Source organism: Ovis canadensis, chromosome 19, assembly GCF_042477335.2.
Source record: "Ovis canadensis isolate MfBH-ARS-UI-01 breed Bighorn chromosome 19, ARS-UI_OviCan_v2, whole genome shotgun sequence".
Taxonomy (NCBI): Eukaryota; Metazoa; Chordata; class Mammalia; order Artiodactyla; family Bovidae; genus Ovis; species Ovis canadensis.
The window spans coordinates 32,155,976-32,300,154 of NC_091263.1; the positions used below are offsets into that span (position 1 = coordinate 32,155,976).

Consider the following 144,179-nt stretch of genomic DNA (forward strand, 5'->3'; position numbering starts at 1 on the left):
AAAGTGTCAATGGGTGATCCCTTCTGCTCTGGTGCTAAAAGATCTAGATTCAAGATGAGAATGCCACTGATGAGCTGTGTGATCTTGAATGAGTCCTTTTGCCTCTCTGAGGCTCAGTTCCTATATCTATAAAAGGGGAATAATTCTTATGATGAGGGCCTTATGAGAATATTCTGTACTGATTAATAGAGATTCATAAGGTAGACTGGCCAAGTTAAGTCCTTCCTCTTCCACTTACTAGCAGAATTCCCTATGTCAATTAACCTGTATATTTCCCTTTCCTCATTTGATTGGAGTGAGCCTGAAATAAGTCAATATGTGTAAAAACATCTAGAACAGTGCTTTGTATACAAGGGTCTCATAAGTGTCAGCTATTATTATAAAGGATATTAAAGTCCTCTGTCCAAATGCTGTTAATATCATTACTGCCTAGTGAGTCTTTGGGCATAGACTGGGAAAAATCATTAAGTACATCTCTGGCTCAATTAAATACAAACTCTGGTCAGAGTTTCTTATGAAGAGGGTCCAAAGTAGTGAAGCCTTAACCTCTCTGAGCCTCAGTGTCTTTGTCTTTAAAAAGGCAATGGCAGCCTCACTTCTGCCTACTTCAGAGGGAAGCTGTGACTGGCCAATGGTAAACACTTCAAAAAATGATTGCAAGAATGGATGCATGGACCACATGTGGTGGCAGTGGCAAGCCGCAGGGGTCTTCCTGAGCAATATAACCGTGCTGACTTGCTGCTCATGAGATCTCATGTGCGAGGCACACATCAGGCAGCCTATCCATGAGTGCTGAGTTGAGCAGACAGTCTGGGTGATGTGCTGGTCAGTGCTTCATGTTTGGATAACAAGCACTCATACTCACTTGGTGAGAGTATAAATGTATCGGTTCAGCCTTTTCGGAAAGTCATATGGTGCTCGCTATTGTAGTGTCAAAAGAGCACACAAGTTGACTCAGTAGTTCCATTTACAGGAAATTATCCCCAGATATTCTGGCTCAGGTATGCTAAGATTTATATAGATAATGTGTTCATTACAACTGTTTGTAATAATGAAAAACTGGCAACAACTTAAATGGCTGTCAGATGGGCATAGGTAAATAAATTGTGGTACATCTGCATTACGGACTACATAGCTAGCAAAAGGAATGAGGTATATCTATATGTATTAACATGGAGAAATTTCAGGATGTCTGTAGGTAAACAAACAAAAATTCAAGTTGACAGAGGTGTGCATTTAATATAATAACATTTGTGGGAAAAAAACCCACTGTATCTGTGTTTCTGCACAGGAAATATTTGGAAGGCTATGCTCCAAAGGTAAGATGTTAAATTAGGTTAACCATCCTATGTGAGAAAAGAACTCCTATTTTCAGTCCAGAGGCTCTATTTGTAGCCAGGTCAAAGACATTGTGTAACTCAAAGAAACTCTATTCACTTTTTCTGAGCCGAAGCTTTCTCCTGCGTAAACTAATAATGATAATACTCACCTCACAATGTTGTGATGGAGTGAGAAGGGACAGATCTTTATGGCAATCAGAGAGGGCGACCGAAATGAGGAGGCATGAGCCTAGACTTGGAAAGGTTTGACAAGGCCTGGATGCGGTTTGATTCTAGGCTGTCTTTTTCTAAAATTCAACAGGCATTCATTTAGTAAGCGTGTACTACAAAACCCGCCTGCGGGCTTTTTAACCGCATAGGTGCGCACAGAGCCGTTGCGGGAGCCTGGCGCTTGAGCAGTAAGAGCAATAAGGGCGGGCTGCGCTCCGCCCACGTACTGCAACTCCCAGCATGCTCTGCAAACGCGTCGGGCGCGTCGCGGACTGATGACGTAGCCCGGTAGCGCGGGGAATTTCGAGTGGCTGAGGAGCGCAGGAGACCAGCGGGTAGCGGACCCCCTCAGTTTCTTTAGAGGAGACCATGGACTCCCTGGTCGAGCCCCGGTGGCCTCCGGCCCTGGCAGTCATGAAGGTGAGTGCCTTGGGGAGGTCGGGGCCGTCTGGGCGACCGCGGGAGGCCAGCCCCACCTTGAGGGGAAAGAACCGGGCGCCAGCGGCCAGCTGGGCCAGGGTACTCTGCCCTGCCCCGCTGCTTGCCATCGCGTGACGCTGGGCCTGTTTCCTCCTCCGGCAAGTGCCGGGAACAGGCCTCGGTCACTGATGGTGAGCCGAGATTGGCCGTCGTGTGGAACGGGATACTCTGCGGTTCAGTCACAACAACAACAATGATCCTGAGAGAAACATTACTCCAAACAGTGGAAACAACAGTGCTCTAATCTAACAACAGAGCTCTAATCTTTTCTTAGAGCTCATGGCGTGTCAAGCATTATGTAAACTCTCCCAGTACTTTAGTGGAGAATCTCCCACAGTGACACCGGACAGAGTTTGGGTGGATCTTGCATCAAGAAACATTTATTTAATCACCTAGCAAAGCAGGTGTCTCCTTTACATTTTCTTTCATTTCTTTCTTTCTTTCTTTCTTTTTTTTTTTTACTTTATTTTACTTTACAATACTGTATTGGTTTTGCCATACATTGACATGAATCAGCCACGGGTGTACATGAGTTCCCAATCCTGAACCCCCCTCCCCCCTCCCACCCCATATCATCTCTCTGGGTCATCCCCGTGCACCAGCCCCAAGCATCCTGTATCGAACATAGACTGGCGATTCGTTTCTTACCTGATAGTATACATGTTTCAGTGCCATTCTCCCAAATCATCCCACCCTCTCCCTCTCCCACAGAGTCTAAAAGTCCGTTCTATACATCTGTGTCTCTTTTGCTGTCTCATTTCTTTTAATTACGCTCAAGAAGCCTAGTGCTAATTTGCGTTAAGTCCTCCCTAACTGTGTTCTAACTCTTAACTCTTGTGCATCACTTTCTCTCTCAAACAAATCTGGATTCTCTTAGACCAGCCTTTCATTTTATTGAAGTCTTTTACTATTAAATAACATTGATTTTTGCTCCGTGGACAATAGTAGTGAGTCCTGGATTCGTACAGTGTTTGATCGAGAGCGAATACACTGTACTGTACTAGCTAAGAATCAGTTGCCTGGTTTTTCTCCTTGTTCTGTGATTATTTCAGTGTGACTGAGCAGGATCACATTCTCCTGTTGCTCCATTTTGTTAACTAGGAATTATGGTATCTGCCCCACTCACTCATAAGATGAGTTTGAGGATAAAGTGAAGGGACTTGGAAGAGGTTAATATCTGCTGTCCTCAGTATCATCTGAAGTGCCTGGTGACTTGAGATCTCCCCATAGTGAAAAGCTGACATCGTGGAAGGATTTTGGAAAGCTGTGGTTCTGCGTTTGTGGTGGCCTTGGCACCAATGTACAGTGGAGAAGAGCGTATATTGAGTTCCAGTGCTTCTGTGTTAAATTAGTTTCTGCCTCCTATTTAACTGTGTGGCCTTGATTCAGTTACTTAACTTCGCTGAGCCTGAATCTCTTCATCTATAAATTGGAGACAGAAATAGTTCATATAGTTGGTGAAATGAGTTGATGTATGTGGATGGGGATCCTGTTTGGTTTATTCGTGGTGCCTAACACAATGCCTGGCACATTGTGGACGCTCAAAAATTGTTTGCTTATCGACTGAAGGTTTTCTTGTTGTTTAGTCGCTAATTCGTATCTGACTCTTTTGTGACCCCATGAGCTACAGCCAGTCAGGCTCCTCTGTCCATGGGATTTCCCAGGCAAGAATATTGGAGTGGGTTGTTATTTCCTTCTCCAGGGGATTGTCCCAACCCAGGGATCGAGCCTGCGTCTCCTACATTGGCAGGTGAATTCTTTTACCACTGAGCCATCTGGAAAGACCATCTAGAAGGTAGTAAGCATTAAATTAATATATCTTTATTATTATTATCAACACATAATGTGTTATTTCTCCCCCTGCTTTTTATTTGTTGTCATAAAGATTATAAATTGAGTAAGGGAAGTGAAAGCTCTATAACTTGTAAAGCTGCCTGCTTTGTAGATTTAAGCATGTTTTATGTATTCCCACAAAACTTCCACAGTTTCCTTTAGTGGCAGGTTCCATGTCTCTGGGTTGGCTGTCGCACGGCAGCCTGAGTAGGATTCAGTACCAGAGAGTGTTCAGTGGTGTAACTGACTGAGCCCATATTAGAATCATGGAATCTGAAGTTTGGAAAGCCAGCCCTCCCCCACCCCCCACTATTCTAATTCCTTTTACAGTGTGTCCATCCATTTCTCTCCTGGTGTTTGCTTGAACTTCTCCAGGGACAAAGAATTAGCTGTTTCCAGAAGTAGCTCTATTTGGAGTTCTTTCTTATAATGAATAGAAATCAGACCCCAAATCCATAATTCCTAACTGAGGATCCATGGAAAAACTTTGGTGTTTGGAATTACTGGTATATTGTTTTCTGTATGTATTTTTTTTAAAAGAAGAGAATTCACAATTTTCATTTATTTTTCAAAGGGATCTGTGATCCGGAAAACTTAAGAACCATTGCTTGAATGATTCAGTCTTCTCACCTATTTTGTACTTCCCCCTTCTACTTTCTCTTAGGTTGAGGAAATCTTAGGGCATCCAATGAACTGGATGTTTGTACCGGAATGTTATAGCTCCTCGGATGTGGTTCACCTTCCATGGATCTTGCTCAGCACATCTGGCAGAACCACTCCTAGGAGTGGATGGCAATAGTGAAGGAAGCAAATAGACCAGGTACCAGGTCTTTGGCTTCTGGTTCTGCCTCTGCTCTTAACTGATTTTTAGCACAATCCTCTAGCGTTTTGCATCAGTGGTAGATTACCACCCAAAATAATTGTAGATTTGGGCATTTGAATGTTTATTTCCCTGCTTTAGTGTTCCAGAAATTTGTTTTTGACAGATTATAGATGTTTGTAGATAGTAGAACAAATTAAAATTTAGAGTGGGATAAAGGAGAAAAATGAAGTTATGTAGCATCCTACTATCCAGAGAGAATCACTGTTTAATGTTTTCTCTTATTGTCCTTCAGTTTTTCTCATGTCTGCTTATGCACACACATACCCACAATGTGTATATGTATTTAAAATTTGGAATCACCGTGGAGTCAACTTCTTGGATTTGACTCCATTTGTAATCTCTATAGGCTTCATCTGTAAAATTGGCATATGGATGCTATAGACCTCCTAAGATATTAAAATACATAGTTCTGTTGTTATGTATTATTGTTGTATATTTGTTCTTCAATTAATCTTTTTGTCTGTACGTTTAAATTTGGGCTTTCCAGGTGGTAAAGAATCCACCTGCCAAGCAGGAGAAGCATGTTCGATCCTTGGGTCGGGAAGATCCCTTGGAGAAAAAATGGCAACCCACTCCAGTATTCTTGTCTGGGAGATCCCATGGATAGAGGAGCCTGACGGGCTTCTGGAGTCACAAAGAATTGGACATGAATTAGCAACTAACAACAACTTTTAAATTTAGGTCACACACTCACATGTTTCAAAAAGTATGTGAAACAGTGGCTTGCCTGGTGATGGAGCAGTTAGGACTCCACCATGTAGTACCGTGCAGAAAGCACTGGACTGACAGGCAGCAGGGAAGCTGGAAGTTTAGTCCTGATTGGCTGATGTGCACTGTGTAGTAGCCTGCTCTAGATACATGTTGACTCATTTGTGAAGCAAGGGTTTTAATTGGATACTTTCTGATGTTTGTCTGTAGTATTCCCTGATTTGAGGACCTTTCACCCAGCAGTGACTGTAGGCCTGGGAGTGGGGTCTGAAGAGGAGAAGGCTTGGGATAGAAGCTGGAAACGCATGCAAGTGGAACAAGAAGAGAGTAGGCCTCTTTTTTTGTGAAGGGCTGGCAATATGGAGTGGGAATCTGACTAAGTCATATGGAGGAGGTTTTTCTCTACCTTGCACTTTACATGGACTTAACTTTTAAATCGGAAAAGGAAATGGCACCCCACTCTAGTACTCTTACCTGGAAAATCCCATGGATGGAGGAGCCTGGTGGGCTATAGTCCATGGGGTTGCTAAGAGTCAGACATGACTGAACGACTTCACTTTCACTTTTCACTTTCATGCGTTGGAGAAGGAAATGACAACCCACTCCAGTGTTCTTGCTTAGAGAATCCCAGGGACGGGGGAGCCTAGTGGGCTGCCATCTATGGGGTCGCACAGAGTCGGACATGACTGAAGTGACTTAGCAGTAGCAGCAGCAGCAGCAACTTTTAAATTAATATATATGACACAGAAGTATTATTTTTTTAGGGGATGGAGAAAGAATTCTGTGGCAGATGTTCCAGGTGGCAGATGTTCCAATCTTGGTGGCTTTCTGATAGGTATATATAAATTTTTTTGTATTTCAGACAGTAGATGATTTGCTGCGGTGTGGAATTTGCTTTGAATATTTCAACATTGCAATGATGATTCCTCAGTGTTCACATAACTGTAAGTATGCATGGTTTCTCTGAGTTAGAAAAATGTGATTTTTACATAACGTAGTGTTAATTTGACACCGAAGATAAGTACACATATTTATTTACAACTTTAACCCCTTTGTGTTGAAGTTTTTGGAAGGTCTTTCCACTATCTCCCTCTTGGATACTTTAAGCCTTTTATAACATTTATGGGAATGAAGATTTTGATCACTATATATGGTTATTTGTCCAGCACTTTTTAGATTTTAAATTTCATAATTTTTGTTTTTGACAGGGTAAGAGATAGGTGGTTCAACCAACTAGTCCTTGGTGTAGAATTTTAAAGTTTAAAAACCTTGGTAGACAAGTTCTCCCACTGAAGAGTATTACAGACAGTTTTATCACTTAACTTGCTTTGTGATGGTGGAAAGACTCACATGTTGAAATGTGTCTGTACTTCTCTTTGTGAGTCTAGTATGTACGCATTTTTTTATACTGTAGTTCAATGTATTTAGTACACAGAGGTGCACTTGTCCTGTTCAGTATCTGGCTGTCCAGTTTATGGCTTATCTAGGCTTATGATTTTCTTATTCTCTATCTTTGAGTTGGTTTGTGTTGGAAAGTTAAAAAAAAAAATTTAGGCTTAAAAATGGCTTTAGTGGGTAGCAGTAGCTTTGGTGGAAAAGTTTCCATAAAGAAGACTTATGGTAGCAACATGGGCTTGATAGAGAAGCTAAGCTTGACTTAGCTCTTCACTTACTAGGTGGGTGAGTTTGCAAATGCCTGTCATTTCTTCAAATGTGAAACTTCAGAGAGTAGTTCCTGCCTTAGGAGATGATTGGGAGAGTCAGATGTAGAGAGTCCAGGGTCTGGCACATTATAGGGCCTTAATAAGTCTTAGTTTCCTTCTAGGGTAGATTCGTATTAGGAACCAACAGAAGTTTTTGGGGATTGTTTCTAAATCTGTGTTAAAATCTTCTTGATTTAGATATAATTTACATGTAACAAAAGGCATCCATTTCAAGTGCGCAGTAAAGTGTACAAGTGTCAGTTTCTTTTTTTTTTTTTAATTTTTATTATTACTTTATTTTACTTTACAATACTGTATTGGTTTTGCCATACATTGACATGAATCCGCTACGGGTATACATGAGTTCCCAAACATGAACCCCCCTCCCACCTCCCACCCCATATCATCTCTCTGGATCATCCCTGTGCACCAGCCCCAAGCATCCTGTATCCTGTATTGAACATAATGTTTATACCATATGATGATTATGGTTAAGCTTGAACATTTCTGTCACTAGATAGAGTTCTTTCCATGTCAATCAGTATGGCCCCAGGGAATTTACGTGTGGATCTGTTTCTGGATTCTCCTCTGTTCTATTGTTCTTTATGTCTATATCCTTGTGCCAGAATTACACTGTCTTAATTATTGTAGCCTTTTTAGTAAGTCTTCAAGTCAGGTATTGTCACTACTCCTACTTTGTTTTTCTTTATCAACATTGTTTTGGTTCTTTTAGGATCTTTGCTTTTTGTATGCATTTTCATATAAATTTTAGAATCAGATTGTCAGTTTCTTTCCAAAAAAAAGCCTGCTGGGATGTTTACTGTGAAGTGAAGTTGCTCAGTCGTGTCCGACTTTTTGTGACCCTGTGGACTGTAGCCTACCAGGCTCCTCTGTCCATGGAATTTTCCAAGCAAGAGTACTAGAATGGGTTGCCATTTCCTGATTGCACTAGATCTAGAGATCAATTTAAGGATAATTAACATGCGATTTATGGGGTCACAGAGTCGGACACAACTGAGCAACTGAACTGAACATCTTAACAGTGTTGTCCTCAATATATAATCTTTTGCTTCTTCTTATATCTGTGGTACTGCACAGCTTCTGGAACAGCAGCAAACTGTCCAGCTATCTTTTGTTCTTGGTGGCCCCCAGGCACCCATCAGCACTCTGAGTCAGCAAAGTAGAAGCAGTCCCTCAGGCAGTCTCTGGAGAAGCTGAGATACTGGTCGCATCCTTCTCTCTTCTCTTTCTTTCCAAAGGAGAAGCCACTGAGCTGTATGAGGCTCCATCTGTACTGTGGGTCCTCTGGAGCAGCGGCCCTGCTCTTTTCTCTTCTGATTAGTCTCCCAGCTTCTAGACTAAGTTTGTTCAGTACTATGGGTTAGGTGAGATAGAAACAAGTCTCTTAGGCAGCCTGCTGAAAAGTGGGAATGTTGGATGCATGTTCTTCCCTGAAGAGAAGCCGAGAGCTGGGAATTCCTCCTCTCTACTCCCAGGGGAGGAGTAGTGGTGAATGATTGAGTCCTCATCCAAACCTTTGTTCTCAGTGACTCAGACCTGGTTCTTTTTCTTATCAGTGCTTTGATTCAGGCATGGTAGAAACCAGTTCCTGGGGCATCCCCATGAAAAGTCTGAACATTTCATCTGTGATTCAGTCTTCTCTCTCTCCTTCCCCTGGGAAAAGCTAGGAGTTGTGAGTCTCTCTTTGATTATGTGGTGCTGAGCCAGGGATAGGAACTCTGGCAAGTGAGGGCCACATATTTCCTACCAGCTTTGATGTGGCTGATTTTGTGCTTGTCTTGGGGTATGTGAGCATCTGAACTGGTATCCGTATTTCTCACAAAGGGAGTTGGTTTCTTTCTTGCTGATTTGTGTTACCATGGGGAGAACAGTGGCTGGCTTCCTGTTCTGCCATCTTTCTGACATCACCCACTCGCTCTGGCTAATCTTCTCTCATACTAAGGTATGATGCTCTGGGGTGTCTACTCAACGCCCAAGTGTTTAATGAGGTTTCTCCAAAGGGGCTGCTAGAAATTTTATGAACTCTTGGCCCTTTGTAACCACTCCAGTTATGGTTCTTTCCCTGGAAGTTGATCTTTATCTAGCCTCATGGATCCCTGTATATGTGCAGATTTAAGTTCGGTCATAGAATTGAGTAGAGATGTATGCATGTTTCTGGAGGTCTTTACATATATGTAGCTTTCTTTTTGGTACACTGCTGTGTGAATTATAGCTGCGTGGGTTGCCCTGAACTCTGATCTTTGTTTTCTCAACTAGCAAGAGTGATGGGCTTTTGGCTTTCCTTCCTGTGCTATGGTCAAGAAATTGCCTATGTGGTCAAGAAATTGCCTATGGGCAGGTATCTTGAGCTGTGGTTGAACTTCTCTCATTTCTATAGTTGTCCAAAGTCTGAAAATAGAGAATTTTTTTTCATATTTCCCCCCAGTATTTTAGTTGTTTGTAGAAGGAGAGTAACTTTGAATATTGGTTACTTTCTCTTGGACAGACATGGAAGTCTACTCTGTAGATTTTAATTATGTCATTTTAGGAAAGAAAGATGACTTTCTAAATTAGTTTCGTGAACCCTACTTAGCTGAAAAACTGGTCTTTACTTCTGTTCTCTTTTTTTCTTGTTTCTTTGTCACATACAGTTATCACTGATGTCATTCTTTATCCAAGAAGTCGGTGGAGAGTACTTCCAATAATGATAATTTATTTTATGAGTGGTTGTTTTTCATATTCTACCTGTCATGATTCAGTACACTTTTCTGCTAATCACCCATTGTCACAGGTTCCCTCAAGACTAAAAGTTGCTCTGGGTCTATGATTGTGTTAATGACACAAAGGCCCCCAGAGCGTAGTAGGAGCCAGACAGCTGTCGTGTTCTGCTGTCATCCTGGATTGACTGGAATTAGTGACCCAGAATCCTAGCCACTTTGCTGGTCCTTAAACATTTCAGGATTTGTCTTTTTAAATTCCTTTATTCTGTTTTCCTATGTTTAGCTTTTCCAGTATGGGTAACAAACACTACATTGCATATCTGCTGCCATTAAGGTTTGAGTGAGGTGCAGTGGCAGAATGTGGGGCAATTGATCCAAATTCATGTTGTTAAAGAGTACTTTTGCGGGGAGAGGGCCTGGGCTTACTCCAATCCATAAAACACCATTAAGTGAGAAATGTTCTCACTAATAGATTGATCTGCTCAAGTGCCTGTTTGCTTTGCAGTTGCACAGTTTTTCTGACTTGATAGTGGGAGAGGCTCAAATATTTACTGCTAGATGAAATCATTCGCTTTTAGGTACTATTAAATTACCACTATTTTAGAGATGAACCAGCAGTCATTTTTCTTTTCTTTTTGTGAATTTTGACTCACTAAATTAATTGAGGCTTATATTGGAATAAAAAGCAATTTAATTTTACTAAAAAAAAAAAAGAAATTTGAAGTGTTCCATTTATTGACGTTTGCTCAATTAGCAGGCAATGTAATATTCTTTCAGACAAATAATCAGTGTTATTCTTTTTCATTCTTATGAGGCAGCATTGTGAAACAAGACGGGGAGAAGAGAGAGAGTTACATATACGGAAAGGACATGCAATTATACAGAACCACACTTACAGAAATGCTGCAGTGCTGGTCGTTAGTTGAAAGAATGTTATTCTCTTATCAGCTCACTGGTCACTTAACACTGGAATTGGAGGCAGAGGTCAGCTTTGAAAGGATCTCCTATTCCTTTCAAACTTGGAACTGGATTTTCTCTTTTTTAATTGGACACTTCAGAATTATTTTTGAGATGGTTTATTTTCTCATAAAATCCTTAAGATCACATGCCAAAGGTTTGGTTTAGGTTTTAGAAACTTGATTTTTATTGTCAGGATGCTATGCTCTTCTGATACATAAAAGCCAGCAGATGGCTGTATCCTGTTGGAGATGAGAAATACCTCTTTCCCTGGGCTTGCTTGTTTCTTTGAAGCGACCCTGTATTTCATTGTTTTACTCTTCCCTCCTCCACCCTGTACACGTGGCTCACAGTTGAGCTTTGGGGTGGGGGTGGGGGGGGTGGGGTGGAAAAACACTTCACAGGTGATTTAAATAAAGCCGCCTAGGAATACATTGTTTGAAGGTCTTCAGCTGCTCTATTTTGAAATGTGGTTGCTCACTGGAGAATAAATTATGCTGGTCTGCAGTTCACCAGCACATATTTGGTAGTAGACCGGGAAGTTGAAAGTAAGCCAAGAGCTTCATCTACTTTAGACTAGTGTCTGGTCTCCATATTTCAGAAGAAAGCACATATCATAGTATGCAGAAGAGGAAGAAGTGGCCTCATTTTACATACTCTAGTACGTGGAGGTACTGATTAGATACTTATTGATACTATATAGGTATATATAATAAGTATGTGTTATAAGCAGATTATAATATTTTAAATAATTAGTTAGAAGTATGTTAAAAGCATGGACTCTGATACTTGCCTTTGCCACCTATTAACACCATGATCTTGGGCAAGTTGGCTAAGCTCTATGCTGTGTTTTCCTTCTTATTAAATGGGATTCAGAGCTGCTGTAATAATTGAGTGTTACTACATCTACCGTGCTTTAAACAGAGCACGCAGTAAGTGCACAATGTTATGTTAATGAAATTGCCAATATTTGTCTCTTTTCTTTTGACTTACCATAAAGTTTCTTATGGTTCATCCTAGTAACAAAAACTATTAATTTTTAAAAAATAATTGTTATTCAATCAGAATCACATACTATGGATGTGATTTATTGGTCACAGTTCATTGATTCAGTACGACTGGGAATAGAGCCTATTAGACTACTTCACTAAGGGGCGGGTGTGTGTGTGTTAGTCACTCAGTCATGTCAGACTTTTTGCAACTCCATGGACTGTAGCCCGCCAGGCTCACCTGTCCATGGGATTTTCGAGGCAAGAATACTGGAGTGGGTTGCCCTTCCCGTCTCCAGGGGATCTTCCCGACCCAGGGATTGAACCTGGGTGTGCCGCATTGCAAGCAGATTCTTTACTGCCTGAGCCACTATGGATCCCCTTCACTAAAGTGAATTTGTGCTATTAACACATTAGCTACTAGTACAGTACCATTCAATTTATCAGGCTTGGGGAGATAATTTTACACTGCCTTGGGTGTGAAGAATTGAGTTCATGCCAATTTCTACTTAAATTGTTAAAACTTAGTGCATTGTTCTTAATACACTGAATTATATGTAATTGCCTCACTGCTTTCCTTGAGGTCAAAAACCTTTTCTTATAACAGCTTTTGCTACAAGAGTATTTGTTAAATGCAGGATGAAGGACATTATTTACAGAGTTAGAATGTAGAAATCCCTAATTCGATAATCTGGTATATATTATTTCTTAACACATGTATAAATCTTGTTTCAAAATTTATATTTTAGAATGTTAGGCAGTGGAGATATCTGACCTGTTTATACAAAACTATCCTAGTTCTTACCTTATGTTTCCTTCATTTTACAGATGGAAGATACAGAGAGAGATACATGTTGCTTATAGAGTTGTGATGTGCTAGGGACTCTTGATTACTATTATTTGATATGTATCCCTTTCCTAAGAATGCTACTAAGTCGTATTTGCAACTGTGTATAGTTAAGAGTCCATGTACTAGAATTTTAAGATTATAATGATAGACCTTAGATGGTGGAAATATTCTAGGGCTTAAATCAACTTTTATTAGAAGCTGAAAGTGAAAGCGAAGTTGCTCAGTGGTGTCTGACTCTTTGTGATCCTGTGGACTGTAGCCCACCAGGCTCCTCCATCTGTGGAATTTTCTAGGGAGGGGTACTGGAGTGGGTTGCCATTCCCTTCTCCAGGGGATCTTCCTGACCCAGGGATTGAACCCGGTTCTCCCTCATTGCAAGTAGACACTTTACTGTCTGAGCCACCATGTAAATACGTTAGAAGTTCGGTTCCAATATTATTATACAGCTTAACTAACTCATTATGTTGCATTTGTGTTTTTGCAGACTGTTCTCTTTGTATAAGAAAATTTCTGTCCTATAAAACACAATGTCCGACTTGTTGTGTGGTGAGTTTTTTTCTTTTCATTTTTTCCTTTAAAGCTAACTGATTGGTACAGATATTTCTGCTTTATGTATACACATAAGCCATGGGAAGATGCATGGTTATTGAATTAAGCTATATCAAAAACATTTTCAGAAAAGACTTCTAAAATACATATGTGGAGAACTGGGGTTTGTTCAACTGTTCATTAAGATTTTTGATAACTTAAATTTTTTTGGGAAGAAAAAGCTAATTTTAAGATCAGGATATAGCACACTTTAAATTTATGAACTATGTTTTTTATGGCTCCTCATTTTTAAAGATTTCTCAACTTGGGTAGAAAATCTGATGGAAGGATCATTTATTTGCAAAGGATTGATATTTTAGTATTTGTGCAGCAGGCAAAGATTTAATTTAACTGGCCCCTTACCTCTTGCCCAAATCAGACCTTCAGGGAAAACACCAGAAAATTTGTTAAAGTTTCCAAAACATTCCATGTAGTTGAAATAGGTGAAAAGGTAGGTAAAAAGGGAAAGGAAATGGAGGTAGGAGTAAAGAACGAAAAAGAAGTCATAGAATCTGGTGGAAAGGACACTGGGGCTAAAGGGTTCAGTTCTAGTTTGGTAGGTTGTTGGTGTCAGGATGTCATTGAATTCGCTCTGCTTTCAAGTCTAATCTCTTTACAACAATGAGGGATGCTGCTGTCCTCAAGGTGGTGTCAACACAGATTAACTGTATGCAAAATATTCATACTGTTCATTATTCATGCTGGATAACTACTGGGTTTATTGTTTTCCTCTTGCATTCCTGAAAACCAGTCTTGTTTTTAAAGTCTCTTTGAGCACCTCAGGTTCCTCCTGCATTACTGCTTAAAAGAGCATCTCTGTTCTTTGAAGGAGAAATTTTGAGGGAAACAGTGCTGCCATTTTGAAGAAGGATTCTTGCTCATATTAGGTTTTATTTTAGGCAGTACAGAGTGCATATGTTTTTACCAGATGCTTTGGAGAGTTTTGAATCAGACTTCCAGTCAGCAGATAGTGATTCACTGTTTTAAAATTCCATATTAGTATGAGATAAATGAACTTTATTTTGAGGCTTTCCTGGAAGACTTAGTGGGATGGGGAGTCTCAGGAGGATGGGGCACACATTTTCAAAAATGAGATTATGACAAGTTAATTATTGTTGCTGACCTTTTTCCATCTGTTGTTTTTCTTTTCTAGACAGTTACAGAGCCGGACCTGAAAAATAACCGTGTTTTAGATGAACTGGTAAAAAGCTTGAATTTTGCACGGTATGATTTAATTTTGTGACTAATCCCTAACTGCTTTTGCCTTTGATATGTGTTCCTCCCTTTGCTCTTTGAGCTTTTGAGGATTAGGGAATGCAGTGTTGCATAATTAGGGGTAAAAGAAAGGATTCGACCACAGTTGTTAATCACATGTGAACAATCTGATCATAATAAGAGTCTCTTCTTTTACTTAACAGAAAGTCAAAAAACAAGTTAGAATGTAAATTTGGGCACTTACTTTTGAGTAGTTCAGAAATGCTTCAGCTTCATCTTTTGTTTTTTGTGCCCAGCATTAGAATCAGCCATGTTCCCAAGGAGCCCTGGTTCCTTTCACTGGGGAATGGTATTTAGAAATCAGGATCTGGATGGAGCTGGGAATGCTCATTACTACTGGGGTGTCATTGCTTCTAAACCCTCTCAGTGGGCAGAGCTGGGTGGCATATGCGTGTGTGTGTGTACACACATGTATGTTTTATGGTTTCTGGGCCTGTTATATATTAATCCACTAATTCTTACTCTGATTTGCTCAGCATGTATAAAATGATGTGGAATGTGAAATATGTAATTGCTGGTGCTTTATGATGTGTAGCTTTACTTCTTAACTGTCAAATGCTTGATGGTGTTTAGTGAATGGTCACCCAGAGGAATTTAAAAAGGCATGTTTTATCAGATGATATGTTGACTTACTTTTAGTTTTAATCATTCAAGCCAAGCAAGAAATTTTAGTAGAAATGTACTGTGTTTAGTTAATGGCTAGGTGGCTGCATACTTAAGTTCAGTGACTTCCAAGCTTGTTGGAATATTCTTAGAGGTACATTACATTGCTCCCAAAACTGTAGAGAAATTTCTTTCAATAGAATTGCGAGTTTTTTCATTGGTTTGCATCCTAAAGATGATCAGATTTACTCCTTTGAACTTGCCTAATGTGGCATTCTAGAAATTGACTGGCTGGTTATTTCCTTAAGCAAAATCATGAGAAGATGGTATACTTTCCTAGATTAAGACACTCTGAGATTCTCTGATGCTCATAATTAAAGTGATAGCCTTTCTCCTTTTTATTTATTTTTAGCTGTGCTGGGCTCCTTTTTATTTATTTTTAGCTGTGCTGGGCCTTCGTCGCTGCACAGGCTTCCTCTAGTTGTGGTGAGCGGGGACTGCTCTCTAGTTGCAGTGCGTGGACTTCTCATCGTGATGGCTTCTCTTGTTGTGGAGCACTGGCTTCTTGGATGCACAGTCTTTAGTAGTTGTGGCATGTGAGCTTAATAGTTGCAGTTCCAGGACTCTAAGCACAGGCTTAATAGTTGTGGTGCGTGGGCTTAGTTGCTCCACAGCATGTGGGATCTTCCTGGACCAAGGATTGAACTCATGTCTCCTGCATTGGCAGTCAGATTCTTTACCACTGAGCCATCCAGGAAGTCCTGCTTTTCTTATTTCAAAGTCATTCATCGGTTAGATTTTGTGAGGTCAATGAGAAGAGATGGAGCTGTATATTTAGAAAGGAACTGATTGGGGATTAAAAAAGAAAAGGAATTGATGGACTGTTTGCTTTTTTCTCATATGGTAAAATTGTATCGCATGGCTTCTTTTTTTCCTCAGCTGATATTGAAAGCTTAACCTCCCTGCTAGGAAACAGGGAGTGTTACAAAGAATAGCGTCTGTTTTGAAAAGAAGTTATTGATATCTTTGGGTTCATAGATCTTTTGGTAACTTAAAGGGAAGCCTTGGAATGATTGCAGTCTCTTCTCTCCTCCCTGAAGAAATAGGGTATTTAAGTATTCTTTATAGTGAGTTTGGTGAGGTAGGAAGCACTCTCTGTAGATTTGGGATGGGTTTTATCATTTGCTTCTCCGTCTGCCTTCTTGGAATTTCCTCATGGTGAACATTTCTTGGACATTTGTCATATCTAAAGTGCTATGGTACTTCATTTGTAAAATTAGTAGGGATAAAATTCAAGCTATTCAGTTTCATTACTTGTTTGAAATCTCGATTAAGATCAGTGAGGGAGGAAGTTTAATTTTATGAATAAAATGTAAGATATTTATAGTTTGTTGATTTTATTTCTTCCTCTCTTTCCCATCTGTCATTGCCATTTTATGATATTATGATTTTTGAAAATCTAATCTTCTAAACCAAATACCAGAAGAGTATTGGAAATAATTCCAGAGGTTTTTGGGAACAGGGCTGACATGCAGATCTTATATTTTCTTCTTTTACCTTTTATTTTCAAGGAACAAGTTTGTTCCCCGCTGTGATTCAGTTTTATTTAAAATAACATTCTTAAGAAAACATTTAGAATATATTTATTAGATTTTTAAATATAGATTTAGAATGTATTTATTTGGAAATTTATTTAGAATATTGGGTTGTCTAAGTGGGACTTTATTCTTGACCTAAGTAAGAAAATGTTGTTTTTGTATTTTTGCATAGCAGCCAGTCTGCATGTGTATTATAGTTTTTATAGCTTCAGCATGTAGAGCATCATTTATTGCTTTGGTTTATCCACTGTTGAGGTATGAATTTTTCTCCAGATGCTTATTTCAAGTTTAAAAATTTAAACAAAGAGGATGTACAATATCATTTCACCTTTCCTTATAGTATAGTTTAAAGCAGACTGGGTTTGGATTCAGGTAGAACTAGGTTTCCATCTTGATCCTACTTGATTTTTTTTTAAATTTTATTGTAACTGGAGGATAATTACAATATTGTGATGGGTGCTACCATACATCAGCACAGACTTCAGACCCTACTAGTTTTGATATGAGTGTGATCAAGATATTAAGCCTTTTTAGCTTCTTTTCCACATCTGAAAGATGGGAATACTATTGTGCACACTTTGAGGAATTGCTGTAAGGATTAGAAATGAAGAGATATATTAAAAGATACCCAGCATAGTACTGTATCTGAAACAGAGGAACCTAAGAAACTGTTCCTATCATTACTATCCTATGTATTTTATATATTTATATTGTATTGCTCTGATATATGTATGTGCACGCCCTGTGGAGCTGGTAAGAACTTGTGCTTGGTGGGCCTCTGCCTGTTTAACCAAATGGTCCCAGGTTGCATGTCCTGGGTTATAACAAGTATTTGCAGGGACTTTGACTAGTTACCAAAGTCCACGGACTTGATTGCATGGGTTTTATGACTGCCCATGTTTACCCAGAGACCTGTTTTCACTTTTGATTCTTAGCCACATTTTGAAAAGGTGAAGTTATTGTATAGTTAACTAACAGGCAAGATTTTCCTATATTTTATTGAGTCACAATTATTTTGAAAGTCCACAATTCATCCAGTTTGAATGTCAGTGATGAATGCTGTGAGGTGTTGTAATGCCAACTCAATTTAATATATAGGAGTAATGGAGATGGAAGGAAAGATTAGCAATTCAACTTTAAGTATCAGTTTTGGAATTAATATTTTCACACAGCTCGTTTATAAGTTATGTAAATTGCCATGAACAGTCTCATGGTTATAAATATCCATTAAACATTCATGGCTTCCAGATTTATGGCTGGAAGCCATGAATGGCTCCTCAGCTAGATCTCTTTCCAAAATATCAGCCTCATGTATCCAACTGCTTGTCTCACTTGCCTCTGCTTGGACCTCTTAAAACCAAAACTAAACTCTAATTCCATCTGCTGCCCCCACAAACCCCACTCCCAATCTGCTGCTCCATGGTCTTCCTTTTCTTAGTAAATGGCAGCTCCCTCCTTTAATTTGCTTAGGCCAAAAACCTTAAAGTCGTTCCTGACCCCTCTCTCTCACACTCACTCTTTTGTTTCATCAGTAAATCCCATTGGCTCTACGCTGTCGCTGCAGAATCTGACAACTTTCCCTCACTGTGCCAACATTATCCTCTCCCAGCCAGCGTCAGCCTCGGTACGATGCTAACTTCTTAGTGGCCTTCTTAACTCTTCTTTTGTCCTCTTTCAGTTCTTTTAAGGACAGAAACCTAAGTGATCCTTGAAAATAAAAAGTAGGTCATACTGCATGTTGTTCAGAGGTGGTTTCCTGTCTCGTTGAAGTAAAAGCCCTGTTTGTCTCTGTGGGAGTCCTCCCAGCCCTACAGAGCAGGCTCCCTGACTTATTCACCTGCTTGTCTCCACTTGGGTCATTCTGCTCCAGTCACAGTGACCTCTCCCTGCTTCTCAAACATGGTGATCACACTCTGATCTTAGAGACTTTGTACTTAAAAAACGAAACAGTGTTTCCCTAGATGTTCACATCCTTGAATTCTCCACTTTCTTTGGACTCTGTTTTTCATAGGCATCTTCTCAGTGAGATCTTCTATGACCATCCTGTAAAGAGTATCATCCCCTCCTCATTGTCAGCTTCCTTTTTTTCCACCCTATAGTACTTTTTACCTATGTTGAGAGTGTCTATTCGCTGTTCCTTTACTATAGTAAAGTATACATATATATAAAGTATAGAAACTGTTTTGTTCTTTATGATATTTCCACTGCTGAAATAAGCAGGAACATGGAAAAGTTAATGAATTTTGACTTTAGCATGAGGCATAACGTTATTATTGCCATGGTGCAACTCTCTGCCACGTTATTTTTTTGGAATGTATTGAAGTAAGAGAGCAAATCGGAAGAGAAAGATGCATCTGAGTTCTCTCTAGTACAGACACTTTGCTGACAGGTGTATCCTTGTAGTAGCTTGGAAGTGATTTATCCGTGACAGTTTTATCCAGCAGTTGAATAGTGTGCCTTTTACTTTGTTATAATGAGATGAAAGCTTTTCTGAGAACCTTCTTTGAACCAAACCCAGATCCTAGAAGAGAAGGACTGGTAATGATTGCAGTTCTTTATTTTTACTTTATTTCTGTTTTGTCACAAAGATGTATTTTCTTTGTAGGAATGTTTTGAATTATATCTGAATCTCTTTAATATATAATACTACTCTTCAAGTTTCTGTTTGTTTCTTTGTTGGCTTTGATGAGTAGTCTTCTTCAAGGAATTTGTCCATTTCATCTAAAATTATAGCTTTATTGGTATGAAGTGTCTATAATATCCTCTTATTATCTTTGAATTTCTGTGGGGATTTTAGTGATATCTCCTTTTAATTCTTTGCTTTTGTGTTTTGTATTTTCACTCATTTTTCTTGCTTGTTCTTGCTAGGGCTTTCCTAATTTTGTTCATTTTTTCACAGAACCAGCTTTTGGCTTTACCAGTTTTTTTTGTATGCTTACTTTTTCACTAGTATCTGTTATTACTATCTTCTTTGGGTGTAATTTGCTGTTAATTTCCTAACCTTTTATATTGGAAATTTAGGACATTGATTTTCAGTTTTTCTATTAACTTATAAATTGTTCACTAATGACTGTTTTGGTGAACTCCAAAGCTGTTGTTCACTTCAGAATATTTTCTGATCTTCATTGTTGTTTGACTTAAGGAATTATTTAGAAGTGTGGTGCTTCATTTCTTAACATTTGGAGATTTTCTAGTTATTTTTTCATTATTGAGTTTTATGTGAATTCACAGTGGTCACAGAAGATATACTGAATTATTTCATTCCTTGTAAATTTCTTGAGATTTACTTTATGGCCCAGAACATGATCTATGCTAATGAATGTGCCCTGTATACTTGAGAATATTGTATATTCTCCATTGGTGAGATGTGATGTTTTTAATTTGTTAATTGTATCAATTTGGTTAATTGGATTGGTTCAGATCTTCTGTATTCTTACTGATTCTTGTCTGTTTTGTTAGAGTGATGTGTTTAAATGCATATGTGCTTTTATTTAAACCAACGATTATTGTGAATTGGCTATATCTCTCTTTAGTTCTGTCAATTTTTGCTTTATACATTTGAAGCTATGCTATGAAATGAATAAAGTTTATGAGTTTATGGCTTCTAATTAAATTGATCATTTTGTCAAAGTGAGATGCACCTCTTTCTCAGTGCTTTTGCCTTAACATCTATTTTGTCTGTTGTTGGTGTTGTCACATTGACTTTCTTTTGGTTTGTATTTATTTACGTGGTACATCTTTTCTCATCCTTTTTCCTCTAATCTTTCTGCATCTTTTAAAAATGGTTTCTTTTAAATAGTATATAGCTGCATTTTACTTTATTTTTTAATCTAGTCTGACAAGTTTTGTCTTTCAGTTGGAGTATGTATCATTGTATTTAATTGGTCACAGTAATATTTTTGCATTATTTAATTCCTCTTTTTTTACTGTCTTGAGTTATTTTACTTCCATGTATGTTATAAATTCCCTAAGACATCGCTAGTGTATTTTAAAAGTCAATAAATACTGTTGGGTCTAGCCACATATTTTCTTTTTCTGGAGCTGTTGATTCTTGTGGACACTTTATATGCGTCTGTCTATAATCATTTTCTCTATGCTCAGTAACAGTTCTTGCAGTATTTCTTGTCTGCTGATGAAGAATTCTTATAGCTTTTGTTTGCTTGAGAATGTATTTTGCTTTCATTCTGGAAGAATATTTTCAATAGGAATAGGATTCAGTTTGATTTTTTTACCTGTACTTTTAAGATGACATTCTGTTATCTTCTTTCTTCTATAGTCTTGTTGACAAGTCAGTGATATTTCTTACTGTTATTTCCTTAGAGCCATTGTTCTTAACTGGGAATGATTTTGCTTTCTTTTTACCTCTTTCTCCAGGAAACATTTGATAATGTCTGGACATGTTTTGGTTGTCCTAGTCTGAGGTTAGGGGTGTTATGCTATTGACATTTCTATAAGGCATGGAAAAGTCTCTATAGCAAAAAATTATTCAACTCAGTGTTGATAATGCCAAGGTTGAGGAACTGTGCCTTAGAGGTAGTATATCTTATTTTTCTCTGGTTGTTTAAAAGATTTTCTCTGTATTTTTTTCAGTAGTTTGGTTATGTTTGCCTAGATTTCATTTTCTTTGTTTATCCTTTTGGGATTGATTTTAATTCCCTCTTAGAGTATACGTTATTTTATTCATTTGCCTATTTTTTCTTTTTTCTTTAACATATTGGTCAGAGTTCTTTTGAAATTCTTCTAATGCTACTCAGATCACATCTGGATCTGCTTCTAATGATTATTTTGTCTCTTAGTTAGTGGCTAATGTCTTCTTTGCATGCCTAGTAATTTTAAAATGTGTGTTGAATATTATGAATGAAATGTTATAGAGGCTGTGAATTGTCTTCCTTTGAAAGATGTTGAATTTTGTTCTGACAGGTTAAATTACTAGCTCTTCACTTATTCCGTCAAGCCCTGGTTTAATTTCTGTTGGATTTGCTCTGTTTCACTTTTGTTTCTATTTCTAGAGGAGGATCCTTCTTCTTAAGGTGTAGCCTTTGTGGGGTTTCAACTGAATGTCTAGAATCTTTACCAGAGTCTCTCGACTTTGGCTGGGTTCAGATTCCAACAGTTTCCCTGTACTGACCTTGAGAATCTTAGCCTCGTGACATCTGCTTCCTGTCAGGTCTTCTGTGACTTCGTCTTATGCTTCTGCAGCCCTGGAGATGATCAATAATTAAGGAACATTTCTCAGCAGATTTTTAGGGTATTTTGTGGCTACTCCCTGCTCAGCACCCTGTGCCTCCAGTCCTAGCAACTTTTGTCCAGAGCTCTGATCTCTATTCCCTCTACCCAGAGAGATCTGTGGTCCCTGTTTTGACTTTAATACCCAACTCCCAGAGCATGCTTCCATGGGAAATTCTTGTGGAAATGTTGGATCACCTCAAGTTTCTCTTCTTTCTCAGGGAGAGTAGCCTTGTGTTGATTATAGATCATGCTTATAAATGGTTTTGTATGTTTTGTTGAAATTTTAAAGTTATTTGTGATTGGAGAGTAAGTCTCATACAAGCTATTCTCCATGGCCAGAAACTCAGGTCCCTTTGTTATCTTTTATAGACAGATTAACTGCTTTTAAAGTCAGATTTATTGCTTTGTATTTTATTCTAGAAGAAACAGTGGTTGCCATTATGCAGTAAGTTCTGTATTTCACAGAAACAAATGTTAATTGAGAAAACAGCTTATGTCAGTTAAGTTGTGTATATGTAAGCTGACATCTTTATTATCTGTTGTGTTTTCTGTGCTTCAAGGAATCGTCTGTTGCAGTTTGCCTTAGAGTCACCACCCATCTCTGCTGCTTCCTCCTCTTCAAAGAACCTGGCCACCAAAACAGACACTGCTGTAGCCTTCAGACATTCATTAAAACAAGGAAGCAAGTTAATGGAGAATTTCTTGATCAGAGAAAGTGGTGGTTCTACGTCAGAGTTGTTGATAAAAGAGAATGAAAGCAAATTAAGCCCTCAGAAAAAGCCGAGCTCTCCTGCGAAGACCCGAGGGACTCCTTCTGCAGAAAAGTCAGCTCCAGGTTCCTCAGAGTACAGTGTTCCTGAGACACCCTCTACATCAGCCTTGAAACAGGCTACTAAAGGTAGGAAATTATCTTCACATGTTTTATTTTCTTAGTGGAAACCTTCCTATCCCGCATGATATAATGAATAAGCAGGATTTTTGCGGGGAAAGGATGGGAAAGGGCAGACCTCGTAACAGCCTTGCACATGGATGGAGGCAGTGCTTCCAGATACGTTCTCTTTCTCCTCATAGAATAGGAATTCAGGCTGATGGCAGGAAAAAGTAAGCATTTTTAGTTAGTTTATGCTTCACATATGGCTTTGTGTTTTTCAGCTTTTCTCCCCCCCGCATCCTTCATGTCAGCTCCAGTTTAATATTGAAGAGCTCTTTTTATCTTATTATATCATCACTTGAATATTTCCAAGCTGTTTTGACTGGAATTTATATAGCCTTGGACAGTTTGACTGCTACCCTGCCGGTCCATCCTTGTTTCTCATCTCTTCCTCTCAAAAATCCTTCTGCTCTAGCCAAGCTGATCTCCCCTTTATTCCTTGAAAATGCTCAGGGATTAAAAACCTATAGCTTGTCACCTGTTTTTATAAACACAGCCTCACTGGAACACAGCCATGCCCATTTGTTTACCTGTTGTCTACAGCTGCTTTCACGCTAATGACTTAGTTTGTTGGCTGGGTCAGAGACCATCTGGCCCCCAAAAGCCTGAATCTTTGCTACCTGAGCCTTGACTGAAAATGTCTGCCAACCCCATTCCGCCTTTCCAGACTCTGTAGGCCTAGCCATTCTTCAGTTATGTCATATACTATTGGTCTCTCACATCACTAAAGTGTGGTGGCGCTTGTTTTCTGGACAGTTTACTTAGCTTTTTGATGACTAGGTCAACTTGTTTAACCTCTTGTTTCCATATCTTATTGCCAGTGAAGTTCAGAACACCTTTAGGCAGAAGCTCTTGTCTTAGACATCTTTGGTATGCCCATACCACACACAGTGCAGGGCTGTTGCTGCTGCTGCTGCTGCTAAGTCACTTCAGTCGTGTCCCACTCTGTGTGACCCCATAGACGGCAGGGCTGTTAGTGGTTACCAAACTCAGGTTGAAATTAATTCGTTAGTACTTGAGTGTTTACATTTCATATAGATACGTGAATTTTTTACTTGTATTTCCTAGCATATTTTATCTTTGGTCAGTTTTTGATCAGTTGACAGTTTTTATTATAGTGTTTTTAAGTGGATATTTTTCCCTGAGCAGAACCTGAAATCTTGTAGTGAACCCATAGCGTGTAAAGTAGATAAAATTTGCTTTGCTCCATTAAAGTGGAGATGGAGGGCCTCAACTCCCCGATATCCCTGCCTGTTATCCATGGTGGCCTCTAGGCCCTGAGGCACCTCCAGAGGTCCCTGAAGCTCTATCAGTTTCTGCTTTTTAATGCTACACTTATATAGGCATACCTTGAAGAAATTGTAGGTTTGGTTCTGCAATAGGACCGATACCACAATAAAGTGAGTCATTTGAACTTTCTTGTTTCCCGGTGTGTATAAATGTTATGTTTATGCTGTACTGTAGTCTGTTATGTATGCAGTAGCATTATTTCTAAAAAAAAGTACACACCTTAATTTAAAAATACTTTATTGCTTAAAAATGCTGACAGTCTTACTCTTCACCAGAGAAGGCAAGAGTAGGAGAAAGACAGTCTCTTCAGCAAGTGGTGTTGGGATAGCTGGACAGCCACATGTAAATCAGTGAAATTAGAACACACCCTCACACTGTACACAAGAGTAATTTCAAAATGTTTTGAAGACTTAAATATGAAACATGACACCATAAAACTCCTAGAAGAAAACGTAGATAAAATGTACTAGTTTTCTTAAGTCAATCTCCCAAGGCAGAAATAAAAGCAAAGATAAACACATGGGACCTAATCAAATTTATAAGCTTTTGCACAGCAAAGGAAATCATAAAGCAAATAGACAACCTGCAGACTAGGGGAAAATATTTCCAGGTGATGCAACCAATAAGAGCTTAATTTCCAACATATACAAACTGCTCATAAAACTCAATAATAAAAAACAAACAAGTGGATCAATAAATAGGCAGAAGAGCTAAATAGAAATTTCCCTGAAGAAGACATACAGATGGCCAGTAGGCACATGAAAAGATGTTCAAAATGGCTGATTACTCAGTTCAGTTCAGTCACTCAGTCGTTTCTGACTCTTTGGGACCCCATGGACTGCAGCGTGCCAGGCTTCCCTGTCCATCACCAACTCCCGGAGCTTGCTCAAATTCATGTCCAATGAGTCGGTGATGCCATCCAACCATCTCATCCTCTGTCATCCCCTTTTCCTGCCTTCAATCCTTCCCAGCATCAGGGTCTTTTCAAATGAGTCAGTTCTTTGCATCAGGTGGCCAAAGTATTGGAGTTTCAGCTTCAGCATCCATCCTTCCAATGAATATTTAAGGCTGATTTCCTTTAGGATGGACTGGTTGGATCTCCTTGCAGTCCAAGGGACTTTCATGAGCCTTCTTCAACACCACAGTTCAAAAGCATCAATTCTTTGGCACTCAGCTTTCTTTATAATCCAACTCTCACATCCATACATGACTACTGGAAAAACCATAGGTTTGACTCTACAGACCTTTGTTGACAAAGTAATGTCTCTGCTTTTGAATATGCTACCTAGGTTGGTCATAACTTTTCTTCCAAGGAGTAAGCGTCTTTTAATTTCATGGCTGCAGTTACCATCTGCAGTGATTTTGGAGCCCCCCAAAATAAAGTCAGCCACTGTTTCCCCATCTGTTTGCCATGAAGTGGTGGGACCAGATGCCATGATCTTAGTTTTCTTAATGTTGAGCTTTAAGGCAACTTTTTCACTCTTCTCTTTAAGTTTCATCAAGAGGTTCTTTAGCTCTTCTTCGCTTTCTGCTGTAAGTATGGTGTCATCTGAATATCTGAGGTTATTGATATTTCTCCCGGCAATCTTGATTCCAGCTTGTGCTTCATCCAGTCCAGCATTTCTCATGATGTACTCTGGAAAAAAGTTAAATAAGCAGGGTGACAATATACAGCCTTGATGTACTCCTTTCCCAATTTCGAACCAGTCTGTTGTTCCATGTCCAGTTCTAACTGTTGCTTCTTGACCTGCATACAGATTTCTCAGGAGGCATGTCAGGGGGTCCGGTATTCCCATCTCTTTAAGAATTTTCCACAGTTTGTTGTGATCCACACAGTCAAGGCTTTGGCATAGTCAATAAAGCAGAAGTAGAAGTTTTTCTGGTCTGTCTTGCTTTTTTTGATGATCCAACGGATGTTGGCAATTTGACCTCTGGTTCCTCTGCCTTTTCTAAATCCAGCTCGAACATCTGGAAATTGATGGCTCATGTACTGTTGAAGCCTTGCTTGGAGAATTTTGAGCATTACTTTGCTAGTGTGTGAGATGAGTGCAATTGTGGGGTAGTTTGAGCATTCGTTGGCATTGCCTTTCTTTGGGATTGGAATGAAAACTGACCTTTTCCAGTCCTGTGGCCACTGCTGAGTTTTTCAAATTTGCTGGCATATTGCATGCAGCACTTTAACACCATCATCTTTTAGGACTTAGGGTTCTAGGCTGATTATTAGAGAAATACAAGTCAAAATTAGGATGAGGTACTACCTCACACCGATCAGAATGGCCATTGTTAAAAAGTCTACAAGTAACAAATGCTGGAAAGCGTGTGTGAAAAGGGAACCCTTCTACACTGTTGGTGGGAAGTAAATTGACGCAACTGCTATGGAAAACAGTATGGAGTTTCCGTAAACACAAAATAAAGAGTTGTCATATGATTCAGGAATCCTACTCCTAGACATGTATCTAGGGAAAACTCTTACTCAAGAATGTACATGCACCCCTATGTTCATATCAGCACTGTTGATAATAGCCATGACCATGGAAGACATGGAAGCAACTTAAATGTCCATTGACAGATAAATGGACAAGGAAGGTATAATACATGTATGCAATGGAATATTACACAGCCATAAAAAAGAATGAAATGTCATTTACACTGACATAGTTGGACCTAGAGATTATCATACTAAGTAAAGTACATCAGAAAGAGACAAATGCCCTATAATATCATTTATGTGTGAAATCTAAAATACACACAAGTGAACTTATTTCTGAGACTCACAGATGTAGCAAACAAACATGGTTACCAAAAGGTGAAGGGAGTACGGTAGGGATAAATTAGGAGTTTGGGATTAGTAGATACAAACTCGGAGAAGGCAATGGCACTCCACTCCAGTACTCTTGCCTGGAAAATCCAATGGACAGAGGAGCCTGGTAGGTTGCAGTCCATGGGGTTGCTAAGGGTCAGACACGACTGAGCGACTTCCCTTTCACTTTTCACTTTCATGCATTGGAGAAGGAAATGGCAACTCACTCCAGTGTTCTTGCCTGGAGAATCCCAGGGATGGGGGAGCCTGGTGGGCTACCATCTGTGGGGTCACACAGAGTCAGACATGACTGAAGCGACGTAGCAGTAGCAGCAGATACAAACTATTCAATATAAAAAAGATAAACAATGAAGTCCTACTATGTAGCACAGAGAACTATATTCAATATCCTGTAACAAACCATAATGGAAAGTAACATTAAAAGGCATATGTGTGTATGTATATATATATATATACATATATATATATATACACACACACACACACACACAACTGAATCACTGTGCTGTATACCAGAAACTGACAACACTGTAAATCAACTGTTCTTCAATTTAAAAAAAAAATGTTGACCACCATCTGGCAATGCAGGGTTGCCACAAATTTTCAGTTTGTTAAAAATTTTAAAAATGCAGTATCTGCAAAGTGCAATAAAGTGAAGTACAATAAAATGAGGTATGCCTTTCATTACAAATGAGGGCTAAATGAACACATTTGTAGTCATTAATAATTTGAACAGTAGTTGGTCCAACCAGTTCATGTTTCTATCAGCTCTATATACCCTTCCCCAACTCTGCTCCTCTGGCAAATATTTTTATCTTACTCAGGTTGTTATGACTGCTTCAGTGCTGTACATGAATGGTTCCTAAGACTTAGTATAAACTCAAGATTAGTTTTATAGCTTGGTCATGCCTTGGTAGAAAAGATTTAACTAAAGCACTTTCTAATAAAAGTAATTCCAGACTTCTTTGAAATCTCTTCTTCTAGGCTAGGATTCTAATTACGTGATTTTCCACAATGTAGCCCTTGTAAGGGCTGTTCCACTTAAGCAGTCTGTTCCCCCCTGCTGCCCTGAGGTGTCTTGTTTTTCTCTTCTGCTTTTCTAAATGCATGTTAAGGTTGGGTTTCATTTTTTAATGTTAGTTGTTGAAAGATACCTGGTTGTATTGTTTTCACTCTTTCTACAAATAATAAAATCTTTTTCTCTTTTTGAAAAATACAGTGGATTGTCCTGTTTGTGGGGTTAAAATTCCAGAAAATCATATTAATAAGCACTTGGACAGCTGTTTATCACGTGAAGAGAAGAAAGAAAGCCTCAGAAGGTAAGAAAGTGGAGCATGATTGTTGAGCCACATTAGTCACTTTAGCTTGTGCTTTTAAAAATATTAGCTGACTGTCCATTCTCTCTCCTTGTTCTTTCCACAACTCCCACCTTGCCAAATATAGTTAACTTTACTATATGCTAATAAATTTGACTTAATAAGAAATTTGATTTAGAATTCAGTTCTTTTTAGGCTTATTTTCTTCTTTTAGAATTTTAGAACTACCATAAAGCCCTTGGCCCGAGAAAGCAAGGCTAGACTCTGAATATAGAACACATCAAATCTTTTTTTGGTTCTTAAGAATCTTAGAAGTTTAAATTAGTAAAATCTAGCTTTTCAAAAATTCTGAATAATTACTGTATGCACATGATATACTGTGTACTGCGGCTGCTGCTGCTAAGTCGCTTCAGTTGTGTCTGACTCTATGTGACCCCATAGATGGCAGCCCACCAGGCTCCCGTGTCCCTGGGATTCTCCAGGCAAGAACACTGAAGTGGGTTGCCATTTCCTTCTCCAATGCATGAAAGTGAAAAGTGAAAGTGAAGTCGCTCAGCCATGTCCGACTCTTAGCGACCCCATGGACTGCAGCCTACCAGGCTCCTCCGTCCGTGGATTTTTCAGGCAAGAGTACTGGAGTGGGGTGCCATTGTCTTCTCACATGACATTAAATAGTATAGAAGGATTTTTTTTTAGAAAATACAGAATCATTTATTCTTTCAACAAATAATTATTAAGCACATAACCATGTACCAGGCTCTGTTAAGCATTGGTGAATGAAAATCAGATACTCTTCCCTTAATACCCATTTTTTCCTGGAAGGATGTAATCAGTAGGCTTGCATTTTGAAGGCAATGATTTTCCCTGGTGATTGCTTATGTGTAAGTTTGCAGTTGTATAGTTTGTCTGTGGAGCAGATTCAAAAGGGAATGTGTGATATACAGTTTGTGTGTGTGTGTGTGTGTGTGTGTGTGTGTGTGCATCTCTATGTGTATGTCCCCTGCCAACTACCCGGGTGAGATAATTTAAGTTGTCAACCCAGTATTTTTACCTAAGCTCACGCTACTTTGCCTCCCCTATATATCAAAATCACGATAGGTTATTAAACTTGATCATTATTGTTACACGTGTAAGTTAATCAAATTTTAATCAAAGTTACCTTGCAAGGTGTTATAGAATCTGTGATAATGAAGATAATAAGGCAGCTGAAGCCACAAATTAGATGAGTCTGATGCTGAAGGGAAGACGTGAGATGAGATGGCAGTTTGGGGAAGGAATAAGGAGCAAGATCAGGGAAGATTTTATTTTTTAGAATGGAAGTTATATAAGCCTTTAACGTCCTTCTTTATACTATCTCCAGGGAGAGGGCAGATGATACAAGGAGCAAGAGAGCAAAAGTCCAGTAATGAAGTGTATTTGACATGCAGAAAGAGCCTTTCTTCTGAAACAGGATGGAAAGAGGAGGGACTAGGTGATAATTCAGAGATCTGGGGAGGAGAGGGAGGAAATGGGAGAAATTAATGGGATGTGGGAATGAGCAGAATGATTGGTTCTCATGTCTGGTTTGTTTGGAAGAACTTGGAAGAGTATTTTCCAGAAACCATGCTGATAAGGTAGGACTGTTTTGTTGGGTTTTGTGTGTGTGTGTGTGTGATTAAAGGTAAAATAGTGTCGCTTGGATTTTATGAGTAAATCGACAGTGAATGCAGGTTCCGAGGGACAAACTCTTGCTGTTACAATTTACAAAAGCTGACATATAAAGCACAGCAGTGCTTTATTGATTTACAGTGAGGGGCACCAATTGACAGTTCTTACTGTAGTGTTTTTAAGCATGATAGTTAACATTTTTCCTAGAACCTTTTTTTCAAGTGAAAATGGTGAACCATAACATATAGAACAGATAAAATTGGCCCTGTCCATTAAAGTGGAGATGGAGAATTGTGCTGTCCCCATCCCCCATTTCTCCCTGCATCCCTGTCTGATAGCCACTGTGGTCCTCAGCTCCTTGCGACAGATGTCTGTGAGGTCTTATAAGCACAGTACTTACCCCTAGTGGGTAAGTTTGTTGATGAGAATAGATTTTTAGGCAGCCTGGTTGAGATTTGGGATAAAGAAACTGGATCATTACAAGGATTATTTCCCATAAGCAGTGAGAATCTAATGGTCTAATGAAGACTCTTTCATTCTAATTCATTTGATTAATCTTTTAATTTTTAATTTCTTTAGAAATTTTTTTTCCCTAAAGAATGAGTTGGGAATATAGAAGCTGGGCATTTTCTCTTTGAAGAGTAAGGAATCAGCACTGATAATTTTGCTTGGACTGCTCTTTTTCTAGATGCATCCATCATATTCTCACACACTTAGCTCATTAGTTTATCTAAAGGTATACTCAGCCATGTATAATAAAGTTCAGGTTCCAGCTGTGGTTCTGAAGAGCTCTGTGGAATTACTGTAATCCTGCCAGTTACTCTAGCACAACTTAGGAGCACCGTTTTCTGTCTCTCTCTCTTACAGGAAGGTTCACTGTACAAGTTAGTGTGTTGAAGTCTTTGAGAATTCCTATATCAAACATAATTGTTGGATTTTGTTTAATCCAGTAATTCCTAAATTTATTTAACCCTAAAACCTTTTTGTTCTCATAACTCATTTTGCAAAGTTTGCATTTGTGAAGATACACTTAGGGAGACACTGAACCACCTTTCTCCTTAGTGACATCCTGATCTTGGACTCTGGTCATGTAAAAGAGTATACGATACTAAAAAAAGTTTCTCCACAGTTATCCCAACAGGTCATTTCTTAATGTGGATGATAGCCCTTAACCCATCCTTGGTAGATTCATATCAGAGGTGATCAAAGAATACTTTTCCTTTTGCTGTCCTCAGATTTTGAGAACCCTTAAATGAATTACTGTTTCACCAAATCATAGAAGAAAGATCAGTGTCATTTTCATGTTTTAGGAAACATTTATCAGACTTCATATTAAATTTTTTTAAACTTTTTAGTTTATATTGGAAGATAGTTGATTAACAGTGTTGTGATAGTTTCTGGTGTATAGCAAAGTGATTCAGTTATACATATACATGTATCTGTTCTTTCTCAAATTCTTTTCCCATTTAGGTTGTTACATAACAACTGAGCAGAGTTCCCTGTGCTACACAGTAGGTCCTTGTTGGTTATCCATTTTAAATATAGCAGTGTGTACATCATATTTTAAAATTCTTGACAGAAATTGTTGATTTCTGCTAGTGCTTTTCAATGTAAATGCCAGTGAACAAATAGTTTTCCATTAGAATTTCACAGTCATAAGCTTAATCATGTATCCTTAATAAAATACATGTTTTAGGTACAGACTTAATGAATTGTCCTTTACAGTATTCTTGTATAAATTCCTTCAAAATGTTTTTTAGGACTTGCTACCTCGTGTGATTTTTTTTATTCAGCTATAATACGGTAAAGAATATGCCTGCAGTGCAGGAGACCTAGGTTTGATCTCTGGATTGGGAACATCTCCTGGAGAAGGGCATGGCACCCAGCTCCAGTATTTTTGCCTGCCAGAGGAGCCTGGTGGGCTATAGTCTGTGGGGTCCCAAAGAGTTGGACACGTCTGTGCGACTTATACTGTTACTATAATCAGTGAGTCCAGTAGGCAGGCTGTCATTATAAGAACACTCTTCAGAAAAATGTAATCTCTTGAGGGTTTTAAGGGTTTTCTGCAATTAAACAGTTATTTCTGACTTTTAGTCTTTATTGATGGTGCATAAAAGAACTAATCTTGCCAGGAAATGGTGGTATTGGTTAATGGAGAAATGTTTGATTGTCTTCAGTCTGTATTCAGCTGTTTTCTCTCGTATGGTCATGGACCATTTGTATTAGATTTCCATGTGGAACCTTGTTAATAGAGATTTTAGATCTCCATTTAAGAGCTGAGCTGAGTCAGAATTGGTAGTTGCTGTGGCAAAATGATTGAAAATTGCATTTTTAATAAACTCTCCAGATGGTTCTGAGATGCTTTAAAGTTTGAGCAGCATGGCCTTGTGCCCACTAGGTATATGCAAGTCCTTTGTAAAATCTTGTTTTTTTTTTTTTTTTTTTGGATAAGCATATTATTGTCCAGTTTCTTTTAACTATTGCCTGAAATTTTGATATTTCATTTAAAAATGATTGCAGTTGTAGAGTCTACATTGAATACATATTTATTAAGCACCTAATTGCTGTAGCATTGAGCCAAGTGATGTACTCAGCTAGGTTATAATCAGATCGATTAAAATTCGTCAAGGAGTTCCTGTTTATAACATTTTCTCAAGTCATTAATATTCTTAGGTAGCTTGATTTCTGCATATTCCATTGAAAGAAGTAATGTTTATTAATTGGTTTTTTGGAGGGCGTAGAAGAAAGTCATTTGATTGGGCTTTGTTATATTTATAATTATAGCTCAGTGCTTATCATTGTGTTCATCATGAAGATACAATGAAGAGCCAAGTGGCAATTTAAAAAAATGTATATTTACTGATTTTTCATTTGGCTGTGCTGGATCTTAGTTGCAGCATGCAGGATCTAGTTCCCTGACCAGGAATCAAACCTGGGCCCCCAGCATTGGGAGAGCAGAGTCTTAGCCACTGGACTGCCAGGGAAGTCCCCAGGTGGTGATTTTGCTTATACACTTATTCTTTTCTTTTTTTATTTTTTAATTGAAGGAAAAAATTGCTTTACAGTGTTGCATTGGTTTCTGCCATATAACTCGAATCAGCCATAATTATACATTTATCCCCTCCCTTTTGAGCCTCCTTCCCATGCCCCCATCCCTGCTCTGGGTTGTCACAGAGCATCAGGCTGGGCTCCCTGTATTACATTTGCTAATACACTTTTTATAATGCCTATGCATTTGTTAATATAACTAATTGAAGTTGAAAAAAAACCACTGCTGTGTTTCTTGCCATTAAAGTTGTCTTCTTTTGAGGATGATCCCACAAGAATACTATGCACTCATCAACTCTGAATGCTTTTCTTTCATGGGCATAAGTTTGGTAAACCTAACTCTCCCAACAGGTCTTTTATTTCATCTAGTGCTTTTGTAAAATGATTGATTGCCTTGGGCCTAAGAGGGCAGTTTTGCCTAAGCATCAGATTTTTTTCTAAGAAAGCTGTGTATGATAATATTCTAAAATCTATAGCTTGACCCTTGATAGCATTTGTACTCTTAATTACCTGAGATAGCTAGCTTTTTATGGAAGATTTTCCCTAGAAACCATGGGCAGATTTTAGGAAAAACATGTTTTAAAGAGGTGAAGAGTTGAATGATTTCATATAAGTGTGATGCTACGCTCTCATAGCATTTAGTCCATAGTCTTCTGCATGAGTCCCAGGTCTGCATCTTGAGGCCTGATCTCTCTCTGAGACCTGACTCTCCAAGTATTGGCTGCCACCTAGACCCTTCTGTCTGAGTGTCCCACCACCACCTCAGATGCATCACTGTCAGGCAAATACTGTCAATTTGATTCACAAATTTGATGCTTCTTTTTTCCATTTTTATTCTAATGTTTCTACAATTCTCCCAGTCACCTTGCTATTGAGCAGGTGGTAAATGACTGTTTTACGTAAAAAGCATTTAATAATTCACAGTGACCCTCAGTTATCCCTTTTTTCCTCCTTTTCAGTTCTGTTCACAAAAGGAAGCCGCTGCCTAAAATTGTATATAACTTGCTCTCAGATCGAGATTTAAAGAAAAAGCTAAAACAGCTTGGATTATCTGTTCAAGGAAATAAACAGCAGCTCATTAAAAGACACCAAGAATTTGTACACATGTACAATGCCCAGTGTGATGCTTTGCATCCTAAATCAGGTAAAGTAATAAAATAATGAATTTTATTTACCCTCTGGATAAAGCAGTTTTGTATGACTCAGAGGTTATAAACCACAGAGAAAATTTTAACACATTTTTGATAATAGCCAAGACGTTCAAATACACTCCTTTGGAATATATCTAGAGTGTCCTGTGATAAGCCAACCTTTCTCTCAGCTCGTCTCTCTGTCCACCTTCTCTTTTCAGAGGCGACCACCGCTACCAGCTTCTTATGTGTATGAGGGTTTCTTGAGAGAGCATGGCTGTAAGATAGTCCTAGTTTTGCAGCTTTATGACTGGGTGACTGTGGGCAAGTTACTTATATCTGACCTTGGTTTTCTCTCCCATTAAGTAAGGGTTGTAATACTACCTAGGTCATAGTGTTTTTGTGCAGACTAAATGATGAAATGCATATAAAGTCCTAGCATTGTACCTTAGCAGGTAGTTAGCATAGGATAGATGTTACAATTAGATTATTAAGATTGTTATACCCAGAAATAAATGTGGTTATTATTATTTCATCAAAATTTTGTTTTACAGATACACTACTTAATAGTTTGTTCTTTCCACTTCACCTCACACAAATTTTGGAGTTCTTTCAGTTATTAACATATGGATAGAATTGCCTGATTTAAAAAAGTTAAGGTGTAATATACAAACAGAAAATTACACAAGTTATCACAAAGTTTAGGGAAGGTGCCTTTGTAACAACTCCTCAGAGCCCTGCCAGAATCCTAGAAGGCCAGCCTACCCCTCCCAATAGTTGCTACCTTTATCCTCACAGATGACCATCTTCCTGACTTCTAAAACCATTTATTCATTTTGCCTATATTTTATCTTAAATATGGAATAATAAGTAGCTTATACATTCTTTTGAGTCTGGCTTAATTTTCTATGACATTATGTTTATAAGATTTGTCCATGTTTTTGTGTACAGTTGTGATTTTTTAAAAATTTTTGTTGCTATAGCGTATTCCATTATATGAATATGACATATTACACAAATATCCATGGTTGACGGACACTTGGGTTTTTCCACTCTTTGGCTCTTGAAGAATAATGCTGTTATGAGTAATCTTTCACAGGTCTCTTGATAGTCATAGGCACACAGAGTTAGGCATTACGTATGCCTACGTGTGAAATTGTTGTTTTTGCAGACGTTTAGCTTTCCTGGGTACAGATAGAAACCCAGGTGCCAATGTATGCTCTCATCAGGAAGGTATGAGAATTCGTTTTTCCACATCATTATCATCATCAGTGTTGTGAGTTTTCCTTTTTGGCCATTCTAGTGCGTCCATGGCAGTATCTCCTTATGGTTTTAATTTTTGCTTCCCTGATGGCTTATAGTGTTCACCATATTTTTATATAATAATTGGCCATCTAGATATTCTTCTGGGTGAAATATCCATTTAAGTTTTATGCCCAGTTTTTCTATGTTGTGGATCTATTGCTTCTTAATTTATTTCTGTTATTACATGAGTTTTTCTGGATACAAATCTTCCTGGGTGTGTATATTTGCTTATCTCCTTTCATCTTTCACTCTCTTAATGGCTTCATTTGAGAGGTAGAAATTTTAAATTTTGTATCCAATTTGTTGCATTTTTCTATTGGATACTACTTTCTATGTCTTTGCCTACCACATGATCATTTTTTTCCCTTGAAAGCATTATTCTTTTTGCATCTACCTTTCAGCCTACAATTTATCTGAAATTGGTTTAAGCATATGTTGCATGGTGAGAGGTGAGATTCTTTTTTTGTTTCCATATGATCAGCTAATTGATGTAGCAGCATTAATTGAAAAAGCATCCTTTGCACATTGAATTGTTAGTACCTCTTGTTGAAAATCAGCTGTGTTATGTGTGGGTCTGAACATTGTTTTGTTCCATTGGGTCATTTATTTATCCTTGTGCCACTACTGCAATGTCTTAATTATTTAATGAGTGATTTATAGTAGGTCTTGTTGTTTATTGAGATTGTCTATTAATAGGTGAATGGTTGTATGCAAATTGTGATGGAACCATACAATGGAACACTGCTTAGCAATAAAAATGAATCAACTACTGATAAATGCAACAATGTGGATAAATTTCAAAAGCATTGACATACAAAAGACTACATGCTGTATATTTTGAAAACATTTATCTGGCATTTTAGAAAAGACAAAACTTTGGGGGCATAGAAGAGATCAGTATGTCCCAGGGCTTAAGGGTAAGGAGGAGGGAACTTACTGGGCAGAAGAACTTTAGAGGGTAAAGGAAATGTTCTAGATTTTGAAATGATGAATAAATGACTACTAATAGGCAACTGGACTTGACTCCAGTTTTTGGCTCTTCTGGGTAAAGCTACTATGAACATGGGCTTATAGATTTGTATGTAGCCATATGCTTTTATTTCTCTTGCGTTTTCCTTTTCATTCAGTTAAAATATTTTCTGATTTTTGTTGTGATCTCTGCTTTGACCCATGGATTATTTGGAAGTGTTTTCCATTTCCAAATATCTGAGTATTTCTCAGATATCTTTTTTTTTATTCTTTGTAATTTGATTCCATTGAAGCAGTTCTGTATGATTTTGGGCCCTTTACATTTATTGAGACTTGTTTTATAACGCAGCATTAGGTCTTCCTTGGTAAGTGTTCCTTAGACCCTGGAAAATTTTGCTTTATTTTTCAATGATCTCTAATGTTAATTATGTAAAGTTGCTAAGGTATCATACTCAAGTCTTCTACATCATTACTGATGCTATGTTTAGTGAGTCTGTCACTTACTGAGAACATTATTGAAATCTCGAAGGATATTTATAGGTTTTTAATTTTTCCTTTCAGTATATTCTGTTTTCTTTACATTTTTGAGGTGCCTGTGCAGTTAGTATTGGTGTGTCTTTGATGAATTAATCTATTATAATTAAATAGTCGTTTTAGTCTCTGGTAATATTCCATGAGTAATAACCTTATTTCACTTTTTTCTTTAAACATATTGTGTTTAAACTATGGTTTTTGGTAAGCAGGATATGGTTTGAATCTGCTTTTTAAATTTAATTTGGCAAGATATGCCATTAAATTGTAGAGTTTAGAACTTTTTCATTTCATTTAATCTGTTTGGTGGGGTTTAAGTCTACCAACTTGCTCTTTTCTATTTGTCTTGTCCATTTGTGTTTTTTTGCTTTATTTTCTTGCTTTCTTCTAGATTATTTTTTAATTCTATATTTTATCTTCACTATTGGTTTATTAGCTATATCTCTGTTCTTTTAGTGATTATTCTAGAGTTTACCATTTGCATCTTCAACTTATCATAGTCCACATTCAAATAACATACTATGTGTGTGACATAAGGACCTCACTCCTTCCGTCTTTGGTTTTAGGTGTCTGAGGTCCTCTACTAGTGTTCAGCAGGTGCTCTGTGCAAATTTTTCCACTTGTAGTTGTATTCTTGATGTAGGGGAAGAATAGACCCCAGATCCTCCTGTTCCATCATTTTAACCTTGATCCATTCCGGTTTTATTGTCATAGAGTTTTCTTCTTTGTTATAAATCTCATCATACTTTACCATTTTTGCTTTGAACTGTCAATTTTCCTTTAAAGAGATTTTAAAAATTGAGAAGGAAAGTCTTTATATGCCTATACTTTCACTGTTTGTGTTATTCTTCATTTCTTTGCTTAGAACCAGGTTTCTATCTTATGTCATTTTCTTTTGGCCTGAAAATCTTCATTTAATCTTGTATTGCACACGTTTTGTTGAGACAAGTTCCTTCAGCTTTTATTTGTCTGAAAGTCTTAATTTAGCATTAAAAAAACTTTATTTTGAAATAGTTTTGAATGTATGGGAAATTTTGAAACATTATCATAAAGGATACATAGATACCCTGCACGCAGATTCACCTATTAGCATTTTGTCCCATTTGCTGTATGTATTAATGTATATGTGTTTGTGTGTGTGCTTCTTTATTTACACATATTTTTCTCTTAAACTGGGAATAGGGCGTATAATCTTGTCTGCTAAATGCTTCATTGTGTATTTCCTAGAAAAAGAGATGTTCTCTTTTATTGCTGCAGTACAAGTATCAACTTTCATCTCTATTCTAGTTTCAGCAGTTGACCCAAAAATGGCCTTTATAGATTTTGTTTCCCCACTCCAGTACATGATCCAGTTTGAATCACAATATTAAATTTAGTTGTAATATCCTTTCAATCTCTTTCATTCTGGAACAATTCCTAAGCCTTGCTTGGTCTTTTATGACATTGGCATTTTAAAAGAATACAGTCTTTGTTATTGTTGGGTTTTTTCCCAAATAGAATGTTTCTCATTTTGGCTTTGCCCTGTGTTTCGTTATAATTACATTCAGGTTGGCATTTGTGGCCAGAATACTATATAAGTGATGTTTTGTCCTTCCCAGAACATCTCATCTAGAGGGATTTGACATCTTTGTGCCCTTCTTTTGTGATGGCAGTTTTGATCACCTTGTCAGTGTCTTCATTGTGTAGTTTCCTCCTTACTCCTAGTAAGAAATCTGAACAAAGACACTTTCCTCTAAACAGACCATTATCTTTTATAGCAGTTAAGAGTCAGTTCAGTTCAGTTCAGTCATTCAGTTGTGTCCGACTTTGTGACCGCTTGCTACATGTAGCACGCCAGGCTTCCCTGTCCATCACCAACTCCTGGAGCTTGTCCATCGAGTTGGTGATGCCATCCAATCATCTCATCCTCTGTTGTCCCCTTCTCCTCTTGCCTTCAATCTTTCCCAGCATCAGGGTCTTTTCCAGTGAGTCAGTTCTTCTCATCAAGTGGCCAAAGTATTGGAGTTAAAAATAAGAAAAATATATTTCCTATTTATCTTCATTTTTACCATTTCTAGCACTTTGTTTCTTCTTATAGAGATGAATTTCTGGTTTTATAGTTCTTCTGCTTGAAGAACGTCCTTTAACACTCAATGTGGTACTGGTCTGCTAATAATATATTCTCTCAGTTTTTGTTTGTCTCAGTTTTTATTTCTCTTTAACTTCTAAAACATATTTCCATTGACCTAGAATTCTGGGTCAGTGGGTTCTTACCCACTCCCAGCATTTCAAATTTTTCATTCCATTTTCTTCTGGGTTGAATAGTTTTTGATGAGAAACATGATGTAATACTTGGCCTTTTTTTGTATAGTAAATCCCTTTTTCTGACTGGCTGCAAGATTTTCTCTGTCTATATTGTTGTGTTTTTGTTGTGTTATTTTTTGTTGTTGTTGTTATTTATTTTGCTTGATATGCTTTGAGCTTGTTGCATTTATGGTTTGATATCATCATTATATTTAGTAGATTCTGGCCATTAGGTCTTCAAATATTTCTTCTCCCTTTTTTATTATGGGGTTGCTATTACATGTTTATTAGACCATTTGATATTGTCCCTCAGTTTTTAGATACTCTACTCCTGTTTTTTTCTGTGTGTTTCCCTCTCCCCCTTTTTTCTGTTTCAGTTTGGGTAATACCATCAATCTCATTTTCAAGTCCACCAATTCTTTCCTTCGCTGGGTCAAGTTATCTCTGTAAACTTTTTTTTTATTTCTAACATTTCGATTTTGTTCTTCTTGATGGTGTCATCTCTCTCCTAAAATGACCTATCTGTTAATGCATGTTGTTCATCTTTTCCACTAGATATTTAAGCATATTATCATAGTTATTTTAAATTTCATTGCTGGTAGTTCTAAAATCTGGGTGATATCTGAGTTTGATTTTGTTATTGTTATTTGCTTGCTTGTTCATATATCTTGTAAATTTTGGTTAAAAGCAGACAATATTTGAGATGCTAAATACTGAAGTAAATAGTGTGAATGACTGAAAAATGGACTTGTCTCCTCTTCTGCTAGGACGTCACTGTGTGTGTGGTTCATTGGTTAGGGTTTTTTTTGCTGTAGTTATCTATAGTTGACCACCAGTTTCATATCCCCTGTGCTTAGGTTGGTGCCTGAGTTATCAGAAGTTTGTTTTTAAAATGTTCCTGCCTCATTCACACTTAGGTTTTCCCTGTGAACCTGTACCTGAAAAAGTCTCTTTCCATGCTCACTTCTCTTCCAGTGGCTGATTACAGCTACTTATCACATGGAGGTCCTGTTCATGGTAGGGGGCATGAGGTTGTTCTCTGTTGTTCTAGCATAGCCTCTGTCTTAGGCAGGCCCTTGATGCTGGGTCTTGGGTGGGGCTCTCAGTGACCCTGTGCCTCCCCAAGGGGCAAGGGTCCTATAGTGATCAGGGCCCGGGGTTTCCTGACCTCTCTGCCAGAGTAGAGGGTTTTGTTTGTTTCCTGTCTCCATTTACCTGTGCTCTGGGGTCTTCAGTTTTGCTGGCCTTCCCTCAGTGGCTTAACGGTTTTGTTTCCTAAGGGTTAGAGGGTTAGAGGAATAGGGCTTCATGTCCTTCCTGCAGTGGAGGCTGTTCTCCTTTCCCAGGCTTGGATGTGGAGGGATACTTTTTCTGATTCTCACCCTTCCTTCAGGAGTTCTTGAGAATACCCAGTAAAGTCTGTAGAAAATAACCTTGAATCTGGTGTGAGCCCCACATCTAAGCTTCCCAGGATTTTTGTGCAGTTATGGTGGTTCACCCTTGGCCTTTTACAATCCATCGGAAAGGTTGTCTGAAATCTTCTTACCCAACAGTAGGATGATCCTTGTTTTAATTATGTCAGCCAGTACTCATGACCCTCTCCTCGGAAGCATTTGACTTAGATTTCCAGCTAGTTGGTTTCTCTGTGAGCTTAGCTCTGATGGATTCAAGAAGAGTTACAGTTATAAGTTATTCAGGCTTTTCCTGTTACTAGGGTGTGAGTGACACTATATCCAGGTCTTTATATCTTATACAGAATCAGAAGTCCCCCTGAAAGATTTAAGCTCCTGAGTTGCATCTAGTCCTAATACAATCTCCTTAATATCTTAGAAGAGAGCAATATGCCAGGTGCTATCTTGAGTGATACTTGGGTGAGTGGATTGGGCAGAATGCAAGTGGTCCCTTTGCTTTTCTGTTATACCATGATTCAGTAAATTTATGTTAGCTGTTCAGCTCATAGAGACTGTTTACATTGTTTCTACTGGTTTTAATGATATTAGGGAGGCAAGGGGTACCTCTCAGTCCTTGAAAAATAAACTTTGAATTGAGATAATTGCATTCTTAAATGATCCTCTCAAGGACAGTGGGTTTTGTAAGAAACTTTTAAATAGGGATTTTGTATAAATTTATATAGCATTTAAATTCTTATGGTGAAGAATATGATGATTTCCCCTGTTTACCAGTTATCCAGCCTAAACAGTGTCAACCATGCCTAATGGTGTTTGTTGTCCATCATTTACACTCCTTTCTAGACATAGTATCCTTTTATGTATAAATTGTGTGTCAGGGCTTGTGGTTCTTTCCCCTATACTATATGTACTTTAGTCTTAATGTGTTGGCCTAGTAGGCAGAAAGATAGCATTGGTAAATTTCATGGTATTTGCAGTCAAAGGTATTTACATATGAGATGGAGCATATTCCAGATCTCTTTGATGTATATGATTGGTAACTACACGTACTGACAAAAATTCTGGAGTCTGGGACATTTCCCCCCCTGTTATTTATAGACCTTTGACTTTCTTTGAAAAGTACCTTCTTATAACATTTTGTACATTGGCATTAGAGTGGATATCCCAGAAGAACAGAATTCACACTAACAGATTAATTTTCGTATTCCATTGGAACTGCTGTTTATATCTGTTTACTCAAGAGAAAGAGCAAAATGACTTTGCTGTCTCTTCTGGTTATTTTTTAAACTAATTGCATGTGTAAAAGTTAAATGTTTTAACTCTGTGTTCTTTTTTTTTTCCCCCTTTTATTTTGAAATAACTTTAGACTTACAGAAAAATATTTATAAAGACCAAACAGGGAGTTCACGTATACCCATCATCTAGCTTCAGTGTTAATAGATCATATAACTAGAGTACATTGAGCCATGTCATGTAATTAATACTGACTGTATGTCCTTGTTTTAATAGCTGCTGAAATAGTTCAAGAAATTGAAAATATGGAGAAGACTCGGATGCGTTTTGAAGCTAGTAAACTCAATGAAACTGTATGTTGATGGTCTTTTTAAGTATCTTGGTAAAAATGAAGGAAAGAAAAGTGGAATACCCTAGAAATTAAAGCAAACTGGTATTGAATCTGTTCAGTGGTAAATGTACTAGAATACTTTTCCATTTAATGTATTATGATTCACTTACAGCTCATTTTTAGTACAGAATTCTAATGTATTTAGCAGTCTTCTGGCACAAAATCAGTCCAACGTAGAGTTTATTAGCGAATTACAGTTTTTTGGGAAAGTCATGTGCCTGTACATCAGGTAACCTTGGTATTGACCCTTTCTCTGGCAGTTGCATTTAATAAGCTGTTTACCATTTAACCTGTGTGACCTTTAGGATCTTCATCTGTAAGACTCAGGGGTTGAACTGTATGATCTCTGAGGGCCCCTTTTAGTGCTGGCATTCTGCAATTCTATGATTATACTGGTTGAGAAGTTAAGTAATTGTAAGAGCTGACGAGGATTGAGCATCTGTTGAGCTTGTTGAGGGAATCAGAGACCTAAATTCCTTCACTATTGCCTTCCTCTAGCTTGATGGTCCAAAACTTAAGGAAAGGGTATCAAAGAAGAAAATAGTCATTGTGTCCTTTGACACTGGAGGAAGTGTTTTGGGCTCTCCCATGTAGACATTTTCTAGGCCATTGGTAGTGTGTTTGTAAGGAAAGCAGCAACTTTAGGCAAGTAAGTTTATAATCAGATAGGAAAAAAATGAGATTTTCATTGATTTCGGTATTACCCGTGTGCTGACTATAAGAGGGAAACTATAATGAATTGTGTCAGTACGTTTCTGATCTTTGAAGTTTAATATTTTAAAAAGTGAACTAGAAATTTAACATATGAAGTCTTGTATTGCATCTTCTCTACATATTACCTTTGTGGTAGACTTGGGAGTTAGATTGGGAAAAGATAGAAGACAAACAGGGAGATCTGCCTTATTAATGACCTACTAAATGTCTCTTCAGTCTTGTGTAACCTGTTGTACTGATAAATGTGAAAAAATTAAATATTGAACATAGGAAATTTAATTGATTTTTGTGTTAATACTTTATATATTCTAGTAGAATCAGTGTTGCATTTTCTACTGATGTAAGTAAAACATATATTAATTATAGTATTAAAAGAAGTAAATAGGAGTTAATCTTCTTGGTCTATATAAAACAGGGATGAGAGATTATTTTCCTCAATTTTAAACATCCACATTAGAGACTTTTAAGTTTACTGTACTACTTTTTTTGTCATTTAAAAAAATTTTTAATTAAGAATATTTCATTTTTATAGGTAATGGTTTTTACAAAGGACCAAACAGAAAAGGAAATAGATGAAATTCACAGTAAATATCGTAAGTTATACTACACTTTATTTGCGAAAGACTTGGCTTGCAGTTTTTGATCTTAAGTAATTTTTAAAAAATGTGTTTTGTATATTAATGTTCAGTGCAAACTTTCCTGTTAATATTATTTAAGAGACTGAATTTTGGCTGAATGTTTATTTAGACAGTGACTTTTTTTTTTTTTGCAAGTATGTGCCTGCTCTTTTCTTTTTTTGATGAGTTACGAGTTTTGTTTTGTTTTTTAATTTATATTTTTATTGAAGGATAACTGCTTTACAGAATTTTGTTGTTTTCTGCCAAACCTCAACATGAATCAGCCATAGGTATATATATATCCCCTCCCTTTGGAATCTCTCTCCCGTCTCCCTTCCCATCCCACCCCTCTAGGTTGGTACAGAGCCCCTTTGTGAGTTTCCTGAGCCATACAGCAAATTCCTGTTGGCTATCTATTTTACATATGGTAATGTAAGTTTCCATGTTACTGTTTCCATATGTCTCACCCTCTCCTCCCCTCGCCCCATGCCCATAAGTCTATTCTCTATGTCTGTTTCTCCACTGCTGCCCTGTAAATAAATTCTTCAGAACCATTTTTCTAGATGCCGTATATATGCATTAGAATATGATATTTATTTTTCTCTTTCTGACTCACTTCACTCTGTTTTATAGGTTCTAGGTTCATCCACCTCATCTGTTCCTTTTTATGGCTGAGTAATATTCCATTGTGTATATGTACCACAACCTCTTTATCCATTCATCTGTTGATGGACATCTAGGTTCCTTCCATGTTCTAGCTATTGTAAATAGTGCTGCAATGACAATGGGATACATGTGTCTTTTTCAACCCTGGTTTCCTCAGGATATATGCCTAGGAGTAGGATTGCTGGGTCATATGGTGGTTTTATTCCTAGTTTTTTAAGGAGTCTCCATACCATCTTCCATAGTAGCTGTATCAATTTACATTCCCACCAACAGTGCAAGAGCATTCCCTTTTCTCCACACCCTCTGCAGTATTTATTGCTTGCAGACTTTTTGATGATGGCCATTCTGACCAGTGTGAAGTGATTTCTCATTGTGGTTCTGACTTGCATTTCTCTAGTAATGAGCAGTGTTGAGCATCTTTTCATGTGTCTGTTAGCCATCTGTATGTCTTCTTTGGAGAGATGTCTGTTTAGGTCTTTTTCCCACTTTTTGATTGGGTTGTTTGTTTTCCTGGTATTGAGTTGTGTGAGCTGCTTGTATATTTTGGAAATTAACCCTTTGTCAGTTGTTTCATTTGCCATTATTTTCTCCCATTCTGAGGTTTATCTTTTCACCTTGCTTATAGTTTCCTTTGCTGTGCAAAAGCTTTTAAGTTTAATCAGGTCTCACTTGTTTACTTTTGTTTTTATTTCCATTAATCTAGGAGGTGGGTCATAGTGGATCTTACTTTGATTTATGTCATCCGAGTGTTCTGCCTATGTTTTCCTCTAAGAGTTTTATAGTTTCTGGTCTTACATTTAGGTCTTTAATCCATTTTGAGTTTATCTTTGTGTATGGTGTTAGGAAGTGTTCTAGTTTCATTGTTTTACATGTAGCTGTCCAGTTTTCTCAGCACCACTTATTGAAGAGACTGTCTTAGCCCTGCTGTACATTCTTACTTCCTTTGTCAAAAATAGGGTACTCATAGGTGCATGGGTTTATTTCTGGGTTTTCTATCTTGTTCCATTGATCTCTGTTTCTGGTTTTATGCCAGTACCATACTGTCTTGATGACTGTAGCTTTGTAGTATAATCTGAAGTCAGGAAGGTTGATTCCTGCAGCTCCATTCTTCTTTCTCAAGACTGCTTTGGCTATTCTGGGTCTTTTGTGTTTCCATATGAATTGTGAAATTTTTGTTCTAGTTCTGTGAAAAATGACATTGGTAATTTGATAGGGATATCACATTTAATCTGTAGATGGGGTTTGGTAGTATAGTCATTTTCACAATATTGATTCTTCCTACCCAGGAATATGGAATATCTCTCCATCTGTTTATATCCTTTTTGATTTCTTTCATTAATGTCTTATAATTTTCTAAACAGTTCTTTTGTCTGCTTAGGTGAGTTTATTCTTAGATATTTAATTCTTTTTGTTGCAGTGGTGATTGGGATTGATTCCTTAATTTCTCTTTCTGATTTTTCATTGTTAGTTCATAGAAATACAAGTGATTTCTGTGTGTTGATTTTGTATGCTGCAACTTTGCTAAATTCACTGATGAGCTCTAGTAATTTTCTGATACTATCTTTAGGGTTTTCTATGTCCACTATCATGTCATCTGTAAAACGTAAGAGCTTTACTTCTTTTCCTATCTGGATTCCTTTTATTTCTTTTTCTTTTCTAATTGCTGTAGCTAGGACTTCCAGAACTATGTTGAATAATAGTGGTGGAAAGTGGACACCCTTGTCTTGTTCCTGGTCTTAGGGGGAACGCTTTCAGTTTCTCACCATTGAGAATAATGTTTGCTGCAGGCTTATCATATATGGCATTTAATATGTTGAGGTAGTTTCCTTCTATGCCCGTTTTTTGAAGAGTTTTAATTATAAATGGGTGCTGAATTTTGTCAAATGTGCCTGCTCTTTGATTTGTGACTCACATTATACTTTGAGCTCATCACTAAGCATTTTGCAGATATTAATTAGTTGCTGTCAAAGCATCACTGTGAGAAGAAAATGGGATTCAAATGGAAACATTCCTGACTTACCATCCTGACCTCAGGCTACACAGTGACTTTTCTGTAAAGAATTTCAGTACTCTGTAGCTTGCAAATTTGTGCCAAAAATAGTTTTCATTTTATTCATTATTACCAGCTTCCCAACTTTATCACTTCATTTTCCTTAATGACGTTTGTATGTATCTTTCCCAGTGTGACCACGTTACTGTTTTGTCAATTAGGTAGCTGTTTATTCTTTGGTTGGTTGGTTTGTTTCCAATTTAAATTTACATTTAAAGTGCCCGGCCAATGGTGGAGAGTTAATATTTGCTGATTAAGTATCCCATAAATGCTATGTCTTAGTTGTGCTAAGAGAACTGTTTTCTTTTTTCACTTTTTAAACTTTGAAGGGGCAGGTCCAACTGTGACCTGTGGGGAGGAAGGAGGAAGTGCACAGGTCCCAGATGTGAGCACATCACTGTTGTGTCAGTTCAGTTCAGTTCAGTCGCTCAGTCGTGTCCGACTCTTTGCGACCCCATGAACTGCAGCACGCCAGGCCTCCCTGTCCATTACCACCTCCCAGAGTTCACTCAAACTCATGTCCATCGAGTCGGTGATGCCATCCAGCCATCTCATCCTCTGTTGTCCCCTTCTCCTCCTGCCCCCAATCCCTCCCAGCATCAGGGTCTTTTCCAATGAGTCAACTCTTCACATGAGGTAGCCAGAGTATTGGAGTTTCAGCTTTAGCATCAGTCCTTCCAAAGAACACCCAGGGCTGATCTTCAAAATGGACTGGTTGGATCTCCTTGCAGTCCAAGGGACTCTCAAGAGTCTTCTCCAACACCACAGTTCAAAAGCATCAATTCTTCAGCGCTCAGCTTTCTTCACAGTCCAACTCTCACATGCATACATGACCACTGGAAAAACCATAGCCTTGACTAGACAGACCTTCATTGGCAAAGTAATATCTCTGCTTTTGAATATGCTATCTAGGTTGGTCATAACTTTTCTTCCAAGGAGTAAGCGTCTTTTAATTTCATGGCTGCAATCACCATCTGCAGTGATTCTGGAGCCCAAAAAAATAAAAGTCTGACACTGTTTCTACTGTTTCCCCATCTATTTGCCATGAAGTGATGGGACCAGATGCCATAATCTTAGTTTTCTGAATGTTGAGCTTTAAGCCAACTTTTTCACTCTCCTCTTTCACTTTCATCAAGAGGCTTTTTAGTTCCTCTTCACTTTCTGCCCTAAGGGTGGTGTTATCTGCATATCTGAGGTTATTGATATTTCTCCTGGCAATCTTGATTCCAGCTTGTGTTTCTTCCAGTCCAGCGTTTCTCATGATGTACTCTGCATAGAAGTTAAATAAGCCAGGTGACAATATACAGCCTTGATGTACTCCTTTTCCTATTTGGAACCAGTCTGTTGTTCCATGTCCAGTTCTAACTGTTGCTTCCTGACCTGCATATAGGTTTCTCAAGAGACAGGTCAGGTGGTCTGGTATTCCCATCTCTTTCAGAATTTTCCACAGTTTATACTTTAATAATAATAAAAAAAAACCTTTGGGGACACTTACTAAAGCTCAAGTGCTTATTATCATTATAGTTTTAGTCACATTTTCATTTAGTATCAGAATCTAAATATGCCATTGATAGCTCTTTTTTTTTAAACATTTTTTAAAATGTTTTAATAAACTTTTTTTAGATCACATTTCTATTAGGCTTATATAAAAAAATCTGCCTCCTCCACCACCAACCTGTTTCCATTTCCATTTCCTTGAACTAATAACTGTCAAACCTTTGGGATTTTGTTTTAATAATTACCTTCATTTTTATAAATGATTGTTCTTTCTGCTATTTCTTGGAGAATTTTTCAATTTTCCCTGTTAACAACTGATTGAAGTCCTAATTTGAAAAATGAAAATTTAGCTCCATTTTAAATCATGATTCTTCGCTTTCCTCTCAATCTCTGAATATTGTCCTAATTTTTTTATAAGGTTGGTATACAGTTTGAACTAGGCAGCATACATACTGTGGTTGTGAAGGGTAGCAGAATATGCCGCTTCCCAAGAATATGTCACTGTGGCATATTTCTTTGAGGAGAAGGCATTTGAGAAGCAGCAGAAAGAAAAGGTCTCTGCCTCCCCTCTATTTGCCTCAGATGGTGAAAAATCACCTGCAGTGCAGGCAACCTGAGTTTGATCCTGGGGTTGGGAAGATCGCCTAGAGGAGAGCATGGCAACCCACTTCAGTATTCTTGCCTGGAGAATCCCCATGGATGGAGGAGCCTGGGGGCACTTACAATCCATGGGGTTGCACAGAGTCAGACACAACTAAAGTGACTAAGCACAACACAGCACAAAGGTGTCTGTCTCTCCTCCCCTCTCTATCCCTAGAAGTAAGTTAGTTTCCTGTTGATGGAGAAGCCTTGGACTTAAATCAGCATAACAGATTTCACTCTTGGTTACTGTGTTTTTCCTGTCCATCTCCCCATAACTGGCCTTCCCCACACCTTTCCTTTTTTTTTTTTTTTGGTTAATCTAGCTGAAGATGATATTTAAGCCTGTGTTGTAAATCACCTCTGGCTTAAGAGTTTTTCTCTGGGTATCTTCCATAAACACATGAGGTATACATGTTAATAAGCATCTGTTTTGTTTTTCTTATATAAATCTGTTTTTTGTTATAATGCCTCAGCTAAGAACAGAGAGCATTAAAGGGAAAATTATTTTTTCTGACCATACACTTGTAATTCCTTTCAGGAAAACATTCTGTTTGTCCTATAATTAATCATTTCATGTGCTTAGTTTTCTATTTATGTGGTATTAATTTATCTCTAAACTTTCCATCAGAAATGTGAGTCACTTTACAGTGAACCTCATAGATAGTTCATCAAGGCTCTTTTCTCTCAGAAGCCCCTTGCCTGAAGCAGCCCCAGCTCTTTTCCAGTCCACTGTGGCGGCTCTCTCTGGGCCTCCTTCATGGCTGCCCTGGAGCTCCCTGTCACCAGTCTTCTGGATATCCTAGCCTCCCTCCTATGGCAGCTGACTTATTTCAGGATCCAAATCCACCTCTTCTTTCTTCTTGTTTTGGTGGGATACATTTTCCAGGAGACTCTCCAGGAAAGCGGTTATTGCATCTGTACATAATTGGAAATATTACTTTTACTCTTGATTTATTGTTTGGCTTAGATAAATTGCCCACATAACTATTAGTAGAAAGCAGGACTGGAAATTAAACCCACACTCACCAGATACTCAACTTGAAGCCCTTTGCCTGTGCCGTGCTTTGTATCTGAGTAAATAATTTGTGTGTTGGGAACTTCTTTTTGAGAGACTAAACTTTAGTTTCAGGTTATAGTGCTTTTTAAAAGCTTAATTTTATGAATGAGTAACTTTGGTGGTTTTGTGATGGTGTTTATCTTATTTTCTTTAGCATTCTTTGGGATAGATTTGTATTCATGACTTCCTCTTTTAGAAGAGGAGAGAAATAGTGAAATCATTTTGAGCCTTAGTTGCAGATCTGTAGAAAGTATATTTGATATGGGGTTGAATGAAATGAGTTTATTGAGTTACCTATGGATTTCAGATTGCAAATGCATTTGATAAGTCTTCTTAGGTACGACTGAATTGCTCAGAGGTGGAATCTTAGCCTGACAGAGAATTACTCTAATTGCCTAACTGCCATGACAGACATATTTTGGGAATCTTCTTGGTCTTTACCTTGGTAATAGATAGTTTTATACTTTGCCAAGAAAAGAAAAACTAACTTCTAATGAACATGGGATTATCTCCTGAAACTTTTCCTGAGAGTACCAGCTTAATCTTGTTAAGTAGGCAAGACATGTTAGCTCTGTTTCTTCCTTTATTTTTTTATTAGGTTGTTCATTAATTCACTAAATGTTTACTGAGCATCTGCCATGTGTCAGCTGCTGTTCTATGTACTGAGTATAGAGCAGCGACAAGACCTCTTGTCATAGAGATAAGACCTCTTGTCATATTCTAATAGCAGACAGATTAAAAACAATAAATCAGCGAATACTACAATTTTAGATGGCAGATGCTATAAAGAAAATAAAACAGTAATTTGATAAGAATTATGAGGACATGAGTTTGGGTGAACTCTGGGAGTTGGTGATGGACAGGGAGGCCTGGTGTGCTGCAATTCATGGGGTCGCAAAGAGTCGGACGCGACTGAGCAACTGAACTGAAAGAGTTGACATTTGATGTGTATATGTGTGCACGCTTAGTCATGTCTGACTTTGCAACCCCTTGAACTGTTGCCCACTGAGCTTGTCTGTCCATGGAGTTTCCAGGCAAGAATACTGGAGTGGATTGCCTTTTCCTACTCTAGGAGATCTTCCCAACCCAGGGATCCAACCCACCTCTCCTGCACTGGCAAGCTATAAAAAATAAAATGGAGTAATTTGATAGAAATTATGGAGACGTTAGATAATGTCATCAGGAAAAGGCTTTTCTTAAGGAGTTGACCTTTGAAATGAGGTAACAATTAAAAGGTGAATTGTTACCTTAAAATAAAAGTAATGCTTCACAGAGCTGGAGGACTAGTATTCCAGGCAGAGAGGACATCAAAGGCAGAGGCCCTGAAGCAAACACAGTGTAGGTGAGTGTGAATAGAGTGTAGGGAGTAAAGGGGAGGGGAAGAGTGGTATAGAGGTGGGGCCAGACCCATAAGACCTTTTAGGAGTATATTTTGGGTTTTATTCTTACTACAGTGGGAAGTCATTGGAGAGTTTAGAAAGACAAGTAATACGATTTTATCTACATTTGAAAAGATGATGTCTGCTGAATAGAGAATAAATTGTAAGGTGGCAAGAAATAGAAAACCAATCTGATGGCTCTTCACTCAAGTAATATTTATTGGTTACCAGTGACTGTATCCCAGACAATATTCTAGATACTAGGAATATAACATTCAGAAAGCAGATAATGTCTCAGCTCAAGCAGAGCTTACATTATATTGGGAATAGTCAGACAGTAAACAAGTGAATAAGATGTGTCAGATTCGTCTTATGTGCTATGAAGTGACTTCAGGTAGGGGTAGAAAGTGATGAAGCTGCTGGTCCAGGAAGATTCCCTTAAGTAGGTGAGAGACCTGTAGGAAGTGAGGCTGTTTTAGTAAATTAGGCCAGAGATGTGGCATTTCTAGAGTGGTCATAGAACTAAAATTGACAATTCAAGGTAAACTTTTGAAGTAGAGCCGGTAGTACTTGCTGATGAATTTAACATACCCCTATGACTAAAAGAGGAATCAGGAACGACCCCTACATTTTTGGTTCAAGCAGCCGGAGAAATGATGATGCCGTTTACTGAGATGGAGACCAGGGCAAGGATTGTGGATAGGGAAAGGGATCAGAATTCCTATTTTGCTATGTTAAATTTGGGTTTCTAGTGGATATTTAAGTGGAAAAGAGAATTAAGTATGAATGGATTAATCTACCTAACTAAAAAGATGAGTGATTTAAAATTGTATACCTAAATTACCTGGGAGGAGAGTGCTGTGGGGAACAAAGCCTAAAACTAAGCCCTGGGACACTGCAAAGTTTAGAGCAACAGTTCTCTCAGTTCTCTAAGCCTTTGTGCACTCTTGAAATTTGTCTAGTGCACCAAAGAACTTTTGTTTATGTGGGTTATAGTTGTCAGTGTGTATCATATTACAGATTAGAGTTTAGGGGGTTCTGCTTCTGGCTAGGACAGAATAATTGGTATATACCCCTCTCCACCCTCCCCAAAAAACAACCACTCCTAAATGGGCAAAACACATGACATAGTTTTCAAGATGTTAGAAACAACGATAACAAAGGACAGGAATATCTGAGATATGAAAAAGTGAGACAAGCACTATAACAGTTTCTAGGCTGAGAGCAGGGGTTCCCAGGCAGAGCCTGGTGGGCTCTTGAGTTAAGGAGAAAGAAAGACCAGGGAAGCTGACGGAGCTAAAGTTTGCAAGATAGAGTGTGGAGAGGAGAAAGTAGCACAGAGAGGGCGAGCCCTGGGGATGTGCAGAAGGCCCACCTTGTGAATCCGTTCAGTACAAAGAGTCTGTTCTCTACCCCAAGATGAAGTCAAACTAGAAATCAGTAACAAAGCCCTCTGTAAAGTCACCAGATAATTTGGAAACTAAATAATACAGTTCCAAATAACACATGGGTCTAAGAAAAATTAAAACCAGGAAATTTCAAAAATATTGTAACTCACTTATAAACAACAGTAAATTCACTGTATGTTAACGTCAATCATAAGTAATGTATTTTAATCATATATTCTCTGTGTTGAATCTAGAAAAATGATAATAGGTGATCTTATTTGCAAAGCAGAAATAGAAACACGGCTGTAAAGACCGAATATGTGGATACCAAGAGGGATGGGGGGTGGGGAGAATTGGGAGATTGGGATTGACATATATGTGCTATTGACACTATGTATCAAATAGGCAACTATTGAGAACCTGCTGTATACCACAAGGAAGTCTACTTAATGACCTGTGGTGACCTAAATGGGAAGAAAGTCCGAAAAAGAGAGTATATGTATATTTTCAAGTGATTCAGTGTATGGATTGACACATTGACAATGTGTGGATTGACACATTGACAATGTGTGGATTGACACATTGACAATGTGTGGATTGACACATTGACAATGTGTGGATTGACACATTGACAATGTGTGGATTGACTGTGTGGATCACAATAAACTGAAAAGTTCTTAAAGAGATGGGAATACCAGACCACCTTACCTGCCTCCTGAGAAACCTATATACAGGTCAAGAAGCAACAGTTAGAACTAAACATGGAACAATGGACTGATCCAAAACTGGGAAAGGAGTACATCCAGGCTGTATTCTGTCACCTTGTTTATTTAACTTATATGCAGAGTACATGTGAAATGCCAGGCTGGATGAAGCACAAGCTAGAATCAAGATTGCCAGGAGAAATATCAACAACCTCAGATATGCGGATGATACCACTCTAATGGCAGAAAGTGAAGAAGAACTGAAGAGCCTCTTGATGAAAGGGAAAGAGCTTGAGAGTGAAAAAGTTGTCTTAAAACTCAACATTCAGAAAACTAAGATCATGGCATCTGGTTCTATGACTTCATGGCAGATAGATGGGGAAAATGTGGGACAGTGTCAGATTTCATTTTCCTGGGCTCCAGAAGCAATGCAGACAGTTGGTTACAGCCATAAAATTAAAAGATACTTGCTCCTTGGAGAAAAGCTACAACAAACATCAGTTCAGTTCATTTCAATCGCTTAGTTGTGTACGACTTTGCGACCCCATGGACTGTAGCATGCCAGGCTTCCCTGTCCATTGCCAACTCCCAGAGTTTACTCAAACTCATGTCTATTGACTTGGTGATGCCATCCAACCCTCTCATTCTCTGTTGTCCCCTTCTACTCCTGCCTTCAATCTTTCCCAGCATCAGGGCCTTTTCCAATGAGTCAGCTCTTCACATCAGGTGGCCAAAGTATTGGAGTTTCAGCTTCAGCATCAGTCCTTCCAATGAATATTCAGGACCGATTTCCTTTAGGATGGATTGGTTGCATCTCCTTGCAGTCCAAGGGACTCTCGAGTCTTCTCCAACACCATAGGTCAAAAGCATCAATTCTTCAGTGCTCAGCTTTCTTTATAGTCCAACTCTCACATCCCTAATGACTCCTGGAAAAATCATAGCTTTGACTAGATAGACCTTTGTCAGCAAAGGAATGGCTCTGCTTTTTAATATGCTGTCTAGGTTGGTCATAACTTTCCTTCTAAGGAGCAAACATCTTTTAATTTCATGGCTGCAGTCACCATCTGCAGTGATTTCGGAGCCCCCCAAAATAAAGTCAGCCACCGTTTACACATCTGTTTGCCATGAAGTGATGGGACTGGATGCCATGATCTTAGTTTTCTGAATGTTGAGCTTTAAGCCAACATTTTCACTCTCCTCTTTCACTTTCATCAAGAGGCTGTTTAGTTCCTCTTCATTTTCTGCCATAAGGGTGCTGTCATCTACATATCTGAGGTTATTGATACTTCTCCTGGCAATCTTGATTCCAGCTTGTGCTTCATCCAGCCCAGCGTTTCTCATGGTAACAAACGTTGACAGCATATTAAAAAGCAGAACCATCACTTTGCACACAAAGGTCCTTATAGTAAAGACTACGGTTTCTCCAGTAGTCTTGTACAGATGTGAGAGCTGGACCATGAAGAAAGCTGGGCACCAAAGAATTGACACTTTGGAACTATGGTGGTGGAGAAGACTCTTGAGAGTTCCCTGGATTGCAAGGAGATCAAATCAGGCAATCCTAAAGGAAATCAACCCTGAATATTCATTGTAAGGACTGATGCTGAAGCTGAAGCTCTAATACTTTGGCCACCTGGTACAAGGAGCTGACTCACTAGAAAAGACCCTGATGCTGGGAAAGATTGAGGGCTGGAGGAGAAGGGGACAACAGAGGATGAGATGGTTGGATGGCATCACTGACTGAATGGACTTGAGTTTGGGCTAACTCAGGGGGACAGTGATGGATAGAGAAGCCTGGCATGCTGTAGTTCATGGGGTCACAGAGAGTCAGACACAACTTAGCAACTTAGCAACAGTAGCTGATTCACTTTTCTGTACAGCAGAACCTAACACATTGTAAAACAATTATAGTCAAATAAAATTTTTTTAAAAAAATCATATTTTGGTAAGAAAAAAAAACACTTTCCCAATACACAAAAATCAAAGTAAATGGAGATTTCTACTCCTAGCCCAGATGGAATAATAGACTATACTTACTTTCCCCCCCCTTAGAAGCTAGAAAACCAGATGAAATATATAAACCAATGGATTTTCAGATATTGGAAAAAAGGTAGCACAGGACTGTTATCCCTGAGAGAAAGAAAACAAATAAAATGATGAGCCTTACAGCTCCAGCAGCTGGCAGGCAGTTTAATGGCTCCGGGTGGGGGGAGCCCAAAATTATCTTGTTGTATCACTGAATAGGTACAGCAGAAATCAAAGTTGTGGAGACCAGGGTGACAGGACAGAGTCTCAGAAGGGAGGGATCCACAGAGAGAACAGAGCTCTAAAGATCTATAGAAAGATCTGGGCAAGTCTTTGGCTACCTGGCCTTCTAGCCTTGAATGAGAGAAAATTGCCCAGAGAAAAACTTGGAAAGGTTAGTTCCAGAACAATTCCTGGAGTTCACACAGGACAGGAAACAGCTTGAATTTCAACAGCCGCCAGGCACAGTTGAAAAAACTTCTTAGTAAGAAGTAAGGCATTAGGCAGAAGCCTCAGAAAGATATTACTGCTTTATTAGTAAAGCTTAACTACCTTAAGGCCGGATAATACATAGTTTGGACTTTGCAGGCTACATATGGTCTTTGTCAAATGTTCTTGTTTGTTTATAATCCTTTCTAAAATATGAATACCAGTCTTAGCTTGAGGACCATACAAAAATTAGCCATGGGTTGCATTTGACCCTTGGACTATTATTTGCCGATCCCTGCTCTAGGCTACTTGTGCTTTAATTTTCCTTAATAAAAAGATTTTTTTCATAGACTGGTTTTTAGCCCAGTTTTAGGTTCGCAGCAAAGTTGAGTGGAAAGTATTGACAGTTCCATGTCTCTCCTGATCTGACACAGGCACAGGCTCCCCTGCTCGCGACACCCCACGCCAGAGTGGGACATTCGTTTTAACTGATGGACCTACATTGACACCTGTTACCACTCAGAATCCACAGTTTATCCAGAGTTCATTCTTAGTAGTATATATTCTGTGGGTTTTGACAAACATCCAGTGCTGTATTTCTACTGTTGCGGTACACAGGCATAGTTTCGTTGCCCTAAAAATCCTGTGTGTGCCACATCTTTATCCCTAACCCTGACAACCACTTACCTTATTCCTGTCTTCATAGTTTTGTCTTTTCCCGAATGTCATACAGTTGGATTCATACAGTATATATTCTTTTCCTTAGTAATGCATTTAAGCTTCCTCTAAGTTTTTTCATGGCTTAATAGCTCATTGTTTTTTGGGAGCTGAATAATCTATTTTCTGGATATACCAGAGTTCAATGACCAGTTCCCTTACTGAAGAATATCTTGGTTGCCTCTTTTGGCAATTATGAGAAAAGCTATAATTAAATGTTCATGTGCAAGTTTTTGTGTGGACATAAGTTTTCAGTTCATTCTGGTAAATACTAAGGAATGTGGTTGCCGGGTCATAAGGTACCTTTAGTTTTTTAAGAACCTGTCAAGTTATCTTTGGAAGTGTCTGTGCCATTTTGCATTCCCACTGCATATGGTGGTGTTAGTGTTTGGATTTTTGCCATTCTGTTAGGTGTATAGTGGTATCTCATTGTTTTAATGTGCAATTCTCTAACAACATGATGCTGAGCATCTTTTCCTATGCTTACTTGCCATCTACATATCTTCCTTGGTAAATCTTTTTTGCTCAAATATTCTGCCTGTTTTTTAATTGTGGTGTTCATTTTCTTACTGAGTTTTAAAAGTTCTTTATATATTTTGAATAAGTCCTTTACCAGTTGCATCTTTTGGAGATATTTTTATCCAGTCTTTCTTTGGCTGTGTTCTTATTCTCTTCTCTTGATAATTTGCCCTGATAAAGTTTGAAAGCAAAGCATGAAATAATTTTGTTGACTCCAACTAGTTTGATGTGCTTCAGAATAAACCACTGGAGAAAGCAATGGCAGCCCACTCCAGTACTCTTGCCTGGAAAATCCCATGGACAGAGGGGCCTGGTGGGCTGTAGTCCATGGGGTCACAAAGAGTTGGACACGACTGAGTGACTTCACTTTCACTTTTTACTTTCATGCATTGGAGAAGGCAGTGGCAACCCACTCCGGTATTCTTGCATGGATAATCCCAGGGACGGAGGAGCCTGGTGGGCTGCTGTCTGTGGGGTCACAAAGAGTCGGATACAACTGAAGCAACTTAGCAGCAGCAGCAGAATAAACTACAATACAGTTTAAGGATAGAATAAAATTTTGCCACCAACAATATAAAATTAACAGTATCCTATTGAAATTACCAGGCATTCAAAGAAGCAAAAAAAGAAAAGATCCTAGAAAAGAGAAAAATCAATTAATAGAACCAGAGCTTCCCTGGTGGCTTAGACTGTAAAGAATCTGCCTGCAATGCAGGAGACCTGGGTTTGATCCCTGGGTCAGGAAGAGCCCCTGGAGAAGGGAATAGCAACCCCCTCCAGTATTCTGGCCTGGAGAATTCCATGGACAGAGGCTCCTGGTGGGCTGCAATCCTTGGGGTCATAAAGAGTCGGACATGACTGAGCAACTAACACACAGGAATGACAGAACTGGTAAAACTAGTAGATAAGAATGTTAAAACAGCATTTACAAATACGCTCCTTATGTCAAAAAGGAAGAATCAAGGAGGATCCTGCTGAGTTGAGAAGTGGACCCTATAAAAAAGACCAAATGGAATTCCTTAGATGACAAACATACTTGAATTGAAAAATGTACTGGATGAAGTAAAAACAGATTAGGGAATAAATTGAACTGAATGAAAATGCATCATATCACTGTGGGTTGCAACTGAAGCAGTGCCTAGGAGGAAATGTGTAGCATTAAATGCTGATACTAGAAAATTAGAGAAGAGGTTTTAAATTTATCATTAATACTTTCATCTTAAGAAACTAGAAAAAAGGGTAAATTCCATCCAAAGCAAGCAGGAAGAATGTAATAGTGAAGAGCAGAAATCAATGGAATTGAAGACAGGAAAATAACAAAATCTATGAAACCTCAAGCTGGTTGTTTGAAAAGATCAACAAAATTGAGAAACCTCTAGCAACCCTGATTAGGACTAAAAGAGAGAAAACACAAATTGTGGGTATCAGGAATAAAAGAGGGAGGATACTAAGTATCTTATTGTAATTAATAAGTATTACAGGTAACTGGCAATGCATTTGGGAACATACATGAAATGGACAAATTTCATAATGACCCAATTACTAAACCTTAGTCAAGGAAAAGTAGATAAGCATGAATATTCCTTCATCTGGGAACTAAATTGAATTTGCATCCCCAGGAAGAAAATTCCAGATCCAAATGGCTGCAGTGGTGAATTTTGTGAAATACATAAAGAAGGAAATAATACTAATTCTAAAAAAATTCTTCTAAAAAATTGAAAAGGAAGGAATACTTCCTACCTTAAAGTTCTGACCAGTATTCTTCATGAACATAGATGCAAAAATTCTTAACAGTATTTTGGTAAATCAATTCCAACATTACATAAAAGGATAATGCATTATAACCAAGTTATAAAACCAAGGGATTTATCCTAAGATGGAGAAGGAAATGGCAACCCACTCCTGTATTCTTGCCTGGAAAATCCCATGAATGGAGGCTATAGTCCATGGGGTCGCAAAGAATCGGACACAACTGAGCGACTTCACTTATTCTAAGAATGCAAGACTGGTTTAATGTTAGAAAATTAATCAACATAATTCAGTGCATTAATAGACTGAAGAAGAAAAACACTGTATAATTTTTTAAGTAGATGTAGATAAGCATTTGCAAAATTGAACAGTCAGTAATTAAAAGAACTCTTACTAAACAAGAATTTCATTAATCCTGTATGTGTTGTTCAGTCACTATGTCGTGTCAGACCCTGCGACTCCCTGGAGTTTGCACAAATTCATTTCCTCTGAGTCAGTGATGCTATCTAATCATCTCATCCTCTGCTGCCCCTTCAATCTTTCCCAGCATCAGGATCTTTCGTAGTGACTCTGCTCTTCGCATCAGGTGGCCAAAGTATTGGAACTTAAGCTTCAGCATCAGTTCTTTCAATGAATACTCAGGGTTGATTTTCTTTAGGATTGACTGATTTGCTCTCCTTGCAGTCCAGGGGACTCTGAAGAGTCCAAAATTTGAAAGCATCAATTCAGTTTAGGAGATCTGAAAAACTTACAACTAATGTCATATTTAATGGTGAAATAGTGAATGCTTCTTTTCTCTTACCATTGTTCTGTGGATTCAGCACTGTACTGTGGATTCTTGCCAGTGTGATAAGGCAAGAAATAGAAAGAATACTCAGAGTAAAAGGAAGAAATGCGACTTTTTATTCACAGTAAACATGATCACCTTTTACAAATAGTATGAATCATAAAAGAAAAGGAAAAAAGTGATACATTCTGTCTTATTAAAATAAAAACTTTTACTCTTCAGAAGACGGATATGAAAATGAAAAAGCAAGTAATAGATTATGAGGAAATATTGTAAAATTTGTATTTGACAAAGTGCTAGAATCTATATTTTATTTAGAACTCTTACAATTCAATAATATGTTCTAGGTGGTATTTTTTATTTTTTTATTTGGCCATACTGTACAACCTGGAAAATCCCATGGACAGAGGAGCCTGGTGGGGTGCAGTCCATGGGATCGCTAAGAGTCGGATACAACTGAGCAACTTCACTTTCACTTTTCACTTTCATGCATTGGAGAAGGAAATGGCAACCCACTCCAGTGTTCTTGCATGGAGAATCCCAGGGACGGGGGAGCCTGGTGGGCTGCCATCTATGGGGTTGCACAGAGTCGGACACGACTGAAATGACTTAGCAGTAGCAGTACAGCTTTTGGTATCTTAGTTTACCAACCAGGGATCAAACCTAAGCCTCCAGCAGTGAGAGCAGAGCCCTAACCACTGGACTGCCAGGCAGTCCCCAGTATTTTTTATTTATTATTATTATTTTTTTAAATTTAAATTTATTTATTTTTAAAATTTATTTATTTGTGCGTGTGTGTGTGCTCTTTTATTTTTATTTTTTACTTTACAATACTGTATTGGTTTGCCATACATTGACATGAATCCGTCACGGGTGTACATGAGTTCCCAGTCCTGAACCTCCCTCCCACCACCCTCCCCATATCATCTCTCTGGGTCATCCCAGTGCACCAGCCCCATGCATCCTGTATCCTGCATCGAACCTAGACTGCCGATTCGTTTCTTACATGATAGTATACATGTTTCAATGCCATTCTCCCAAATCATCCCACCTTCTCCCTCTCCCACAGAGTCCAAAAGTCCGTTCTATACATCTGTGTCTCTTTTGCTGTCTCACAGGGTTATCATTACCATCTTTCTAAATTATAGCAAATGAAGCAACTGACAAATAACTAATCTCAAAAATATACAAGCAACTTATGCAGCTCAATTCCAGAAAAATAAATGACCCAATCAAAAAATGGGCCAAAGAACTATAGACATTTCTCCAAAGAAGACATATGGATGGCCCCAGTATTTTTTAAAAGGGCAAGTGAGAGCAGAGTGCTAACCACTGGACTGCCAGGCAATCCCAGTATTTTTTAAAAGGGCAAATATTTCAACAGATTCCTCAAGAAAAGAAAATACTCATATGCCAAATAACTACATAAAAATATATCGTTTGTCTTGTTAGTCATTAGTCACGAATCTTTGGAAAAATAGAAATTAAAATAACAGTAAAATAATACTACACGCTTATTTTAATGACACAAAAGAAAAAAACAATACCAAGTGTTGACCAGGATGTAGAGCACATGAAACTCTTATACATTTCTGGTGAGACTGCAGAAAGATACAGTCATTTAAATAAACAGTTTAGTAGTTTGTTATAAATTGACACGTGCACCTACTTACTCCTAGCTGTTTACCCAAGAGAAGTGAAAGCATATATCCACATCCAGATTTTTAGAATCAGATTTGTCAAGATGTTCAGTTTAGTTCAGTTCAGTTCGGTCGCTCAGTCGTGTCCGACTCTTTGCGACCCCATCAATCGCAGCAAGCCAGGCCTCCCTGTTCATCACCATCTCCTGGAGTTCACTCAGACTCACGTCCTTCGAGTCCGTGATGCCATCCAGCCATCTCATCCTCGGTCGTCCCCTTTTCCTCCTGCCCCCAATCCCTCCCAGCATGAGAGTTTTTTCCAATGAGTCAACTCTTCTCGTGAGGTGGCCAAAGTACTGGAGTTTCAGCTTTAGCATCATTCCTTCCAAAGAAATCCCAGGGCTGATCTCCTTCAGAATGGACTGGTTGGATCTCCTTGCAATCCAAGGGACTCTCAAGAGTCTTCTCCAACACCACAGTTCAAAAGCATCAATTCTTCGGCACAAAGCCTTCTTCAGAGTCCGATTCTCACATCCATACATGACCAGAGGAAAAACCATAGCCTTGACTAGACGGACCTTAGTCGGCAAAGTAATGTCTCTGCTTTTGAATATGCTGTCTAGGTTGGTCATAACTTTTCTTCCAAGGAGTAAGCGTCTTTTAATTTCATGGCTGCAGTCACCATCTGCAGTGATTCTGGAGCCGAAAAAAACTGTCTGACACAGTTTCCAGTGTTTCCCCATCTATTTCGCATGAAGTGATGGGACCGGATAAATAAAGTTTATTAGTTATAAGTAAACAGTTTGATGAGTGTTACAGATAAATGTTACAGCAGGTTATTCATACTATCTTAAACTGAAAACAATCTCAGTATCCATAAACACATTGCAATATATTCAAAAAAGAATTAACCCCTGACATTTGAAACAACAGGATGAATCTCAGAAACATTATACTAACAAAAGCCCAACTGAAAAGGTAGCACCCTGTATAATTCCACTTCTGTACCCTTCTGGAAAGGACAGAAGTATGGTAACAGAAAGCAAAGTGGTACTGCCTGGGGCTACAGATGGAAAAAGGCAGGGACTGACTACAAAGGAAGTCTGGATAATTTAAATCTTCTGTTTCATGGTTGTGTTGGTAGATAACACAACTATACATTCTTTTAAAATGCATCAGATTGTCCACTTAAAACATTTTTTGTGCAAATTATTTTTCAGTAAGTCTGATCCTAAAAATTTAGTGAGAAGAATAAGACTCCTTTCTGTTTTTGCAAATCTCCTTAATGTCTTAATTACTAGAGACATCTTGACTCTCACTCACATTAACTTCTGCATTTAAACTGTTGTCATGTGTTGTTTTAGGTAAAATATATGAAAAGTATCCAGGTTCTGAGACAGGTAATTGATTTCATGACTCAATGTCACAATACACTGTGGCAAGAGTGATTTCATAGGAGAGGAGACATCAGAAGCGCTTAGAATTGATTGAGACCAAATTTGAGGTGAGGAAGTGGAGCTGTGAAGGCAGACAACTCTTAGGGCAAGTTTCGCTGTGTCAGTAAGAGTGAGAAATGAAGTCAAAGCTGGAGGTGGGTGCTGGGTCCTGGGACGGTTTTGTTTGTTGATAGTTCAGTTGGTAAAGAATCCTCCTGCAATGCAGGAGACCCTGGTTCGATCTCTGGGTTGGGAAAATGCCCTGAAGAAGGGATAGGCTACCCACTCCAGTGTTCTGGCCTGGAGAATTCCATGGATTTTAGAGTCCATGGAGTCTCGAAGAGTCAGACATGGCTGAGAGACTTTCACCTTCACTTCAAAGTTGGAAGATACTTAACCCAATGGTTATCTGATCTGTTTTTACTGCAACTCACAGTGAAAAATTTATCTTATATTACTGTTACCTGTATGCACACATATTACTGAAATAAATTTTGCAAAATAGTTTTTAATCTTTTCATGTTTTAAAAGGTTGTATTTAGATATTTTCAGATGATGTTCCTGTGCACCCTCCTTGAGCTTGACTGTCTCCAACATTAGAAAAAATTGGTTTCCATCATATTTTCTTAGAATTTCTTTAGTGACTTTGAAAAAATAAAAGTAGTGAGATAATTGACTTCCAAAGCCACTTGGTTATGCTTATCTAAACCATAACTGATCTTACTTATTTTTAAAAGTGGGACAAATTACAGAATTCCTGTGTGTTCCCTGCCTCCACACATGTATAACCTCTGCAAATACCAATATTCCCACACTAGAGTAGTACATTTGTTACAGTTGTTGAACCTACATTGACACTCACAATCACACACAGTCTGTAGTTTACTTCTAGGTTCTCACTTGGTGTTGTACATCCTATGGGTTTTGACAAATTTGTGACGTGTATCTACCAATACAATATACAGAGTGTTTTCACTGCCCCAGAAGTCCTCTGTGCTCCATCTGTTCGTCTCCCTTCCCCATCCTCAACCCCAGGCCCTGATCTTTTCACTGTCTCCATAGTTTTGCCTTTTTGTGAATATCCTATGTATAGCTGGAATCATATAGTATGTAGCCTTTTCAGATTGTCTTCTTTCATTTATGTGCGTGCCTGCTCAGTCTTTTCAGTCATGTCCAACTCTTGCAACCCCATGGACTATTGCCTGCCAGTCTCCTCTAACCATGGGGTTCTCCAGGCAAGAACACTGGAGTGGGTTGCTGTGCCCTCCTCCAGGGGACCTTTCGGACCCAGGGATAGAACCCATGTCTCTTACATCTCCTGCATTGACCGGCAGACTCTTTACCACTAGTGCTGCCTGGGAAGCCCTTTGTGTCACTTAGTACTGTTCGTGTAAGGCTCTTCTGTCTTTTCATGCTTTGATAGCTCATTTCTTTTCAGAACTGGTTGACACTCCACTTTCTGGATATATCACAGTTTGATTGATTATCTGTTAACCTACTGAAGGACATCTTGGTTGTTTCCTCTTTCCATTTTAATGCACTTGGGCACTTTTTATCCTATCCTTTTTGTTTTATTAAGAAAAACATGCTGATCTGGACCTACTAAGTTGTATTCACAACCCACACTTTCACTTTCAAAAGCACAATCCCATCCCAAGCTTACTTGTATGCAGTGGGAAAGATTCAAAAGAGAGGAGAAGTTGGTGGTACAGGAAAGGATAATTGCATCCTTGAGAAGGCCTTAATGGAATCCAGAGCATAAATTAGAGCTTGGTCCTTAAATGCAGCAAGGACAGCCTTTGCATGCTCACTGCGAGGGAAGAGAGATCATGTGTGCACAGATGAAGTAGTAGTAGTTGTAAGATGTCAGAGTTCCTGTTAGAATTTATCTGTATTTTCAGAGTGATGTGAGCACAGCTGAGAAGCAAGCGTTGCAGTTTTGGCGGAAGTGTGAAGTTGTCATTTTTGAGAATTGTAAAAGTTTACTGGAGAAAGGTAGAAAAGTTGTATGATAGTGCTGAGTGCTTGTTTGAGACTTATGATCATAAATTTAAAGTGAGGCTAGTCAGTTCACAGTTGAATGAGTAATCCCAAAATGAGTGTTAGCTTTTACTATTAATCTGTTCTTCATCCATGTTTCATTGCATGAATGTCATAGCCAGTTGGTGAAAAAAAAGACATGAAATTTTATTTTGGGAAACCCTGACTTCAAACTCTTTCTGTGATATGAAGTAGAGGAGTATGTATCTCATTGGTGTCACTGTACAGGCTTGAGTCTGTGCCACTCTTGGATCCTGGTTTTGGTACACCCCTGGGTTCATGGGCAGACTCAGAGATACTCTGGGTGTAAAATATGCTCTAAAAAGAGCAGTGAAGGTGGTCAGGGCATGAAGGACTTGACTTGGCACTGGAGAATAGTATATTTCCACTTGGCAAAGCAGGAAGGTATGATTCAAGGACTAAAAATCTTGAAGAATATGACTTGGTTGCATGGGAGCTTATTCATCTGCTCCTGCCACTATCTGATCCACTTAAAACTTTAAAGAGGTAAATTCAGGGCATTTAATTTAAACTCTGTAGTTTTCCTTGCCAAATGGCAGTGCTCCTAAAATGAGGTGGAGAAATGAGTAGGAACAATTTTATCAGTCATAATCTCTTGGCATTGTTCACTTTTTGAGCAGGAGTTGTTGGACTTCTTGGGCCAAAGTTGCAGTAGTGGTTGCCATTTACTTTTGTTTCTAGTCTAGCTGGAGGGGTAATTAGATTTAAAAAGAAAATCTCTTTCTTAAACCTGGGATTTTATTCCTTCAGAAGACAAAGTCATTAAGCCTTCTTAACTGTTACGAGATTACATTAGGAAGTTTCTTGAGTAATTCTTAAATCCATAATCCATAAGTTAACAGTGGAGGAGACTTGTTAACAGAGCTGATTAGATTATGTAGACCCCATAGTGCTGTTACCCTTGCCTAAGCATAAGATCTCACCTGTTTCTGAAGAGCTCAGTTTTCCTAATAATCTTTATGGGCAACTTATATGTTCCTGAAATTTTAGCCAGTCTCTTATTTAAAACCTACCAGACACTTTACAGCCCAATACATTAGTTTCACTGGGAGTTTGCATACACATACCATACACATAAATATGTTGGAATTAGGAACAGTCTCTCCCTAATGTCCAAGGAACAGTCACATATATAGATCAGGGAATACTGAAATGAATGTGCAAATAGAGGCAAAACTAGCTTCTTCCACAATAGGGGAGGGAAGTTAGTCAAGCCTTCACCAGACAGAATTCTACTTGTATGCAAGAATTATTTTCCATTACCATTAGTTATTTACAATTTACAGAGCTGAACATAGCTCATAGGGGATGACTAGAAATATGGAACGGTAGGTTTAGAAAATGCATTGTTTTTCAACTGAAGCACAAATTTCCCCCTAAATCTAGTTATTAATGATATTTCACTATAGAGAAAATGGTGATTATTGGATGAAAACAATTTAAAAACTTTTAACTATTTGCAGTATGACTCTAAAATTGTATAGAATTTACAACAACATTTTAGACCATGACTTAAGTGTTTAAGGTTGCTACAGTGTTTAAGTGGAGAAGGAAATAGCAACCCACTCCAGTATTCTTGCCTGGAGAATCCTCTGGACAGAGGAGTCTGGTGGGCTGCTGTCCATGGGGTCGCACAGAGTCAGACACTACTGAAGCGACTTGGCATGCATGCATGCATTGGAGAAGGAAATGGCAACCCACTCCAATATTCTTGCCTGGAGAATCCCAGGGACGGGGGAGCCTGGTGGGCTGCTGTTTATGGGGTCGCACGGAGCCTGACACAACTAAAGTGACTTAGCAGCAGTGTTTAAGTGCAACCTCAGCTGTTTGAACCTTGGTTCAGAATCAAAAATAGATGTCCTCAAATCCATGCTCTAACAATGAGTGGCTACTCTTTATTGAGTAAATTAATATACATTAATAGTGGTGACCTGGAGGTCAGGCTTAAATTATCTTCAGAGGTGTTTGAAATATTAGTAAATTAAGATTGATTAATTATAATATACCAAGATAGATTGATGGTGGTGGGGGTCTTAGATTATCAAAGGGATTTTGTTAGAAAACAGGCAAGAAATGTGAAGGAAAAGGGGGAATTAAAGTGGGTATTCTTTGTTTTTATCCATCTTTCCTAGAAACTTCTACTTTTAAACTCAGTTAATATTCTTCCTTCTAGTACTGTTATATCTTAGAAGTTAGACTGGTGTCTTTTGGAAATATTTAAGAAAACAGCCTCTTTCATGCTCTAACAAAAAACTTGGTGGGAGGGGGGTTCATGTTTGGGAACACATGTAAGAATTAAAGATTTTAAAATTAAAAAAAAAAAAAGAATTTCAATAAAGTAATTAACCTCCAATTAAAAAAAAAAAAGAGTATGGATGTGGGAAGAAACCTACAGATAAAAACTAGGAATGTTATGTTTCAAGTCTGTATCTGAGAAAAGGAGAAGATACTAATATAAAAGAAGGTTGCCACAGCATCCCCCCGACCCCTGCCCCACCCCAGGCCTTTTAAATTCATTGTAAATTAGTTCAAAGGGTGCTGTTCTTGAGCACCTTTATGTTCTTCTTGATTATTCTTGATGTTCACTTTGTCGATTGTAGACATGCATGTAGTTTTTATAGTCCTGATTTACTGACCTCTTTTGAATTTCAGGTAAAAAACATCAGGATGAATTTCATCTGCTGGTGGATCAAGCCAAAAAAGGATACAGAAAGACTGTTGGAATGTCCAAAAGAAAAGCAACAAAAGGAGAAGATGAATCTACAGAAAAACTATCCTCTGTATGTGTGGGTAAGAGACTTTAATTAAAAACAGAAGTATATTGAATTTTACTATTTTTAATATAAAATAAAATCAAAAGACTTTACTTTGGACTTATTAGTATATTTAGACATGTAGCAGTTGTTGGATGTAAACCAGATTTATTACTCCAAAAATAAATGAGTGGGGGCGTGTCCTGAAGATACAGTTTCTAAAAATCCCTCTTCCTTTCATGATAAATCAGAAGTTTCTTAGTTGTTTAAGCTTGAGGTATAGGATTTATTGCTGCCCATCCTCAAATATCCTACAGAGAATAAATTATTTCTACTATAGTTCACTGGTATTTACTTTGGATGGGCTGTTTTGCTAAAATATCTAAAGCTAATACATCGCACATTCCTTAATTTTAGCCCATGTAAACATTTGAAATTAATATTATATTTATATTGCCAGGACTTTAAGTGAGGTGAAAGTCGCTCAGTTGTGTCCAACTCTTTGCAAGCCCATGGACTTGCATTCTGATTCTCCAGACCAGAATACTGGAGTGGGTAGCCTAAGTCAGTGGCTGTAAATACATTCACAATGCTATGTCACCGTCACCACTATTACACTCAAAACTAACCTGTGAAATAATAACTCTTTCACTTTCCCCACTGGCCCTTAGTATAATCCTTGGTCTACTTTCTCTGTCTGTGAATCTACTTCTTCTGGGTACCTCATAAAAGTGAAATCATGTATTATTTTTTTTTCTGTATCAGCTTATTTCATTAAGCATAATGTCTTCAGGGTCCCCATTTTATAACATATATCGAAATCTATTACTTCTTATGGCTGAATAATATTCCATTGCCTCTATAGACCATATTTTGTTTATCCATTCATTTGTAATGGTTTTTTCCCACTTTGTGGCTACTGTGAATGATGGTGCTGTGTGCATTGGTATTCATGTATCTATCTGTTCAAGCCTCTGCTTTCCATTCTCTTGGGTAAATACCTAGCAGTGGCATTTCTGGTTCTTAAAATAATTGTTTCCCTTTTTAGAAACCACCAAACTAGTTTCTGTAGTGGCTGCACCATTTTACATTCCCATCAGCCGTGCTTGAGGAGTCCAGTTTCTCTGTACACTCATCACTTGTTATTTTTCGTTTTTCTTACTGAAACCATATTGGTAGATATGAATTTGTATCTCATTGTGGTTTTGATTTATATTTTTCTAATGACTAATGAGATTGAGATTTTTTAATATAGTTATTTGCCGTTTATTTTTCTTCTTTGGAGAAGTGTCTGTTTAAGCCCTTTGCTCATTTTTTAATTGGCTTGGTTTTTGTTGTTGTTGTTGAGTTTTAGGAATTCTTTAAATATTCTGAATATTAATTCATTATATAAACTTTTTCTCTGTTGTCTTTTTATTTCCATGATAGTATCTTTTGAAGCAAAAGTGCTTTGTTTTGATGAAGTTCAATTTATCAGTTTTTTCTCTTGTTGCCTATGCTTTTGTTGTTATATTCATGGAGTTGTGGGAAAATCAGTGTCATGAAGTTTTCCTTTATGTTTTCTCCTAAGAGTTTCATAGTTTTAGCTCTTATTTAGGTCTGTGGTCCAGTTTGAGTTAATTTTTGTATATCGTATAAGTAAGGGTCCAGCTTCATCCTCTTCACATGTCGATAATCCAGTTTTCTGAATAGCATTTGTCTAAAGACTATACTTTCCCCATTGAATGCTTTTGGCATCCTTTTTGAAAATCAGTTGACTGTATATGTGAGGGCATATTTCTGTACTGTGTGTTCTGTTTAATTGGTCTGTATATCTGTTCTTATACCAGTGCTATGCTGTTTTAATTGCCATAACTTTGTAATAAATTTCAGTCAGAGGATATGAATTCACCAGCTTTATTCATCCTTTTCAGGGTTGTTTTGGCCATTCGATTCCTTTAAGATTCCATGTGAATGTTGAGGTGGATTTTTCTATTTCTGTCAAAAAATAATCCATTGGGATTGCATTGTATTGCTGGATTGCTTTGGTTAGTTGACATCAAAGTAGTTTATCCTTTTGGTGCTATCGCATTCTTTATTTTTGTCCTCTGCTCTCCTGGTGTTGTGTAGAAGATTGCTGACTGAGTACAAGGTTTTTTAGGTATATTCTTTGTGGTCTTTGTCAGCAACTTAGTTCATGCTGTTATTAAAATATGTTGTCAGAAAGCAGTTTAATCCCTGAGGAAATCCAGCTTAATATCTCAGATAAAGAGAATGTTTTTGTTTATTGGTTGACTGTCTTTTGAAGATGACTGACTGCTTACACTCAGGAGTTACATGTTCTTTGTGTACGTATGCATGACTTTTACTCTCTCTAGGGTTCAGAGATGAGCACTGCCGATAGATTGCTGTGTGTGGATGCGTGTGTCTGGGAGGAGTGGGGAGTGTGAGAGAGAGAGAATGGAACAGGCTGAAAGGTTGGGCTTTGCATAGTGTCATACAGCCAGTGTAACGTTTGCTCTTTACAATAATTGGCTCATCAGAGTGCCAGCATAAGTGCATGAGGTATATGTCTTCTTAAGTAAAACCTTCATCTGTTTTTGATGCGTGTCTTTGGGGAAGTTTAATGTTGGGGCCTCATGCGTTCGGCTTAATTTGGAGTTCTTTCCTGAGATCCTGACTTTCACTGCCCATGCTTGTTGCATGATGCTTGTCCTCAAGAGGAAACTTATCCTATATAAGCTTACATAAGAGTGGAAGGGGCTTCCCTGGTGGCTCAGTGGTAAAGAATCCGCCTGCCAGTGCTGGAGATATGGATGCTGTTCCTGGTCCAGGAAGATCCCACATGCCGAGGCGCAGTGGAGACCATGTGCCACAACTGTTGAGCCTGTGCTCTAGAGCCCGGGAGCCACAGGTGCTGAAACCTGCATGCTCTAGAGCCTGTGCTCTGCAACAAGAGAACCCACTGCAGAGAAGCCTGTTGCGCTACAGCTAGAGAAAAGCCTGCACAGCAACAAAGACCCGGCACACCAAAAATACAGACGTTAATTAAAATCTTCTTTACGTGAAAGAAGTAAGAGAAGAATATAAATCAGGTGTAAAAATAAAAGATACTGTTATGTTAAATTCCTTCTCCCTGGATTACCAACTTGATTGTATTCGCCCAGAAAGTTGAGTGATAGAGTCACCTGGGTTCAGTGGGTCATTGTGTCCTTTTAACCTGGTCATAGGTGTCTGTTTGCAAGAGAAGATCCTAGAAATCCTGTCTTAGTTAGCTGCTCATTTCCATCATTTTCCCAGATAAACTTTAGAGGATATGGCTTGTATTCGTAATGAGCAGGCTTAGTGAAAGCCAGACAACATCAGGAGCTTAGTTTTAGAAATTATACTCTTGTGTGATGTATGCTATTCTCCAGTGTAACAAAAAGTTATACTTATTTTTGGAAAAATCTTGATCATGTGAAGTTGGGAAGGTTTGTTTGTTTGAAGAATATGTCTCACTCCTTTTTTGTAATTTTTCTCCTTATTAACAAAACTTTGACAGTTCTTGTTGGTGTCCTTTGTGAAAGGTCACTTGTCTCCACAAGTGCATGAGTGGTGTGTAAAAGCTCTGCTTCCCTGTGAGCAAACACACGAGAGGAGATTCTGTCCTCATGGCACATGTCAAGGGGGTCAGGTGCTCCCTCAGTCCCTGACCTTAAAGCCAGCACAGCTGAGGTCCCAGCACAGCCCTGCCATACATGGCGAGGGAGGGTCTGCACACCTATGACTCCTGCACGGAGATGACTTTCTGCCCTCCTATTTGCAGACCTTTGGTCACACCTGCAGGTCACATTCTGGCAAACACTGTCTGTATCCCCTCAGCTGTCCTGGGCCTTGATCTTCAATAAGAGACCTCAGAAATTAGAATATGACAAGGGGTGAGTAGAAATGTGATGTGTGTTGGATCAATCAGATACCTTGGTTATGTCTGATTAGCTTTTCTTTTCTCCAGTGAATTGTAGATTCTGTGTAACAGATTTAGGAAAATGACCAGAAAGATTCACTACCATACAGCAGTCAGTGACAAAGATTGTGGTTTTCTTGCTAATTGAATCTTTAATCCTTTTTTGTAATTTTTTCTATGTTTATCACTATTCTCTGATCTATGAAATATGCAGGAATTCTTGAGCTTCCCTGGTGGCTCAGATGGTAAAGCGTCTGCCTGCAATGCAGGACGCCCGGCTTGGATCCCTGGGTTGGGAAGATCTCCTGGAGAAGGAAATGGCAACCCACTCCAGTATTCTTGCCTGGAGAATCCCACGGATGGAGGAGCCTGGTAGGCTACAGTCCATGGGGTTGCAAAGAGTCGGACACGACTGAGCAACTTCACTTTCACTTTCACTGTAAATAAAAGCCTCATTAGAATTATAAGTTTCTCCCTACTCTTGATTTCAAAGAAAATTTTATTTTTGAATTAATGAATCTGGAAATGCATGGGTGGACAGTATAAGCAAATGGTACAAGTGTAGTGCTCATTCTTTATTCTCTGGCTCCAAAACTAGAGTTTTGGAGTCAGTGTTACATAAACTTCTATTTTACCAAGTACAAATAGCAATATTAAATGTAGTGGAAATAATAAATATACAGAGGTTATAAATTTTAAGGTACTCTTAAATATTTCTTTTTTTTCCTTTCTTTCGTTTTTCTTTTGTAGGACAGGAAGATAATAAAATGAAACTATCAGATACACCCTCGGTAAAAACAAACCGCTTCCCTCAATCAAAGCTGGACTCCCCAGGGAAACTAGAGCGTGACAGACAAGATGATTCTTCCAGTTGTACTGATATTCAAGAGGAAACTCTTTCTTCATCAGAATCAGATTCATTCAAAAGGTAAGAAACTTGCAGTAGTTGATTATTTTAGATTTCTGTTTTCTGTGCATGCTAAGAGACAGGCAGAATTAAACAGAAAATGCTGAGGCCTGACACCGTTCCTCCTCTCCTCCCAGCATCTCCTGCCACTTTGTAAGGTTCACAAAGGGAGCAGGGCAGAATGTAGAGGGTGTGTATTGCAATCACAGGGGACTTCGTTTTCGGCTCTGTAGCCTTTTCTTTTTTAATTAAAAAATTTTTTTAAATTTTTTTTAAAATATAGTTGATTTACAATGTTGTGTTAGTTTCTGCTATACAGCAAAGTGAATTGGTTACACATATACACGTATCCACTCTTTTTTAGATTCTTTTCCCACATGGGCAATTACAGAGTATTGAGTAAAATTCTCTGTGCTATACAGTAGGTCTTTATTAGTTATCTCTTTTGTATATTGTAATATGTATGTCAGTCCCTATCTTCCTAATTTATCCCCCCTCCCTTACCCTCTGGTAACCATATTTTTATTTTCTAAATCTGTAACTCTTTCTCTTGTAGATAAGTTCATTTTTACGCTTTTTTAAGGTTATAAGTTTGTCATGTGGTATTTGTCTTTGTCTGACTTACTTCACCCAGTATGCCAGTCTCTAGGTCCATCTATGTTGCTGTAAATATAGCCTTTACAGAGATATTTTTCCTAAAGTTAGAAAAGAAGGCATGATTGACAGTAAAAATTTTTATCAAGAGAATGGGTGAAGGAGATAAAGACAACTATACTAGAGAGTAGAGATGACAAGAAAGACAAAAAGAATAATTTAATTGAGCAAATAAAATGGATGGGAAACCTTTTTTTAATGAGAGATTTGAATGTGAGTCATTTTTCCAAGTGGTTTTTTAAAAGACAATTTAAGATGATGTGATTTTGAAAGTGTTAAGCTGTGTATTGTTACCGTTTTGTGTTCCAGTGGGTGCAGCATTCTCTTGGGTTTCTGTGCCATAATTGATCAAACTTTTCAGTTTCTATTGGGTTTGTACGTTTTTCTCAGTGTTTGTTATACACCTAAAGCTGTGGTAGAGCTCTTCCTATAGAAAACTTTTGTTTCTAATATCTTTCACATCGTTTTGACAGTGGTAGGTGTTGTTGCCTTTTGAATAAATCCTACCAATCTGAAATGGTAATAGCAACGTTACACTGTGAATATGTCTTGGAAATTATTTGATCTTTGCTATTTGTTCATTTAAAAATTGTTAACAGTACTCTAGGACGGTAGATTCTGTCTCATCTAAAATACCAAATTAAGAAGAAAATTTTTATAAGCATATACCCAAAGATCCTCTATTTTCTTAGGGCTCTTGGGAAACAGCTTCAGGTTATTTAGAATCAAGTATTAGGAATGGAGAATCTTCTCATTTTGCTCTGAGCATACAGAAACATTGCATCCTGAGTTGGGTAAGGGTGGAACACATGGTAGCCTGAGTTTTTCCAAGACCTGGCACTGATGGACAGTTCTGGGTCAGTAGGTATTGTTGTTTTTAAACACAAAACTTACCAAAATACAGGGTAGAAACGGAAGAGAAACTGAGTCCTGGGAAAGAAGAGTGAGTTTTTAAGCATAGTCATGAGATCCCTGAAAGTTCTGAAATGCCAGGATGAAATGGGACATTTTTATAAATTTGTAGTGGGGCGAATGGAGGAGAGTGAAAGGGGAGGCATATGGCAGCCAGGTGGATTTTTATCTACTGGTGAGAGTGTGGAAAACAGGAAGAGTTTGTTGGCAGTCTTGGTCTCAGACAAATTTATTCATGTTTGTCTGAACTGTGAGAGGGTTATTAAACCATTAAAAATTTTTTTTAAAGTAAGCTCTTATATTCTTCTATAATTTAATGCATGTATGTATGTTTACACATTCACCCATACACTATGACCAGTGAAACTACCTGCTAACTGCAAATTTTTACCAACTTTATTGAGGTAAAATTTACATACCATACAGTTCACTCATTTAAGTGACAGTCTGTGGTTTTTAGTGTTTCCAGAACTACACTGCCATCACCACAATTTTAGAGCATTTTCATCACCCTCCAAAAGAAACCTCGTCCCCATTAAGCCATCACTTTCTGTTTCCTCCCAGCTCTCCTGGCAATCACTGATCTACTCTGTCTTTGTGGGCTCGCCTTGTCTGGACGTTTCATATATATGGGAGCATATAATGTGTGGTCTTCTGTAACTTGGCTTCTTTTACTTAGCATATTGGCTGCAAGGTTCATCCATTTTGTATCATGTTTCAGTACTATATTCCTTTTTGTTTCCATAATATTCCATTGTATGGATTTGCATTTAATTTCTTCTTTTATTAGTTGATGGACATTTGGGTTGTTTCTGATTGCAGCTCTAGCAAGGAAAAAAGTAACTGACTTTTACTTGCAAACTTTGGAACCTTAGTTCTAGAGACCGAATATAAGGATTGCCTGGGTGACCTTGAGAAAGCAGTCAGTGTCTGTTACTTCTATCTCAAGTTATGAATAAGTCTTTCTTTTCATTTGCCCTTTTATTTTGTCAGATTAAGATTTTTAAGTTTGAAAGATTGTTCCTTATATACAATCTAGAAACTAAAGCTAAGGGACGGTGTGAGTGAAGTGGTATTTGGTTTGATACCAGGGCAGGCCACTGGGCCGCTGAGTCCGTTGGAGATTGTTAAGGAGGAAGTGAGCAAGGGAAGCACCGGTGGTGCAGCCAGAAAGGACTGGCTTCGAGTCAGGGTCTGCTGGCTGATTTTGGAGTCCATCTTTGAAGTCTATTTCCATAGCTATAAAAAGCATATATAAATAACTTCTATCTCAGATCTTTTGGGAAGGTGGAATGAGATAATAAATGTAATAAGAGTCTTTGATAAATATATGGTGATTATTTCTAGTTTGATAAAGATCAAATCAACTGAATTTTCTTCAGTAATACTGGAAAACTTGAGCTTCTAGGACTGAATATTTCAGAAATGCTTTCATAGTCCCCAATTCCTTCGTTCTAATTCTTAAGCTGTATCATAGGAGTAAATTCCACAGTTTATCTTTTTTTTCCCTACTTCTGTTCTGAACTTTAGAAAGTTATAAGCCTGGCTTAATTAGTTCATTTGAAAATTCATTTAATTGGCCTCAACTGGGCATTCAATAACCTCAGATATACAGATGACACCACCCTTACGGCAGAAAGTGAAGAGGAACTAAAAAGCCTCTTGATGAAAGTGAGAGAGGAGAGTGAATAAGTTGGCTTAAAGTTCAACATTCAGAAAACGAAGATCATGGCATCTGGTCCCATCACTTCATGGGAAATAGATGGAGAAACAGTGGAAACAGTGTCAGACTTTATTTTTTTGGACCCCCAAATCACTGCAGATGGTGACTGCAGCCATGAAATTAAAAGACGCTTACTCCTTGGAAGGAAAGTTATGACCAACCTAGATAGCATATTCAAAAGCAGAGACATTATTTTGCCAACAAAGGTCCGTCTAGTCAAGGCTATGGTTTTTCCAGTGGTCATGTATGGACTGTGAAGAAAGCTGAGCGCCGAAGAATTGATGCTTTTGAACTGTGGTGCTGGGGAAGACTCTTGAGAGTCCCTTGGACTGCAAAGAGATCCAACCAGTCCATCCTAAAGGAGATCAGTCCTGGGTGTTCATTGGAAGGACTGATGTTGAAGCTGAAACTGCAATACTTTGGCCACTTGATGCAAAGAGTCGACTCATTTGAAAAGACCCTGATGCTGGGAGGGATTGGGGGCAGGAGGAGAAGGGGACGACCGAGGATGAGATGGCTGGATGGCATCACTGACTCGATGGACGAGAGTTTGGGTGGACTCCGGGAGTTGATGATGGACAGGGAGGCCTGGTGTGCTACAATTCATGGGGTCGCAGAGTCGGACACGACTGAGCAACTGAACTGAACTGAACTGGGTACTTACCATCGAGACACAGTCTTCTTTTTATTCCTTGTTGCATTTCCAACCCATTTGTCCATGTCTATTTCCTCACTTTGAATAAATATCTTGTCTCCCAGCTCACCAAGGCAGGTCATCTGACCTGTCTCCAGATTTTCCTTTCCATTTTAAGTTTTCTTTCTGACCTCTTCTTTCCTGTTAATTGTAAGAGAAAGATATATTTTCTAAGTCATTTCTAAAGACATATTCTTTCTTAAGACAAATTCATCCACCTCCTCTAAGACATTCCTCCATCACTTGTTCCCTAAGTTTGCTCTCGGATGTCTCCTTTTTCTGAGCCCTTCTTCTTATCTCTGCCTTCTCTTATTCTTCCCACAATGCAGGAAGTAATTTCCACTTCCTCCATTACAACCAAATGCCTTTGGTAGAATCAAAGCATTTCAGAGATTAGTGGTTTTTGTCTGGTCCAATTTTTATCTTCCTTAATATTCAGACATCAGTTGGAAGGAAGATGGGGCACAACACTCAGTGACTTTGTTCAGATCTTTTCCAACTGTGAAATTCTTTAATACTGTTATTTTTGACAAGCATAATAATCATTGGTACATATCTGTATTTTTTTTTACCACTTGTTCATTTCAGACCATGAATCAACCTTCTAGAATCAGACTTACTCCTTGTATATTGAGGTGTTCCTATCTTTATTTCTTTTATTTTTTGCAAAAATTTTCTCATTTTTTTCTTTTAATGAAAGTTTTATTCCTTTTGTTCTAAAGTACAGAGTTTTCCAAAGTACTTTTCATTTAGATGTTATGCATATTTATCATGAAAATAGAAAGTTTAGGTAAATAAAAAGTAAAATTCTATAATTTTATCAGCCAGAAATGACTTTTCATATTAACACCTTTGTATGTACATCCTTCTTAAGATAGTGGTATAGATGCATAGATAGAGGAGCATTTTTAAAACAGAGCATAATTTTTATGCTTCTTTTTTTCTCTTTTTAAGAGACAAGACATATTGTCTTAGGTTTAATGTGAGTGTAACTATTTTGCGATTTGTTTTTTAATTCATGCAGTTGTGCTGTTATACAGATTATAGATCTTACTATTATATCGTTGAATAAACTATTGCTTTTCTTTCTGTTAGAGCAGTATTTGAACTTTATGTAATATGCCGGGCTGACAGATGAGAATAATCTTATTTTAAGTTCCAATAGATTTATCCAATCCATGTAATTATTAGGATGTTGTTTGTTGCTAATCTGATTCTCAGCTCTTAAATAAGTACTTCTCTTAGAGTTTGAATTATTAATGTTATATTGCTTCTTTCTTGCCAATATGAAGACAGAGGATAAATAAGTTGATAAGAATTTTAGATTTTTGTACACCTCTTAGACAGTTTCCAGGAGTTCAAGAGACTTGTCCAAATTTCTGTAAATTAACTTATTGTTCTTCATAAGGAGAGAGGGCCCTTGTTCTCTGAGTTTTGGCAAGCAGAGAAAACTGCATTTTTATTGAGTGCTAACTTACAAGAAAAGATGCTTTTGATTGTGACCCTAGAGATGAAGCTTTATCTTCATGTAGAGATGAATAGTGCTCATGCTATTCTTTGGAAGAATCTTTAGGTCATTATTTAAAAAAAAAAAATTCTGTACTTGAATTCTAGGCAGTGTTAATTAAAAAGAGACTTTTTAAACTGGAAAAACTTGAATAAGGTCATAGATAATATAATTTCTTATATCAGTATTCAATTTCCTGATTTTAATAATTTTATTAAGATCATGTAAGTGAATATATTTGTTCTTAGGAGATGCACACTAAAGGGTTAAAGGGACATGATGGCTGAAACTTACTCTCAGTACTTAAAAAAATAACTTACATGTATGTGGGTACACACACACACTCACAGACATGCAGACACACATACACACAGAGAGTGAGAAAGCAAATGTGGCAAAATGTTAGCAACTGGAAAATCTGGATGACTGGTCTGAGTCTTTTTTTTTTTTGGTAACTATGAAATTTTAAAATTAAAAAAATTATTGAAAAGACTCACTGCCCATAGTCAAAAAAGTTTATTTACACCAGAAGATTTTCTAAAGGAAATTTGATTTATAGTTATGATTTATTGACCAAAGATAGTTGTAGCCAGGAGTCTACATGGGATGCCGAGTATGGTTTTTCCATTGCTGAAGCCATATTTATTTCAGTCAGTCTGTTCAGGACCAATCCGACATGGTTATCTCAGCTTTGGTGTGTAGGAGAGTGTGGCCTAATGAAGCAGACGTTGTGATTTCTGTATGAAAGAGTATCACAGAGACCAGCTAATTTTACTGCTTGGTAACAGTAACAGAGAAGAGGGCGACAGAGGATGAGATGGTTGGATGGCATCACTATTTCAATGGGCATGGCCTTGGGCAAACTTCAGGAGATAGTGAGTGACAGGGAGGCCTGGCGTGCTGCAGGGGTTACAGAGTCAGACACGACTTAGCAACTTAACAACAGCAACAAACAGTAACTTACATGAACCTTCTTGCAGATGCCAAGTGTTGGTTATAAAAGAACCTGGGTCAGATAAGGTGTGAATGAATGTGTTTTAACTTTTCACAGTTCCTGGCCAAAACCATCACTTCTTCTCTGATGCTAAGTCAATAGCAGCATATTTGTGTAGAAGTCCAACACACACATAGGCACAGAACACTGAAAACTTTGGCAAAAAGGCTTATTTTCAACCATGCATTTAATAAATTTTGGTACAACTTTTTCTCACTTTTCAGACATTTTCTGGAGAGCTATCTGTCCAAACTTCTTAAGAGCAAGAAAGCTGAAACAAACCCTAGAAATATGTGAAGAAATCTTGACTACCATTTGTTGGAAATTTTAAAGAGTAGTTCAGTTTTATTCTTTGTTAAATTATATGTAAAATTGGAGAATGATGGGGAAATCCTGAGAGAAAAATGCCACTGTGACGTTCATCTGAGGAATGTAGAACAGTGGCACCATCTGCCTGTTGTGAAGACCGTGCTGAACTTATTTTGCTTATTGAAAGGAACCGGAAACATGACCTGTAGCAGCAAAGTAGTCTCTCAGCCAGAGGGACTAGGCTGATTTGTGTGTTAAGGTTACCATTTCGGTTTTAGTCAGTTCTTTCAGTGCAGGTCTTGGTTGTTGTTTAGTCCTAATTTGTGTCTGACTCTTTTGCATCCCCATGCCCTGTAGCCCTCCAGGCTTCTCTGCTCAAGGGATTTCCCAAGCAAGAATACTGCAGTGGGTTGCCATTTCCTTCTCCAGAAGATCTTCTAGACCAGAGATTGGACCCACATAGTGGCTGGTGGATTCTTTACCACTGAGGCACCAGGGAAGCCCACAGGTCTTGGTTAGGATTGGGTAAACCTCACAGTTCAGAATTGGTGAGTAGAGCCAGATGAGGATTTTGAGGAGGGAGATTCAAAGAGTCCTTGGGGATATGTCCTTTGATACTTTCTGTTGAAAAGCTGGTGGGTTTTATAGGAAGTTTTTGGATCAACAAAAGTTATTCACAACTTTTATCTTCTCCAAGAGTCTCTTCGAATAGTCAAGTTATGTTGATGAAATAGTAGATGGTAAAATCTTGTTGCTGTGGGTGCTGTGGTTTTCTACAGATGTTATGTGAGTGCTTGGAGAGTTCAGCGTCACATCACTCAGTCCACAGGGAAACCCACTGTACAGAAGTGGAAATGAAAGGCTGAAGGAGTCACATAGGTGGCTTAGGGTTATATACATGGTGGATGGCAGTACCAGGATTTGAACCCAGGTCCAGATGACCTCAGAGCCCAAGGTCTCCTGACTGACAATAATTATGGCCAAGCCAGATAGAGCTTCACATTCTTGAAAGAGTTTTAAACTTACAGTTCTTAAAATGGTTGGGCTGAAAAGCAGACAGGGATCTGAGTGGAAGTGGTTAATTTGGAAGGCGAAAGAACAACTGTAGGAAGTGGGAAAGGGAGGACAGCATTTGAGGGGTGGGTTATCAAACCACATGTCACTGTGAGCAACTGGGAACTGCTTTAAAACACTCTCCTGAGTTGTCCCACCCAAGGCAAGGGCCAAAGATATTACCTGTTTGGTTGGGGGCTGCTCGCTGCTGCTTCCAGCCTTTCATGCTGGTGACAGAGCAGGCTTTAGCACGGCAGGCAGAGGCACTGGCAGTTGACAATTGGGAGTCAGGTCAAGCACATTGGGTGAAGGCAAGAGGAAAGGGACGGAGCACCAGTGGGATCTGCTAAGACAGTGACTCCAGCTGAGGTTGGAGATGGTCTGGTGTTCCATTGGCTTTGCTAATATAAGGTAATGCTGTGGATGTCTGCCTGTATCTCTAGCCTGAGAGATGCATTAGTTGGTGGGGGAGACCCAGAGCTCACTGACTCTCTGAGCCCTTGTTTGCCAAGCTCACTTGGCCATTGCTTCCCAGAAGGGATATGGGAGGGATGTCTGAACAAGTGGCAGACAAGCAGATGCCAGGGGGAGGACGGGACAGATTATCTAGAAAGCACTGAGACGAATGCATTGATCCACAAACTGATGGGAGAAAATGTTGTTTATTGATGAGAAACTGCTTGCTTTTCCATCTTGTATTAATAGATAATGAACTGAAATATGAAATAATCTTTCATCAAACTGAAATTCACCAACATGCTAAATAAAAATCTCTGGGTCTCAGGCAGAAAAATCACAAGCCCAGAACCTAGAGTTCTTTATCACGAATATTTCCTAATGGTCCTGGTTTGTTTCTCCTTGGCAGCGACTAGAGCACGCTGTGAATGGGCTTTGAGGTACATGTGGATGTCCTCTCCCTGGTGTGATGGCATAAACCTACTGGTCTTTTTGGGGAAAGTCTTTAGAAGACCCTCATTAGTAGGTGACAATCGTGTGTGCCTTTGAACCCTCTGTGGATCTGAAGGGGAGAAAAAGCCAACCTTCCATTTGGCACACTTAATGGTAATTATTTTAAGTGTTTTTTACACAGAATTGCTTCTTCATGCTTAAGAATTAGAAAATATTTTCAATTATATGTCTCTGAACTGCTTGATTGCATGGGTGTGTGAACGTTTAATGTTTCTCTAATAAATCTTTGTGGAAGTTTCTCCCTGACTTATTTCGAAAGACTTTTGTCTAACCTTAACCATCTGTAGCTTAGCATGAAAAAAAATATATATATTATTTGCCTTTGTCTTAAAATGGATGACAAATGGGATTCAGGTTTCTCACTATTGGAGGGGAGATTACAGGCAAGGCTAAAACTGTCCATGTGATACTAGATTAAAATTGGAGACCTTAAAATTTCTGTTCAGCTTAACATAGATTCAGATGGATACTTACAGAAATACTTACAGATCTCTGTGGGTAAGTGAGCTAGTTTACATATATGTTTCCTTTCTCTGTGAGCTGCCAGAGCCCAGAAGCAAGGTGGCACAGTTTCACAGGACATACTTCGTGCCCTGATCTTGGTTTCTAGTAACATTCTACAATAGAGGGAACCAGTGCTTCTTGGAGAAATGGTTGAACCAGGGGTGGGGCAGGGAGCTAGGAAGTGCTAGAAGGAGAGAGACAGAAAGCAGGGAGAGAAGTGAGAGGAGAGGAAGGAAAGGGAAAAGGAGGGGAGGAGAAGAGAAAGCAAAAACCTAACACACATACCTCAGCAGGAGATCAACATCAACGTCACACCCGTGTGTTCTCTTAGTGGGATGCCCTGGGGATGACGCGTTATCTCCGTGGTCTTTTCTCCCAAAATTCAGTAACCTCAGTCAGATTGTGAGGAAAATAAATCAGACAGACTCCAGTTGCGGGTCATTGTGCAAAATAACCTGACCACCAGCACGCCTCAAAACTTTCAAGGTCATCACAAACAAGGAAAGTCTGAGAGATTGTCACCATCTGGAGGCACCTCAGGAGACGTGGCCACTAAATGTAATGTGGTGTCCTGATTGGAATCCTGGCACAGGAAAGGTTAAGGAAGTAAAATGAAGCATGAAAGAATTCTGTTTTCCTTCCTGTTGTCGTACTTGTTTTGCCAGCTTTCCTTTCTTATACTAATGTTTTCACTTTACAGAGTGATTTCACCTCAGAGGATGTAGCCCACTCAGCCTTTACATTTCATCAGAAGAGAAAACGTGGACGATTTACAATAGACCTTGTCTTCTTCAGTTACCATTTTTTATTAGTGAAAATATACTTGTACAAGTGATTTGAATAGTGATCCTCCCAGAACAATGTGAAAGTACAGATAGTTTTTATCTTTTCTCCAGTTCTCACTGGCAAAGGATATTTGCTGTTACATAATGAGGTTTTCTTCTACTCTCAGACATTTCCTGTTGACACCTTTTGGGTTTTTTTTTTTATCATGCATTTTCATTGGATGATCTGATGGACTTCTTTGTAGCAGCCTTTTACATTTTTGTTTTATAATACATTCATGTGTTTTCAGCATTCTGAATCAGTCCTAGGTGGCAGATACTCTCTGTTTTCACCAAATTCATGAACTGCCATGATATAAAGATCCTCTGTACTTTGCGCCTACAGTTTTCTGTCTGAGGAGAGAGTTTTACAATTCCACAGTGGATGATAACTTGTGTATCTAAACTGCTTGTAGAAATTGGCAGTTCCTTCCAGGTTCCACACTTACCACATGATGCATTCATTGTCATAGCTCACACAGTATTTGATTATCACCCAGGGTTTGGTGTGATGACTGTAATGCTGAGAGTTTGAGTTGGCATGACACAGTAATACCTGCAGTTTTTGCTTAAGGTTGAAGTTTTTTAAAGTGTGTTTTCCTTTTTAGTTTTTCAGACATTTTCTAAAGTATAGGGGAATTCTTGTCTGATATACTTATGTGTGTGTTTGACTTGATTCATAAAACTCCAGTATAATCTTGACCTGTTCAGAATTTAGTTCTTCATTAAAAAAAAAAAAAAAAAAGCAGTAGATGAGAATGTATTTTTCAGAATGCTTGGTGCAGAGTAAGTATTAGCCCTTGAAGGAACTACCTTTTCCTTCTAAATGTTAGACATGCAATCAATAATTACTTTGGATCAGCACTCCAAGACCCCCCCAGATACAGGCAGCCAGTTAGGAGCTTTCTCTAGTTTAAAACAAAATGTCAGAATCAGAGTCCTTTGGCCTTGTTCTGGTGAATGAAATTGGATGGACTAGAAATGATACGTAATGTTCACATCAAGTTATTGGAATTTTGTTTTTCAGTGATTGATCAAGTTTACAATTTGTTACAGTCAACTTGAAAATTAAAGTCAGAGCGTTTTTCCTGCTTTCTTATTTTATACCATCTGTGCCTTTAAGTTATCAGAACAGATGTTATGAGATCTCCTTGGAGACCTTTGGAACCTGGGAAAAAGACATGTTAGGATAAAAATATAAACATTTTCAATTTCAAAGGTACATTGAGAAATCACTCAATATAGTAGCTTCATATCACAGGTAAGGAAACAGAGGCCTAGAGAGGTGATATGACTTATCTCAAGTCATTCACTGAATAGAGGTGAAGTCAGTAATTCTCAGTCCAGATTTCTGCCCATTATAGCATGAGTTGCATCAGAATTTTTATCTTGGACACCATTGATTCCTTCGTTAGTAGCATAGCACTTTAAGGGAATTATTTAAAATGTGAGTTAGACACAGAATGGCCAAGTGTTCTGGTTTCTCTGAGAGCAGCTGATTTTCACTTCTTCTCTTGGTGTCTGTTAGAAGCATTCTGTACCACTCTCCCAGGTGTGTCTGGGTTTAGATGGTGGAGTATATAGTAGCCCCATAAGAAGGACATGCAGTGTTAATTTGCACTTCTTCCCCTCTTCTCTTGACTCCCACACAAATAGTCACATTCTAGAACATGGGTACATATTGAATTGCTGACTTTACTTACTCCTACTGATTTTACCACATAAGTAGTACACATTGTTCTTGTATCTCAGAGAGAGTCAGGCATTGAAATATGATGGGCCTCAAATGCAGAGGCTTGTTATTTGTTTTAGGTAATTCTGCAGAATTCAGTTGTAGAAGCCTTAAGATTTCATTAATATGTGCTTTTTACTATGCTTACCTTGCCCTGGTAAGCACTTTTTGTTAGAGCTATTTACATCTTGTTATTGGAGTATGGGTAATAATACAATAAAAAATTAAATTTATCAGCATTAAAGTTTGGAGTAAGTATAGTTGGGGGGTAATTCTCATATACTATATCATTTGGTCTGATATCTCATTTTTGAAACATAGGGCAGTTCAGTGTCCACTGCCTAAAGTCCTACAGTATAAAATTCTCCTTCTCCCTGAACAGATTGTGAGACTAGAGTTTTATGGCCTGAACTTTAACTTGATACTGGGTTTCTATGATTTGGTGGTTGGTATTGGCCAGACACCCCATGTTTGCACAGTTGAACATGGGTCCTCAGGGTGGGCAGCCGCGTAAGATGATGTAGAGGTTGGCTTGGCTGAGCAGAGGACATGCTGCTTCTGTCACGAGCTTTACTCTCTGCCTCTTACTAGCAAAGAAACTTGTAATCAAATGAATGCTTCTTAAGTGTAGAGGAAATTTTCGTCTTTGAGATAGTGTCTTTTAATTGGTTTCTCCTTACAAGACTGAGTATTGTAACCTGTTACTATATGATCTCCTTGTCTTCTAGTACTGGGGTTTTATTTATGTCAGCCCTTTATGCTGCTAATAGTTGAGTCAGAACAAAATGAAGCATCATGATTTTGTCCCTGTGCCCCTTAACTTCAGATTTTGATTCAGTATCTAGTTGTAGCTGTGGAAATTTTGCTAACTAAAATAATTTTTTCCTTACATTAGATTCTCACAGTTGATGTCTTCATTTTTCTTTTTCTTTTTTTCCCTTAAGTTAAACATAAGCACACATGTTTGATTGTATTTTGAAATGGAATTTTTTTCCATAGGGCCAAACGGACTCCAGTGTTTAGAATTAACCTAATTTTTGTTCCTTGAAAAAAAAATATGCAGTACTTTTATGGTTTAAAAGAATGACTCTAGATGCTGTGAAGAGTGGATGGGGATTAGAGGTGAAACAGGTGGCAGCAGGGAGACCAGTTAGGCTTTGTCCAGTCCATTCCAAGGTTCATGGTAGAGTGGATTGGCACAATCATAGTCAAATTAGAAATAGGTGGGATTGAGCCTATATTTTGGAGATTGGATAGACAGAATGTGTAGGTGGTTTACGACAGGAAAAGCTCAGCCTTGAGAATGAATGCTACATGCTGGCTTTGGCAGCTGGGTGGACGGTGGTCCTTACTAAGTAAAATGGGAAATTTGAGAAAGGGTAGGAGAAAGTTTGTCCAGAGGTTGGGGTGGAGGGAATGTTGGTAATCAGGGGTTTTGTTTTGAGCCTGTGAGATAACCAAGTAGAGATAAACAAGGAGATGGAGTAAGGGAAAAAATCAGGGTTCAAGATACATGTAAAGGCAGGGTATTGGCTGAGAGCCAACAGTGCAGGTGTGCAGAAAAAGAAAAAGGAACTGCGGACTGAACCCTCTCTCACTCTGACATAGAGAGTAGAAACGTTTAGAAAAGACTGAGCGAGATTCAGGGAGAAAAAGACTAGTGGGGGATGAAGAGAGCTAGGACATGGCGATGCTATAGAAGTGGACAGAAGGAAGCAGATGAGAAGCCAAATAAGACAAAACTGGAGCAGGGACTGTGGGCTTGGGCAGCAGGAAGGTCTTGGCAGTGGTCTCAAGTGAAGGGTTCCCTGGAAGCCTGACTCGTGTACATTGAGGGGAATCATAGGGATGCCTACTGCCAGCTCTCAGGAACTTTGCTGTGCAGGGTGGTGGAGATTAGGCCTGGATGTGGAGGAACCACAGAGGAGTCAATGGGAATGTGTGGCTGAGAAGGGGACAGTGATGAGGAGTGGGTGCCAGTTGCCTGAGTAAAGTCCTGAGAGGGCACGAGGTGGGAACAAGTGAGCAGGGTTGATTCACCCGTAGAAACAGCAAGGAAAACAGGATAGGTTCAGATGCAGGTGCAGCAAGTGCCTGCCAGATTGGTTTTATCTGTCCCTCTTCCCTTTATAAAATTTTTGGCTGCACTGCATGGCTTCTATCTCAGTTCAACAGCAAAGTGTTGAACCCCAGCTTTGGCAGTGAAAGCCCAGAGTCCTAACCACTAGGCCACCAGGGAACTCCCCTGCTTTTACCTTCTTAATATGGTTGAGGCAGTTCCACCAGCGGAGAGTGTGGGTGGGTTGGCGGGTAGGCAATTTGAGGTGTGAGTCTTTGAGAGTGGGAAACAGAACATTTTGATTCTAAGCTTTGTAGCATCACCTGATAGTGAGGATTGCCCATAGAGTAGATGCTTGCTCTGGAATTCTTATTCATCAACTAAGAAAAACTTCAAACGTATAACTTTCAAACGTTAACTTAGAAATGTTTTTGACAGTGAAAGATGCCATGCTAATATATTTTCTTCTCATGTGTAGAGGTTTAGTAGAAACTTTTAAAAAAACATACAAGATTTTTATATTCTTTTTGAGCACCTAGAGACTGAGAAGGAAAGGACCACAAACTCAGAAAAGAAAAATGGGCAAAAGTCTTGAACAGACAGTTTGCCCAAAGAGTAATGCAAATTATATCCATTTCTTACATGTTAGGTTGGCAAACTTCTTTTTTTTTTAATTTTTTAAATTTATTTTTAATTGAAGGATAGTTTACAAAATTGTATTTCTGCCGTACGTTGACATGAATCAGCCATAGGTATACATATGTCCCCTCCCTCTGGCTCCTCCCTCCCACCTCCCACTCCTTTCCACCACTCTAGGCTGTTGCAGAGCCCTGGTTTGAGTTCCGTGAGTCATTCAGCAAATTCCCATTGGCTATCTATTTTACATATGGTAGTGTGTATGTTTCCACGCTATTTCCTCCGTTCCTCCCACCCTCTCCTTCCTCCCGCCGCTTGTGTCCATAAGTCTGTTCTCCGTGTCTGCGTCTCCATTGCTGCCCTGCAAATAGGTTCATCAGTACCATCTTTCTAGATTCCATATATATGTGTGTGTATATATATATATATGTCCTAGCTATTGTAAACAGTGCTGCAGTGAACACTGGGGTACATGTGTCTTTTTCACTTTTGGTTTCCTCAGAGTGTATGTCCAGTAGTGGGATTGTTGGGTCATATAGTAGTTTTATTCCTAGTTTTTTAAGGAATCTCCATACTGTCTTCCATAGTAGCTGTTACCAGTTTACTTTTCCACCAACAGTACAAGAAGGTTCCCTTTTCTCCACACCCTTTCCAGCATTTGTTGTTTTTGGATTCTTTGATGATGGCCATTCTGACCAGTGTGAGGTGATATCTCATTGTAGGTTGATTTGCATTTCTCTGATAATGAATGATGTTGAACATCTGTTTAATAGCCATCTGTATGTCTTCTTTCAAGAAATGTCTGTTTATATCTTTTGACCACTTTTTGATTAGGTTGTTTGTTTTTCTGGGATTGTGTTGTTGCTGATAATAGACTCTGCAGTAAGGCTATGGGGAAACACACATTCTCACTTATTACTGGTTGAAATGCTGCATAATACAGTCCCTAAGGAGAGGAATCTGGAGAGATCAACCAAAGGTCCTGTTGTTTGGCTTTTTACACAGTATTCTCATGAATTTGTGCTATGGGTATACTTGCAATGTACAAATGACTACATGCAGGGTTATTCATTAAGTCATTTTTCATTATAACAAAAGGCTGGGAACCCCTTTGAGTATTCATCATTGGGGGCTGATTGATTTAACTCCAGTACATCCACACAATGAGATCCTATGTGATAGTTCTAAAAGGAGAATCTCTGCATGCTGACATGGAGAGATTTCCAGGGTATGTTTGTAAGTGAAAAGACCAGAATTCAGAATGGCATAGATAGTGTTTTGTTTCCTTTCTAAAAGGAGAGAAACTGGATATACTTATGTTTGTTTGGTTTTGCATAAAGAAACATCAGAAGAAAAAAAAAACAAACTATTAAGTGATTATTTGTTGGAAATAGAGGGGAACAGATTGGCAGGAGACAGAGGAGGAAGTGAGACCTCTCAGTTTACATATTCTTATGTCATTTTGATTTTGAAACATGCAAAGATTATTAATTGACTCTAGCAAAAAAAAAAGAGTAAGTACTTTATAGTAAAGTTTTGGAAATCGTCATCATCTTTATCAGTGTCATTATTATAAACTGGTTAATGAAGTTTGGTGATGTAGGCAGTAAATCAAATCCCTTATGATTATACAGTGGAAGTGAGAAATAGATTTAAGGGCCTAGATCTGATAGATAGAGTGCCTGATGAACTATGGAATGAGGTTCGTGACATTGTACAGGAGACAGGGATCAAGACCATTCCCATGGAAAAGAAATGCAAAAAAGCAAAATGGCTGTCTGGGGAGGCCTTACAAATAGCTGTGAAAAGAAGAGAAGTGAAAAGCAAAGGAGAAAAGGAAAGATATAGGCATCTGAATGCAGAGTTCCAGAGAATAGCAAGAAGAGATAAGTGTTATGCTCCGAGCCCGTATCTCCGAACCGACCGAGAGAGCAAGTCCACCACAGTAATGCAAAAGCAAGAAGGGAGTTTGTTTATTCCTAGCGCGCTAGGGCCCAAGTCTCATCCCACACAAGGGAATCCGATAAGAGCCCCGAACAAAGGAGTATGGTGGCTTATATACAGGCAGTTCTTTGTCTCAGTTACAGGAGTAGCTGGCGTTACATGATTGGCCAGGCAGGATGAGCGCATATCCTGTCTCTTTCTGGTAAACATGACTCAGGTCCTAGAGACCGTCGTTTGGTCCCTAACAATAAGAAAGCCTTCTTCAGCGATCAGTGCAAAGAAAGAGAGGAAAAGAACGGAATGGGAAAGACTAGCGATCTCTTCAAGAAAATTAGAGATACCAAGGGAACATTTCATGCAAAGATGGGCTTGATAAAGGACAGAAATGGTATGAACCTAAAAGAAGCAGAAGATATTAAGAAGAGGTGGCAAGAATACACCGAAGAACTGTACAAAAAAGATCTTCATGACCCAGATAATCATGATGGTGTGAACACTCATCTAGAGCCAGACATCCTGGAATGTGAAGTCAAGTGGGCCTTAGAAAGCATCACTACGAACAAAGCTAGTGGAGGTGATGGAATTCTAGTTGAGCTGTTTCAAATCCTGAAAGATGATGCTGAGAAAGTGCTGCACTCAATATGCCAGCGAATTTGGAAAACTCAGCAGTGGCCACAGGACTGGAAAAGGTCAGTTTTCCTTCCAATCCCAAAGAAAGGCAATGCCAAAGGATGCTCAAACTACCGCACAATTGCACGCATCTCACATGCTAGTAAAGAAATGCTAAAAATTCTCCAAGCCAGGCTTCAGCAATACGTGAACCGTGAACTCCCTGATGTTCAAGCTAGTTTTAGAAAAGGCAGAGGAACCAGAGATCAAATTGCCAACATCCGCTGGATCATGGAAAAAGCAAGAGAATTCCAGAAAAGCATCTATTTCTGCTTTATTGACTATGCCAAAGCCTTTGACTGTGTGGATGACAATAAACTGTGGAAAATTCTGAAAGAGATGGGAATACCAGACCACCTAACCTGCCTCTTGAGAAATCTGTATGCAGGTCAGGAAGCAACAGTTAGAACTGGACATGGAACAACAGACTGGTTCCAGATAGGAAAAGGAGTACGTCAAGGCTGTACATTGTCACCCTGCTTATTTAACCTCTATGCAGAGTACATCATGAGAAACGCTGGACTGGAAGAAACACAAGCTGGAATCAAGATTGCCGGGAGAAATATCAATAACCTCAGATATGCAGATGACACCACCCTTATGGCAGCAAGTGAAGAGGAACTAAAAAGCCTCTTGATGAAAGTGAAAGAGGAGAGTGAAAAAGTTGGCTTAAAGCTCAGCATTCAGAAAACGAAGATCATGGCATCCAGTCCCATCACTTCATGGGAAATAGATGGGGAAACAGTGTCAGACTTTATTTTGTTGGGCTCCAAAATCACTGCAGATGGTGACTGTAGCCATGAAATTAAAAGACACTTACTCCTTGGAAGAAAAGTTATGACCAACCTAGATAGCATATTCAAAAGCAAAGACATTACGTTGCCGAGGTCCATCTAGTCAAGGCTATGGTTTTTCCTCTGGTCATGTATGGATGTGAGAGTTGGACTGTGAAGAAGGCTGAGCGCCGAAGAATTGATGCTTTTGAACTGTGGTGTTGGAGAAGACTCTTGAGAGTCCCTTGGACTGCAAGGAGATCCAACCAATCCATTCTGAAGGAGATCAGCCCTGGGATTTCTTTGGAAGAAATGATGCTAAAGCTGAAACTCCAGTACTTTGGCCACCTCATGAGAAGAGTTGACTCATTGGAAAAGAGTCTGATGCTGGGAGGGATTGGGTGCAGGAGGAGAAGGGGACGACGGAGGATGAGATGGCTGGATGGCATCACTGACTCGATAGACATGTGTTTGAGTGAACTCCGGGAGTTGGTGATGGACAGGGAGGCCTGGCGTGCTGCGATTCATGGGGTCGCAAAGAGTCGGACACGACTGAGCGACTGAACTGAACTGAAGGTAAGACAAATATAGTAATGGGATTTTGTAATTTAGGAGGCATTAGGATTATTAGGAAAACTGTTGAATAGGTTCTGTTCAAATTAAAAGAAAACAGTATCTAAGGAAAACATTATCAAAGTAACTGATCCTAAGTATCTTACTACAATTCAGTGATAGCTTTGCTATTTAAAAAAATTTTAATTGCTTTGGAAGGTTAACACATTTGGTTTTTAACTGTAACAATGTGTTGTAGAATGAATTTAATGTTGCCACAAAGTACCCATTTTTGTTGCTACATAATATACTTTTCCCACTAATATGCATTACTGTTTTTTATTTTATTACAGCCTTCCCCCTGAAGCTCCCCCCACCACCCCAACCCCGGGAACATTTCTGAACTTCAGAATACCCCTGAAAGTTAAATGGTTCGTCTTGTTCCATGTGGTGAATTTTGACTGTTGAAAGTTTCTAGGCAAAATGTAGGAACCTTGAATCGTTTCCCCCTACCTTTTGCATTTTCAAAAGAACTTAAGCTGAATGGTACATGAGATCTCCAGTCCTTCAGGGGTTGTTCTGGGGCAGTGTTATCTTCTCAGATACTATGACATCAAGTCCTTGAAATTTACACGTGTCCATCAGATCCCTGTTCCTAGCTGTGCATCGTCTTTGTTCATCAGCTCGGTCATGGCTTTGTTCCTTTAGCAGGATTCCTGGCACATTATTGACTCATTGTCCCTGGGGTTCAATTTCTTTGTTGATAAAATGGAATGATAGTGTTGGTGCCCTGCCATTCTCCCTGGGTGATTCTGAAAAGCAAATGAGGTGATTAAAGATTGCGAAGTCTTTGTAAATTGAACATAAATTTATTTATGGTTTGGTTTCATCTCTTAGTAAGGATTTTCCTTGTATTTCGTTATAAATAAATTCTTTTTGATATTCTCATTTTCTTGTATCTGAATTTGAAGCTTTCTTCATTTTATCTTTTTCTAGATCTAGTGGAGAGCATGAAAACATCCCTCTGTTCTCTTTATCTGAACCTTTGTCCATCTGTCAATTGGAGAGAAACCTATGGTTCTAATATGAATTAAAGCTAATTATATAATCTAGTCATCACAATGATTTGTAGAAGTAGTAATAGTTGCTAACAAAATGGTAATTTTTGATTTTGTCACTGAGTGATTTTTTTTCAACCTAGAATGTTTACTATTCTAATATTGTTAGCCAACTGCTAAAATATTCAGCACATAAACTGTTGCTTACCCTACAAAACAGATTGTTTGAAAAGGGGGTTTGAGAAAGGATTTGTGGAGCTGGTAGCTTTTATTTAAGTTCTTGTTGTATGGTGGGTTTTTATGCAGTTCATTGGTCCTCCAATGATTGGCCCTTAAAGAGGTTTTTGTTTTAGTTTTAGTTGAATGTACTCAACCATGCTCAAATTAATGCCACAATTATAAGCAGAGACTTGGAGAGGGAGGCGGGAATTGAGGGAGAGCAGCTATTAGACAATAGAAAAATTCCACTTGTAATTAATTTTTAATCCACAGGACTTTTATAGCAGATGTTTGCATTTTATCTACCCCACAGTACCTTGTGTACCTGCCATGGTGGATAAACATCAAGTTTTGATGAATTTGCACCCTGATGTCATAGAAACAGTAGAAATCAAAGATTAAAACAGCACACAGTTATCTGGTCTCCTAGGGCAGATTGAAGCATGGTGCTGAGGCAGCTATTTAGGTAATTCAGACCCCCATCTGCTTTATGAAAATGGACGCAATATTTATTGAACACTTACTATGTGCCAAGCTGTATACTGAACATTCTGTGTTTTAATCTTTATGGTATTCCTGTGATTGATTCATCTTTATAGTACTGATTAATCTTTATAGTATTTCTGTGAACTATACATGGGCTTCCCTGCTGGCTCAGTTGGTAAAGAATCTGCCTGCAATGAAGGAGACTCGAGTTCAGTCCCTGGGTTGGGAAGATCCCTTGAAAAGGGGAATGGAAATCCACTCCAATATTCTTGCCTGGAGAATTCCTTGGATAGAGGAGCCTGGTGGGCTATAGTTCAAGGGGTCATAAAGAGTTGAAACTGTTTTTTTGATCCTGACTTTAGAGACCAGAATATTGAGGAAAGATTAAGTAACTTGCCCAGGGTTACATGCTAAGTGACAGAAGTAGGACTGAAACCTTAACTTTGTCTAATACGTAAATCTGTGACTTTTTTTCTTCTGTGTAGTATGACCAGTCATACTTTTGCCAGAGGTATTTGGTATGTTACTTTTCAGCCTTGGTGTAAACCTTCACTGGTAGAATGAGATAAGATGCTGCCAGAAAAATAAGCAAAGAAACTATTTCCTTCACCTGGTAAGATGTTATGCCACTACTTTTGATCAGAGAATGACAAGAATAAATTATAGGAAGACCAACTAGGATAAAGACCAACCACCAGCCAGCAAACAAAAAATAGCTAAGCTTATGCTTTTGAAAGTTTGAGCTGAAAATGAAGTCTAAAGAAAAATTATGAAAAATTAAGTGTGGGTGTTTCAAATAGATCTACTAGGCTCTTCCCAAGTAGGGGGTGGGATTCCATAGAATTCAGGATTCATATTTTTTGCCTGTGAATCTTTGTCTTGTGTATTAGTTTGCATAATCATATCCACTCTAGTCTTGTCTGGATGGTGATATCAGAGCATGATTTGAATACCCTTCCACAGTGAGCTGTAACTTTCAAGGTCCAGACTCCACATTCATCTGGCTTCTTAAATCATTATCTATTGGACTGTTTAAAATTCAAATTGTAGGGAATCTGAAGTTTACTCTGAAAAAATTTCTTGTCTGAGAATTAAGAACTACAGCTTTGTAGGCTTGTGCATGCCCTGACTCTGGGTATACCAGCGTGAGTAGTTATTTTCTCTTATGGAGGGTTGTTTAGATATCTTGAAAGTGTGTGAAAGGAATTTTTGATCTCCAAGCCATATTAAAATGACTAAGATTTCAAAGATACTAATTACTGCTGTCCACAAGGAGGAGATTGGGAGTGGTCATTTTAGTAACACTGCCTGTTTTACCCAGTAGTCTCTTTGTAAAATCCTGTTTGTGAAACTTTGTGTTTAATTTCAGGAATGTGGCTTTTGAGTAGAATATACTAACTACATTACCTTAAGGGGCTTCCCAGGTGGCACAGTGGTAAAGAATCCACCTGCCAATGCTAGGAAATGTGGGTTCAATACCTGGGTCAGGAACATGCCCTGAAGTAGGAAATGGCAACCCATTACAGTATTCTTGCCTGAAAAATTCCACGGACAGAAGAGCCTGGCAGACTGTAGTACATGGGGTTGCAAAGAGGTGGACAGGAGTGAATGACTGAGCATGCATGCACATTTTCTTCAAAAGGAATGGACATTTCTGTCTGCTGTTTTAATTGTGTTAGTCAGCATCAACTCGCAGTTTCTTAGTAGTGGTGACTTGAAGCAGCAGATACAGCAAAATGGGATGAAACTTCATTTTAGGTAAACATCAGACCTCCCAAATTTTGCAGCATTCAATTGAGTGATTTGGTTATTATCAGGTTAGTGACAAGCTGGAATAGAAGGAAAGGTATGAGAATTGAGGAATTCAAGGAGCCGTGCATGATGTTGGTCGGTGGTCATAAAGTAGCAGAGGAAAAAGAGATTGTGGAGCACTTCTGAGATGTGTGTTTTGTATGCCTCCTCCACCATCTGTTCTCACTGAGGTAGTGTAGCAAAAACCTGATAGGTTTGTGTCATTAATACACTGCAGATATTTTCCTTCAACAAATCAATTATTTGTGCTGGTGATTTGAAAGCCCAGAAGTAAATTGATCACAGACTAGTATGTTTTTTGACAGGCTTGGCCATCCTGCTTGCTTAGCTGGAGTAATGGGGATGCTTTGTAACCTTCCTGTTTAAAAAAAATTTGTTTGTGTGTATTGGGAAGAGGATGTCAGCAAGAAGCTGACTTTACTGTTTTTCTAGTGATGTGATACCTACAAGGACCCACAGCCATATGACCACCCCTTTCCTCCATTTCCTTGGGCTCGTGAGTTCTCAGTAGGAGCGATTTTGCCACCTAGTGGGTGGGAATTGGTTGGGGGATAGTGCTGGGTGACAAATGACAGTCAGGGGCGCCCTGTGTGTAGCTCCTTGAGTGTCTTCTGAATTGGGGAAACCCCTTGAGTAAAATAGTTGGTACAGAGCTGTGTTTATTGCCTGTTGCCCCCTTTTTTTTATGTTCAGGAATCATAGGCAAACACTGCTTCAAAGCAGTTTGTCGGAAGTGGTTGAGACTGATTCATTGGCACTTTAAATCTTCATAATTTTTAAACTTTTGTTATCTGTGAGAATATCACTAGAAGTAAGACTGGCACTGTTGTGTTCCACACCTGTTGTGTCTTGCCTGAGAGAGAGTTATTCCTTTGTTTGAACCTTCTCTATCCGGGGATTGTGATGACTATTTCTAATTTGTCTCATACAATGCCCATGACATTCTTTGTCTTGGATGTCTAAAGAAATGCTTTTTTTTAATATTCATGTACATCTTATATATATTTGGTAGGCTTAAAGCCTCAAAGCATTTTTCTTTTAAAGAAATAATACATGCCCTCTCTACTTTATTGATTTGGCCCCTCTGCACAGATCAGCCAAAGATTACACAGCACTTTAGGTTGCATTATAACAGATTACAGTATAAGTACAGTTCAAATTAATTACATTATACTTTATTTGATTACTTAAGTACAGTTCAAATTAATTACATTGTACTTTATTTGGTTATAAAGGAACTAACAGCCACTGAGGAACTTAATATCTCTTCTGAATTTCATCATTAAAATGCAATTTTAAAAACATACTTTGATCTTTGGTTACCATAAATTGAAATTGAAAAGGATCATGATTATATTCCATTTGAATTCAGGTTTTTTATTAAGGGATTTGTTTAAGGTTTAGTGATTTTTTTTTCATTATTATTACTAGTTAAATTTTTTTAACACCGCTTCATTGAATTGATGTATAATAAACTGCAAATATTTATTTTGTTAACTTTTTATTTTTTATTGGGATATAGCCTATTAACAAGCAATGTTGTGATAGTTTCGGGTAAATGGCAAGGGACTCAACATACAAATACATGTACCCCAAACTCCCCTTTCATCCAGGCTGCCACATAACGTTGAACAGAGTTCCATGTGCTGTACAGTAGGTCCTTGTTGGTTATCCATTTTAAATATAGCAGTCCATCCCAAACTCCATAATTATCCCTTTCCCCCATCCTTCCCCCCAGCAACCATAAGCTCCTTCTTGAAGTCTCTGAATCTGTTTCTGTTTTGTAAGTAAGTTCATTTGTATCATTTCTTTTTAGATTCCACATATAAGGGACATCATACAGTGTTTTTGTTCTCTGTCTGGCTTATTTTTCTCAGTATGACACTCTCTAGGTCCATCCCTGTTGCTACAAATGGCATGGTTTCATTCTTTTTAGTAGCTGAGTAATATTCCATTGTATATATGTACCACATCTTCTTTATACATTCTTCTGTCAATAGACATTTTAAACTGCAAATATTTAAAGCACACAATTTGATGAGTTTGTCACAGGTATACTGTGATGTCATCTACTCAAGAAAGATGATGATGACCTGTCCATCATTTTCAAAGTTTTCTTGTGCTATTTTGTAGTTCCTCCCTGCCCACCCCTGCAGGTACATTGGTCTGCTGATTTGCTTTCTGTCGCCTTAGATTAGGTTGCATTTTTTAGAATTTTATATAAATGGAAGCACAGTCTTTTTATTATCAGGCAGTATTGACTTACATATCCTTTTAGTTCCAGTTCAGACATCATAAGAGATCTTCTAGAAGAAGAAGAAGCCTGGGAAGCATCACATAAGTGAGTTCTCGTCATCACTAAATAGTCATGTACTTTAACTTGATAAATTATGGTTCTATACAGTTGATTTGCAAACCAAAGAATATTTGTGCTTACTGACTTAAAGTAATAATTCATGCATCTCAAGATAAAGATTTCTGGTTCACTACTTGTTTCTATATATTTCTGCTTAAAAATGGAATCCTAGCTTAATAACTCTGGTTACTTGTCAGAAGTTGTTCTTCAAAAGATAAATTGTTCCAGTGGGCAACTTACAGTCGGAACTTAACAGTCAGGCCTTAAGCACTGGCTTAGGGTCTTTAGAAAACTTCTAATCCTTCCCTAAATATTACTAGTCATAAGATTGTAGTTCATTCAGGCAGATTTGTTCCACTGCAGTTTCAGGAAAATCACACATCTCAACTGGGCCCTCACAGCTGCCTAGCACTTTTACTGTTTCTGTGATTATTTCTTTGTCTTGTTCTTCACAGAGATTATTTGCACCCTTCTCAGTTCTCAGTGGCTCCAACCTAGCTGAAGACCTTGTCTCTTCTTTTGTAGGGAAAATAGAAGCCGTTGTGTGGGAATCCTCACCCTTCCAGCATCGAGTGTATAAATCTGCCTGGTTTTGCACATATTTTGGTCCTCCTTTTATAGTTCCTTCCTTTTATAATAAAGGATTGTCCCTGTATTATAGAGTCCAGTTTTTCCTACCTCATTCCTGCCCTCTTGTCAGGAACATTACCTCTTCTCTCTGCTCTGTTGAGATACTTCTCCTTCTCCTCTCTCTCACTGTTTTTTGTTTTAATTTATTTTTAAATTTAGTTTATTTTTGGTTGTACTGAGTCTTCATTGCTGTGTGCGAGCTATCTCTAGTTGCAGTGAGCAGGGGCTCCTCTTCATTGCTGTGCTTGGGCTTCTCATTGTGGTGGCTTCTCTTGTTGCAGAGCACAATCTCTAGGCACACAGGCTTCATTCCTCCACAGCACATGGGAATCTTCCCAGACCAGGGATCGAACCTGTATTCCGTGCATTGGCAGGCAGCTTCTTTTTTTCTTTTCTTTTCTTTTTTACGTTGTAAAAGAACTGATACTTTATTATAGAACATAATTCAAACCATTGTTGGTATTTCAATATATTGCTTAAGAAATGTTGGAATTGGAACAGCACTTATAGTTCACTTTATGGCTATGAAAAGGCAGTCATCTTCCACTTAAAACTGTAACCAATGATGAAATATACTCAAGAATATAAACATTTGGTCTAACAATCTTTTAATATTGGTTAAAAACAGACTGTTTGTTGCTGATGGAAATAACTAATCCAATGTGCAAAAAAAGTACAATTTGTACTTAAGATACGTTAAGACCAATGGTTCTGTACTGTTTACATACTTAAAAGATCTTAAACGTGTAGATTTCAGGAAGGACACTGCTACTATGATAATTCCATGCTACCAAGAGACCAAAAGCTTGATGACACTCTTTAAGTTACACAAATGTATCCAAACAGGCATACCTATTCTTGTCCTAATCTTGATCCTAAACAAAAATCCAATTTCAAAATCAGTTGGGAATTATTTCATTCTAGGAAATCTTGGAATTGTTGCAAGTCTGCAAACCTTGTCTCTGAGAGCCAGATTCCTACATTTCCTTTTCTAACCCTGTTACCACTGGTCCAGCCCACAAATTCCATTGGCTATGAGTAGCGACACCCAAAATAAGAGCAGTGAAAAAACTCAGCTGTCAGGCCATCAGCATGGCAGGTGGATTCTTATCCACTGCTCCACCAGGGAAGTCCTCTCGTTGGGTTTTCAGCAAGCCTGAATTGTTCCCAACTGGAAACCAACCAGATAAACACTTAGCCTCCCCTCTCACTCAGTTTCCTCCTGCAGCTGCTCTTGTGTCTCTCCTGCCTTTCTCAGTAGGCAGCCTCTACTTGCACTTTTCATTCCTCATCTCTCGCTTACTTGTCAACATCCTCAGCCAGGCCTATCAGTTCTTCTGAAATAGCCTTTACTGAAGTCATTGAAGACCATGTTATACTGTGCTATGCTTAGTCACTCGGTTGTGTCCTACTCTTTAAGACCCCATGGACTGTAGCCTGCCAGGCTCCTCTGTCTCTGGGATTCTCCAGGCAAGAATACTGGAGTGGGTTGCCATGCCTTCCTCCAGGGGATCTTCCCAACCCAGGGATCAAACCCAGGTGGCCAAGTCCAAAGAACAACTTGTTAGGCTGCATCTCCTTTGACTTCTCAGTGGAATCTGATGCTCTTGATGTCTTCATGTTTCTGAAAGCCTCTCTGGGGCTGAAAGAGGTAAATCTCTACCCTAAGGTCAGTTAATAATAAGTGATAAGTGGTAGAACTGAGATTTCAATCTAATATGTCAAAATTCAGCTCTTTTGACCATTGAGCTAAATTGTCTGTCCCAAGAATGACATTTTGTAGTATTATAGTTGAATCATTGGGAGAATGGAAAAGGTATTTGGTGGCTCAAACAGTAGTGTCTTATGAATGTTTGAGATTGTGGCTGCCTTATTTTAACCTGAGCATTTCTGAACTTTGAATTTTGGGAGAAGAGACCACTCATTAGCTAACTGCTTCCTCTTGTGCCATGAATCGCCCTGTTCTTGCTAAACTAAACCCTCACATCAATGGCTGTGACAAGCTTAAACCCAGAATTCCTGAGTCCAAGCCCATTTTTGGCAATGAAAACCAACCTCTTAAAGTCATTACTATGAGAAAGCACTTAGAAGATAGATCCCATCGCTGATCCTCACAGACAGTCACTGTTAAATCTGGAAGGATGTGAGTGCTCGTCTAGTCCAGTCCCTTCATTTTGTAGGGAAGGACATTGAGCTCCAGAGAGGTAAGCTGACAAGGTTAAGGTTCACAGCTAGTTAGTGATGCTGCTGGGGTAAGAATCCAGGCTTCCTGGTTTCAGCTGGATATGGAGCAGTTTGAACCAGCTTATGCCACAGTGCAGCTTTAGAAACAATCAGGGAGGCTGGCCTAAGATGGTGGAGGAATAGGACAGGGAGATCACTTTCTCCCCCACAAATTCATCAAAAGAACATTTGAACGCTTAGTAAATTCCACAAAACAACTTCTGAATGCCAGCAGAGGACATCAGGCACCCAGAAAAGCAGCCCATTGTCTTTGAAAGGAGGTAGGAAAAAATATAAAAGACAAAAAGAGAGACAAAAGAGGTAGGGACAGAGCTCCGTCTTGGGAAGAGAGTCTTTAAAGAGAAGTTTCCAAACACCAGGAAACACTCTCACTGCCAAGTCTGTGGCGAGCCTTGGAACCACAGAGGGCAACATAACCAGGAGGAAAAATAAATAATTAAAACCCACAGATTACAGTGCCCAATGGTAACTCCCCCAGCAGAGAAGCAGCACAGATGTCTGCATCCGCCACTAGCAAGCGGGGGCTGGGCAGGGAGGCGTGAGCTGCATTGCTTAGAGTAAGGACCTGGCCTGAATGCCCCGAGGGCAATCTGAGGGAACTAACTTGGGCTAGCAAAACCAGACTGTGGGATAGCTACCACGGGAAAAGCCCTAACCTAAGACACCACCAGGCCCGCTCACAGAACAATGACTGAGCAGAGCTAGCAGGCTGCACACCATCCCCCTCTGGTGACAGGCAGCCAGAGCAGGAAGGGGGCAATCGCAGCCCCAGAGAGGCATTATCTACCGAACTGCAAGCAGGCTTTCGTTGCTAACTAAGACTTCTTGGAATTCTGGACGGCCAACATCCACCTGAGAAGGTGCGCCAGTTGTACACCTAGAAAACCGAGTGGCAGGGACGGGGGAGGCGATAAGTCACAGCGACCGTGCTCGCCAAACACGTGGTCACCTGAGCTGCTCAGACCTGGGAAGGGCACAAAACACAGGCCCAACCGAGTTTGTGCCTCTGAGGACTACCCCAGTACCTGAACCTGAATGGCTTAGACCTGGGAAGTGCATACAACCCAGGGCCGGCCTCAGACAGTTCCCAGCAGAGCAGCCTAGAGCCTAAGCAGTGTTGACAGGGAAAGCACACACACCGTGAGTGGGGGCAAGCCCAGTTGACCGAGACACTGCGAGGACACGCCAGTGTTATTTGTTTGCAGCGTCCCTCCCTCCCTACAGCACGACTGAACAAGTGAGCCTAAAAAAGGGTCCACCACCGCCCCCTTCTGTCAGGGCAGAAATTAGACACTGAAGCGACCAGCAAACAGAAGAAGCTAAAACAGACGGAACCGCCTTGGGAGTGACAGGTTCAATAGATTAAAACCCTGTACCGACTACATAGGAAGGGACCAATAGATCTTGAGAAATATAAGCTGGATCGAGGAACTATCCAAAAATGAACTGACTCCACACTGCCCACAACAACACCAGAGAAAGTCCTAGATATATTTTTACTACTTTCACTATCATTCTTTATTTTTTTTAATTTTTAAGCTCTCTATTACTCCTTTAATTTTCATTTTTATAACCTGCTATTACTTTGCAACAAAAAAAGAGAGACCCTATTTTTTAAAGCAAACTTCATGTATATATTATCATTTTTGTGACTTTTTTTTCTTTAATATTGTATTTTTGAAAACCCAACCTGTACTCTAGATTTTTTATCTTTGCTTTTTGGTAGTTGTTATAAATTTTGTACATTTAAGAACCCAATCTTCAGTACCCATTTTTGCTTGGGAGCCAGATTACTGGCTTGACTGCTCTCTCCCTCTTTGGACTCTTCTTTTTCTCGACCAGGTCGCCTCTATCTCCTCCCTCCCCCTTCTCTTCTCTACCCAACTCTGTGAATCTCTGTGTGTTCCGGGCTGTGGAGAACACTTAGGGAACTGATTACTGGCTGGATCTGTCTCTCTCCTTTTGATTCCCCCCTTTATCCACCTGGCCACATCTGTCTCCTTCCTCCCTCTTCTCTTCTCTGTGTAACTCCATGAACATCTCTGAGCGGTCCAGACTGTGGAGTGCACATAAAGAAGTGATTACTGGCTAGCTTGCTCTCTCCTCTTTTGATTCCACCTCATCTAACTTGGGTCACCTCTATCTCCCTCCTCCCTCTTCTCTTCTCCATGTAACTCTGTGAACCTCTCTGGGTGTCCCTCACTGAGGAGAAACTTTTCGTCTTTAACCTAAATGTTTTATCAGCGGTGCTGTATAGATGGAGAAGTCTTGAGGCTACTGTGAAAATAAGACTGAAAACCAGAAGCAGGAGGCTTAAGTCCAAATCCTGAGAACACCAGAGTACTCCTAACTCCAGGGAACATTAATTGACAGGAGCTCATCAAACGCCTCCATACATACACTGAAACCAAGCACCACCCAAGGGCCAACAAGTTCCAGAGCAAGATATACCATGCAAATTCTCCAGCAACACAGGAACACAACCCTGAGCTTCAATATACAGGCTGTGCAAAGTCACTCCAAGCCCATTGACATCTCATAACTCATTACTGGACACTTCATTGCACTCCAGAGAGAAGAAATCCAGCTTCACCCACCAGAACACCAACATAAGCTTCCCTAACCAGGAAACCTTGACAAGCCACCCATACAATCCCACCCACAGCGAGGAAACTCCACAATAAAGAGAACTCCACAAACTGCCAAAATACAGAAAGGTCACCCCAAACACAGCAACATAAACAAGATAAAGAGACAGAGGAATACCCAGCAGGTAAAGGAACAGGATAAATGCCCAGCAAACCAAACAAAAGAGGAAGAGATAGGGAATCTACCTGATAAAGAATTCTGAATAATGATAGTAAAAATGACCCAAAATCTTGAAAACAAAATGGAATCACAGATAAATAGCCTAGAGACAAGGATTGAGAAGATGCAAGAAAGATTTAACAAGGACCCATATCAATATCAGTTATCCAAGTATATGCCCCAACCAGTAACGCTGAAGAAACTGAAGGTGAACGGTTTTATGAAGACCTACAAGACCTTTTAGAACTAACACCCCAAAAAAGACGTCATTTTCATTATAGAGGACTGGAATGCAAAAGTAGGAAGTCATGAAACACCTGGAGTAACAGGCAAATTTGGCCTTGGAATGCGGAATGAAGCAGGGCAAAGACTAATAGAGTTTTGCCAAGAAAATGCACTGGTCATAGCAAACACCCTCTTCCAACAACACAAGAGAAGACTCTACACATGGACATCACCAGATGGTCAACACCGAAATCAGATTGATTATATTCTTTGCAGCCAAAGATGGAGAAGCTCTATACAGTCAACAAAAACAAGACTGGGAGCTACTGTGGCTCAGATCATGAACTCCTTATTGCCAAATTCAGACTTAAATTGAAGAAAGTAGGGAAAACCGCTAGACTGTTCAGGTATGACCTAAATCAAATCCCTTATGATTATACAGTGGAAGTGAGAAATAGATTTAAGGGTCTAGATCTGATAGATAGAGTGCCTGATGAACAGTGGACTAAGGTTCATGACATTGTACAGGAGACAGGGATCAAGACCATCCCTATGGAAAAGAAATGCAAAAAAGGAAAATGGCTGTCTGGGGAGGCCTTACAAATAGCTGTGAAAAGAAGAGAGGCAAAAAACAAAGGAGAAAAGGAAAGATACAAGCATCTGAATGCAGAGTTGCAAAGAATAGCAAGAAGAGATAAGAAAGCCTTCTTCAGTCATCAGTGCAAAGAAATAGAGGAAAACAACAGAATGGGAAAGACTAGAGATCTCTTCAAGAAAATTAGAGATACCAAGGGAACATTTCATGCAAAGATGGGCTTGATAAAGGACAGAAATGGTATGAACCTAAAAGAAGCAGAAGATATTAAGAAGAGGTGGCAAGAATACACCGAAGAACTGTACAAAAAGGATCTTCACGACCCAGATAATCATGATGATGTGATCACTCATCTAGAGCCAGACATCTTGGAATGTGAAGTCAAGTGGGCCTTAGAAAGCATCACTACGAACAAAGCTAGTGGAGGTGATGGAATTCCAGTGGAGCTATTTCAAATCCTGAAAGATGATGCTGAGAAAGTGCTGCACTCAATATGCCAGCAAATGTGGAAAACTCAGCAGTGGTCACAGGACTGGAAAAGGTCAGTTTTCCTTCCAATCCCAAAGAAAGGCAATGCCAAAGGATGCTCAAACTACCGCACAGTTGCACTCATCTCACATGCTAGCAAAGTAATGCTCAAAATTCTCCAAGCCAGGCTTCAGCAATATGTGAACCGTGAACTCCCTGATGTACAGGCTGGTTTTAGAAAAGGTTCCTACTGGAGATCAAATTGCCAACATCCGCTGGATCATGGAAAAAGTAAGAGAGTTCCAGAAAAGCATCTCTTTTTGCTTTATTGACTATGCCAAAGCCTTTGACTGTGTGGATCACAAACAGCTGTGGAAAATTCTGAAAGAGATGGGAATCCCAGACCACCTGACCTGCCTCTTGAGAAATCTATATGCAGGTCAGGAAGCAACAGTTAGAACTGGACATGGGACAACAGACTGGTTCCAAATAGGAAAAGGAGTACGTCAAGGCTGTACATTGTCACCATGCTTATTTAACTTCTATGCAGAGTACATCATGAGAAACGCTGGACTGGAAGAAACACAAGCTGGAATCAAGATTGCTGGGAGAAATATCAATAACCTCAGATATGCAGATGACACCACGCTTATGGCAGCAAGTGAAGAGGAACTAAAAAGCCTCTTGATGAAAGTGAAAGAGGAGAGTGAAAAAGTTGGCTTAAAGCTCAACATTCAGAAGACGAAGATCATGGCATGGGGTCCCATCACTTCATGGGAAATAGATGGGGAAACAGTAGAAACAGTGTCAGACTTTATTTTGGGGGGCTCCAAAATCACTGCAGATGGTGACTGCAGCCATGAAATTAAAAGACACTTACTCCTTGGAAGAAAAGTTATGACCAACCTAGATAGTATATTCAAAAGCAGAGACATTACTTTGCCGACTAAGGTCTGCCTAGTCAAGGCTATGGTTTTTCCAGTAGTCATGTATGGATGTGAGAGTTGGACTGTGAAGAAGACTGAGCGCCAAAGAATTGATGCTTTTGAACTGTGGTGTTGGAGAAGACTCTTGAGAGTCCCTTGGACTGCAAGGAGATCCAACCAGTCCATTCTGAAGGAGATCAACCCTGGGATTTCTTTGGAAGGACTGATGCTAAAGCTGAAACTCCAGTACTTTGGCCACCTCATGCGAAGAGTTGACTCATTGGAAAAGACTCTGATGCTGGGAGGGATTGGGGGCAGGAGGAGAAGGGGACGACCGAGGATGAGATGGCTGGATGGCATCACCGACTCGATGGACGTGAGTCTGAGTGAACTCTGGGAGTTGGTGATGCACAGGGAGGCCTGGCGTGCTGCGATTCATGGGGTCGCAAAGAGTCGGACACGACTGAGTGACTGAACTGAACTGAACTGAGAAGAAATAAAAAAGAGTCAATATATAGTGAATAATGCAATAAATGAGATGAAAAACACTCTAGAGGGAACAAATAGTAGAATAAGATAGGATTAGTGAGGTAGAAGATAGAATCGTAGAAATAAATGAATCAGAGAGGGAAAAAAACGAATTAACAGAAATGGGGACAATCTCAGAGACCTCTGGGACAATGTTAAACGCCCCAACATTGAAATCATAGGAATCCCAGAAGAAGAAGACGGAAAGAAAGACCATGAGAAAATACTTGAGGAGATAATAGTTGATACTTGAGGAGATAATTAGTTTCCTTCCCTAAAATGGGGAAGGAAATAATCACCCAAGTCCAAGAAACCCAGTGTCCCAAACAGGATAAACCCAAGGCAAAACACCCCAAGACACATACTAATCAAATTAACAAAGATCAAATGCAAAGAACAAATATTAAAAGCAGCAAGGAAAAAACAACAAATAACACACAAGGGGATTCCCATAAGGATAACACCTGATCTTTCAATAGAAACTCTTCAGGCCAGGAGGGAATGGCAGGACACACTTAAAGTGATGAAAGAAAATAACCTACAGCCCAGATTACTGTACCCAGCAAGGATCTCATTCAACTATGAAGGAGAAATCAAAAGCTTTACAGACAAGCAAAAGCTGAGAGAATTCAGCACCACCAAACCAGCTCTCCAACAAATGCTAAAGGATCTTCTCTAGACAAGAAACACACAAAAAAGGGTGTATAAACTCAAACCCAAAACAATAAAGTAAATGGCAATGAGATCATACTTATCAATAATTACCTTAAATGTAAATGAGTTGAATGCCCCAACCAAAGACAAAGACTGGCTGAATGGATATAAAATCAAGACCCCTATATATGTTGTCTACAAGAGACCCACCTCAAAACAGGGGACACATACAGACTGAAAGTGAAGGCCTGGAAAAAGATATTCCATGCAAATAGAGACCAAAAGAAAGCAAGAGTAGCAATACTCATATCAGATAAAATAGACTTTAAAACAAAGGCTGTGAAAAGAGACAAAGAAGGACACTACATAATGATTAAAGGATCAATCCAAGAAGAAGATATAACGATTATAAATATATATGCACCCAACATAGGAGCACCACAATATGTAAGACAAATGCTAACAAGTATGAAAGGGGGAATTAACAATAACACAATAATAGTGGGAGACTTTAATACCCCACTCACACCTATGGATAGATCAACTAAACAGAAAATTAACAAACACAAACTTTAAATGATACAATAGACCAGTTAAACCTAATTGATATCTATAGGACATTTCACTCCAAAACAATGAATTTCACCTTTTTCTCAAGCACACATGGAACCTTCTCCAGGATAGATCACATCCTGGAACATAAATCTAGTCTTGGTAAATTTAAAAAAAATTGAAATCATTCCAAGCATCTTTTCTGACCTCAATGCAGTAAGATTAGATCTCAATTACAGGAGAAAAACTATTAAATAAATTCCAACATATGGAGGCTGAACAACACGCTGCTGAATAACCAACAAATCACAGAAGAAATAAATCAAAATATACACAGAAATGAATGAAAATGAAAACACAACAACCCAAAACCTGTGGGACACTGTAAAAGCAGTGCCAAGAGGAAGGTTCATAGCAAATCAGGCATACCTCAAGAAACAAGAAAAAAGTCAAATAAATAACCTAACTCTACACCTAAAGCAACTAGAAAAGGAAGAAATGGAGAACCCCAGGGTTCGTAGAAGGAAAGAAATCTTAAAAATTAGAGCAGAAATAAATGCAAAAGAAACAAAAGAGACCATAGCGAAAATCAACGAAGCCAAAAGCTGGTTCTTTGAGAGGATAAGTAAAATTGACAAACCATTAGCCAGACTCGTCAGGAAACAAAGGGAAAAAAATCAATAAAATTAGAAACGAAAGCGGAGAGATCACAACAGACAGCACAGAAATACAGTGGAACATAAGAGACTACTATCAGCAATTATATGCCAATAAAATGGACAACTTGGAAGAAATGGATAAATTCTTAGAAAAGTACAACTTTCCAAAACTGAACCAGGAAGAAATAGAAAATCTTAACAGACCCATCACAAGCACGGAAATTGAAACTGTAATCAGAAATCTTCCAGCAAACAAAAGCCCAGGTCCAGACGGCTTCACAGCTGAATTCCACCAAAAATTTCGAGAAGAGCTTACACCTATCCTACTCAAACTCTTCTAGAAAATTACAGAGGAAGGTAAACTTCCAAACTCATTCTGTGAGGCTGCCATCACCCTAATACCAAAACCTGAGAAAGACGCCACCAAAAAAGAAAACTACAGGCCAATATCACTGATGAACATGGATACAAAAATCCTTAACAAAATTCTAGCAATCAGAATCCAGCAACACATTAAAAAGATCATACATCATGACCAAGTGGGCTTTATCCCAGGGATGCAAGGATTCTTCAATATCTGCAAATCAATCAATGTAATACACCACATTAACAAATTGAAAAATAAAAGCCATATGATTATCTCAATAGATGCAGAAAAAGCCTTTGACAAAGTTCAACATCCATTTATGATAAAAACTCTCCAGAAAGCAGGAATAGAAGGAACATATCTCAACATAATTAAAGCTATATATGACAAACCCACAGCAAACATTATCCTCAATGGTGAAAAATTGAAAGCATTTCCCCTAAAGTCAGGAACAAGACAATGGTGCCCACTTTCACCACTACTATTCAACATAATTTTGGAAGTTTTGGCCACAGCAATCAGAGCAGAAAAAGAAATGAATCCAGACTGGAAAAGAAGTAAAACTCTCACTGTTTGCAGATGACATGATTCTCTACATAGAAAACCCTAAAGACTCCACCAGAAAATTACTAGAGCTAATCAATGAATATAGTAAAGTTGCAGGATATAAAATCAACATACAGAAATCCCCTGCATTTCTATACACTAATAATGAGAAAATAGAGAAATTAAGGAAACAATTCCATTCACCATTGTAACGAAAAGAATAAAATACTTAGGAATATACTTACCTAAAGAAACAAAAGACCTATATATAGAAAACTATAATACACTGGTGAAAGAAATCAACGAGGACACTAATAGATGGAGAAATATATCATGTTCATGGATCAGAAAAATCAATATAGTGAAACTGAGTATACTACCCAAAGCAATTTATAGTTTCAATGCAATCCCTATCAAGCTACCAACGGTATTTTTCACAGAGCTAGAACAAATTTCAGAATTTGTATGCAAATACAAAAAAACCTCGAATAGCCAAAGCAATCTTGAGAAAGAAGAATGGAACTGGAGGAATCAACTTGCCTGACTTCAGGCTCTACTACAAAGCCACAGTCATCAAGACAGTATGGTACTGGCACAAAGACGGAGATATAGATCAGTGGAACAAAATAGAAAGCCCAGAGATAAATCCACACACCTATGGACACCTTATCTTTGACAAAGGAGGCAAGAATATACAATGGAGAAAAGACAATCTCTTTAACAAGTGATGCTGGGAAAACCGGTCAACCACTTGTAAAAGAATGAAACTAGAACACTTTCTAACACCAAACACAAAAATAAAGCGGATTAAAGATCTCAACGTAAGACCAGAAAGTATAAAACTCCTAGAGGAGAACATAGGCAAAACACTCTCTGACATAAATCACAGCAGGCTCCTCTACCTGCTCCCAGAATATTGGAAATAAAAGCAAAAATAAACAAATGGGACCTAATTAAAATTAAAAGCTTCTGCACAACAAAGGAAACCATAAGCAAGGTGAAAAGACAGCCTTCTGAATGGGAGAAAATAATAGCAAATGAAGCAACTGACAAAGAATTAATCTCAAAAATATACAAGCAACTCCTGCAGCTCAACTCCAGAAAAATAAATGACCCAATCAAAAAATAGGCCAAAGAACTAAACAGACATTTCTCCAAAGACATACAGATGGCTAACAAACACATGAAAAGATGCTCAACATCACTCATTATCAGAGAAACGCAAATCAAAACTACAATGAGGTACCATTTCACACCAGTCAGAATGGCTGCTATCCAGAAGTCTACAAGCAATAAATGCTGGAGAGGGTGTGGAGAAAAGGGAACCTTCTTACACTGTTGGTGAGAATGAATGCAAACTAGGATAGCCACTATGGAGAACAGTGTGGAGAATCCTTAAAAAACTGGAAATAGAACTGCCTTATGACCCAGCAATCCCACTGCTGGGCATACACACCGAGGAATCCAGAATTGAAAGAGACACGTGCATTAATGTTCATCAAAGCCCTGTTTATAATAGCCAGGACATGGAAGCAACCTAGATGCCCATCAGCAGATGAATGGGTAAGAAAGCTGTGGTACATATACACAATGGAGTATTACTCAGCCATTAAAAAGAATGCATTTGAATCAGTTCTAATGAGGTGGATGAAACTGGAGCCTAATATACAGAGTGAAGTAAGCCAGAAAGAAAAACACCAATACAGTATACTAACGCATATATATGGAATTTAGAAAGATGGTTAATGATAACCCTGTATGTGAGACAGCAAAAGAGACACAGATATATAGAACAGTTTTTTGGACTCTGTGGGAGAGGGCGAGGGTGGGATGATTTGGGAGAATGGCATTGAAACATGTATAATATCATATGTGAAACGAGTCGCCAGACCAGGTTCGATGCATGATACAGGATGCTCAGGGCTGGTGCACTGGGATGACCCAGAGGGATGGGATGGGGAGGGAGGTGGGAGGGGGGTTCAGGATGGTGAACACGTGTACACCTGTGGCGGATTCATGTTGATGTGTGGCAAAACCAACACAATGTTGTAAAGTAATTAGCCTCCAATTAAAATAAATTTATATTTTAAAAATAATCAGAATGGAAAAAAAGAAACAATTAGGAAAGGACCCCACGGCTTTATGTCTCAACAAAATAATAGCTCTGCAAATATGTATCTTAAGCTTATAGGCCTTTTCATAGTGTTCATGAGATTCAGAAGAGATTAAGAAGAGGTGGCAAGAATACAAAGAAGAACTGTACAAAACAGGTATTAATGACCCAGATAACCACAGTGGTGTGGTCACCCACCTAGAGCCAGACATCCTGGAGTGTGAAGTCAAGGGGGCCTTAGGAAGCATCACTATGAACAAAGCTAGTGGAGGTGATGGAATTCCAGCTGAGCTATTTAAATCCTAAAAGAGGATGCTGTTAAAGTGCTATCTATACTCCAGATGCCAGCAAATTCGGAAAATTCAGCAGTGGCCACAGGACTGGAAAAGTTCAGTTTTCATTCTAATCTGAAAGGCAATGACAAAGAATGTTCAAGTCACTGAAGAGTTGCATTCATTTCACATGCTAGCAAAATTATGTTCAAAATCCTCCAAGCTAGACTTCAACAGCATGTGAACCGAGAAATTCCAGATGTTCAAGCTGGATTTAGAAAAGGCAGGGAAACCAGAGATCAAATTGCCAACATCTCTGCTGTATCATAGACAAAGCAAGGGAATTAAAAAAAATAATAATAATTTGCTTCATTGACTATGCTAAAGCCTTTTGACTGTGTGGATCATGACAAACTGTGGAAAGTTCTTCAAGAGATGGGAATACCAGACCACTGTACCTGCTTCCTGAGAAACCTTTATCCAGGACAAGAAGCAACAGTTAGAACTGGATACGAACAATGGACTGGTTCCAAATTGGGAAAGAAGTACATCAAAGCTGCATGTTATTTATTTAACTTATATGCAGAGTACATCATGTGAAATACCAGGCTGGATGACTCACAAGCTGGAGTCAAGATTGCTGGGAGAAATATCAACAACCTCAGATATGCAGATGATACCATTTTAGTGACAGAAAGTGCAGAGGATCTAAAGAGCCTCTTGATGAGGGTGAAAGAGGAGTGAAAAAGCTGGCTTAAAACTTAGCAGTCAAAAAACAAAGATCATGGCATCCGATCCCATCACTTCATGGCAAATAGATGGGGAAAAAGTGGAAACAGTGACAGATTTTATTTTCTTGGGATCCAAAATCACTGCGGATGGTGACTACAGCCATGAAATTAAAAGACACTCCTTGGAAGAAAAGCTATCATCAACCTAGACACTGTTGAGATATCAACACAAAGCAGAGACATCACTTTGCTGAGAAAGGTCCGTATAAAGCTATGGTTTTTCCGGTGGTCATGTACAGATGTGAGAGTTGGACCATAAAGAAGGCTTAGCGCCGGTGAATTGACAGTTTCAAACTGTGGTGCTGGAGAAGATTCTTAATAGTCCCTTGGACAGCAGGAGATCAAACCTTAGTCAATCCTAAAGGAAATCAGCCCTGAAACTCATCGGAACGGCTGATGCTGAAACTCCAGTACTTTGGCCACCTGATGCAAAGAGCCGAGTCATTGGAAAATACCCTGATGCTGGGAACGACTGAGGGCAAGAGGAGAAGGAGGCAGCAGAATATGAGATGGTTGGATGGCATCACTGACTCAATGGACATGAGTTTGAGCAAGCTCCAGGAGATGATGACGGACAGGGAAGCCTGGCGTGCTATGGTTCATGGGGTCACAAAGAGTTGGACACGACAGTGACTGAACAATAACAACAAAACTTATAGGTATTTTGTGGTACTGCAAGTGACATATTTGAGATACTAGTCCTAGAACATGCTATTTCAGTCCCAGTACATTCTTCTAATTCCATAAATGATTGAGAGGTTCTTTTAGTAACACAGTGCCCCATATAAAGCAGTATTTTCATAAACAACAAAAAAACAAAACCCCACCCCAAACAAGACCCTGCTTTCTGTAGGTTGGTCTCAGCTTCTTCTATCTGTGATTATTGGTTCATCTTACCAGTTTGAGCTGATATGTTTACATTGAAGAGGATGAAAATAGGAAGAAAAATGGTCCAGGTAAATCATTTCAAGTTTCATGTTTCCAGCTTTCAGTTTCCACATGAAATTGTGGAGGAAATGTTTCTGCCTCCAGGAGTCTGAGTCCCTTCTCTCAGACCTGCTCCCCCTCCACCGTCTCCTCCCTCAGTGAGCAGTGGTGTTAACAGTCTTCCCCACTGCTCCAGCCAGAAACCGAAGAATCATTGTCAACTTCTCACTCTCTCTTACGTCTCAGATGCAGTTGATTGCAAAACCCTATGGATAAGTTGTCCTCAGACTTATATGTACATCAAGATCACTTGGAGGACTTGTTAAAATAGATTATTGGGCTCCACTGAACCCCAAGATTGAGATTTTGGAGATTTGGGCTGGGGTGCAGGAGTTTGCATTTTAACACTCCCCGTGGTTGCTGATGCTGCTTCTGGGGCCCCTCATTGAGGAGCAGGGCTGTGGGCGACCCCTGAACTATCTCTTGTCAGCCCCTCTGTGCCACAGTCTGCATAAGACCTTGTTTTCTCTCTGGCTTCCTGCGACAGCCGTCTGGCTGGCTGGCTGTCTCTCTGCCTCTAGCCAGTATGCTTCATTCTGCTAGTGAGACCTGAAAGACATCGTGTTCTCTGTGGTAGTTTGAAGTCTTGTGGGGACTCGTGAGCTACGGCCCCAGCCTGCCCACTGGCTCCTGGACTGTCCTTCCCCACCCCTCTTTCCTTGTTAAGCCAAGCTGAGCTACTCATCTTTGCTTCAGAGTCATACTGCCTTATACTGCTGTTGCTTCCACCTTGGTTGCCTTTTCTCCTTTTTTCATCCACACAGGAGTTGTGGTTCCTTCCTTGACAGCTCTGCTCAGAAGGCCCTGACTGCTCCCCTGATCTGGCAGCACTCTGTTTGCACTTAAACCCGACTCGCTTCCTAGAGAGGATGTTCGTTAGGCCCCGCACCTTGCAGGGTGCCTGGGGGAGGGGAGTCTCATGGTGGGCACTCAGTAGGCATATGAGTGATTGAATATGCCAGTCAGCATTCTTTGGATCTGAACACACTCCCTGGTAAATAAGGGTTGCCACTTAAAAATCTTTTCTTAACTCTTTATCTCTTGTGCTTTATCTTTTAGTTCCTTTTTTAGGGAATAGCTTTTTCTAATATTATAAAATCAGAAAAGGAAGAATCATTTTCTCTGTTGGTAACCTGCATTTCATCCTAACCCCATGAGAAGTCATTTGCAGTACACTAATGATCCCAACATATTTTCTAGAGACGACTTGATAATTTGGCTGTCTCTTTTTGGAGGAGGGGACTTTATTCATTGTTATTTATTAAGAACTGTTATTGTGAACACATCTTAAGTGTACAGCTTGATGGATTTTTCCAACTGAATATATCCAGGGTTAGGGTTATTTTGGTGGGTGCGGTGAATCACACCCTCTCAGTACTCACACTCTCGAGGCCCACATTGATTCTGGACTTGGTCATGTGATATGAGAAGAAGCTTGGGTAGTGTTTGCACAGTGGGGCTTGTCCTTTCAGAATGCTCACTTTTCGGATTCTTCCCCTTGGACCCAGCCCTTCCACTGTGAGAAGCCCACCCTGGGCATGGGGAGAAGACAGTTGGAGGAGAATGGGGAGGGGCAGCCCTCTCACCAGCCAGTTTTCAAGTCAGCAGCCAGCACCAGTTTGCCAGTAGACAAGTGAGCCGTCCTTGAAGTGAATCCTCCAAACTCAGTTCAGCTGTCTGTTCTGAGCCCTGCCCAGATCTGGAATCGACCAAATAAACAATTGTTTTGTTTCCTGAGAATGGTGGTTATGTAGTAGTAGATAAGCAGAATGAATTGAACAAAAGTAGTTTCTGTTTAGTTTTTTAATTGCCATGTAACAAATCACCCTGAAACTTAGAAGCTTAAACCACAGCCATTTTATTTGCTTCTGTTTCTTCAGTCTGGGCTGGCCTCAGGCTGCGGGTGGTCATTTATGTGGCACATAGCCCACTGGCAGGGCAGATGGAGGCCATGTTCCACTGAGATGTTTGGACTTCTCTCTCTTTCCTTGTAGTGTGGGAGCCTGTTCTATGTAGTTTGGTCTCTGCATGTGCTCCGGAATCCAGAGAAAGTTTGCTTTTGTCTTCCCACCTACTTGAATGGCAGCCACCTCTTTTCCCCCAGCGCTCTGCCCAAAGTGAGGGGATGTGCATGGCCCATCTCTGTTGGGAGGGGACTTTATTTTCTTGGTCCCCTTACAACCTCAGTTCTCTGACGAGATAAGTTATGATTTTGTTAAGACTCTCTGACTTCGTCTTGTTGCGATGGAAGCACTTTTTTTGCAGCTTTCTGCATGTGAAGCAGAAGCAAAAAACTGCTAGATTCTGGTTGAGAAGAAGGAGATTCAGTTCTTAACTCTATCATTTAGGATTTGTGATCTTTGCTAAGTCACTGTTTTCTCAGTTGTAAAGTGGAAATAATAATAAAAGTAATAAGAATTATCATAGTAGACTTGTCAGTGGAGTGGAAGGCTATTTGGAGGATTACATAAAAACACATGGGAAAGCACTTATAAACCAGAAACTGCTGTAAAATAATAATCATCATTTTCTAAGCTGGCATTTTCTTTTTTCCATTTTCAGAAATGATCTTCAAGACACAGAAATAAGTCTTGGACAGAATCGTCGCACAAGGTCAGCTGAAAGTGCTGAGCTTGAGCCAAGAAATAAGCGGAACAGAAATTAGTGTGGTGACTTTGCCAGTGCAGTCATTGGAAGATGGTGTTTTGTTGCCGTGTAGACTTCATATTCATAAATTTCCCAAGTGAAGATGTTACATTCTAAATGTTACATTTAACTGATTTTCAGTCTTTTCTGCCTTTCCAGGAAAAGAAAAAATTTTACACAGCATCCTCAGTCAGTTACCCACTGCCCCTAAAACATCTCACTCTAAAAACACTGGCATCCACATGTTCACCAGCTTTGCAGAAGACACAGATTTGTTTGTTTTTGTTTGTAAGTTTCAGGATATATTAATATTTAAGCCATTCTCCTGTCTCTTTCATGGAGAAGCCAAGTTCAGAAAAGGATCCTTCAATCCCTCTACCATAGGGACTAGTTGAGATGTCCAGAGCCACTGTGTTTCTGGAAAGGCAAGCAGGGTGTCTTAACTCACAAGGCCTGGAGGCCAGCACCCATGTCACAGCTGTTACATGATTGCTTGTTGCCGAAGTTTCATGTGGTCCTTAGCTAGACCCATGTCTCACACTTTACTGGAAGCAGGACGTTGGTACTGTAATCTAAAGGCACAGAACAATAAAATACTGGGCATGTTCTTCAGAAATAGCTCTTACAGATGATTTCTTGATCTTTTTTTTCACTTGAGTAAATCGAATCTTAACACTTTGAATTCCAGCTATGAAATGGAGAGAATGCAATAAATGGCTTTTGTAACTGAACAGATTCTATATCAATTTAAAATAAAGTCCTTGAAACAGTCTTCTGTGAGTAGTTGAGTACAAGCTACATATCACTGGAAGGGGTTGATCAGAAATTGTTTTCTCTGTGCAAAATGTCCCACAGTTCCCAGTTACTTCCACAATTCCTAATGCCTGTTTTGACATTTCAGAGCCAGTCCCCTCTCGTGGGTGCCAGGAGCTCTGGGGCTGTCCGTGTCCTGATGACAGCAGTCACTTCACCAGAGTCCAGGAAGACCCTCGTGTTGGTTCAGGGGTAGAGGGCCTGCTCTGGGCCAAGTACTCCATCATCTCAGGGCAGCCACCTCTGCTCCCTCTGGGCTCCTGGGAGGAGAAGATGGCCGGAGCTCTACTGTATAAAACAGCACCTAAAATTAGGAAGGACTATGGGGGAAAGTGCTCTCCCATCAGCTCCCAGATGGCCTGGTGATGCACGATTCCTTCTCTGCTTACCCGTGAGGCAGGGCTCTTGCCTAGAAAGGCTTCCAGGCAGCCACATGGGTAAGTGGGTCAGCCTGCTCCAACTTCAAGAAGTTGTCAGAATGCCTCAGCTTCTCTCGTATGCTACCCCACATCTCCTGCAGGTACCATGGGCTCCCCACTCTGCTCTCAGCATGTTGGGGGCAATACTCCATCCCCGCCTCTATCTCAGGTTGCTGCACCCCAGCCTCTCCCAGGCAGCAACGGTCAGGCTGGCTGATGTGCTCCACTGTATGTAATGGGGGCCAGTGGCCTTCCCTGTAATCTTGGCTTGGCAGCCAGCACTGCACATCGGATGACTGGCTCATGGGGAAGGAGAGGCATGTGATTTCCTTGCCTGTTCTCGGAGAATCCTGCTTCATCACTGGACTGAAGTGCTTGGTTCCTGCGGTGTGAGCGTCTGCCAGCAAGTTCCTCTGATGCACTGTGCTGAGGAGGATCTGAAGCTGCCACCCACCTTCTTGAGGGCTCGGGTGGTGAGTTATTAACACCTAGGCTTCTGAGGCTTGTCATGGAGGGAAAAGGAGGGATGGGGAGGTTGAAAGGGGAGGAAACATCAACTGGGTCTCATCCATGGCTTCTATGGTGATTCATGGCTCAGGACCAGTTCCTGGGAATCCTGCCCCTTGGAGACCACAGCGACTTCATTTGCTTGTTTCTTTAACAACTTCATTGAGATATAGCTCACTTTAAATACAGTTCACCCATTTACAACTTCCAATTCAAGTTGGCTTCTGGTATATTTTGAGTCCTGCAACCATTGCCGTAATTGATTTTAGAACATTTTTGTTGGTCTTAGTCCCTTACTCATTATCCCCAACTCTCTCATCCTTCCCAGCCCTAGGCAGTATCTACTTTTTCCCTCTGTTTCCTTATTCTGTACATTTCAAATCAGTTGAATCATACACTACGTGGCTTCTTTCACTCAGCATAATTTAAGGTTCATCCATGTTGTAGCATGTATCATTCCTTCATAGCTTTTAATTGCTGAATAATATTTCATTCTATGGGATATACCATGTTTTGTTTATCATTCAGCCAATGGGTATCCAGGTTGTCTTGATTCATTCTGACTGTTGTGAATAATATGCTATTTTGCCCATTTTGAGATTGGGTTTTTAGAAAATTATTGCATTTTAAGATAGTGTTTAAAATTTCAGTTTCTGTGCATTGATAGGTTAGAAAGATTAAATTGAGTTTTGCATATTAATCATGTATCCTACAACCTTGCTAAACTAACTTTGTAGAAGTTTGAAAACTTTTTGGTAGATTCCGTAAGATTTTCTACATAGAAAATTATCTAAACATGTTATCATGTAAAGAGTAATATTTTGCTCTTTTCTATTTGATTGATTGCCACTCTGATCTTTATTATTTCCTTTCTGCTGCCTACTTTGGATTTAATTTGTTTCATTTTGGGTTTTTTTTGTAGTTTCTTAAGGCTTAGGTCATTGATTTGAGCCCTTCTTTTTTAAGATAGTCATTTAATGCTATAAAATTTCCCCTAAGTACTGCTTTAACACCATTCCACAAATTTTTGTATGCTGTGTTTTAATTTTCATTCAGTACAAAATACTTTCCAGTTTTCCTTTTGATTTCTTATGTGACACTGAGTTTTATATAACTCTGTTAGTTTCCAAATATTTGATAATTTTCCAGAGATTTTTTTTATTGATTTCTAATTTAATTCTGTAACTTTTATGACTTGAACCCTTTTGCATGTGTTGAGACTTGTTTTAATGCCCTAGAAATGGTCTGTTTTGGTAAATGTTCAGCGCGCGCTTGAAAAGAATAGATGCTCTGCCGCATCAGGTTGCTTGACAGTGTGACTCAAGGCCACTCTGTCCTTGCTAGTTTTGTGTGCTTGTTCTATCAGTTTTTGAGAGAGTTACTGAAATTTTTGAATATAATTGTGGATTTGTCAGTTTCTCCTTATAGTTCTTCATTTTTACTTCATGTATTTTGAAGTCTTATTAGGAGCATAAACATTTAGGATTGTTATGTCCTCTCGATGAATTCACTTTTTTTCCCACAAAGTAGATCTTCTTTTTCTATATTAATATTCTTTGCTCTTAAATCTACCTAGTTTGGCATATTCTAATACTCCTTCCAGCTTGTCTTTGGCTAATGCATTTTTCCATCTTTACTTTTTAAAATTATTATTTAATTTTCATTTTTTTAGTTGAAGTAAATGATTTACAATATTAGTTTCAGGTATACATCACAGTGATTCAATATTTTTAAAATTATACTCCATTTAAAGTTATTATAAAATATTGGCTGTATTCCCCATTCTATACAATATATCCTTGTAGCTTATTTATGTTCTGCTTAGTAGTTTGTACCTCTTAATCCCCTGACCTTATTTTGCCCTCCTCTGTTCCACCTCCTTACTGGTAACCACTAGTTTATTCTGTATATCTGTGAGTCAGTTTCTGCTTGTGCCTTTTTATTTAAAGTATGTTTCTTGTAGGCAGCATATATATAGTTGAGTCTTATTTTATTAGCCAGTCTGACAATCATATTTTCTCCCTTTTAACTGGTATATTTAGAACTTTTACAGTTTATGTTGGTGTGGTTGTGTTTAAATCTATCATTGTGTGGTTTGTTTTCTGTCTTGTCCCATCTTCTTTATTATTCCTTTTTTCTTCTTTATTTGGACTAATTATTTTTATTCCATTTTATTTATTTGATGATTTATTTGCTATTGCTCTTTATTTTGTCATTTTAGTGGTTGAATTAGGATTTATGATAATCATTTTTAAGTTGTCACAATTTACTTTCAGGTGTTACTATACTACATCATGCATAATTCAAGAATCTTCCAATGCTTCCATTTAGCCACCCCCACATTTATATTATTGCTTTTATACATTTTATTTTCATGTATGTTATAGACATCATAAGTTCAGTTCAGTCACTCTGTCATGTCTGACTCTTTGCGACCCCATGAACTGTAGCACACCAGGCCTCCCTGTCCATCACCAGCTCCCAGAGTCCACCCAAACCCATGTTCTCTTGATGAAAGTGAAAGAGGAGAGTGAAAAAGTTGGCTTAAAGCTCAACATTCAGAAAACGAAGATCATGGCATCTGGTCCCATCACTTCCTGGCAAATAGATGGGGAAACAATGGAAACAGTGACAGACTTTTGTTTTTTTGGACCTCCAAAATCACTGCAGATGGTGACTGTAGCTATGAAATTAAAAGATGCTTGCCCCTTGGAAGAAAAGCTATGACCAGCTTAGACAGCATATTAAAAAGCAGAGACATTACTTTGCACACAAAGGTCCATCTAGTCAAAGCTATGGTTTTTCCAGTAGTCATGTATGGATATGAGAGTTGGACCATAAAGCAAACTGAGTGCCAAAGAATTGATGTTTTTGAACTGTGGTGTTGGAGAAGACTCTTGAGAGTCCCTTGGACTGCAAAGTGATCAAACCAGTCAATCCTAAACGAAATCAGTCCTGAATATTCTTTGGAAGGATTGATGCTAGAGCTGAAACTCCAATACTTTGGCCACCTGATGCAAAGAACTGACTCATTGGAAAAGACCCTGATGCTGGGAAAGATTGAAGGCAGGAGGAGAAGGGGATGACAGAGGATGAGATGGTTGGATGGCATCACCGACTCGATGGATATGAGTTTGACCAAGCTTTGGGAGTTGGTGATGGACAGGGAAACCTGGTGTTTTGCATTCCATAGGGTTGCAAAGAGTCAGAGATGACTGAGGACTGAAGTGCACTAATATTTGCCTTTAGTTTGAAATTTTACATGATTGAAGTGCTTTCGGCAGCCATCTATGAAAATCTAAACTAAAATATGGTGTGAAAGAGTGGGAGATTGCTCTTTTTAAGGGATACAGACTCTTCTGAGTCTGCTGGAAAAATAAAAGCTGTTTATAAGATTTTAAACACATGTATTTTCAGAGCCACAGTTACTGTGTGCAGGAGAGTATAGCCCTGCTTGGTGCCTGACCATATAAGTATCTGAAGAAGAGACTTCATTCCTAGTTCTTAACAAACATGAAATAGCTTTCAAGAAAATGCATGCAGAAGCAATTATGATTATGAATGGCTTTGGCATCTACCATCCTACATTATTAATTTTGTAATACAGTCAAGCTCCCCTTCATTCATATTTGACGGAAAGCCTTGTAGTCCAGCAGGAAGCCCAGGATAACATTTATGGAATTGTTTTTAAGGTTTCTGAGTGCTCCTGGTGCTTTGCCTGAATTCAGGATTGGACTCTTCCTTCCCTTGGGAATCTGCTTTAACCTTGTCTTTGAAATAGTCACTGATCCTTCCGAAGCCTGCAGAGACCTGTACATAAGCAGCCAGGTGTTATCTAAAAGGACCCAGAAGAGCTGTGAGCATCGTTTGGAATCCTCCACGTTTCCTTCAAGTGGTGGAACTACCTGATTCATCCATAGGAAAGGACCCTTCCAGTTATCTCTGGGGATGACAAGTATCATGGCTGCAACATCTACCATTTGTTCCAAGGTTTACAGTTTGCAAAACATTTCTAAGCCTGAGGTCGTATTGGTACTCATGATAATCCTTAAAGGAGGCAACACACATCTGTGGTTATGTCCCCTTTACCAATGGGGGAGGGGACCCTGCAGAGGTTAAGTCATATATTCAGTCTCTTCTGTCCTTTCCCCGGTCACCCCATCCCTAACTCCCTCCTACAGCTCCTTGTCACATGGGCCCCCCAGGCCCCTCCCCTGTATTGTGTTATCAAAGGCCCTGGTGTCTGCCGTCTGCCTGCTACCCACCTGCCAAGGTATAAACTGTGGGTCCTGTGCTTTGCCAAGCCTGCCAGGGAGCTGCCTTGAGCTCAGGGCTCAGCCAGTTTTATTCTGAATGTTTGAGGGAAGCAAAGCAAGCCCATGTGCAAGGGGTCAATGGATCACTGCATTCCCTTAGATGATGTCACGTCTTTGCAAAGTGGGGTTTGTGGTGTTTGTAGGGATGGGAATCCCAGCGACAATCGGTGTGAAGGGAGTGGAGGGTGGCAGTGTCCAGTTGCATCATGAAGTGTGAGGAGTTGCCCACCAAGCACCCTCGTTCTGCTGGGCAGTTACTATGGTTCTTTAAGAGTAAGATGAAAAGATGATCTTTGGTTTTAATTTCTGTTGCTAGTACATGCAGGACTACAAACTCATGAAGTAGCCTGGACCCGACTCAGTAATGAATGGGGCTGATGGATGTCTCTAGGAGCCCAGGGGCATCATGAACAAACTGGTGCCGTGAGAGTCTCATGAACCTGGAATATTCGGACACCTCTAGAACTAAAGCTGAGGCCATGGCTCATCTTTTCCCAGGGAACTCAGAGGTGTGAAAAGCTTTTCAGCCCTAAGACTGGGGGCTGCTAGGGGCTTCTCTGCTCCGATGAGACGCAGAGGAAGCTACTCTAGTAGGGTCTTCCTAGCCCTCCTGAGTCACACCGGGGTGGGGAGGGCAGTCCCTATTGTGCAGGTCGGCCTAAGTCAGTGAAATAATTAGTTGCTCAGGCGTGGGTGGAAAATAGTGGGGATGTTTGTCATTCTCGGTCTGAGGACAGGCTGACCATCCCAGGCAGTGTGTTGCTGGTGGAGGACTCAGAGCATCAGCTTCTGTTCAGCCCTTTTCCTCAGGATTTTAGTCAGTGTCCTTCACAAATCTTTCCCCTCCCACCAAGGAAAAATGTGGGCAGCTTGGAATAGTGGGCCTGGAGTGTGGGTCAAGTGTTGAGCTCATGGTGACACAGGGCTTAGGTCCCTCTGGCTTCCCAGACCCCCTGCCCCCACCCCACGCCAACTTTGCCCTGCCTCCCTTCTGGAGGGTTCACACTGGGGGATCCGAAGGGGCCAAAGGCAACTAATGCTACCTGGTGTTAAGAGCTGTGAAAGGCAGAGTCGGAACCAAGGGAGAGCTTTACCTAAGATGAGAAGCACCCAGGGAATTCCTCAGTGCCTGCCCTTTCCACATTTCCATGCCAGCCTATGTGTTGCGCATAATCCTTGTGCCCCTGCCACAATTGGTGGGAATCAGCCAGTTACCCTGGGGCTTCCCTGCTAGCTCATATGGTAGAGAATCTGGAGGAGACCTGGGTTTAATCCCTGGGTTGAGAAGATCCCCTGGGGAGGGGAATGGCTACTCACTCCAGTATTCTTTTTTTTTTCACTCCAGTATTCTTTTTTTTTTCACTCCAGTATTCTTGACTGGAGAATTCCATGGACAAAAGAGCCTAGTGGGTTACATAGTCCATGGCATCGCAGAGTCGGACGTGACTGAGTGACTAACACTTTCACTTTCTTCTTTTGCTCTGGGAGGGACGAGGGCCAATAACCAGATACCCTGGTTCAAATCCTGGCTCCACCATGTATTAGTTATATGACTTTGGGACAGTTGTGTAACTATCTAGGATTTGGTTTCCTCATCTGTAAAGTGAAAGTAATACTATAGTACCTCCTAAGATTATTGCGCTGATTCATTGAAACACCATATGGTAAGTCATAGGCACGGTGCCTGACCTGTTCCTTCTCATGGAAACCACGGTAAAGTCTCCTGGCTGTCTTCTTCCTGCTCCCTCTGTCCACTGACCAGCCGACCCTGGTGCGTCCCCATGTGGCCCCTGCAGCCTGGCATGCCCCCCTTCTTGGGAACTGGGAGGAACAAACTATTTTTCTCTCTACATTTTAAATAAAATATTGGTTTGGATGGCTCTACCTGGTTTCGTATCATCTGGGAGGCTAGCCTGGTCTTCTCGCTAAGCAGTGTTCCCAGCAGCAAGAGAATACAAACCTCAGTGTTTGGGCACTTTCCAGCTTCTGCCAGGTGTGTCACATGGCCAAGCCCAGATTCAAAGGGTGGAAAGAGATAGTCTTCCACCTCCTAATGAAAGTTTCAGCAATCATATTAAAGGGGTGTGCATACTGGGATGGGAAGAATTTATTCCCGTTTTTAAAAATCTACCTCATGAAAAAAATCTGCCATATGCTCTGCTTGATGTGCTTGGGCAAATGACTTCTTTTCCTTAACCCCATTGTCATCCCCTTTATAACAGAATGGAAAATTTCTATTCCTTACAGGGCTGCCTAGAGGGTCAAGGCACCATACACTAGAAAGTACTGAGGAAATGTACCAGTTTGTTGATATCTGATATCTCTACCACGAGCGTCACATTTTGAGTTGAGAAAAATCCAGGTGTTTGGATCTTAAGAAATGGTTTTGTTATCACATCCTGGACAGAAGGATAGTTTCCTGAGACTTAGGTTGGTGTAATCCTGACAAGTACCTAACAAGATGCCATCCCATTCTTATATAAAATATGTTATATATGTATGGTCCTAGTTGAGGGTCTTGATCCTTTCTATCAGTGTCTCACTTTTGGATCCTGGGAGAGAAGATCTTTGTGGCCACATTTGGACCGGGTGTACATGCCAGTCAGAGGGACATGGTCGTGGGTACCAGATGCTGTTTATGTTTGTCTAGACCCTGCTTCTTTAAGCCAACTGGACACACCAGTCCTCAACAACCAGTGGATCATAAAAGCCAGTTGTGAGCGCCTGCCCACGAATCTTGTTCCAGACCTTTTCTGCTTATTCCTGACTAGTTTCCACTTTCCTCTGGTTCCTATAATTGCCTCTTGCATTTTTTACCTTGTTCTTGTACTTTTCCCATTTGATGTTTTTCATCTGAAATGGATGCATTTCAGTTCTTCCAGAAGAGCTTTGGCTTGGATATATCTTCTAATCCAGAGCAACAGGCCAGTGATGGATTTAGTTGAGATTTAGTTCTTCTGGGTTATGTTGAGACTTGGGGTGCAGTAGCTGTCATGCCTGACTCCTTGGGACTCAACTTGCAGCCCTGGCCCACCATCTCCACTTTGTGATGTGGGAATTAGCAATCTCTGTGTCTCTCCTCTTGAGGGTAGGTGCGGTGTTCCTAGATGTTCTTTGTCATGGTGTCCCTTTAGGACCACAGGAATCAAGTGGGATATACAATCGAGAGAAAATGTAATGGACATGTGTTGTTTTGTGGCTGTCAGCATCCAAAACTTTCTTATTGGGGGGAATTCTTCATTGGCAATAGGCAGAGTCCTGTTTCCTCAGTCAGAGCATCAAGGGGATTAGACATTCCTTTTCCTCAGCCCTTGGCCTCTCTGGCATATGTGACCTATGCTCCCAGCTACTCCAGTGACCTGACCTGGGCTGTGTCTTCGCCACCTGGCCCTCCTGGTTCTCTGTATTTTTTGTGCTTGGTTCTCCATCTTTTTGTGACAGACTCAGAGAATGGCACAGTTTCTCATTAGTAAATTCCTACGTTTTTTCTGCAAGTCAAAGTACATTTTTGTGTTTTTGGTTTTGCAACTTAAAACTAAATTGATGCAGCTCATGAATTAATAATATATAGTGGCTTCCATCCGCTGTGTGCATGCCAGGTGCAGTTGCAAACCAAGCGCTTCCTATAGGTGACATTCTATCCTGAAAACCATCTTGAGGGAGTTACTGTTTTTCTCATTTTCATATTAGGAGGCTTCTATGGGTAGTGCTACTGTGAACATTCTTGTGTGTGTCTTCCTGGTGTTCCCACGCACCCGTTTCTATTGGGTATATGTGTAGGACAGAATTGCGGGGTCATAAAGCACATGTGTTCATCTTCATTAGCTGATGCTCAACTGTTTTATAAAGTGAGCTTATGCGTTTATACTCCCACCAGCATTTGTATGAGATTGCAATTTCAGCATGTTAGTGAATCTTGGTCACCATTTGATATTGTATGTGTGTGTGTTTAATGTTAGCCCTTCTGGCATGTGTCCAGTGGTATCTTATTATAGGTTAAAAAAATTAATTTCTATTGGTCTATACTTGATTTACAATGTTGTGTTGGTTTCAGGTGTACAGCAAAGTGAATCAGTTATACATCAACATACAGTCACTCTTTTTAATATTCTTTTCCCATATAGAACATTACAGAGTGTTGAGCAGAGTTCCCCGTGCCATACAATAGATCCTTATTAGTTGTCTGCTTTACATATAGTAGTGTGTATATATCGATCCCAGTCTCTAATTTATCACTCCTCACCTTCCTCCTTGGTAACCATAAGTTTGTTTTCTGTATCTGTGACTCTGTTTCATAAATAAGCTCATTTGTATCATTTTTTAAAGATGCTTTGTATAAATGATATCATACAGTATTTGTCTTTGTCTGACTTATTTCACTCAGTATGACAATCTCTGGGTCTTATTATAGTTTAACTTGTGTTTCCATCAGGCCCAGTGAGGTCGAGCACCTTTTAAAAAGAATTGTTATTTTTTATAAATATTGAGCAGATAGTACAGAGAATTTCCATATACTATCCATGCCCCTCACACTTATACACATACACACATAGAGAGTTTCCAGTTATTAGCATCTTGCATTAGTGTCATATATTTGTTGCAACGAATGCACTAATAGTAACACAGTATTATTAACGAAAAGGCCCACAGTTTATATTAAGGCTCCCTCTTTGTGTTGTATTATTCTGTTAGCCTTGGAAAATGCTTCACGTTATGTATCCACCGTGACAGTATCATATGAGATAATGTTAATGCCCTAAAAATCTGTGTACCATCTACTTATCTCACCCCACTTTCCCTGTACCTCTGGCAATCACAGCTCTTTTCACTGTTGCTATAGTTTTGCTTTTTTCATAGTCATATTGTTGAAATCAAATAATGCATAAACCTTTTCGACTGGCTTCTTTCACTCAGCATTATGTATTGGAGGTTTCTCCACATCTTTTTGTGACTAAGTAGCTAATTTTATCATTAATATTCCGTTTTTTGGATTAATACTCCAAACGTCCACAGTTTGTTTACCCATTCACATATTGAAGGGAGTCTTGGTTGTTTCGACATTTTGACAACTGTTTTTAAAGCTACTATAAGTGAACATCCATGTGCAGGGTTTTTGTGGACATTAGTTTTTCATATACTTAGTTAAATACCAGGGAGTGCAATTAATGGGTAGTATGTATGGTAAGAGTTTGTTTACTTTTGTAAGAAGCTGCCAAACTGTCTTCCAGAGTGGCCATTTTTCATTCTACTAGCAATAAATGAGACTTCCTGTTGCTTTACATCCTCTTTAGTATTTGGTGGTGTCACTTTTTGGATTTTAGCCACCGCGATACGTAGGTAGGTATGACTCATTTTCATTTGCGGTTCAGTAATGGCATATAGATTTGAACATCTTTTCATATGCGTGTTTGCCATCTGTATATCTTCACTGATGAAGTGTGTGTTCAGATATTTGCCTGTTTTTACCTTGGATTCTTTGTTTTCTTATTGTTGAGTTTAATATTATAGTTCTTTGTATATTTGGATATGTCCTTTATCAGATGTGTTTGTGAATGTTTCTCGCTGTCTTGTTTTATCATTTTTTCAATGGTGTCTTGCACAGAACAGAAAATTTTAATTTTAATGAAGTGCAACATGTCAAATTTTCTTTCATCATGCTTTTGATGCTATATCTAAAAATTCATTACTGAGCCTAGGTTTTGTCTTATATTATTATCTCTTAGAATTTTTGTAGTTTTGCATTTTACTTTTAGGTCTGTGATTTTGGAAATACATTTTGTGAGAGGTGTCAAGTCTGCATCAGATTGGTTTATTTTTGCGTATGAATGTCCAATTGTCCTTGCATCATTTGTTGAAAATCTATCCTTTCTCCCTGGTGGCTCAGATGGTAAAGAATCTGCCTGCAGTGCAGGAGAACCAGGTTTGATCCCTGGGTCAGGAGGGTTCCCTGGAAAAGGGAATGGCTACCCACTCCAGTATTCTTGCCTGGGAACTCCCTTGGATAGAGGAGCCTGGTGGGCTACAGTCCAAGGGATTGCCAAGAGTTAGACACGACTGAGCAACTAATACTAGCACTATCCTTTCTCCATTGACTTGCCTTTGCTGTTTTGTCAAAGATCAGTTGACTTTATTTGTATGGGTCTTTTTCTGGGCTCTCTGTTCTGTTGCATTGATTTATTTTCTTTCTTTCTTTCTTTCTTTCTTTTTTTTTTTTTTTTTTTTTACCAATTCCACATTGTCTTGACTACTATAACTTTATAGTGAGTCTTAAAGTTGAGTAATGCCAGCCCTCTGCCTTCGTTTTTCAATAGTGTTGGCTATTCTGGGTCTTTTGCCTCACCATAGAAACTTTAGAATCAGTTTGCTAATATCCACAGAATAACTTGCTGGCACTTTGTTTGGGGGATTGTGTTGTATCTGTACACTAAGTTGAGAAGAGCTAACATTGTTAAGCACCTTTTGATATATTATTTGCCATTTGGGTGTTTGTTTTTTTTGGTGACATACCCCTCCAATTTCTTGTCCATTTCTTTTTCTTATTGATTTGTATAGGATTTTAATATATTCTGGAAAAGAGGTCTGTCTTTATGCATTTAACATTGTTATTCTGTGACTTGCCTGCTCAGTCTATTAATGAAGTTTTCTGATGAACAGTTCTTAATCTTAATTTGGTTCCATTTAACAATATAACAAGGTTCTATTCTCATGACCTGTTAAAGAACCCAAGATTATTAGTAAATTTTCCTGTGTTAGCTTCTAGAGCAGGAGTCTGCACAATTTTGGGGAAAAAGTCAGATAAGTATTTTAGGCTTTGTGGGTTATATGTCCTCTATCAAGACTGCTTGGTTCTGCCATGTAGTATGAAAGCAGCCGTGTGTGTGTATGCTCAGTCATATCTAATTCTTTGTGATCCTGTGGACTATAGCCTACCAGGCTCCTTTGTCCATGGGATTTCCCAGGCAAGAGTACTGGAGTGGACTGTCATTTCCTTCTTGCCAGATCTTGCCGACCCAGGGATCAAGTGTGCGTCTCTTGTGTCTGCCACATCAGCAGGCACATTCTTTACACTTGTGCCACCTGGGAAGCCCCTGAAAGCAGCCATAGCGATATGTAAATGGTTGCGTGTGTCTGTGTTCCAGTAAAACTTAATTTACAAAAACATGTGATGTGCTGAGGTTATTCCATGGGCCATAGTTTGTTGACCCTTGTTCTAGAGATGCACTGTCTGATAGTTCTTTCTGTGATGGTTGCAGTATTCTATATGTGCATTTTCTAATAATGTAGCCACAAACCGCATGTGGCTGTTGTGTGCTTGAAAAGGGCTTATGCAACTGGAAAACAGAATTTTAAATTTTAATTTAAACTAATTTAAATTAGCCACATATGAGTAATGGCTACTGTATAGGAGAGTGCAGTTCTAGAGGCTTATTATTTTGTCTTTGTTTTTTAGATCTGCATTCCACTTGGAACTGATTTTATAAATAGTGGGAAATAGGGAATCGGCAACTATCCACTTTGCACAAAAACTGGCTACTTAGAACATTTTCTTTTCCTCACCACTCAGCAGTGCCATTTTTGGCATATATTAGATATCTTTATGTGTGAGTCAGTTTTTGGACTCTGTTATGTCTCATTATCTATGTGTATTTATCCAATCTTGCATTCATATCATAATGTCCTATATACTAAAGCTGTCTGGTAGATTTAATACTCTTAGCTTTTTCTTCTTCAAGAATGCCTTGGTGATTATTAACCCATTGCATTTTCGTATGCACTTCATAGTGAAGTATCAATTTTCATACCAAAAAAACAAAAACAAAAAACCTCTTGGATTTATTTTTTACTGAAATTTCATCAAATTTATAGATCTAACTGGAGAAAATTGACATCATCAGTCTTTCAATCCAAGTATCTGGTATAACTAGCCACTTACTTATACTTTCTCTAATTTTGCCCAGTAATATTTTTAGTTTTCAATTTTATCCTTAATAAAGTTTTCAAAGGGTTTCCATTTCTTTTGTTAATTTGTTAATGCAGGAGACACGGGTTTGATCCCTGAGTTGGGATGATCTCCTGGAGGAAGAAATGGCAACCCGTTCCAGCATTCTTGCCTGAAAAATCCCGTGGTTAGAGGGGCCTGGTAGTCTGCAGTCCATGGGGTTGCAAAGAGTCAGACATGACTGAAGTGACTAAACACGGCATGGCAACCTTACCAAACTATCTTAGTAATTCTAATAGTTTATCTGAAAGTTCTTTGTAGGTAGTTATATCATCTGTAAATAATGATAGTGTTGTTTTTTCCTTTACATGCTGTATAGGTTTATTTTTTTCAATCTTTGTATGCTGTATAGGACTTCCAGCAAAGTATAGAATAGAAGTGATACTACTAGACATCCTGAACTTGCTCTTGATTTTTACAAGAATGTTCTCAGTATTTCAACATTAGTTATGATGTCCTTTGTAGGTTCTTACAGAAACTGTTTATCAGGTTAAGAAAGTCTCCTACTATTCCCAGGTTTTTGTTTTTAACCTGAAAGGATGTTGAATGTTTTCAAGTGTTCTTACTATGTTAATTTTGAGATTATTAAAGGAGTTTCCTTCCTATTGCATTTGAAATGGCCCAATTTCTAATTGCTAAATTCATACCCATTTTTCAAATTCATCAGTTCAGTTCAGTTCAGTTCAGTTGCTCAGTCGTGTCTGACTCTTTGTGACCCCATGAATCACAGCACGCCAGGCCTCCCTGTCCATCACCAACTCCCGGAGTTCACTCAAACTCATGTCCATTGAGTCGGTGATGCCATCCAGCCATCTCATCCTCTGTCATCCCCTTCTCCTCCTGCCCCCAATCCCTCCCAGCATCAGGGTCTTTTCCAGTGAGTCAACTCTTCGCATGAGGTGGCCAAAGTATTGGAGTTTCAGCTTCAGCATCAGTCCTTCCAATGAACACCCAGGACTAATCTCCTTTAGGATGGACTGATTGGATCTCCCTGCAGTCCAAGGAACTCGCAAGAGTCTTCTCCAACACCACAGTTCAAAAGCATCAATTCTTCAGCACTCAGCCTTCTTCACAGTCCAACTCTCACATCAGTACATGACCACTGGAAAGACCATAGCTTTGACTAGACAGACCTTTGTTGACAAAGTAATATCTCTGCTTTTCAATATGCTGTCTAGGTTGGTCATAACTTTCCTTCCAAGGAGTAAGCGTCTTTTAATTTCATGGCTGCAGTACCATCTGCAGTGATTTTGGAGCCCAAAAAAATAAAGTCAGATTCATACTCATACCCTAAACCTCCCTGTCATAAGGAGTCCCATCTCTTTGCTTTTCACTTGAAGATTAACCTCTCTGAGGTTTGGGCCCATATGTTACTTCTCAATCCCTAATGCCCAGCACACTGATACATAGTAAATGCTAACAAAATGTTGACTGAGTTATCAAGTCAGTCAAGTCAGTGAGCCTGTTCTCTGCCTGCCTTTCTTCAAGCTCTTAAGACTTCTGGTTTTATAGTCTCTTGTCTCCATGTATGTGGTCTCCTTCCAGCCTGATGCTTTCTACTGTATGGTCCACATCTGATTATTCCCTTGGTCCCTCCGGTACCCAGCCCAGGGCTTGATTCAGAGCACTTGTCACTGACTGCCTGAATTCTAACTCTCCTAGGGAAGCTCTGTCACTAGAACTCTTCAGTCAGACTTTTAGGAGTAGCCGATCCTTCTTCACAATCCCTGCTTTGCAGAGAGAGATTTGATTTTCTCCCACCCTCAGGGAACCTGGCCAGGCCCAGTGGCTGAGGGCAAAGGAATTTTCTCCTTTCCTTCAGATTAGTTTTTAAAGGGTAATTTTGCAACAGTTTGGACTTGATTGGCCGAGAGTGAAGGATGGGGAAAGCAAACCATAGGCAACATGTCTTCCATCTAGTAGAAACTGAACCAAGGACAGGGCAACAGTGTCAGAGTGTTGGCTGTTCATGAGTCTTTACTCTGCCTAGCTGGGCACTGTGGAGGTGAGTAGGACAGGTAGCCACTATCTTGAACCCTTAAATTTGCTTTTCACTTTGGAAACAGAAAACTCACATTTGCTAAGTTAAACATCACCTCCAGGCTATCTGTCCACTCATCCATGCACATCTCCATCTGTCCATTTGAATATTCATTCACTTAATATTGTAGAGTCCCTACTATGTGGCAGGCAACATTGTGCTAAATAGCACTAGTGGATTCAGGGATGAAGAGATGCCATCCCTGGGCAGTGGTGGGCAGGAATGGACCCATGTCCTGAACAGTGGTTCTCACAGCACAGAGGGCATGGTTGGGGACAGATTAGCAGAGGACATGAAGTTGGTGTGGATATCTTTTTCCCAGAACGAGAGAGAAGGATGTAGATAGAGTCACGGAGACAAGAAGAGCATGGCATGCTTGGGGAATGATGGCAGACTGACTGGAGTTTGGGGACAGGATGGAGGATGGGAGAGGAGGGAGGAGGAGGGAGCATGATATGCGACTGGAAAGGCGAGCAGAGACCAGGCTCACAAACATGATTTGGTTCTTGTTTTAGAGAGTCCAAATGGCTGGAGTGGAGAGAACAGACTAGAAGACCAGTGAAGAAGATTGTCTGAGCTGAGCCTTGAAGGATGGGCAGGATTAACTAGTAAGGATGGAAGGAGGGCCATTTCAGGCAAGAGGAGTGGCAAAACCTCCGGTGTAAAAATCAGAAGGTACTTGCAGTGTCAAGGGACCAGTGACATGATCTGGCAGAAGGGAATCCAAGGAAGGTCGTAAGGTTGGAAAGTAGTTGGAACATGTTAGGAGCATGTCCAGGGCTCAGAAGGCTGGAGAGCCACGTGAGAAGGCGTCTGTCACAGACTCCAAAATGTTAGGGCTTGGAGTTGTAACAGAGGGTACTGGGAAGAGATTGGTTGGAGATGAGAACACTTAGATTCTAGGTTCAGCTCTACCAGTAACACTGCAAAGGGCATAGACAGAGGAAGAAATGAAGGATTGTGGATATTTTTTCATTCTACTGAAGTGCATCCTCTGGGCATCCATCCTCTCAGTGTTGTTCATATTCCTCCCACCTGAAAAATATCTTCACTCCCTTCCCAGAATCCTAAAAACTTCTTATGAAAGTATGGCATCAAGCTTGGAGTCCAGGATCCCACGATCTGTGTCAGGTTACACTGAAACTGCAGATACGGCTTCTCTTAATTTGGAGACCCACAAACCAAGAAGATGAGTTATCTGATGTGCACACACCTAACATGCGTTGGTGAGACAGGCAAAGTGTCAGCATAATGGACATGCTTATTCAGAAGGGTGAAGAACTGGGAGCACAAAGCAGTCACTGCTCATAGCAGTGATGAATCCAGGTGGGCTTGTGTTCACAAGCCTCCCCTCTTGAGAACAGGAAATATTCCTTGGTTAGGGCTGCCTCTGGCGAGTGGCTCCTGAGACAGTTTTTCTCTCTGGCTCTTGGGTCTACCCTCTGAGATGTGCATTTCCCAAGAAATGATCTGCATTTGCAGCTAAGTCGCTCCCTTTGTCTGCTTCCTTCAAACCATTTGAAAATTGGGACCTTGAGGCCTTTTTACAACTTAAACCATTCAGATCCCAGTTCCTTTTTAATCCAGGCTGGCAGCACCTTCACATGTTCAGATCCCTTAAAAACCATGTGGACTTCCTATGAATATGATTGAGTTCATTCCATTTGAAAAAGGTCACACCCACTGTTGTTTCTGAGATATGACCCTCCTTTAGATTTATTCACAGATACTTTGGGCCTCTCAAGCAACCATAGGACAATGTCCTTAATATTCCTGGGAGCCCTTTTGTCTAGATGAAAAAATCTCCTAGGAGGCAATAATGTAATTCTCTCACAGGGTTAAAAAGTGTCTTTCAATCAGATCTGTGCATTTGTAGTGAAAGTTACACAAAGCTCCCACTGGTCTGAAAGTCTCCTGCCTGGACAATCCCAGTTCCTCTGGTCAGTGGGATTCTGTGGGCAGGCCAGGTAGCCTACAGGGGGCACCAGGAAGATTTCATGTTCAGATTGAAAAATCTTTTTTCTTTCTCCCATGCCTGAATTTCTTCAGCAGAGACTCATGGCTTTGGGTGAGGCTTAACCGGTCAAGAGGACCTGCCATGTTTAGTCATCTTCATGAATAACATGTACTAATTTCCGAGTTCAGTGCCCAGGCCTTAGTAAGTGCTCAGCACACCCTAGTCCCCTCCTTCTGGTCTTGCTCCTTCCTTCCCTAAAGATCTGTTCTTAAATTTTATATCATACCACTGGAGGAAGCATGATGAGGCCCTGTCACCTCAGCGTAAGTGAGTTTGTTGGCTGATCCACGGAACAAATATTTATTGAGCACCTACTATGTGCCAGCCACTGTTCCAAGGCACTGGGACCATAGTCCTGGGTAAGTCAGCCATTGTTCCTGCCTTTTGGGTGTGTACAATCCAGTGGGGGAAGCTGGGTGCAAAGTCAACAACCCTTCACATGACAGAGTGTGGGGACCTCATGATGGAGACAAGGTGAGGGGGCTGGGGTGGGGCGGCCTCGGAGTTCTTCCTTTTGGGGAGCAGGGAGGAGGACTGGCAAGGCTGCAGAGGGAGGCTGAGGACAGACCCAGCCTCCTCCACAGTTCTGCCTGATGACTGCAGAAAGGATACTTTAGTTCAAATAAACAAATAAATCTAGAGAAGTATGATCTGTCATGGCAAACGCAACACCATTAGTCATGAGTCCCTCAAGGCTCAAAGCAGCGTCCCAAGCCCCAGGCTCTAATATCAGCATAACCCCCAACCCTCTATGTGTACTTGGCAAGGGTGCCTGGATCCTGGAGTCAGTGCTGAGGAGTGGGACTCAGTGCTGTCTGACCACCCATGGCTTTATGAAATGACCAGCATTTTCCATAGGAGTTTAATAACCCCAGAAGGGCAGACGGCTGACTGCCACCCAGTTCCTGACTGTCAGAGATCCCCCTTCTCTGCCCAACTGTGCAGTTTCCCTGCCTTGCTTCACTGACTTCCAGTTCTGAGCCGTCTTTTCTTTTAAGTGTTTCATCATAGTCCAGACAGTTGGCAAATCACAGTGCCCCAGGCGGGGTGATAGTCTGGCCTGGATATTCTTCCAGAAAATCATCACTTTCCTCATCATTCAACCCAAATGCTTGGGGCAGGGGTGCTTGCCACATTCTGTGCTTTTAAAACTTCCATCTCCAAGAATCAGAGCAGATAATAATAATAAACACCACAGCAAGGGCCATCACTTATTGAATACCTCCTATGTTCTCAGTGATTGGGATTACTGCATTTAATCGTCACATCAGGCTTGAGAAGTGGGCACCATTGCCACAGTTTCATGGATAGGGACCTGAAGCTCAGAAAGGTGAAGCCAGCTCGTTATGGAGATGTGATCCTCATCTAGGAATGTCTGACTCCAGAAGACCAGTCTCTGCCACTGTGCTGTCCTGGAGTTCTTTTTGCCAACTGCAAGGAAGAGTAGCAGGAGGGCCAGGGCAAGGTGGGGTCTGCCTTCACCAAGGACCCTGCTTGTTTGCATCTCTTTCCATGGCCAGGCTCCACCAGCAAAGGGTTGTGGCTGTTTTAGAGTGACTTGTTCGCTCACCCCACAAGACGCCTTGAGATAGCTTTGCCAGTTGTAGCTCTGGCCTGTTTCAAAGCCCAGGCCTCCTTTCTATTCCCCTGAAGTCACAGAGGAAGTAGAGATGCTGGTTTCCCACATCTCTGCCAAAGTGGTGACAGAAGTCATTCTCCTGCCTGGGCCACTTCCCTTGTCAATCGCATGGAACATGCAGACCCAGCTGGGTGTAGATGGCACATGGCAAAGGAGTCTAGAAGTAGGAGGCACCATGGCAGGCATGTTTGTGCCAGCGCCCCTTAGAAATAAACCTCCCAGGGTGAGGATGCTGGGCCCAGCTGTGGGCCCTGTCTCTGATGTTGCGTAACTGAAGCAACACGATTTTATTCCTCCCTGGGTTCAGTCCTTTAGTCCTCATGCCATGGGGCAAGCATCATGACTCGTTCCAGCTGAAGTGATGGATCATCAGGAGGTTTCAGTTTCACGTCCTGACATTCGAGGCAGCTGAGGGGCTGCGAAGGCTTTGGGAGGGGGCCTCCCAGCAGCTTTACAGTGTCCACAAGTCCCTGACTTTCCCCATCTCTCTAACTCTGGTACCAGTGTCAGCTTCATCCCAGGCTACTTCTGCTCTTGGTTGGAAAACAGCTGCCAGCAGCAGGGGCTACACCTGAGTAGAGGAGCCACTTTCTGCCTCTCTCCTGCAAGGGAGAAGCCTCTTCCCCAGAAATCCTCAGGAAGCCTTTCCTTGAACCAGCTGGAAGGGGAATATGACACTCACCATGGCTTAGATGAATAAGGGCCCGCCCCTTTCTTTCCTCAGTCATTCGTAAGTGGTGCTGAGGATAGTGGAGAGCTGAGCAAATTCAGGCTCTGTGAGGATGGAGAACAGTTGTCTAGGTGTCTAAAAGTGTCCACCTTTTTGGGACCCAGGGAGGCCCCAGGTAGCATGAGGAAGCCAACTGCGTTTGTGGTTGATTGTTAAAAAACTCATAATGTACTAACAGCATGATTGAAGTAGAAACCAGTGGTGCAGAAAGGGCAAAGAGAGCTGTCTACATTTCTCAGATGTCCTGTTACTGTCAGCCCAGTGAGGTAAACCTCTTGCCTGAGTCATTTGCTGCTTCTGCCCTTCCTTCTCCTCACAGAGGTTTTGAGAAATTCCAAGACTCCGGCTGTTAGAGCTGATACCTGGGTGAGGACTCTGAGTTCCAGAGGGTAGGAGTTCTTCTCATAGGAGCTGGGGAAGGCACCAGGCTTCTGAGGGCTCCATCCATCAGCCTCAAGTGCTCCCATTAGAGGCCACCACTGGCTTCTCCAGGGTCCAAGCTCTGGTGCTAAGACAACGATCACAGCTGTCAACAATAAGGTACCATTTTGCAGTCTTATGAAGTTCTTTTCACATTCATATTCATTATTTGCTCAATCCCCAAACCCATCAGAAAAGTGTGGAAAAACCCTATTAAAAACTGAGAAATCTGTTGAGAGTTGCTGGGCACTTTCAGAAAGGGGAGTGGACCTCCTGAAAGAGCAGGAAAAGGGTCACCGACGCAGATGACTCCCCATTTCGTGCTGGGTTAACTCTGGGCCCTCTGAAGAGCAGAGTGTTTTGATACAGCTGAGGACATGTTTCTTGACCTTAAGAAATAAGCTTTCAAGCTTTCAACTTAAAAAAAAAAAGATCAAATGATGAGTACAGCAGACATCACCCCGTCACTGAGGTCTGCTCTCTCCTTCCCTGAGGCTGGGACCATCCATCTCTGAGCCTCCCCTGGGGCCTGACTACTCTTTGCCCAAATCCCTCACTTCAGCCTGGTGCTTCCACAGACTCCTTCCTTACCCCTGCCTGGAGGTTGAGACTTGATTACCTGTTGTTCATCCCAGCCCTGATTTGTCTCTGACCCACTTCCAAGCCTTAGCCCACCCTTCATCCTTTACCCAAATACACTATCCCATCCGTTACCCCATTCCCAAAACTGCCACCAACCCCAGCACCCCATCCAAACCCAAATACCAAATGTCACCTGACTCTAGGAACCTTCCTGCTGGTCCAGTGGTTAAGAATCTGCCTTCCAGTCCAAGGGACACAGACTTGATCCCTTGTCTGGGAATCCCACAGGCTTCATGGCAACTGAGCCTGCACCCTTGCAGTGCAAGGAAGAGTCTGCACCATGGCTAAGACCTGGTATAGTCAGGTAAGTAAGTATTTAAACAAACAAACAAACATCACCAGCACTGACCCCCTGCCTCCTCCACTTTGTTTTTGAACCCCATGTCTAGGAGCAAAGGTGCATACCCAGATTTTTCACTGACTTGTTTTTCCTCTGGGTCATTGTTAGTATTTGGTCTTTTGTAACAGAGAACCTAGTGCCTGATATCTGTATGTCCTTTGGTTCTTGAAATAACACTGAGATGTGGATGTTCTGGTCCCCACTTTACTCGGTTCAGTTCAGTTCAGTCACTCAGTCATGTCCGACTCTGTGACCCCATGAATCGCAGCACTCCAGGCTTCCTTGTCCATCACGAACTCCTGGAGTCCACCCAAACCCATGTCCATTGAGTCGGTGATGACATCCAACCATCTCATCCTCTGTCGTCCCCTTTCTCCTCCTGCCCCCAATCCCTCCCAGCATCAGGGTCTTTTCAAATGAGTCAGCTCTTCACATCAGGTGACCAAAGTATTGGAGTTTCAGCTTCAACATCAGTCCAGGACTGATCTCCTTTAGGATGGACTGGTTGGATCTCTTTGCAGTCCAAGGGACTCTCAAGAGTCTTCTCCAACACCACAGTTCAAAAGCATCAATTCTTCAGAGCTTAGTTTTCTTTATAGTCCAACTCTCACATCCATACATGACCACTGGAAAAACCGTAGCCTTGACTAGATGGACCTGTTGACAAAGTAATGTCTCTGCTTTTTAATATGCTGTCTAGGTTGGTCGTAACTTTCCTTCCAAGGAGTAAGTGTCTTTTAATTTCATGGCTGCAGTCACCATCTGCAGTGATTTTGAAGCCCAGAAAAATAAAGTCAGCCACTGTTTCTACTGTTTCCCCATCTATTTCCTATGAAGTGATGGGACGTGATGCCATGATCTTCGTTTTCTGAATGTTGAGCTTTAAGCCAACTTTTTCACTCTCCTCTTTCACTTTTATCAAGAGGCTCTTTAGTTCTTCTTCACTTTCTGCCATAAGGGTGGTGTCATCTGCATATCTGAGGTTATTGATATTTCTCCTGGCAATCTTGATTCCAGCTTGTGCTTCCTCCAGCCCAGCGTTTCTCACGATGTACTCTGCATGGAAGTTAAATAAGCAGGGTGACAATACACAGCCTTGACGTACTCCTTTTCCTATTTGGAACCAGTCTGTTGTTCCATGTCCAGTTCTAACTGTTGCTTCCTGACCTGCATATAGGTTTCTCAAGAGGCAGGTCAGGTGGTCTGGTATTCCCATCTCTTTCAGAGTTTCCCACAGTTTAGTGTGATCCACACAGTCAAAGACATTAAATAACTTGTCTGAGGTCCCCAAGTTCCAGGGCAGAGGTTTGAACCAAGATCTGGATTCCTCTTATCTATTTCAACACCTGCTTCTCTGTAAGTCAGAAAAAATGGAATTTTAGTCTGAGCTTTTTCTCTTTTGAGTTCTGTGTCCTCAGATAGGTTAACAAAAGTCAGTGAATGTCTACTGAGTGTAGACTTTGTCCAGGCCAGGAGCTAAGGGGAAAGGCAGGGCAGGTAATGCAAAGACCTGTCAGGGTCTCTGTCCTCAGTTTTAACATGGATGAATCGATGAATGAATGACTTCCTTTCTCTAATGGATGAAAGTGCATCCATGAATGAGTTAGGCTGGGTTTTCTGGCAGGTTCCTTCCAGAGTTCACATACCATTTATTCTGTGGTAGCAGTAGTCTACTCGTGAGAGGCAGGCCCATCTGGGTTTTCATGGTGTCACACAGTTCCACACTTCAGAAAGGTTCTCTGTGTTTCACCATTTGTGAAAGGGTCTTTATCTTCTCTAAGCACTATTTTTTTGTATGACTATCTGATTTATCATATACCAACAATTAGAACTTGGTGTTATTCTTATCACCATTTTAAAAATGAAAAAACTGGGACTTCCCTGATGGTCCAGTGGCTAAGACTCTGAGCTCCCAAAGCAGGGGGCCGGGGTTCGATCCCTGGTCAGGGAACTAGATCTCCCATATGCTGCAACTAAGAATCCCGCATGTTGCAACTAAGACCTGGCACAGCCAAATAAAAATCTTTTTAAATAATGAAAAAACTGATGCTCAGTGATTTTTGTGACTTGCAAAGTATTGTAGAGCTAGCATGAGGCAAAGCTGGGACTTCACATGGAAGAGTGAGCACAATAGCTACCGCCTCCTAATATAGCCTGTGGAAATAGCTTAGGCTCTGGGCAAAGTACTGAGACCAGAGCTCTGAAAACACCATCCAAGATACCCAAGGCAGGGTCACAGGTCTCTGCTTCCCACAGACCATTCGGCATTTGTCACACTGGGTTTTTTGGTTCTCCTTGGGACCTTGTCTGTGAGTCAATCCTTGGCATATGGTAAGACAGACTACGGGAAGTGGGGCCATAGAGGTGATCTTTCGGAACCTCTGAGATGTCTATTTTGTGACACAAGGGTATTTAGTCTCCCTGAAGCCGGTCTGTCTTGGGCTGGGAAGTGAGCGGAGCCTTTGGCCCCATCTGCAGAAGACAGATGTCCTCACCACTCAAACGATGTCACTGGCATTTCCTGAACCTTTATAGCCTCTTGTCCTGACAAGTGGTCAGGTGGTGATCATACCTCATCACGAGCTACCATCCTCCCTGGCAAAGAAACATGGTTGAGGCAGGGTTCTTCATTCCCCAGCTAAGTGACGTTAAAGTGGGGTCTTTGCATTGAATAAAATAAAACAAAATAGAACATCTAGGGGGACCAAACTAAGAGTGGGTTTTTTAAACAGTGAGTTATTGAAAAAACAGTGGAATATATCACATTACTAGTTGGTAACCAGTTCTAGCTGTTTTTTTAAATTAACTTTTTAAAATAATTAATATTTTTAAATGAAGTATAGTTGATTTACAGTGTTGTGTTAATTTCTGATACAGCAAAGTGATTCAGTTATATATGTACATACATTCTTTTTAAAATATTCTTTTTCATTATCATTTATTACAGGATATTGAATGTAGTTCTTTGTGCTATGCAATAGGACCTTGTTGTTCATCCAGTCTCTATATAAAAGTTTATCACATCTGCTAATCCCACCTCCCACTCCATCCCTCCCCTAGCCTCCTACCCCTTGAGCATCACCACTCTGTTCTCTTTGTACGTGATTCTGTTTTTGATTCATGCATGCGTGCTCAGTTGCTTCAGTCATGTCCAACTCTTTGTGACACTGTGTACTGTAGCCTACCAGGGTCCTCTGTCTATGGGATTCTGTAGGCAAGAATACTGGAGTGGGTCACCATGATCTCTTTCAGGAGATCTCTACCCAAGGATTGAACCTGTGTCTCCTGCATTGCAGGCAGATTCTTTTTCTACTGAGCCACCTGTCTTAGATAGATTGATTTCTGTCATATTTTAGATTCCATATATAAGTGATACCACATGGTATTTGTCTTTCTTATTATGACTGACTTCACTCAATATGATCATTTGTATCCATGTTGCTGCAAATGGCAATATTTCATCATTTTTATGACCAAGTGATATTCTGTTGTATGTATTTACCACATCTTCCTTATCCTTTCATCTGTCAATGGACATTTAGATTGTTTCCATGTCTTGGCTTTTGTGAATAGTGCTGCTGAGAACATTTGGGTGCATGTATCTTTTGGATTATGGTTTTGTCTGGATGTATACCCAGGTGTTGGAGAAGGAAATGGCTACACACTCCAGTATTCTTGCCTGGAGAATCCTGTGGACAGAGGAGCCTGGTGGGCTGCTGTCCATGGGGTTGCACAGAATTGGACACGACTGAAGCAACTTAGCATGCATGCATGCATTGGAGAAGCAAATGGCAACCTACTCCAGTGTTCTTGCCTGGAGAATCCCAGGGACGGGGGAACCTGGTGGGCTGCCATCTATGGGGTCCCACAGAGTCGGACATGACTGAAGCGACTTAGCAGCAGCAGCAGCATACCCAGGTGTGGGGTTGCAGGATCTTTAGCTGGTCATCTGGATTAAGATGGTGGTGTTTCCTTTTTGCAGTGCTGGGGCATTGTAGACATTACATCATTCTCACATCTCTTATACCCAGAGCCCACGGGGAGGGCCCTGGGTCCAGGAAGAGAGGATGCTGGTAACCTTGGCATCACTCAGAAACTAATGGAAGGATGGGTATTATTCTCACCACTAGCCCCCTTTTAGCTTTTCTTCCAACTTCCCCCTGTTTTCCTCAGGAAAGGCTTTCTTTGTTTCATTCTAGATCTAAAAGCAGTTGTTCTCAAGGGCAGCATCTCCAGGGACACACTCATCAAGGAAAGGAATGGGGTGATTTCCAAGTGAAATCAGATAATTCCTGAAAATTCCCGGACATCCCCATCAGCAGTTGGCAAAAAAATCTTACTCTTCCTCATGCTTTAAGTATGTGAGAAACAGTTCTTCATCAAGTAGTAATAGAAATAGAAAATAAAATAATTTTCAGTGTCATGCTTCTCATTAATTTAGTTATCACTCTTGTAAGAGCATTGCTTTACACATGTTCTAATGCGGTTAGATGATATTTTGACTCCTTTCTTCTTGTGCTTAGAAAAATTACATTATCTCAGTTTCTTAGATGTGGAGACTAAGGAATCAAGTCTGGAGTGTTTTAGCTCTCTCTCCAGGGCACTGGCAGCTGCTGTCTTTCCTTTCTCTTTCCTTTCCTTTATCTTTGGGGTGGTCCCTCAGCCAGTTCTCACGCAAGCTCATTGGACTCCTCTGAGATGAGCCAGGGTTGGAGGGGGAGCATCCTGCCCTCTCACCGTTTGACAGTTGAGATGTAACTCACGTACAAGAAGGTGCGTCAGTATGAAGAGCACAGCTCAGGGAGATGTCCAGCCTAGGATATTGTGAAGCCACGTCTGTATCGAGGTGTGGAGCAATCTGGCACTTCAGCAAGCTCCTGGTCAATTGTTCCTGGTCGGTTCCTTCCTGCCCACCCTCCAGAGTTAACCACTGTTCTGACCTCTTTTACCATAGATTAGTTTTCAACCCACTCACTTAGAAAGTTTTCTGTGGTAATTAACAATAAATTGTCCAGATCTCAGATATTAATTTCAGTGCATTGCAGTATCCATCTGTGTAACTGGCACCTAGAACTAGATCCAGAACATCTTCGCCAGCACAGAACGTTCCTCCTGATGAACCTGCTGCCGGGTCCCTGTAAATACTTTCTGATTCCTGACATTACATAATAGTTGTGGTTGTGCTTGGATTTCCTTTGAACAGAATCATAGAGTATGTATTCTGTACTCTCTGTCTTCTTTCACTTGGCATAATGTTATTTTTAAATTCATCTAGATAGTGCTTTTATCAGTAGTTAATTTTTTCTACATTAAGTATTGCTTTATTGGCTCCATTTCTCAGATACAGAAGCTGACACTGAAAAAAAAAAGATTTGAGATACATATAAATTTATGTTTAATTGTTTGAAGCACACACACATTCACACACCACACAGACAGAGACAGGAAAAAATTTTCCAAAAGCATGTTACTGTAAGAGATTATGAATGATTAGATTTTTTTCTTTTTAATATCTGAATATTCCAAAGTTTCTATACCAACCAGTATTTCTGCTTTGCATTTTAAAATTGTAGCAAAATATATATAACAAAAAAAATTACCTTGTAAGCCATTTTAAGTACACAGTTGAGTGACACCATGTACATTCACAGTATTGTACAACCATCAGCACTGTTTCCAGAGGAGCTTCATCATCCCAAATTGAAACTCTGTCCCTGTTAAACACCAACCCTCATTACCCTCTCTCCCCTAGTCCCTGTTAACTTCTAGTCTACTTGTTGGGTCAGTGAATTTGCTTATCCTAAGTACCTCATGTTAAGTGGAATCATATTTGTCCTTTAGTTGCTGACTTACTTCAATTAGTAAGAATATTTTCAAGGTATATGTGTATTATAGTGTGTCAAAATTTAACTTTTTAAATACTGAATAATATTCCATCATATATGCATAGTATGTTTCATTTATCCATTTATCTGTTGACAGACACTTGGGTTGTTTCTTCTTTGGGTACTGTGAGTAAATAACTGTCGATTAATGAATCATCATATGAATGTACTATGATTTTGTCCATTCTCCTCTTGATGGACATTGGAGATGTTTCCAGTTTTTTTTTATTTTTGTGAATAGGGTTACTATGAATCTTCTGTGACTCTTTCTGTGAACATTTATTTTTACCTGTCTTGGGTAAATACATAGTAGAATTGCTGGATAAGAGGGTATAGATATTGTGCTTAACTTAGAAACTTCCCAGCAGTTCTCTAAAATGGTGGTACCACGTAGCCTCCCACAAGTGATGTATAAGAATTCCCGTTATTTCATACCCTTGCTCAACATTCAGATAACTAAGATCATGGCATCCAATCCCATAACTTCATGGCAAATAGATGGGGACACAATGGAAATGGTGAGAGACTTTATTTTCTTGGGCTCCAAAATCACTGCAGATGGTGACTGCAGCCATGAAATTAAAAGATGCTTGCACCTTGGAAGAAAAGCTATGACCAACCTAAACAGCACTTTGCCAGCAAAGGTCTGTCTAGTCAAAGCTATGTTTTTTCCAGTAGTCATGTATGGTTGTGAAGGTTGAACCGTAAAGAAAGCTGAGCACTGAAGAATTGATGCTTTTGAACTGTGGTGTTGGAGAAGACTGTTGAGAGTCCCTTGGACTACAAGGAGATCAAACCAGTCCATCCTAAAGGAAATCAGTCCTGGATATTCATTGAAAAGACTGATGCTGGAGGTGAGGCTCCAATACTTTGGCCACCTGATGTGAAAAACTGACTCATTGGAAAAGACCCTGATGCTGGGAAAGATTGAAGGCAAGTGGAGAAGGGGATGACAGAGGATGAGATGGTTGGATGGTATCACCTATGTGACATGAGTGTGAGCAAGCTCCAGGAGTTGGTCATGGACAGAGAAGCCTGGCGTGCTATAATCCATGGGCTTGCAAAGAGTTGGATACTTCTGAGCAAATGAAGGGAAATGAATATTATCTGTCCTTTGGACTTCAGCATTCCATTGAACGTGAAATGGTAGCTCGTTGTGGCTTTATTTTTAATTTTTTGATAATTAATGATATTGATTATCTTTTATGTTCTTATAGTCCATTTCTTCATTGATAAAGTGACATCTCAAATTATTTGCTCATTTTTAAAAAATTGGGTTTATCTTTTAATTGATGATATCTTTGTATATTATAGACACAAGTTTCTATCAGCTATTTAAGCTATAAATACTTTTTTCCCCACATTTTGTGGCTTATCTATTCATTTGCTTAATGATATATTTTAAAAAGCAGAAAAATTTAATTTTGATGAAGCCCAGTTTAACATTTTTCTTTTTATGGCCAATGATTTTTGTGTGTGTGTCATAAATTTTGACTATCTCAAGGTAGTTAAGATACTCTATATTTCTTCTAGAAATTTGATGGTTCAGGATCTTCAAACAAATATTTTTCATCTTAAATTTGATATTTTCAAAAAGTTTATTTTAAAAGTTCCAAGTATATAAAAAACTGGAAAGAATTTTACAGTGAAAACCCCTATATCTCCATCTAGATTTTACTATTAACATTTTGCTACATTTAATTTAATTTTTGTATATAAGAATAAGGAAGATGTTAAGGTCTTTTTTAATATGAATAGCTCTTTATTTAAAAGATTTTTTTATTTTTCCCTTCGGATTTATTTATTTATTTATTTATTTTTGCCTTTTCATACTGTTCATGGGGTTCTCAAGGCAAGAATAGTGAAGTCCATTCCCTTCTCCAGTGGACCATGTTTTGTCAGAACTCTCCACCATGACCTATCCGTCTTGGATGGCCCTACACGGCATGGTTTCTAATTTCATTGAGTTAGACAAGGCTGTGATCCAAGTGATCAGTTTGGTTAATTTTCTGTAATTGTGGTTTCCATTCTC

At 39.6% G+C, this 144,179-nt stretch overlaps 1 protein-coding gene across 5 annotated transcripts; it reads left to right on the forward strand.

Annotated features, from left to right (window-relative positions):
* Window positions 1-1,713: 1,713 nt before the first annotated feature.
* On the forward strand, window positions 1,714-115,151 carry RAD18 (RAD18 E3 ubiquitin protein ligase). 5 transcript variants are annotated; one of them, XM_069562091.1, is made up of 13 exons: window positions 1,809-1,970; window positions 6,317-6,398; window positions 13,158-13,219; window positions 14,415-14,485; window positions 22,527-22,864; window positions 28,228-28,327; window positions 33,979-34,163; window positions 42,156-42,232; window positions 43,517-43,577; window positions 66,997-67,134; window positions 71,773-71,950; window positions 96,291-96,353; window positions 114,296-115,151. In XM_069562091.1, the coding sequence occupies exons 1-13, from the start codon at window positions 1,920-1,922 to the stop codon at window positions 114,396-114,398; spliced, it is 1,509 nt and encodes a 502-aa protein (XP_069418192.1). In that variant the 5' UTR covers window positions 1,809-1,919; the 3' UTR covers window positions 114,399-115,151. The 5 variants fall into 5 exon arrangements, with proteins under 5 accessions (XP_069418195.1, XP_069418192.1, XP_069418193.1 ...); XM_069562092.1 differs by lacking the exon at window positions 114,296-115,151 and adding an exon at window positions 96,894-97,023; XM_069562094.1 differs by lacking the exon at window positions 96,291-96,353 and having other exon boundaries at window positions 1,714-1,970.
* The last annotated feature ends 29,028 nt before the right edge of the window (window positions 115,152-144,179 follow it).

Coding starts and splice junctions, on each gene's coding strand:
- RAD18 (XM_069562091.1), top strand. CDS start 1,920: ATGGACTCCCTGGTCGAGCCCCGGTGGCCTCCGGCCCTGGCAGTCATG. Junction 6,399..13,157: donor TCCTCAGTGTTCACATAACT/GTAAGTATGCAT, acceptor GTGTTTTTGCAG/ACTGTTCTCTTTGTATAAGA. Junction 14,486..22,526: donor AAAAGCTTGAATTTTGCACG/GTATGATTTAAT, acceptor CTGTGCTTCAAG/GAATCGTCTGTTGCAGTTTG.